The sequence below is a fragment of the Marmota flaviventris genome, chromosome 9 (genome assembly GCF_047511675.1).
Source record: "Marmota flaviventris isolate mMarFla1 chromosome 9, mMarFla1.hap1, whole genome shotgun sequence".
Lineage (NCBI taxonomy): Eukaryota > Metazoa > Chordata > Mammalia > Rodentia > Sciuridae > Marmota > Marmota flaviventris.
Window position 1 is genome coordinate 11,686,073 of NC_092506.1, and position 119,044 is coordinate 11,805,116.

The 119,044-nt window shown below is 51.7% G+C and overlaps 5 protein-coding genes across 20 annotated transcripts; 2 read left to right on the top strand and 3 right to left on the bottom strand.

Moving 5' to 3' along the window:
- Positions 1–293: 293 nt before the first annotated feature.
- Positions 294–36,919, bottom strand: Cd6 (CD6 molecule). Of its 9 annotated transcripts, none has more exons than XM_071616123.1 (14): positions 36,713–36,918; positions 11,248–11,316; positions 9,992–10,342; positions 9,244–9,555; positions 8,878–8,997; positions 8,645–8,737; positions 7,204–7,269; positions 5,351–5,491; positions 4,896–4,994; positions 3,774–3,896; positions 2,346–2,417; positions 1,866–2,120; positions 1,499–1,594; positions 294–1,159 (listed from the first exon to the last, which is right to left on the bottom strand). In XM_071616123.1, exons 1-14 carry the CDS (start codon positions 36,771–36,773, stop codon positions 1,095–1,097), a joined length of 1,923 nt encoding a protein of 640 aa, XP_071472224.1. In that variant the 5' UTR covers positions 36,774–36,918; the 3' UTR covers positions 294–1,094. The 9 variants fall into 9 exon arrangements, with proteins under 9 accessions (XP_071472224.1, XP_027799895.2, XP_027799894.2 ...); XM_027944094.3 differs by having other exon boundaries at positions 1,499–1,591; positions 8,435–8,737; XM_027944093.2 differs by having other exon boundaries at positions 8,435–8,737.
- Positions 36,920–51,963: 15,044 nt separating this feature from the next.
- Slc15a3 (solute carrier family 15 member 3) lies at positions 51,964–64,263 on the top strand. Of its 2 annotated transcripts, XM_027944010.2 has the most exons (8): positions 51,979–53,338; positions 56,326–56,615; positions 58,454–58,601; positions 59,946–60,056; positions 60,349–60,517; positions 62,343–62,501; positions 63,355–63,510; positions 63,962–64,263. In XM_027944010.2, exons 1-8 carry the CDS (start codon positions 52,781–52,783, stop codon positions 64,114–64,116), a joined length of 1,746 nt encoding a protein of 581 aa, XP_027799811.1. In that variant the 5' UTR covers positions 51,979–52,780; the 3' UTR covers positions 64,117–64,263. The 2 variants fall into 2 exon arrangements, with proteins under 2 accessions (XP_071472225.1, XP_027799811.1); XM_071616124.1 differs by lacking the exons at positions 62,343–62,501; positions 63,355–63,510; positions 63,962–64,263 and adding an exon at positions 60,929–61,669 and having other exon boundaries at positions 51,964–53,338.
- Positions 64,178–75,630, bottom strand: Tmem132a (transmembrane protein 132A). Of its 2 annotated transcripts, none has more exons than XM_027944009.2 (11): positions 75,410–75,630; positions 72,804–73,018; positions 72,364–72,582; positions 71,304–71,635; positions 69,814–69,963; positions 68,567–68,762; positions 68,325–68,468; positions 67,365–67,567; positions 66,483–66,759; positions 65,916–66,107; positions 64,178–65,491 (listed from the first exon to the last, which is right to left on the bottom strand). In XM_027944009.2, the coding sequence occupies exons 1-11, from the start codon at positions 75,495–75,497 to the stop codon at positions 64,451–64,453; spliced, it is 3,057 nt and encodes a 1,018-aa protein (XP_027799810.2). In that variant the 5' UTR covers positions 75,498–75,630; the 3' UTR covers positions 64,178–64,450. The 2 variants fall into 2 exon arrangements, with proteins under 2 accessions (XP_027799810.2, XP_027799809.2); XM_027944008.2 differs by having other exon boundaries at positions 68,567–68,765.
- A 993-nt stretch (positions 75,631–76,623) lies between these two features.
- On the bottom strand, positions 76,624–95,560 carry Tmem109 (transmembrane protein 109). Of its 6 annotated transcripts, XM_071616125.1 has the most exons (6): positions 95,431–95,560; positions 93,834–93,920; positions 91,415–91,559; positions 80,393–80,637; positions 79,189–79,291; positions 76,624–78,170 (listed from the first exon to the last, which is right to left on the bottom strand). In XM_071616125.1, the coding sequence occupies exons 3-6, from the start codon at positions 91,464–91,466 to the stop codon at positions 77,779–77,781; spliced, it is 792 nt and encodes a 263-aa protein (XP_071472226.1). In that variant the 5' UTR covers positions 91,467–91,559; positions 93,834–93,920; positions 95,431–95,560; the 3' UTR covers positions 76,624–77,778. The 6 variants fall into 6 exon arrangements, with proteins under 6 accessions (XP_071472226.1, XP_027800297.1, XP_071472227.1 ...); XM_027944496.2 differs by lacking the exon at positions 93,834–93,920 and having other exon boundaries at positions 91,415–91,555; XM_071616126.1 differs by lacking the exon at positions 93,834–93,920.
- A 3,708-nt stretch (positions 95,561–99,268) lies between these two features.
- Prpf19 (pre-mRNA processing factor 19) lies at positions 99,269–109,656 on the top strand. Its single transcript, XM_027944436.3, has 16 exons — positions 99,269–99,512; positions 101,627–101,776; positions 101,956–102,032; positions 102,694–102,835; positions 102,919–102,992; positions 103,108–103,170; positions 104,254–104,295; positions 104,420–104,494; positions 104,846–104,921; positions 105,080–105,189; positions 106,356–106,511; positions 106,741–106,810; positions 107,048–107,133; positions 107,424–107,594; positions 107,735–107,840; positions 109,141–109,656. Exons 1-16 carry the CDS (start codon positions 99,494–99,496, stop codon positions 109,236–109,238), a joined length of 1,515 nt encoding a protein of 504 aa, XP_027800237.1. The 5' UTR covers positions 99,269–99,493; the 3' UTR covers positions 109,239–109,656.
- The last annotated feature ends 9,388 nt before the right edge of the window (positions 109,657–119,044 follow it).

A 119,044-nucleotide genomic window follows, 5' to 3' on the forward strand; every position in this document is an offset into this window, starting at 1 on the left:
CGGCAGGCAGAGGTGGGGGACCAGAGCTGGGACAGCTCCCTTGCCCTTGGGGGGACAGTCCTAAGACCCGGTACTCAGCCGGGCACTTGCCCACAACATCAGCCCGTTCAAGAACACTTTCTCGGTCCTTCCCTCTGTCTTCCTCCGCCTCTCGCTGGTGTCCCCTGGACACTCTCTAGATAAAGGCCCCAGCTCGCCTCTCCTGATCTGCGGTGACCCCACGCACGCACGCATGCTCCCACGCACATAGTTGGGCCTGGCCAAGGTCAAGGACTGGTCACTCCACGTCCTGGTTTCATTCAGCATTTCAGTTTAATCTCAGGATCATCAGCACAGGACGCCAAAGGCCTGGCTGAGCCTCTCGAGGCTGCCTGGACACGTGTGGCTCTCAGCGGGGCGCTGCATATTCTCTGGTTCACCCGGGGCTGGGTGCAGTCTCTGGGCCCTTCCTGAAAATCATCTCTGTTCCCCTCCCCCATGGGGACTGGGCCCCCAAGTTCTCATAAACCATAAGAAGCTCAGAATAAGGCTCAGCTGTCCAGGGATGGGCACAGCAGAAACGTCTGGGTCCGTGGTAGTCTCAGAGGCAGGACTGGCCCGGGGCCCTGGCTCTTAGGTGGGACGCATGGTCATCCTGCTTGCTGACGGCTGGCGGAGCAGTGCAGTGACCACCGCGAGTGAGGGCCTGGCTCAGCCATCCCAGTCAGGGCCTCTCTGGGTGGCATCAGGATGAGCCCTTTCTGCCACTCTTAGTACCTCTGAGCTACCTGAGGCTCAGGAAATCAATGCCCCGACACCCAAGGGGGGCAGGGGCTTTAGGATCACCCAGCACCACCCTCCAGCAGCTGCGGAGAGATGGCCCAAGCCCTGCTTGTTCACCCTGAGAGGGAGCCCACCCTCCGGGGCCGCCCCCATCAGGGGCTACTGTTTGGGGCCGTGTGGGCAGTCTGCTGGATGGACGGAGACTGCGGGGTTCCGGGGCGTTCCCTTCCACCTCCCCAGGGAAGGCCTTGACCCCTGGGATTGATGGAAGGCAGGGAGAGGGGAGCAGGAGGGCAGAGAGGGGCCCTCCCTGGAGCCGGGCTGGACCCAGTCTAGGCAGCTCCGATGTCATCATAGTCTTCCTGGTCGGTGGAGTCCCGTTGGGGGTTGTGGGTCCCTGTGGGGCCAGGAGGCTCAAGTCAGCAGGAGGCCCAGTCACTGCCCTGCGTGAGCAGGTCTGGACCGCGCCCTCACTGCAGCTCGGGGGCCAGGGTGTGGCCGAGGGGGTCCAGGCAGGCTCCCCCCAGGGGCCGACCTGCTGCTTCTGCCTGAATCCGGGCCTCAAATGGAGCTCACTCAACAAGCCTCTCACTCACTGCGGATCTGCCCTTTCTCACCCCTCCCTTTCCCCCTTGGGCTGATGGATCCGGTGAATCCAGAGCCCGCCCGGCCCAGCTCATTCACTCCCCAGTCACTCTCCGTCCCCTTTCCCAGGATCTCTCCCCCTGCCCAGCACCTGGTTCCACCGAGGGGAGCTGAGGTGGCGGCTGGAAGTTCTGGTACCACTCTCCGCCAGATGAGGTGCTGGAGCTGTCGTCAGCCGAGGGCCCTGCTGGGATCCACAGGACCAGTGACCCTCTGCCAGGACACAGCCAGCTCTTGAACTGCTGGAGCTGGGAGGCCCTCCGGAGTGCCAAGACCCCACTGTGACAAGTGAGGAAATGAAGGCCCAGAGTGGGAAGGACACTTGTCCAAGGTAACACAGCAAATCGCTGCTGATCTGGAACTGGAATCCTGAACTTGGCCTGGTTCAGGGTTCCCAACTCTATGCCTCCTCTAGCCAGGCTGGCTACAGGATGCAAGACAGGGGGACACACAGCTACCTGCAAAAGTTGCCTGGGACCCAGCAAGCTCCAAGTTGGGGGGCTGCTCCTGGAAGGGGCTCCTCTCTGAAGAAAACCCCTGGGGGTTCCACGGAGGTGGCTTGGTGCTGGGGCTGTTGCAGTAATCCTCCCCAGAAGATGTGCTGGACCCACTGTTGATCCTTGGGTGAAACTGGGGGACCAGAGACGGACGGTCTGCAGTGTGGTGTCCGGGGATGGCTGCTGGGACGTGGGAAACATGCAGCTCCTCAGCCCCTGCGTCGATAGAGAGAGAATGATGAGGAAAGAGGAAGCAACATACTAAGAGGGCCTTAAGTGAGACTCCAGAAAGAACTTACTACCTATAGGAATGGTTAAAGTCAGGGCCCCTCCATGGAGGGAGGTTGCTGCCCGTGTGTCTCAAGCTGAGCTGAGCTGCTGAGGCTGAGGCCAGGTTGGCGTCCCACCCACCACCTCACCAAGACTCCCACCCAGACTCACCTTCCTCTAAAGGGGGCATCTGGAACCTGCTCTGCTGGGCCTCCTCCTCCGTGACCCGGTGCCTCTGGGAATCTGCAAAAAGCAGAGGTGGCAGTGGGGAGGGGTAAGGCTCACCTCCCTGTCTCAGGGCCTGGGAGGAGGCTGGGGTTCTCTGGGGGGACAGCACAGGGAGAGAGGGGTCAGCCTTTCCTGCAGGGCTCCAGCCCCTGCCCTGGTCCAGGCAGACATCTGACCTCAGTCCAGGGCCGGAGCCAGCCCCGAGACAGGTGGCTTCTGGCCAGAGGCCCGAGTGCCCTGCGCCTCCCCCCACTTAGGGAAAAGTCGAGCCTGGGTTTCCCCCTGGGACCTGGTGGCTCCAGAAACGGATTGATGGGGCCCTGGGAGGAACCTGTCCCCAGCAGAAGCCTATGAGCTAGAATCCTGTCACAGACCCTGGGGCACTTTCAGGTTTCAGAGTGAGACGGACAGTCGGACGGAGATTTGGTCTTGAGCACCCAGGACCAGGAGCCAGTCCTGGAATCCAGCACCACTGACTTTAGTCCCAGTGTCACAGGATTTGGGACTCCGCGTGTGTCCTACGTGCCTGAGCTCAGAGTCCCGGGTCCTGAGGACTCGTTCCTGGGGCTCCCAGACGTGGCACCTCCCACCCCTTCCCTGGAGGCCAAGCCAGCAGGCGGGCGGGGCTGGCTGCCTGCTCCCCTGCCGCCTTCTCCCTCTGGCCTGGGTCCGGACACATGCTGGCCGGGTGGTGGCCAGTGCCTGCCTGTCTTGCAGCCCGCAGTCTCAGCCTGGGCACAGAGGGTGCGACTCCTCGAAGTCTACCTTGCTTTTCATGTAGGCTGCCATGTGAATGTGGCCAAGGGGACAGTGGGGACAGGAGTGACATCTTAGGGACTGCAGAGCAGCTGGAAAGCCGCCCACTTCTCAGGGCCCTGTCCTATGGGGGTCTCTGTGGTACACAGACAAACTCTCATTGCAACTCAACAGCAGAAGCGAGTCTGGCTGGGAATGTCTAACAAGCTTCCACGTGACTCTTCAAGACCTGTGGGGTCCTCTGGTCCACCCATCCCCAGCACCACCTTGGCCCTGCTGTGGGTGCTGAGAGGGTGAGGGGGTCAGGCAGGCCAGAGGGGCATCCCAGCGTCCCCCGCCTGCACCTCCCACTCTTCATACAGACGCAGCCCTCAGGGGAATGTCCAGGGCCTGGTTGTGGCGTTGAGACCCTTCGGGCCAGAGACAGGGGTGGGATTCAAGTCCCTCCAGGGTCACAGGCATTGAAAACCTGAGCGTAGGGTCACTGACAGTCACAGCGGGGGTGGGGAGGTGGTGGTGGTGGTAATGAGGGCGGTTCTGCCCCAGCCACGCCTGTCGAAGGTCCCAGATCAGCTGGGGCTTCTCCCTGAGGCGGCCAGGTGGCCCTGCACTCACTGTAGAAGGTGGTCAGGGCCACGGGAGGCTGGGAGCTGAAGTCATAGTGCTCATAGTCGGAGTCCGAGCTGGAGTTCGAGTCCTCGGGGGGCGGGACCCGGACTTGGATGGGCAGCTTGGGAACTGGGGAGAGAACAGAGCAGGGCCCGGGGTGGAGGACAGGCAATGCGGTGGGCAGGAGGACATGGGGGTGCCCAGAGCATGGGTGGCAGGAAGAGCACCAGGTGGTCCATTTTGTACAGGACCCTCCACCCTGATAGCCAAGGTCCTCCTCCATGTCAAATATGGAGAACTAAACGGCTTTTATTAATTTAGCTAATACCATGTGCCAGGCACTATTTTAACATATTTAACATGTACAAACATGAGCTCATTTAACCTTCATAGTAACTCAGCAAAATAGGGATATTACCATCCCCATTTTATAGCTGAAGAAACTGAGGCACAGAGAGGTTCTCCCCCTGCCCAGGGAAGCAGGCGACCTGGTTCTAAATTATAGGTGGTGCTATTCCGTGAGGCTCCCTGGGCTCAGCGTGTGCCATGCTCTATTATAGCCTCCTTTCAAATACATGGATACTGCGTGCAAATCATCTTCCTAATATTTGGCTGAGTTTTCTATTGCTTTCCATGGCATTGAACGCTTCCCAAATTAAGGTGATCGGATCTGCTCAGAACGCAAATGATTCAACTCAAACTCCTGTGCAAACCTTTCAAGAGGTAATTGACCCAATTAATCGAGACAACTGATCCGATCGTCTTTAGTCAGAAAATATGAAATAAAATCATGTCCCCAGAGAATCTAGATGGGGCTCTGCAGGGCAGCTGCTGGGGCAGGATAGTGCAGGAGGTGCCAGTATCACAAAGGGACGAGCTAATTAGTAAAGCAGAGGTTCCCTCTGAGAACCACGATCCCAAGTGTCCGTGGCCCACGTTTATCCAGAACTGGAAAGCCCGGAGTCCCAGGAGGACTGGACTGGCATGTCATCTGTCCTCCAAGCAGAGAGGGACTTGACTTGCCCAGGTCTCCTCCCAGCCAGGCCCTGCTTAGACCTGGGTGGTACTGACCTACCAGAAAGTCGACCCTTTCTGTCCCCCCGCCCCACCAGGTGGGTGACAGCCTACCTTCTTCTTTGGGGATGGTGATGGGGACCGCTTGATAGCTATTGCTCCCTGCTGGGATGGTGGTGGGAAGGTGCTGCTGGTTCGCTGGAACAGGGAGGGCTGAGGGAGGGCGGGCAGAGGTCTACACGTCATTTTATGCCCTCTCTCAGACTTCCAGGTTCAGGTCTCCATGAGACACCTCCTCCTCGTGCTCCCTGCACACACCAGTACAGAGGCACACACATACCTGTTCACAGGCGCGCACACACCCGCACACACACGCACACACACACACACACACACCCCCATCTGGTCTGCCGCTTCCTCTAGGCATGCTGGGAAAATCCTTCCCATCACCAGGAGGAGCTCCCCAGGGGCGGGTCTGGGTGCCACTCCTGCTGGGGTCCCTCGGAGGCTCCTGTGCCCCTGGGAGGGCCACACTTGAGGCCTGCTGTGCCCTGCTGCGAGCCACCTACCGTATTTTCCTTTAACTCTCAAGAGGACGACAGCCATGCAGATAAGGGAGACAAGGAGGAGAACTGCCAGGAGGATGCAGGGGATGAGGAGCGTCAGCTCCCGGGACCCCCAGTCCTCCACCTTCACTGTCGCAGACGACCCTAGAAATAAGGGCTCCATTCAGAGCGAGAAAGGAGCGGCCCAGGCGACTCTCCACCCTTCTGCCTGCCTCTCCGTTTTCCCCACAGCAGAGCCACCTCCCTTTCCACCTAACTTTCTCCTCCCTTTAAGTGCCTGGTATACAGTAGTTGCTCAATACATGCATATTAATGAGTAATTGACTAAATGAATTTATTGCCCAAAACTTTCCTCCGGTGACACTCTCTGCGAGACTTTGGTCCTTAGTCTTTGCTCAATAGACAATTAATTATTGAGCACCCACTGCGTACCAGGCATTGAATCCCGGGGATGGCAGTTAAGACACCAGTGTTAAAAGCCTCGGGAGGCTGTCTAGATCTCCTCAGGGCTCTCTAGAGGGAGATCAACAGGAGATCCAGTCCCACATAGTGAGACGTGTGCTGTGATGGAGGTAAGGACAGAGAACTTGGGGACATGAGGCCCTACAAGGACCACCTTATTCTTTGTGGGGGCAACCAAGGCTGACTTCCCAGAGAGGTGACTGAGCCGCCCCTGGCCGTGACCAAACCACCAGGAAAGCTGGATCTCCCTTCTGTGCCTGGGATTCACCTGCTCTCACTTCTCCTTCCCTGTCGGTCTGCTGTGTGGCAGTGGGGGCTTCAGGGAGATGAGCTGATGGATCAGGGTCAGGGCTGTCCTGGGGGCATGGACCTGGGAGGCTGCTCTCTCTGCTCTTTAGAGGAGGCGTGCCCCCCCCCGACCTCAGAAGTGCTGGGGGTCCGCAGGTGCCCCCTACAGCCTGTGCAGTTCCCAGCATCTCACTCCCTCCTGTGCCCCTCGCCCACCACCAGGGCCTCCAGCAGGACTCTGCCCCTCTGCTCTCTCCATGAGCCGAGTCTGGGGTGTCTGAGATGGCGAGGGGGACCCAGGCGGGAGGGGAAGGTACTCTGGGGTAGCCCAGGGCTGCCAGGGGCTGTCTGCCTGCACTAGATGATCATAAGAACGGCTGGCAGTGCTCCCCCCGTGCAGGCCCTGTGCTAGCGCTCGGTAAGAATCAATTCAGCGTTAGGGGAGGGGAACTGTGATTATCACCCTCTGTACTCAGGGATCTGAGGCAGAGAGGTTAAGAATTGCTCAATGTCACACAGCTAGCAAGAGGCACAGCTGGGATTTGAACCCCAGGAGTCTGCTCTGATACCCCCCAAGCTACACCCAACTGGCAGACAGACCAAGCCTGGGTCTGGCATTAGAACTGTGGGTGCCAGTCCCGGGCAACACCGCTGGCTGTCACTCAGCCTCTGAGCCTCGCTTCTTCCTTCCTCCGTGCAAGGGTTATGAGGCCGCTCCTATTGAGCTGCCAGGAGGAGTACAGGCCTGAAAATAAGGGTGACGGGGCACTGGGTGCAGTGCCTGGAACCTGACCCACTCCCTGGCTGGTACCTTCAGCAGCCTACCACCTGGCTGCTCCAGGAGTGCCCCCACTGGAGGGCATCAGGACTACAGGACCCCGGGGTCTCCAGCACAGCAGGAGGTCACAGCGGTCGGGGGAGGAGACTCCTGTGAACTGTGGTCTAGTTGGCAGGGAGGGGAGCACAGTGCCCAGAAAGGCAAGTGCATTGTGTGGGGGTGGGGGTGGGGGGGGACAAACCACCAGTCCACCACCAGGCTCATGCACGCACACGCACGCCGCACACATCATAGAGGCAACTGAGCTTCCAAGAGAAGCAGCACTCACCCATGGTGGCTGGCTGAACACTAGCAGGGACTTCAGGAGTAGAGATATTCTGCAATCTTCGAGAACCTGCCAGAAAGCACCACTCATTCATTCACTCAACACATTTACTGAGCACCTACTGTGTGCCAGGTCCTGTGTTAGAATCTGAACTAGATAGACAAGTGACCTGGAACAGGATGTGTTCCCATCGGGGACACATGGCTAAGGAAACTTGCCTCCCCCCCACCCCCAGCAATAGGAGGATCATGAATTACACCCTGGGAAGGTGCTTTGGTCAGAATAGGGGCTGACGGAAGAATCATCCCTTCTTTCTGTACCATCTGCTGCAGACCACAAATCCCTCTTCCATTCAGTCTTTAGTCAGTTGTGGGCTTCAGGGGATGGGACGCTTGTGTGTTAGCCTCATTACCATAATCTGCACTCCCATGGAGCAGCTCTGCCCACATAGGAGCGGAGATTACAAGGCCCCTTGACGGACATGATCTGATTTCCCAGCTACCACATGGAAGGCCTAGCAGCGCCCACGTATTCAGGAAACTGAAGCCACAGAGATTAAGGGACTGTTCAAAGCTTCCTGGCCGATACACGGCAGAGCCAGAATCACACCGTGATCAAGTGTCTGAGCTCCACAGGGTACCAACACCCTGTTTCTTCAGGTGTCAATCTCACTTTTCATACTTACACCTTTGAAATTGGAAGATGGCCTTATTACCTTTTGACAGCATGTCAACAGTTGATTTCATATAAATAAAAAAACAAATGTTTTACTTTATGGTACGTAAGATGATGATACTGTGACTCATGATCAATATCACCTCATAGATTGGGTATGAGGCTAGACCAAAATTAGCTCCTGAGCGCTGGGCAATGCCCAGATGCTCTTGCAGCTATTATTACTGGTGTCTCCTAAGGTGACTTTTCCCATGATCACCAGCTCTGGGATGGCAAATTGGCTTCATTTCCAGAGCCAACTTGATTCAGTGGAGACCACTGCTTAGCATGCAATAATGCCTTCATACACATTTGATTCATGATTCTGAGACTGAGCTGGGCACCTGCAGTAAAGAAAGTCCTGATTAACTACCAATGTCTGCTTGAGCATAGTAAGGGAATGGTCCCTGCTGATCCAGTCTAAGCTGTGGCCCTTGGGCTGCAAGCCCTTAGGGACAGAGATTCAGGTGGCACTCCTAGCCCATCTGGTGGTGGAATGGGGTGCGCAGGGGGAGGATACCTGAGCAGAGGACCCTGGCTGCCATTGACTGACTGCAGAGGTTGGAGTTGTTGAACCGCCAGGAGCAGTCAGAGAGGGTGGCCTCCTTTCCTTCACATGAGTAGTACATCCTGCCTGACAGGGAGTGGGGCAGTCCCTTGGGTTGCTCCACTGTGGTTCCACAGCCCAGGGCTCGGCACAGCACCTCAGCCTCTGAGGAGTACCACTCACTGTCACACACGGTGCTCCAGACCCCTCGGAAGTACACCTCCACCTGCCCTTCACAGGGGTCGATGCCCCCCGTCAGGCGCCAGGACTGGTGCTCTGTGGGGGGAGGGGCAGGGGGCAGAGTCAGGTCCAGATCCTCGAGGTTGAAACTCCAGGTCCCAGATGCAGAGAAGAACGCAGCCCACCAGCCTCCAGATCTGGGTCTTCTCCCTCCTGTGTCGACGGTCCCCTCTCACCTGCCCCGCATCTGGCTGACCCCTGATGCTGCACTTTAGATCCTGGCTGCCAAAAGTGTGTCCCCCATTCTCGAGCATGTGAATAAGCAGCACTGGCCGGACCAGAACCTGGAGTCTCACCTGGACGGCCCAATAGCTCTTCAGAGGACTCCCTGCCTGCAGTCCCCCTTCCTGCTCCAAACCAGATGACCGACTCTCACCCGGGGTGAGTCCCACCCTAATGTCACCTCCTCCTTGCATTGTTTGGGTCCCATCTCCCCTCCTGGACTGTGAGCAGGGCCCAGCTCTCCCGCACTAACCTGGGCACTAGGCCGAGGTGTTATGGGTAACTCCCTTCTGTGATGTGCCCACTGAGGACCCACTGACCTGAGCACACGGCGCCGGCGTCTTCCTTGTGGCCACAGTACTGGTCTCCTGGCAGCCCGGGGCAGTCCCACAGGTAGGCCTCAGTTCCTGAGCAGTTCACCTGGTCTCGGTGGATGCGCCCTTTGCCAGGGGTGAAGTGCAATCCTGGCAGGGCCTGGACTGCCCAGCCACATTTAAGTTGCTGGCACACCACTTGGGCATCCTTCAGGTCCCATGTGTCGTCGCACACTGTCCCCCATTTGCCGTGCTCCAGCATCTCCACGCGGCCGGCGCAGGGGCTACCTCCATCCACCAACCGCAAATCGCGGGTCTCTGAGGGTGGGAGGTTTTGGGCGGAGGGGGCGGGGTCAGGAAGGGAGGGGCCGGAGGGTGTGGGCGGGGCGTGGGCCTGGGGAGAGGGGCTGCAACCCGGAGGGCAGGACTGGGAATCCACTCTGGGCTGCCCACCCGTGGGCAGAGCTGCAGGCCAGGGGTCTGGGCCAGGGATCTGGGGCAGGGGAGCCGCAGCGCTAAGGGATCCTGTCTTTAGAAAGAAGGGGTGTGAGGTGGCCCAGTAAAGAGAGCAACACCCCTAGGGGGACCAAGTGGTGACTTCCAGGACTAGCAAGGGAGGGGTTTGCTCGGATTTGGCTCTCTGCGGTTCTCCCCATGGGGTTCCAGAGCAAGGCCTGGGTCCAGTGTTTGGAGCGATGGGTGGTGACTGAGAGCGCGAGGAGTGGGGCCCGAGGGTGTGAGTGGGCACACGCACCTGCACAGGTGAGCTGGGCCAGCCACCCGTCGCCGCTGCACGGGCGCTCCACCACCCGGCAGAACCGCCACTCAGCGCCGCTGCACAGGACTGCTGGCGCTAGGGCCTGCGTGACGTTCGGGGCCCGGCTGGTGTTCCCCGTGGGTGACCCAGGAGACACCTCCATAGTCGGAAGGACCCGCGGGGCAGCTGTCCCCGCCGCGCCGCAGCCCAGGGCGCGACACACAGCTTCAGAGGCGCTGCTGTCCCACAGCGCCCCGCACACGGGCTGCCAGGACTTCCCGAGCAGGACCTCCACTGTCCCGTTGCAGCGGCTGCTCCCGTTCACCAGGCGGACCCCCAGCGGCTCCCCTGGAAGTGTCAGATGCAAGACGGGACCTCTTTCAATTCAGCTGCAGTGACACTAACCCAGAGTGACCTTGGCCAACACCCCTCCCCCAGGGCTCTTGGCTTCAGCCTCCCAGTCTGCAAAATGGGGCCGGGCTAGGTCACTCCCAAGTCCCTTCCAAGCCTGACCTTCTCTCTGGTTTTCTTTAGAGTCTGGAGGATGGCTCTAGTGCGATTCTAGAGGTTAGGAGGGTTAGGCCTGAGGTGACAGAGAACCAGACACCCAGTCCTACAAACATTTCTCCTTTGCCACTGTCTCTAGGGACACCCTTTGTCAAAGAAGGGCAAACTTCAGGTTCAGGGGCCCTGGCCCAGTGAGGGCCTTGTGTCCCCTCCCAGGGGGCCCCTCGGCTACTCTGAAGGTACTGTCTTGAAGTTGGCCCCAGGACTGACACGGAGTTGGTCACACATGGAAGATAGACTGCTGCAGCGAAAGTTGGTCCTCCCACTCCAAAGCCCTTCCTTTGGGAACCACCTGCCCATTTTTGCCCAGGATTGTACCCCAGTGTGCTCCACACACAGTGTGCCCTTAATAAACACGTGCTAAGTAAATGCAAGGCTAATCTGGGGGCACCCCAGCACCCCAACCACGAGTGATTTTAGCTTATTTTCGAAACAAAAAAATCCCCTAAAGGTGCTAAAAGCATGCCTTGCCCGTGCCTGCCACTTATTGGTGACTGTCCTTAGATCTCACAGTGAGTCTAATGGTGGACGCCAGCCCTTGGGCCAGGAAGAAGTGGTGTTGTTGGAAGTCAGGGATCTTCACCTAAAAGTCTGCTTGCCTTTTTCATTACCCCAAGAATCCACCTGTTTGGTCTCAACAAGCTGATCACGGACTCCTTCCCAGACCCCCAAGATTGTTTGCTCACCTGCCTCCAAAGTCTTGCTTTGTGCACTGCTGGTATTGAGCTGGCCTGCAGGGCCTGGAGACGGCAGACCTGCAATGAATCAGCAGCAGCCGTTGTGGGTGTGTGAACTCAAGCAGGGCGCAGAGATACCCGATGGCGGGTAGGGGTGGGGGTGGCACTTTCTGGAGCCTGTCTATATGAGGTCTCTGGACAGAACGTGGTCCTTGGCACCAACTAAAAAATGTGGGGGGCAGGAGGCGGGGGGGCAGGGAGTAGAGCAGGGAGGAATGGTGTGGCCTTTGAGGCCAGACCCATCTGCTGGCTGTGTGACTGTGGATGGGTGGTTTCACCTATCTTGCCAGTCCTGGTTTGTTGACAGTGACACTTAGGAAAGTATCATGAGGCTACAGTGAGACAATCTGGAAAATACTGGCCTACGGCAGAACTGGGAAATGGGAGTGATTTAGGAAAAACATTCTTGTTTGGAGAATTTGAGAATTTCATACCAGACTTTAGGCACATGCTGGCCTGGGAACCACAGACCCCAGGGTGCTTTTAGATGCTGAGAAACTGACCTTGGCGAAGGATCTTTCCTATGTGAGGTCTTCACATACAGTCTCCATTTACTTTTGACAAAGAAGCAAGGGAGGTAATAGCAGTCCCATTTTACAGATTCAGAAAGGGAGGCCCAAATGATAGAGGCCAGATAGAGTCCTCTCCTACCTCCAGAGCCAGGATCCATTCTGCCCCAGGAGGCTGACCTCAGCATCTTCCTGGGCCTGTTGGCTCCTGTTGGGCTCAACCAATGGAGAGCCCCAACAGAGTAGGGAGGAAGGGAGGCGAGTGAAGTTGTGGCTTCTATTCCCCTTACTCTGGTCCCTTGAGCAGGCTGTCCCTTATCTGAAGGTCACGACTCCTCTCAAGGTGGTTACCTCTCCTCTGCCATCTCCTGGGTCTCCTAGCCATTCTGGTCTTACCTTCTTGGGCCCTGGGAAATAAGAGCTCAGCTGATCCTAGCAGCTGGCTACCACAGGACCTTTCGTAAGTGCTCCTTTTATAAAATAAGCTCCCTCCAAACTCCTGTATTTTGAGTGCGCTACCTGCTTCTTGCTGGGACCCTGACTGATACGTGCATGACCTGAGGCCACCAAAGTAGCAAGCAACAGAACCAGCATTTGAACTGTCCCCAAGGAGCTCATCCCACTCTGGCCCAGAATGTTCTAGTTTGCAAGCCTGAGGGGAGGGCTGTGGCAGGGGCCCACATGCTCACAGGTGAGCCCCTGTGCATTCCCTGTTTGTCACACACTTAAGTTTGGGCCATTATGATCTGGGCAGAATGACGTGTGTCCACTTCCAGGCCAATGCAGGGCAGAGGAGGTGAGCCTCCTTCATCTTGTGGGATATTAGATGCCCTGGGTTCCAGATGCACTAGGAGGTGGAGGGGGATGTTGACCCAGGCTAGGTTTCGTATGAGAAGGAATAAAGCTCTATTGTGCTATGAACATCTGGGGCTGTAGTGGTTACCACAGTCTTGGGCATCTGGGCCTGGCCAGAAGCAGAAGCAGAAGTTTTGGGCATGCTACTGCACATTCTCAGGGCCTCACCTAGAACATCCCGTGGACCCACGCCCCATGGGCATGAGCATGCACACGCGCGCGTGCACACACACCCAGCAGATACAGCCCTCCTGTGAGCGCTGTCGGGGCCACTCCATCACCCCGACAGGAAGTAATCAGGCTTTAATTGCCCTTCCTCGCTAGCTCCCTGGTTGGCTGCCCAGCCTGAACCCTGAAGGGGAAATGGCTCAGAATTCAGAGCACAACTCTGCAGCGAATGTAATATTCAGAGCAATAATTTAGATGCCCACAAGTTGGGATTTCAGAATTCTGGTTCCCACAGCAACAGTCCCAGTGCTCCCGAGTAGCTTTCACTTATTCGTATATGTGCAGGAGGAGGGGGACAGGAGATCGTGGCGCTGGCTACAGTGTGTGTATGTGTGTGCACACCCACATGTGTGAGCAGGAGGGACTGTGTGTTAGCAGAGGATATGGCTGTGTGTGACCTTGTGTGTACTGGAACTCTAACTCAGTTCTGCTTTTCTCTCTGGGTGTGGAGGGTCATTCTCTCATAAGTTAAGTCACATAAGGGTTCTTCCAGACCAGAAAATCCAGGTGGGCAGGGCCCCAGGCTGGGTCAGCCCTGTGCCCTAGCGTGTGCTGTTTGTCGACTGACTGACCGAAGGGAAGAGAGAGCACGCAGCTGCCAGTTTCAAGGACAGCTGTCTCCAAGGCAGTTTAGTGAAATGGTTTTTACTCAGGCATTTTGGTTTTTGTGTCACAGGTATTTTACGGTCCCTGTTCCCAAGGCATGAGCCTGGCTTGGGTGTTCTCCGGTGCTATTGAAACAGCCAGCAAAAGCAACCTTGAGCTGCCCTTCCTTCCTGGCCTCTGCACACAGGAGCACGGAGAGGTGGGTGCTTCTGGTCCCCGTTACCCGTCTTGCCTGGCCCTGTGTTTCACACCTCAAGTTAGTTCTATTTTTTTTTTATGCATTAAACTTATTTGAAAAGAAACCTGTGGATTTGCTTTACTGCCTGAAGATACCTGGACATAAAAATGTTCATTATTAGGTTTTTGAACGACAAAAAATTGGAAATGGAGTGAAGATCCGTCTGTGGGGGAACCTGCGGTCCATTTCCAGCGTGGTGCCTGGTCAGCTCTTATAAAGGAAGACACAGACCCAGATCCCTTGGAGGGATTTTCACGTTGGGTCCAGTGGGGAAAGCAAGACGCAGAGAGGAGAGTGATGAAGAGAAGCAGTTTTTTAAAGGCTGTGCTTTGAAGAATCGCGGGTGCTATGGCTTCGTGTATGTAGAATTAGTTACACAGGCTGACATGCAAAAATACTACTCAGACATAAAGATGTGTTTTAGAGTGCTTGCTTAAAATAGATGGCGTTAAAATAAACATAGCACAACTGAAGCCATGTTAGAAGTGGCATGGAACACCGTCATCCTCAAATAGACCAGTTCTTTGATAGAATCAGAAGGAACCAAGAAACGAGGGTAATCACTGAACTTTCTTTACCACACGACGCACTGTTACTTAATGCTAAGTTCATTCACTGCCTAAGAGTTTCTGGTGTGTCCCTAAGAATCATGCTGAGTTGTGCCCTGTGTTTTAGAAAGTGACAGACCAAGAAGAGGAAGGGGTGGGAGAGGAGAAAGGAGCTGGGGCCCCCCTCAGCCCAGGAAGGAGCAGCCCTTCAAGCCAGTCCCCAGCGGAAGCCCCTGAGCTGGACGGGACCCTGGGCGAGGGCAGTCTGAGGAAGACCCCAAGGGAAGGGGCAGCTCAAGGGCCTGGGCACAGCAGGAGTGAGAGCACCGAAGAGCCTCCTGGTCCAGAGACGGAGGAAATGGGGCTCTGAGGTCTCCTGTTTCCCCCGGGGCCCCTGGGATTTCCCGCAAGGGACTTGGGGAGAGAGGAGGTATATAGACACCGAAGAAAGCCGAGGCCCCTGGCCTTCCCGGTGCCAGTTCCTCAGGTGTCTTGGGGGCACACAGGAATACTGCCCGGGGAACACCAGCCACGGGGGGTCGGGGAAGGTGAGTGCCAGAAAGGAGGGTGGCGCCATTAGATGTCCTGGGAAACAAGTAGGTGCACAATAAATGGTAGCCGAGTGGATGCAGAGGGAGGAGGCCGGGAGAGTGGAGGTTATAGAAAGACGGAGGTGGGAGCTACAAAAAGAACGAGTGTGGGAAGTGTGGCATGTGTCACCTGCCAGAAGAGGAGATCCACAGAGAGCGTTTGTAAGTCCATGCGTCAACAGCCTTTAACGACAGGAGCTGCAGCAAAGCAAACCAGGCCCTTTGGGTCCAGTATTTCCATTTTTGAAATGTATCCCAAAGAAATGGCCCAAATACCCCTCCATGGAGATCACACTTTGGAATTGGATGGTTTGAGATGCCTTTTCCCGTCTAACTGGCATGACTCAGGCAAACCATTGAAACCCTCTGAGTCTCAGGTCATCCCTCTGTATGCTGCCAATAAGAGGTACCCAGGAGGCTGGGCATGGTGGCGCACACCAGTGATCCTAGCCACTTGGGAGGTTGAAGCAGGAGGATAGCAAGTTTGAGGCCAGCCTCAGCAACTTAGTGAGACCCTTGTCTCAAAATCAAAAATAAAAAGGGCTGGGAATGGAGCTCAGTGGACCCTGGGTTTAATCTCGAGTACCCGCCCCCACAGAGGTGTACCCAGGTTGCAGGCTTGTGGTGAGGGTGAGACGAGATGACATTTAATCACTGCACGAGGGAGCACAGAGCTCTGAAGCACTTTGCTTTGGAGACAAAAGCTTCCGGCCGTGTTGTTTCTCATAGTAAAACAACAAAATCCAAAACAAGCAACCAAACAGTAGCCCACACCTGGAGACAACAGAATTGTCTAAAAGTGACTGGGGGATTGGTTAGGAAACAGCACATTAAAAATATTTGCTGAAAACTATAAAGAGTTCCTTTATTTTAGTACCCGTGATTGAGCCCAGAAGTGCTTAACCACTGAGCCACATCCCAGTCCATGTTATTTATTTATTTTTTTAAATTTTGAGACAGGTTGTTTAGGACCTTGCCAAGTTTCTGAGGCTGGTCTTGAACTTGTTATCCTTCTGAGCTGCTGGGATTACAGGTGTGTGCCTCCGTGCCTGGGTATAAACAGTTCTTAATGACATAGGAGAAAAGTTAACATCTAAATACAGATGGAGTATCACTAATGAAAATTCTGGTGTCCAAATTGAGGTGTACTTCACTGGTAAAATCCACCCTGTGTTGTAAAGATTGAATGAGGGAAAAAAATGTAAAAATGGTTCACTAGTAATTGTTTTCTAGGTAGCATGTTGAAATGACAATATTTTTGATATATTGGGGTAAGTAAAATATCTATTACTTTAACATATTTAATTAACAGCCTCTGGCTGACCTGGAGACCACCATCATCTCAGGCAGACCAGTCTTTTGTGGCTTCAGCAAGGAGACAAAGGCTGTGAGCACCCTGGCTGAACTGCCTCCCAAGGCCCTGGCTCAGGCTCAGGGTATTCAAAGGAGCAGCTGGTTCAGGAAGCAGTCCCCAAACACCTGCCTGCCCTTGGCCCCGAGTTGCAGTGGGTGGCCAGCTACACCAACGTTCCCAGCTACAGGTGGACATTCGAGAGGCAACCAGAGGTGCCTAATATTCTAGTTCCCACCCACCCTGATGGGAACAGTTACCTACTGGGTATCCCAAGTCTAAGATGCAGATAAGAGAAGGACGTTGTGATGCTCCCCATGTTCTGATAGGGAAAAGGGAGACCCCAAGACACAGACCCGCTCAGCAATGACAGCTGGCATTTAGACAGTCATTTTACCCACCAAACCCTTTAAAGACGACTTTAGAGGAATGAACCAATGTAATTCTCCTAGTCAGTCTACCTGGTGGGGAAACTGAGGCACAGAGCGCTTGTTTTTGCTTTGTTGGACCCAGGCTGTCCGGTTCCAGGGTTGCGTTCTTAACCATTCACTTAACCTCTCACTTGGTTAGAGACTCACATTGTTTTCTGCTTGGGTGACCATGCCAAGGGAGGAAGGCAGGGAGTGGTGACAGCCCCAGGTGGTCTTCCAAACTCCTCCTGACTCTGTGGTGCTCAACCAGCCCTGAGCTTAGAAACCATCACCCACCTCTCCCCAGCACCAGTAACACAGCCCAGCAAGCACCAGGAGGTCCCTGACTCCAAAGATGAGCAGCCACTAGGAGACCTTCCTCCCCGCAGGGCAGGGGGCCCAGGGAGACATTTGTCCCACAGCCCCTCACAGCAGGGACAAGAGGTCTGGCCTCCAGCCACGAGCTGCGCCCATACCTTCCCACGCCTGGCTCCGTCACTAACATCCCTTTTTTCAATTCTGAGGCTGGAGAGACAGACCATTTGGAAGGATCTAGAACTAACAGAACCATTGCATTAGTAGGGGAGGAGGCTTGGGCGGGAGGGTGCTGGTGCTGTCAGGAGGGGTTTGGAGATTCGATTAGTGGTGAGCAATCACTCAGGCAACTACAAAGAAGAAAAACCATGCTGTTCTGTTAAAACTGGGGAGAAGTGTCAGGCTGGCTTACACCAGGAACATGATTGGATCGGAAGGGATGACCGTGTTCTGCCTTTGAACATCCAGTTGGGCTGACTGTGCTTTGTCTTAACAAACTGCAGCTATGCTGGGGGCTTCTTTGGATCTGTCACTCTTGCTCACACGTGTGACCTACTGCATTAACTGGACCAGCTTATACCCTCTGGGGTCTCCAAACCCAGAAAGGCTGGAGTTACTTCTCTCCCTTTAGGACCAAAGGGAAAGCCAGTCGTTACAGGTTGTGGTATTATTTTACAGGATCTTTGTCTGTTTTTATACTTTTTGGTTATAATTAGGAAAGGCTTGGGGACCCAAAGAAAACTATGCACCTGATTGACACAGAGAAGTAGAGGGCAAAGGCTCACTGAGTCCCAGGGCTGAAGGATTTCAGTCACTCAGGCCAAAGAAAGGCAGACTTTTAAAACTTTGCCACCATGTCACACAGCAGAGGACGGACGTGCACCTGCATGTCACCTTCCACGCATGCCTGGGTTTTAATTCGCCCCTCCTCTACCACCGAATCCAAGGAGAAGTAAAGGACAACTCTTATCTCTGCCGTGAAGAAGCGGACGGTAAGACCACTGCAATACGATAGGCTCTGGGGGATGTTAAATTTCTGGAACTCCCCCGCCTGCCCGAGAAAGTGAGAGCGTGTGCGCCACGTTTCCCTGGAAGGCTGAGAAATGAGTCTGTTGCTGGCCTGCGTTCAATTCCATTAACATTTGCTGAACTTGCTCCCTGGGCTGGGAGCTGGCACTGGTATTTGAGAGATAAGTGTAAGTGGAATGATCTAGAAAGGAGAAGAGGTGCCACCTTCCCCAGGCACCCATCCATTTGTGTCACAGCCTCCAAACTCAGTACACTCTTTTTGTCATAGAAGACGGACTTTGGAAACAGAAAAAAAAAACAGCAATCGGAACCAACTCTGTGGATCACTACCTGTGAGACCTTGGGAAAGTCTCTAAGCCCAGCTGGGTTTTGGCTCTGATCGGGCTCGGGGCACCATAGGCAGGCCACACAGGATTGCTTTGAGGGGTTTGTGGATGATGTATGGTAAGTGATTGGGACGTGGGATTTGGCAGTTGCTCTTGTTATGATCCCCTATAACACTTCCTTCCTCTAGTACACGAGTGGATAGGAGAGGGCAGTTGGCCATTCATTCCACATTCATTCCATCCCGGGCATCCAGATGACTCTGAGGGCCCTTAGCCTTCTTCTCCAAAGGACCAAGTCCAGTTTCCCCAGGGCTGCGCCTTCCCTCCTCCCTCTTCTGAGCCTTGTTAGAACCCCTCTCACTCACAACCTGCCTGCTGGCTTCCCTGGCTCTGCAAAGATGGCGACAGGTGTTCCTGGAGAGGAGAGGTGGGCTGCAGTTGCCATGGCAACGGGAGTTTCTCTAAAAGAAGAGGTTCTGGTCTCGGCCTCATGGCTTGTCTGGGCTGTGCTTTATTTTTATTTATTTTTTTTTGCAGCTACCAGGTGTTAAGATGAGACACCTCCATATGGAGGGTCATGAGTCCCTCAGTCAAAATCCCAAGGGATAACTGTGAGGATTTGGCTCCAAGAAAACTCACAGGGGCAGAAACACTGGACTTTCACGGAACCCATCTTCTTGGTCTGCCATAGAATTCAGACCACTGAGTGGGGGAGGGGGAGGTCCAGGTGCCTCCTGTAGAGTCCTATTCACAGAGAGGTCTTGCATGGAGCCCTTAGATCCGGTTGGAGAAAACTACCTACCAGGTCTTGGGCAGCAGAAGGTGCATGGGATCAGAATCAAATGTCTGGGTTCCAATCCCAGCTTCCTCCTTACTCTGGTGTGACCTTGGGGAAATCTCTTCATGTGCCCAGCTTACCTCCGTCACCTCATGGTTAGGAAAGCCTCATAGGACTGATGCAAACTCACAAGACAAATCCAGCTCCTGGGCCTCCGTAAGTGCCCAAGAAGATAGGTGCATGTGCTCACCCATGCACGGAGGGTGGAAGAGCAGATCACAAGCTCCATATACAGGATGAAAATGTCTTTAGAATATGATGCATTAAAAAGTGCTGACAATAGGGGCTGGGGCTCAGTGGTAGGGCACTTGCCTGGCATATGTGAGGCACTGGGTTCGATTCTCAGCACCTCATATAAATAAATAAATAAATAAATAAATAAATAAATAAATAAATAAAGGTCTATCAACAACTAAAAAATTTCTTTAAGTTTAAAAAAAAGTGCTGATAATAAATAAAGTTCAAGATCCTTAATCCCCAGACTCCTTTATGTGATACATGTATCCCAGAAAATAGGATAGTCTCAGGGATGTCCACTGTTTGTAACAGAAGAAAATTAGAAGTACGGTAACAATAGTCCACCGGTTGGAAATAAATATACTGTGTTGTATCATAGACTGGATTCTCCCGTTAAATGAATGAACTAGATCTCCCCTCGCCCCTACTTAGATGGATGTTGGAGACAATGATAAGTGTAAGTTGTAGAAGATTCTGCAGGAGAAAACCATCCACCCAAAATTGGAAGCATCATTGGAAAGTTTTTTCCTTTTTGTCTTTCTGTATTTTCTTAATTTTGTGACAATTTAGAATATATGATTTTTAGTGATCAAAATAACAAAAAATAATTTTTTAAAACACCCATATGTGGAAAACATTTGTAAATTGAGCCATGCCGATGTGCTGTGCCAGCGATCTTTGTGCCCTGCTGGGAAAACCATGGCAAAGCTCTTAACAGCACTCAGAGGTGAACATGATTGTTATCACCACTATAGACGGGAGAATCTAGGATTCAGGAGGTGAAGGAACTCTAGAGCTCATAAGAGGCAGAGTGGGGATTTGAACCCAGACAGAGGGTCTCCTGGGCTCCCCTAATCACACCCTCTCATCACCTCAGGGTGCACGGTAAGTGCTCAACAAATCCTAGCTGCCCCTATTACGGATGGAAACCTCTAGAACTCACCACACCTTCCCCAGCATTTCCAAGGCTTGTTCTTCTCTGAGGAAGGTGGAGGCGAGGGACAGCGTCCACCTAGGAGGTCTGAGTGTCAAGAGCCAACTAGAATTGTTTCTGTGGACAGAGTCACAGCTACTGTACTGGAGGAACCCAGAGGAGCGAGAGGTCTGCTCTGACCAGGCGGAGCTGACCAGAGTCCAGGATGTATCACAGGAAAGGTGACCTTTGGGCTAGGGCTTAAAGGTCAAGGAGCTGTCGCTGGGCAGGGGAGCAGGCCCACATTTACCAAGGACTTCCTCTGTGCTTGATACGTATTACAACCCATGAGGAAGTGCTATTTCAAAACCCATTTACCCACAAAGAAGCTCGGAGAAACTCAGCTGCCCACTCCAGGTCACACAGCTTGGAGTCCACAGAGCCCGGATTCAGACCCAAGTTTATTGACCAGATTCACCCTTCCCATGACAGTAGGTGGCCTGGACAAGAGAGAGGAGGGAGAAGGGCATGCTGAGCAGAGGACAGAGCAGGAACAAAGGCTGGAAGGAGCACGGGCCTGGTGCTTTGGGCTAGAGACTCAAGAGACTGAATTCGAGAATGAAATCCCCCAGAGCCCTCTGGGGAGGCGCGCTGGGCCCTGCAGGCTGGAGGAATGGAGGTGAAACCGCCGGCCTGCAGGGTTTCCCAGGGGGCCTGCCCCCACCCACTGGCTTTCGGAGGGGCCCTGCTTCAGTCGCCCAGAGTTGCCGGAGCAGCAGTTTCTGGGTGGATGAAACCCGGGTGTGAAAATTGTCCCCACTCCAGGAGGAGAGGCTGAGACCGTTCAAGGTGGCCTAAAACCTCTAAGAGAAGGCACCTCGAGGTGGGGCGCCCAGAGCCCCCGGAAGTCATCGGCATCCCTTCTTGGCAGGAAACATGGCCCTTCTAAGAGAGGCGGCACTTTAGCCTGGGCTGGAAACTGGGACCAGCCCCGGCTACCTGCTTGTCCCCTGTGCCCACGGGTCCCCTCTCCCACCCACCACCCACCTCCTCTCTTTCACTAAATCCAAGTTCACAGAGAAGCTGCGGATGTTCAGCCTGATGCTCTGTGACCACCACATGTCCTTAATTGCTGGGGACTGGCAGTGGCCAGTGGCCATGTGGATCCATGTGGCTCAGGGTCCAAGTGGACCCAGGGATTCAAGTTCAGGAAATGAACATGGGTTCTGGGAAGGGAGGTAGCCTCTGAACAGCCGCCGCCTACCCCGGATCACATACGAGCACACTCCTCAGTCCTCCGTAGGGGCCTGACAAGTCTCAGCTTTTCAGGTCAGAACACTGAGGCTCAGCAGCATGGGACGGTCTCCCCAAGGTCACAGCTGCTAAGAAGTGGACCCAGGATTTGACTTCAGAACTTTCTACATCCCAACCACACTCTCCCCTGTCCCATGCACCATCACCCCACGCTCCCCTCTGCAAGTCACTTCTAGGTGCCTTTGAGGAGCCCCCAGCCCTTCCAGTGCTCACTTCTCTGAACGCTTAGCCTGGCAGAAGCCATTCATTCATCCACCATTGATTCCTCACTCTCAATCAGCTCTGTGCCTGGCCCATGCCCCTGCGGAGGGCACAGATGTGCTTACAGTTGATGATGATCAGATATAAGTGCTATCCCAGGGCTGAGAACAAAGTGTTCTGGGAATAAAACAGAGGCAGGAGAGAATAATTTTAACTTCAAAGAACAAGGGACAGATTTGGAGGGGTTTTAGAGGGTGAGTAGGAGTTTTCAGGGATGAAAAAGCAATGGAGAGAAGTAGACATCCAGGCCTTGGCCCAACCTGAGCTGTCTAACATGCACCTTCCACAGTGAGGAAGGTAGGGTGGTAACAGGCCTCTCTCTGTGGTGCAAAGTCTGTAGCCCTTCGGCCTGGGGCCAGCGACACTTGGAGACATGTTTGGTCACTGCCCTAGTGGGATGAGTGCTTGGGAACCTTTGAAGAAGCTGGAGGCGGGCACCTCAGGCTCCAGCACCTAGCACCCACCGTTTTGGGGTGAAGGTCTGGCTCAGCCTCCCCCCCCCACTCACTCCAGCCTGCCCCTGTGATTGGCCACTTTGCTTCCAAACTTTGGAGTCCTGGGGAGCAGAGAAGCCAGTTTCATGGAGTTAGAAGTGTGTGGACTTTGGAAACCCAGGTGTGTGTTCAAATCCCCTGCTTCCTCTTAATGCCTGTACTGGTGTCGAAGAGGGAACAGGCACCCAGGGGCCTGGCCAGTGGCATTCTGGGAACCCTCTTGCACCACCCCTTACTGCAAGGGAAGCCCCGGATCCTCCCCACTTGAAGGCGTTTCCATAATTTTCGGTGGCAGGACCTGACCTGGACCCCTATGAGGACTTTCATGGCCTTGACTTACTCCCTGTGGTGTGAATAACTGCACATGTTGCTACAGAAGTGTGAAGGTATTTGATTGCAGTGGCTGACCTGTCCCCTGCTGAGGCATTACATAATGGATAATGACCATACACTATCATCTTTTTGAAATCCAGAGCACTCTAAACTCTACATTGCTCCTGGCCTGCGGGTTCCCAAAAGAGACTGTGACCCAAAAGGTTTCCTGCCTCTCCCCTGAAGGGGTATCCGGGATGAGCAGCTCTCAGTTACAGCGTGAGGCCAGAGCCCCGTGCAGTGGTACACACCTATAATCCCGATACTCAGGAGGCTGAGGTAGGAGGATTGCAAGTTGGAGACCAGCCTGGATAATGTATGGAGACCCTATCTCAAAAAGTAAAATAAAAATAAAAAGGACTGTGGGTGCAGTTCCGTGGTAGAGCAATCCCTAGTACCACACACACACACACACACACACACACACACACACACACACAGAGATGAGGCCAGAAAGGTCACCCTCACTTCCCCCTCCTCTGCCTCTCCTCGCCTGCACTAATGGAGAGCTTCCTCTGGAAAGGAAAAGGAAAAGGAAAAGGTGAGAGAGGGAAACCCGGCACCAGGAAGGAACAGGCACATGGCAGAGAGGAGCCACAGGACCACAAACACAGGAAAGTCTCTGGCCTTAGTGGTCCGAGGGAGGCCACTGGGGGACACTCTGCACCCTAGATGGGCAACGAGACTGGGTAAAAGGGCAGGCCATGGATCCACTGCTGGGGCACAGACTTGGTACAGTCACTCTGGAAAACATGTCCATCAACATGATCCAGAGATGCCACTCCTGAGTAGTGTAGGGTTGGGATTTTTCACTTCTGCCTGAACCTACAGTAACGAATGACCCACATACACACCCGCTACCGTAGACTGAATTGTGTCCCCCCACCCCCAAAAGATATGCTGGAATCTTATGTCCCAGTACTTCAAATGGGACCTTACTTGAAGGTCTTTAAAGAGGTGATCAAGTTAAAAGGGTGGACCCTATTCCAATAGGTGTCCTAAAATTAGGACACAAATACACTCGTAGCAGAAAGCCGTACTAAAATGAAGGCAGAGATTGCAATGGCGTTTCTGCAAACCAAAGGTGGGCCAGGGGCTGCCAGGAAACCTCTAGAAGCTATGGCGGGCTTGGAGCAGGTTCTCTCTCACAGCTGACACCTGGATCTTGGACTTCTAGCCTCCAGAACTGTGTGAACATAAATTTCTGTTGTTTGTGCCACTCAGTCTGTGATACTTGACTATGGCAGTGAAGTCACCTACTTTTACACCCAGGCCTGCCACAAAAAATAATGGCTTCCAGGGCTGGGGACATGGCTCAGTTGGTAGAGTGCTTGCCTCACATGCACAAGGCCCTGGGTTCGATTCCCAGCACCATAAAAAAAGAAAAAGGCCTCCAGGGGAGGGAGCTCAGAGGAGCTTCTAGAGAGTTCTAGAAGGGAGGGGAGAAGCTGGCAAGATGGAGGGAGATGCCATCCTTTACTTCCAATACCCATGGAGTCTGTCAGCACACAAAAGCTTTGCAGGGCTGAGTTTCGGGGTTATGACGAAGTGGCTGAAAATTGAGCCCCATAGTTGCAGGGGACCAAAAATTATCCATCGGGGTCTACAAGGAGCTCCATCTACAGCACAGAAGCTGGGGATCTGACCTCTGGGTTGTACCCATCTTAGCTCAGAGGTCCTGAAACTTGCCCAAGTTCTCAGTGGAGGCTGAAATCAACACAAATCCCAGAATCCAAGCTTCCACGGCCACCTCACCCATGTGGACGAAAACCAGCCCAAAGCCATGAGCACCGGAGATGACCGGGACACTCCCGGGACTTCAAAAATTCCCTCCTCCAAGAACGAATGACTGTGCTGTGCGAAGGTGCTGGGTGAGATTGCCTCTCTCTCTTCATGCCTTTTAATGTGGTCGCTGCAAGGTTTTTACAATAAGGATGACTAATGTTTACATCATGTCTAAACTTTCAGCCAGAATTGGGTGGGAGTGCAGAGAGCCGGGAGAATTGAGGCCAGCCTTGAGTAGGACCCCAGGTAAGTCCCCTGTTCAGGGCCTCAGTTTCTCCGTGGTCAGAGACTGGGTTGGACCCCTTGGGGTCTGGCTGCAGGAGTTGGGGTACCCTCCCGGCCCTCCACCTCAGATTGTACGTTGCTTTTCTCCTGCGCCAGGCAGCCCTCGAGGCCTCTGCCACCTGCTGCTTCTACCAATTAGTGAACCTTTCCCCATGCCAGCCTGGGTTCAGAAGGCAATTGAAGATGCAAGATGAAATAGTGTTGAATCACACAATAAGCAAATTATGCCTTTTCCAATTCCTTACTCCTGCAAAAAAAAAAAATCTCAGCGGGGGGCTGCTCAGCCCCTGACACCCCACACTTTGTAACAAAGGAAGAGCTCACTCGGGCTTGGACAGGCAGGCTGAGCACCGACGCCTTCTTTCTCCACGTTTTATGTGTGTATTTGGGTCTATCCTGTTCCCTGAAGTAGTATTGGTTCCAGACATATGGTAGCGAAGGAAGATTTCTAGATTTAAATAAACTTAGATTTGAAAAAGGTGTTGATGTAAAAAATACTCGTTGAGTAATTTTGTACACACGAAGGGAAGATCGCATCACAAACTCCTACGCTCAAAACTCTCTGATGATTTCTCCTTTCCCTTGAAATAATCCTAAACCCCAGTACCTATGCCCCCAACCCTGCCAACCCCGCCAACCTCATCTCCCCCATTCTCCCATTCCTCTGAAATCCCCTCTAGCAGGTCGACCCCCTTCCTTTCTGACATTATGCTACTCTAAAAATGTGTTTACTTGCTTGTTCACGTCCCTCCTTCAACTACAAGCTCCTTGAAGACTAGGGCTTTGTTCCATGACCTCTGTGACTGAAAATGGCACCCACACATGATAGCAGAGAGGTGACAAATGAGAACTGGCCATAGTGGCGGAGAGGAATGGAGCCAACCTCCAAAATCTGAGGCAGGGCAAGATGGTGGCCTGCAGGAGCCCTCCTACTTGACTCATTCCTACAAGCCTTCTGCTGGCTCCCACCCAGGATCCAGCCAAGGAAACCCAGTCAATAAAAATAAATATGGAGGGGATGATGGAGCCGAATGACATCACTGCCAGGTAACCATAGTTAGAAGAACCGACTCAGGTTAGGATCATTCATAATGTCACAACTGGGGGGAGGGCACCAAGATCTTTACCTATTCTCCAATAATTTACCAACAAGATACGTGTTGATTACAAAAGGGGCCAAGAGAAACTTTACAGTGGAGACCCTCAGCAGATGACACCTTAGCCGGGATATCAGTTAGGCCAAGCAAAAAAGGACAAGTGATACCACACACTTGCTGACGGTGCCCAGAGAAGGACACACATCACATCTGTAGTATTCCTTCCTAAAGAGGCATGATCTAAAACTAATTAGGAGGAATGATCAGACACACTCAGAAGGGGGGCATTTTACAGAGTACCTGGCCCGTATGCTTTAAGATCAACGTCATCCAAGAGAAAGAAAATCTGAGGAAGTGCTCAAGATCAAAAGAGAAGAATGAGAAGTGAGAATTAAATGCAGCACATTGAACAGAATTTTCTTTTGTCGTAAAGGTTATTATCTGCTGGGTGTGGTAGGGTGCGTGCAAGTGATCTCAGCTACCTGGGAGGCTGAGACGGGAGTTCTCAATTGAGACCAGAATGGATTAAATAGCAACTCGGTCTTGAAAAACAAAAAAAAAAAAAGCAGCAAAAGGACAAAATCAAAATGTATTGGAATATTTATTTCCCCAACCTACTCTCAAATGGTCCAGGAAAAAAGTAATAGGTAAGAGAAAAAAAATATAGACATGATAAAGCAAATGGCGTTCGCTAAGCAGTCAGAGCCTGCATCTGGAACTTGCTGTGTTAGTCTTGCAGCATCTCAGTAAGTCTGAGATCATGCTGAAATAAACCGTTTAAGAAGCCCTGGGAGAACATGCCGGAGCCCAGGGACTGAGGCAGCTGGGCGGGCTCGGCAGAGCTGCAGTACAGGCCACCCCTCGCTTCCCCCAGCAGGGACATCAGAGCCCAGGGTCACCCGTGCTCACGCTGAACCCAGTCTGCCCTGCCACCTTGCAGGGAAGTGGGGAGCTGAGCATGCGTGGGGTACCGCGTGGGAAGAGGCCCTGGTGGGACCTGCAGAATCGGCTTCTCACCGGGGCTCTGGACCTCAGGAGCCCCCCTTCCCACGTGCAGCTGGGTTCTGACAAATGAGAGGACCCGACTGCTGGCTCTCTGGGTTCCTTCCAGCTTGGACGCTGCTGTGTTCCTAGAAGCCCATCTGGGCAGGGCCACGCGTTTCTCTAGTGGTTTAATTCCTTGGGAGAGCATGATCCCTGGATGGGAGAAGGGATGCGAGGTGCCTGGCACAGGGGGGGTGGGCAGCTGGCAGTCGATGTGCCACCCTTCCCCCGCCTCTGCCTGCCCCCAGGATCCCCTTCTGGAACTGACGAACACGCAGCAAAAAAACATACTGACAGGCGCATAGAATCTATCCCCAACTCCATTCAGAAAGAGGCAGCTGGTGGGGGTGGGCCAGTGGCCAGTAGGCGACTCGGGTCCCAGGGCGGTAGCCGCCGATCGTACTGCTTAAGGTCTCTGGGCAGCAGTCTGCTCTTACATAAAATGGACAGAGCTCAGCTTTGCTTCTGAAGACAGTGACCGTACCTCCATGTCCAGCCTGAGGCAGAGCAGGAGGTGACCTCCGCAGTGAAAGTGGGGTGCTCGGGTGGGCTCCCCTGAGCCACCCCCAGATCTGAGGCTTCTCTTCACAGCCTGTGCCCCACTCCTAACCCCTGTGGTGATGTGGCCCAGGGGGGACTCCAGAGGGGATCTGGGCATCTACTGGTGCCACCTGGAGTCCCCCCCAGAGGTTAGGAGTGGCCGGAAGTGTAGAGGCTGGATCTTCTACTGTGTGCCCAAACACAGGGGAGACCCAGGGCACCCTCCCTTGCAGAGGAAAGCAAGAATCACTTTCCTGATTTGGGGACCTATCCAGGATCACCCAAGGGACAGAGGCCCAGCCACTCAGCCTCCTCCACCCAACACCCTGCCGGGCGCCTCATGGCCTCTCTCAGGCGTGGTTTTCAGGCAGAAGGCAGTGGGGCCGCAGGAGCCCATGAAATTGTGGGTGGAAGCCTGGGCCCCTCTCGGTTCTCCCTCTGCAGCCCCATCTCGTGAGCTCTTGCCCTGGCTGTTGTGGCCCAGGGGGTCTCCTAGCAGGCCAGCCTTCCCAGGAAGCCCCGTCTTTCTCCAAGTGCCCCACCGCCCACCTCTCATGGAGCTGCACCCACCCCTGGGCTCTGAAGACTGCCCTTGACACTGCTGCCCAGCTGGGGAAGCCGAGGCTCAGTGCAGCTACCCAGGCTGACCGCGACAGAGCTGGCTCTACACGGGTCCTTGACAGCCCACCCAAGGGTGGGTGGGGTGTGGAAAGTATCCAGAGACCAGGGCGAGGACTTTCCTGCAGAAATCTTGAGGTGGGTGGGGTCCCCTGCCCGATTTCTAGGGCTGAGAAAGAGCATTGGCTTTGGAGATGGAGGTCGAGTTAGAGACCTGGTACCTGCTACAGTCCAGGAAGAGTCCCTTCACCTCCCCAGGCCTCAATCACTCAATCAGTAAAATGGGGATAGTTGATCATAAATCCATGAGAAGGCCGTTTTATGTTGTGCCCTGAGGCCACTGTCCCTGCCACTGCCCGGGTAGGTGTGCATCTTGGGTGTGCACATCGCTCAGTCGGTCTCGGTGTGTGGTGTTCTCACGGCTGTCAGCCCATGACATCCTCACGACACACCAGCCGGGAGGAGCCTTGACTGCAACTCCCTGGAAATTGTGGCCTCCCGCACCCAACAGGACCCCTGAGATCAATGGGGCTGGCCGATGGTCAGTCCCCACAGCCAGCCCCTCATGGGCTATCCCACCTTCGGGTTTCTGCTTACATGGGTCTTTCTGCCTGAAATCCTTTTCCTTCCCTTAACTTTTAATTTTGAAATTATAGAAGGATTATAACAAGAAATTGCAAAACTAGCGCAGAGACATGCCGTGTATCCATTGCCCAGCTTCCTGGTTACGTGGCTAGAGCAGGTGGCCAAGACCAGGAAGTCGATACTGGCGCGTGACCAGCTCCCACACCAGTTCTCGCTCGCACTCCTTTTAAAATGCCTTTGTGCCCAGAATGTTCTCGGCACCCTTCTCTGCCCTTCTCTGTGTACTAACACCTCCTGTTCCTCAATGCCATACTCTATGAGACAGCAATGTCCCCCTTTCTGAAAAACAGCCTTGTCCCGTCCTCCCTGCCCTGACTCCCAGCTCCCTGAGACACCCTGAATCTGAAGGATTTAGAGTGAGGATTCAGGAGATGTACAGACATGGGCTTTTAAATTCAGCATCAGGTACCACCGGGGATGAGCTACATAACTCTCCAAGCCTCAGCTTCCCCACCCTCTAAATGGGGGCCATAGTTCCAGCTCGGCGGGGTACAGGGTCGACGAGTCAACCCAAGGTGGTGCCGTTCTTCCCTCCACAGACTCTGGCTTGGAGGAGTCCCGGTGTGGGGTGAGCCTTCCAAGGAGAGACTTGGAGAGTGGTGAGTCCCTGCAGTGAGGGAGGTAAGCTGCCATGCCTATGCTGACCCTGGTCACACGAGAAGGTATTCCATGGAAACCTTTCATATCTCAGCGCCAGCCCGGGGCCTGGCACACAGCAGGTGCTGAATAAATGCACAGAGACGAAGCCTCCCCTCAGGTAAGCTTTCCCTTGGCTCACGGCGCCTCTTTGACTTTGTCTTCCTTCTTGGCCCTGATCCACTTGGCAACTGGCAGGAAAGCGGGGCCACGGGGACCCAAGCCAGGCCACTCCCTTGTGACTGAGGAGCCCTGCACTGCCTGCGGGAGACTAAGCCCAAGTTCTGGCACTTACCAGCTACATATTTTGGACACATTTCTTAAGCCTCGCTAAACCTCAGTTTCCTCATCTATAAAATGGGTTTGCCACGTGGGTCAACGAGCTCATCGTGCAAATAGTGTTAACTACCAAACCCTGTGTTCCTCTGCACAGGGATTCTTTGACCTGGTCTTGCGACATTTATAAGCTAACATTTTTTTTTTTTTTTTTTTGAGCACTGCATTTTGCTTGGGTATTTTTCAGAAGCATTATCTAAATTGACTTTTACACCCTGGTGAGCTGGGAGTTTTATCTCTCACGTGCAGCACAGAATCAACCTCAGGGTCATGCAGACTAGAACGGGAAACCTAAGCCCGCCTGACCCCAGGGTCCCAGCTAGGGTTGTGATACTGGGCCCAACCTAGGGCTAAATTCTGCTGCTCACAGCCAGCCGCCCTGCTCCACGCCTCTGAGGTGCCCTGGATCATACTTAGAGGGAAAGGATTTTTAGGCAACATCCTTAGTGTTCAATTTGCCCACTTTTTTTCCAGGGAGGCACTGGGGTCAGAGAAAAGAAGACACGTGTCTCAGATGACCCTGCAAGTGAAGGTCAGAGATAGTTTCAAAACTCCATTCCTATCTCCCCCCCCTCCCAGGGCTCCTTCTCTTCCTCGGTTGCAGGGGCTCCGTTTCCCAGAGCTGAAGTGGGGAGCATGGTTTGCATACCACCCCCAACTTCACGGCTCACCAGGGAAATGCAGGAGCTTGCTAGGTGTCTGGGGCCTGCTTGGTCTGTGTCCCTTCCATCCAGAATGTCCTCAGGCCGCTGGGCAGGCGGCCTCCCCCTGAATCCTGTACGGGGGCATGGTGCCCAGCCCCTCTGGATCAGTGTTTTCAAAGCAAGAAGCGCATACTCCAAGGTACGAACAATGGTCAGGTGTCACCAACCAGACACATGTGCCATTAAGTTACGTGAGGAAGTAAATGTCCCTTTATCTTTATTTCAGCCATTATGATGCCTTTCCATACCCACACCACTCCATTCCAGCAAAAAAAAAAAAAATAGCAAAGCATCCGGCTAGGATTAAATGACATGGTTTTGGGTCCATTAAGTTTGTCTTCACCATTACCTTCATTATTGCTGCTTTACATTTGCTTTCCTTTCGAGTGAGCCATATACAGTTTCTTCTAAAATTAAATGTATTTACACTTTAAAACATCATTTAAGCCAGGCATGGAGGCCCATTCCTATAATCCCTGTGATCCAGGAGGCTGAGGCAGGAGGATCACAAGTTTGAGGGCAGCCTGGGCAACTTAGTGAGACCCTGCCTCAAAATTTAAAAAGCAACTAAATAAAATAGGCTGGGGACAGAGCTCAGTGGAAAAGCACTCCTGGATTCAATCCCCAGCACCACAAAAATAAATACAGCAGTTCATCAGTTGGTTAGTTCGTTAAACAAAAATAAAACAAAGCATCAATTAAAAGGAGTGTTAAGTGGATTGTGAGGTAAAGGAGGTTTAGAATGAGAGGCCCCGGGAAGAGCGCTCTGGGCCACTCCCCATGCTCTGACCCTGCACACCCCAGGCCAGGTAGACCACTGCAGAGGATGAGGGGAGAGTCAGAGGACACTGTGGCTGGCAAAGCAGACAGGAGCTGGGGACACCAGCCCCACAGGGTGCAGGCCTAGCACCCGGCGTGGGCGTCGAAGTCAGTGGTTTCACGTCTGTGGTCCAGGCCGGGGGAAGGTGGCCTCGTACCTGGGTGCTCTTCCTATTAGGCAGCTCTCGGAGGCCCTCCAGCCCCCATCCTGAAGACTCAGTAGGGGCCACCTGCCTGTTTCTACCTGTCCCAGGGAGAAGGCTGGTTCCTTAGCCTCAGACTCCAACAGCTAGAGCCCAGTACAATTCCTATTGGGAAATGGCTGAACACGGAGGCAGTGTATCTGGCTCATTCCAGATCCCTCTGTGATCATCTGGGTCAGTGTACCAGTCCCACCACCCTGGATGGCCCTTGCAGTAATGGCCATGCTAACTGTCCTCACCAGTCACCGACCTGCACCTAGACGGCCACACTAAGCTGGTCCCACATTATGGATACACCTGCGACACCTAGTCTTTTATTTATTTGTTTATTTTTGGTGCTGGGGATTGAAACCAGGGCCTTGCACATGCTAGTCAAGTGCTCTGCCGCTGAGCCACATCACCAGCCCAAAGACAGAGTCTTGCAAACAGGAAGAATGCGCAAAAAAAAAAGGCCAACAGAAAATGAATGTGAGCATTTGATTTAATCCAAATCAAATGGGGAGCCCCTTAGCATGAGGAGACAGATGAAGAGGATTGGGTTTGTGTCATTTGGATGCAGAGATTGGGGGTCGAGGGACCAGCCCGCTGGGAGGGCACGAGCTGTCCCGAAGGATGCAACATGTCCGTCAGCAGAAGCATGGGGGGACTGTCTCTTAATTTTGGCAAAACAACAAAAAAACTGACCTGAACTCAAGTCCACTGAGATGGAAAATTCCAACCTGCTTGGGATAACCCAAGTCACCTGATTTCACAATTGATTTCTCCTTAGTAGGGGGCTTTTAATCCCAGGAAGATTAGACTTTAGAAAGTGGAGACAAGAAAGTAAACAAAAATCCCTAGGAGCTGTACTTTTTTACTGAGTGGGTCAAGTTCTGTGTGTTGGGGCCTGAAGTCCTGTGTTTGGGAGGATTTAGAACCTGTAGAGGTTTTCACAGATGTGATGGAGTCACCGACTTCAATTCAAATTTCAAGTTTAACATTTAGGGGAACTCCGTCCTCAACGCCTGTGAGTGCCATTAGAATATTTACCAGATCTGCGTAGTCGGGACCCATCTCAGTTTTTTAAGAACTAAAAGCCTCCTCTGAAATTCTTGGGAAGGTCTTTTCGTTTTGCTTTTGCGGTGCTGAGGATGGGAGCCAGGGTCTCCCGCGTGCTCAGCCAGCTCCCCACCACTGAGCTACACCCCCGCCCTTGTTTTCTATTCTGTAAGAAAATGGGATCCATGGAGCTGGGTGTCCCCAGGTGGTAGAGAGCTTGTCTACCACTCCACTCAGACAGCAGTTTTGGGTTCCATCCCCAGAACCACAAAATTAAGAATTAAAAGGAAGAAAATGGGATTCATTAAATTCATAAATGCAATTTAGAATATCAAAGGCAGTGTTATTTAGTATAAATATAATGCAAGCGACCTGTGTATTTTAAAGCTTGCTAGTAACCACGTTTAAAGCAAAAAGGGAGGCAAACTTGATTATAGTAACCCTCCATATCTAAAATATTGTCATTTAGACATGTAGTTCACAATTTATTAATGAGATAAATTACTCCTTTTTTTTTTTGTACTGAGGATTGAACCCAGGCCCTCAAGCATGCTATGCAAGTACTTTACCGCTGAGCTATATCCTCAGCCCTTTTGAAAAAAATTTACTTTGATACAGAGTCTTATTACGCTACCAAGGCTGACCTCAAACTTGAACTCCTCCTGCCTCAGCCCCCCAAGTAACTATGATTACAGATTAAATCCTTTCTTAGAACTCACCTTCAGAATCTGCTATATATTCTACACTTTACATGTCTCAATTTGAACTACCACATTTTAAGTGTGTTTCTAGTGGCTACCATGTCGGACAGCACAGATCTAAGGGAATTCATTAGCTGCAGATGTCAAGGATATGTATTATTTAAGGACGCTTACTCTGTTCAGCTTTGTTGGTTCAAATATTAAAGACTTTATGAAAGTCATTGTTAAAAATCAATGGGCTTATTGATAAAATGATGTTTGTGTACTGAATTTGCAAGTTAAGGGGGAAAAACAGATTCTTAAATTTTTATTTTTTATCCATCTGTTTTTTTTGTTTTTGTGGTACAGGGATCAAACTCAGGGCTTCACACATGATAAGTAAGTGCTCTACCTATAAGCTACATCCCCAGCCCTATCTTAAATTTTTTAATAAGAGGCAAATATTTTTTTCTTGCTTTTCCTTTTGCGCGAGGCCGGTCATAGAACCCAGGGCCTTGTGCATGCTAGGCAAGTGCTCCACCACTGAACCATAGGCCCAGCCCCAAATATTGTTATTTTAAAGTAACCACAAACTGCCTTTTCAGCACACAAATGCAGCCCTTAAGGACCTTACCATCTACGGCACTGATGGGATTAGAGTCATGGGCCTGGTTCTGTGTGACCACCTCAGAGAGTTGGGTCTGCACGGGCCCTTATGAGTTCTACCCCAAACACTCCCATTCCACGGACAGGGAAACGGGCCCAGAGGAGACCAGCAGCTGGCTGCATGGTGAATTAGCGGCAGGACTGGGCCAAAGCTTCAGTCTCCTGACCCCACCCACCCTCCCCAGTGAAAGTTCCTTCTCTCTGCCCCCTTCATCCCCAGTTGACACATCAGGAAACAGAGGCACACAATCGGAGGGTTCCGGACTGAGGGCTGCAGGGAGCAACAGCAGCAAAATCAGAAGGCCTAGATCCCTAAAGTCCCCGTCACCCAAACAACATAAAGTCCCTGCCAGAGGCCACTCCAGAACCCAGGCCACCTGGGCAGAGCGAGAGCCGTGGGAGACCCGGGCTGGAGAGCTGGAGCAGGGCAGGAGGTCTGCCGGTGGTCAGAGGGCCAGACTCTACCAGCCTGAAGGCCCCGCAGGGCCAGGCAGCCCACTCAGGCTTTGGACCTCGTAGCTCCTGGGCTCCAGGTCCTGGGCGTCCCCCAGGCCTCGTTCTCGGTTTCTTTTCCTCCCTATTCTTCATCATTTCCCTTTTCTCTTTAGAGGCTCTAATTCCTTTCCCCAAACATGGTTGGCCCCAAACAGACCCCCCACATGCAGCTCTAGGACACAGAGGACCAGGACAGACAGCAGGAAGCTCAGACAAGCCACGGGCTGGCGGCTCAGCCTCCCTCCCGTCGGCCCTGGAGCTGGGATGCAAGCCTGCTTTGGGGTGCAGTTTTCTTCTGCCCAGAAAGCCCTTCCCACCAGGCTGTGTTTCTCAGCAGGAAAAATCAGACCATGTGTGGCCCTGGACAGTCTCAGGGAGAGGCTCTGAATGCCATTACATCACAGTGAGGGAACTGCAGCCTGCTCAGAGCCTCGGTCCCTCCGAAAAAACCTAGTAGAAAAAAGCGATTGGAGCCAAGGTCTTCATCACCTCCTTCACATCACCCCTTTAACAAGGAGGTGCCCTTGAGCTTCAGACTCAAGGTCCTTGGCATGCTTTCAACTTTCAGCTAGAATATTAACAGATTTTTCCCCCTGTTCCAGGGGGTTGAAGGCAGGGGTGCTTTACGACTGAGCTATGTCCCCAACCACTTTTCTATTTTCTTTTGAGAGAGGGTCTTGCTAAATTGCTGAGGCTGGCCTCAAACTTGCGATCCTCCTGCCTCAGTCTCCCAAGTCGCTGGGATTATAGGCGTGTGCCACAACCCCGCGGTTCCAAAATGTTTTTTTGCCGCCATTCATTTTAATGCTTCTCTTTACCTTTTATTTATGGCAAATGATATTGGTTTTCCATTTACAACCGTGATGTAAACTTTCCTTTCAAAACTAAACTTGTATTTGTAACAAAAAGTGAGTCAACTGAACGTCAACAGAGTTTCAAAAACACCAAGGAGAGCACGATTGCTGGGAATGTGGTGGGCCGGGCAGCTCTTAGGGCGAGAGAGACTGACGGGTAGGGAGCTGGGCTCGAAGGACCAGCTCTGACCCCCTAAGCTCTGCCCCGGCCCCTGAGGTCCCAGCTCCCCTTCAGGCAGTATTCAAGGCCTGTTCTCTTGGCCCACTGGATCAGCTGGCCCATGGGCTCTAGCACGAGGGCCCCTGGTTCTCATTCTGCTGGGAAGAGCTGATCTGAAGCCCTGGGTGGAGTCGGCCATAGACCTTTCTGACCCTGACCTAATCCTGAGTCTACTGCTAGGCCTCCTGGCGAGGGCAGAGGAGGTGGCTCTGATGGAGAGGTGGACGGAGGGCCTCTCACATCGTCTGCTCTCAGCTCAGGGCTGAAGAAAGCTGAGTGCCAGGAGCCGCCTGGGGAAATGCTGGTCAAGCCAGGGAGGCAAAGCCAAGGCCTGACCCTTGCAGGCTGAAAACGCACAGATTTGTGGCTCCCAGAGCCAAGTGGCTTTCCTTAAACCAGTGTGCCGTCAGGGGGCTTGGAGCACACACCTGCAGATGGAGACTGAGAGAAGAGACCACCCCTCAGCGCTCCCCACATGCTCCCAGCCCCCGAGCCAGCTCAATGCCCGTGTCTGACATGGCCTTCCTGAGTCTCCCTCACACCAAATTGAAAGCACCCGATTCCCCTTTTGCAGGGTGGACCTCTCCCCCGAGGCTGAGTGCTGTGTTCCAAATGGGAGTACCCAACAGGACAGGAGCTCCTGCGTCTCTGGCCCCTGTCCAGCTCTGGCTGGCTTGGACTGTCTCCCACACAGGTCCCTGGGCCCAAGAATTTAGTAAGCGCAGCTCTGTGGCCACCTGGTCCAGGGCCCAAGTGGGGAGGGTACCTTGGCACTCAGAGGCCGTCAGAATGGCGAGGCGTGGTTCTCCAGAGCATTCCTGCTTGTCTGTGCCCTCAACTACCCCAAGAGGTTGTTCCAAAGCCACCAGCGACTGATTGTTGGGAGTTCTGAGTTTGGGTTTTAGGATCTGGTGAGCCCCGAGCTTTAGCATCGGTGTCGAAAATAGGACTATCACGTTCCTTTCTCTCTGGAAGGTGAGGCTCCTTCCGTGAGCTGGTAAGAAATGGGGCAGGGGGAGTTCCCAGCCTACTGGTGGGAGGTGTGTCTCCCTCCTCAGACCCGGGGGCCCCGCGGTGCCTCAACACCTCACTCCCAAGAGGACTCTTTGGACAGCAGCACTGCCCAGCCACATTTCAGCCCCTTGAGGGGGTTCCTGGGCCCTCTCCAAGCCCCAGGGCTGTCACCCCAGCCAGGGCCTCCTGGTCATGTCTTTGCTAACAGGCTCCAGAAAGGTGGCCACGAGGAGACTACCAGAAAGGGGCCAAGAGGGTAGGACGCAGCCGGAGTGGCAAGAGGTGACAGAAGGGTGGCTACCTGAGAGGGCTGCCGTCAGCCATCCAGCGATTCCCAAGAAGAGCCACATGTCTTGAGCCATCTCTGACTGCTACGCGTGCCTGTCCACGGGAAGCACCATCCTGGGCCTGGAGGAGGACGCTGTGTGCCCGTCTCTCCTGGGCTGCCCTTTCTGTTCCTGTTGGTGTCTTTCTCTCTGCTGCTCTCTCCTACACACAAGCGACCAAACTCAGCCTGTGAGATCTCACGCCTCTACGCTCTGCTTGTGGTTTTGGTCTCCAGGAAGCCGGGCTGGTGTTGCAAGGGCTGGTGGGGGAGCCCTAGCCGCCTGTGCCATGATCCTACCAAACCCACACGAACCCGGAGAGTCCTAGAGGAACACACTTCCCCAAAGGTCTTCTCAGAAAGGAAAAAAGGAACAAAAGGGCCATGCCTCATTCCTGGTGACAGAGGGGACACTGGCATTTAGCACATGCCGAGTCAACCCAAGCTGGAAAAGTGACCCATTGTTGTCCCATTCCACAGAGCCCAGCTCTCATGGGATCAAATCCCAAGGGTGGCCTGGTTCTTGGGTGTCATGGTGGCTGGAAAGCAGGAGGGTGTGGTCATGAGCCCCAGCCAACCCCAGAAAAAATGTCGATGGCCAAAGATTTGAGAGATCGTCTCCCACCTCCTTCTGCAGAGAAGGGACCCCAGCCCACATGGGAGCTGCCTGCCAAGAGGGCACAGAAGGGCCTGACTCCCCCCAACACTCCCTGCCCCCCAGCCACTGATTGAGCGTGTCTCTGGGGGAGTCAGGCGTGGGAGCTGGGGCTGGAGGGAGAGCAGGATGTCAACAGGCCCCAGTGGGGGAGGTCTCTGGGCCAGAAGGAGCAGCAGGGGCACAGGGCTGGAAGAGGAAGGCCCAGGGCTGCCCAGGAAGTGCCAAGTGGTGGCCAACTGGACGTTTGCCAACAGACAGACACCACAGGAAGGAGGCAGGGACCAAGTGTGTTTAATTGACCACTGTACTCCAAAGGGAGCATACAGTAGGTGCTGAATAAATGTTGAATGAATGAAGGAATAGATCATTTGGTTGTTCAAGAACAACCTGGGGTCCAGAAAGGGGCTGGTTCCCATTTCTGGCCCTATCCTGTAGGGTCCCATGTCAGGTCACCCCTCCTGCCCCTGGCCCCCTTTCTTCATTTCTTCACCTGTGGAATGGTGACGATTCTGACTCCATTGGGTTGCAACCCAGGGCACATTTGAGTGGCAGGTTTTGGAGCCACAGGGAATCAGGCCCCTCCCACTTTAAGACCCTGCCCCTCCCACAGTGGGGGTAGATTCCCCTCTGGCCCCGGCTGAGGCTGCCCTCTAGTGGAGAGTCACTGGCAGCACAGGCTAGGGCACAGGCAGGTCCAGCTCCTGGGTTCAGTTCCACTCATCTCCAGAGACTTGGGTAGAGAGGAACCATCTCCCTGACCTCAAGGAGCACAGGGTTTACAAACACAAAGTGACCAAACCACCAGCCAGGTGGAGATGAACCCAGGGCGAGGTCTTCTGGACCTGAGAGAAGGCACATTTGAAATGGGCTGGGAAGGATGATTCGGCTTCCATTTCTGACCAAAACATCAGAAAAAAAAAAAAAAATCTTCTAAGCCATTTTCTAAAATGCATAGCCAAGATGGCAAGCAAAGAAGGGGAGTCACCAGAGGTCAAAGATGACAAGAAGGCACAGGTCCAAAGAAGCAGGAAAAGAGGCATCTGCTGATCCCAGGTGGCCAAGCACATTAGTGGTGTAAGGGCCTGGACGGAGCAAGTGGAGAACAAGATCTGAGCCCCCTGCCTAAAGCAAAGAGCACCAAAACCAGTACCCACAGTGGGTGAACTTGGAAAGAAAGCTCCTCCTGATGAGATGACAGTAGCCAGTCTAGCTCAACATTGACCAAGTGAAAGACAAGGGACCATCAACCCAGAATGCTCCTGACCACCCACTGACCCACAAATGGGTCTGGAGGAGGGATCTCAGTGCCTGTTGTGGGAGCTCCCCCAACCCAAACACGATGAATAACAAGAAATCTACACCAAGCACTTGGAGTAGCCAAACTGGGGCTCACAAGGGCGAATGTGGAGGCACTGTGAAGTACAACTGTAGTTAGCTCCTCAGAATGAACAACCAAGGCCAGAAGACAGTCACTAAATATCTCAAAGTACTAAGAGAAAATAGCTGTCAATCTGGAGTATCTTCCAAGAACGAGACTGAAAAGATTTTGCTATGGTGTGGATGCATCTGCCAAAGTTCATGTTCATATGTCAATGGTATTGGGGGGGGGTGGACTTTGGGACATAATTAGTGTTAGAGGAGGCCTGGAGGGTGGGTCCCCCATGATGGGATTGGTGGCTTTATAAGAAGAGGAAGAGAGATCCCAGGTTGCACACTCCTGTGCTCTTGCATCTCATCACATGGTGCCCTCTGCCATGTGGTCAGGCAGCAGATTCCAGCGTGGCGACACTGACTTCCCAGCCTCCACCACTGTAAGAAGTAGACTTCTTTTTACCCAGTGTGTGGCGTTTATCTTGTAACAACATAAAACCGACAAGACAGATTCCTTTTCAGATAAAAACTGAGAGCATTTACAACTCCACAGACCTTGGCCTCGGGGAACTCTGGAAGGTGTTCTTCAAGAACCAGAAAAATAATCCCAGAAAGAAAATCTAAGTTTCACGTAGGAGTGGTGGCAAAGAAATATATAATTAGAGAGATAGATTAAATAAGCATTAAGTGTACTAAACAATTATAATAATGTCTAATTTATAGAGTTAGTGGGGAAAACACAGATAAAACTAAAGAACCAGAAAACCAGAGCCAGTGAACCCGGAAGGCGTCATCAGAGATAGGAAGCCGTATTATTTGGTGGGAGGGAAAACGTTGACCTACCTTTTGACTTTTGTTTTAGTCAGTTTTTTCATCGCCGTGACCAAAAGACCTGACAAGAACAACTTAAAGGAGGGAAATTTTTATTTTGACTCATGGTTTCAGAGGCTTGGTCAGTCCATGGTTGACCAACTCCATGGTTCCGGGCCCAAGGTGAGACAGAGCATCATGGCGGAAGGGTGTGGCAGAGGAAAGCACTCAGGATATGGCCACAGGAAGCAGAGAGAGAGAGCTGCTCCCCCAAATTTCCACCCTCAGTGACCTACTTCTTCCAACCACTCCTTACCAGTAGTAGTCTACAATCACTACCCAGTTCATTCCCAACAGTGGATTAATCCAGTGGTGAAGTTCATGTTCTTATAACCCAATCATGTCACCTCTGAAAATTCTGACACATGAACTTTTGGGGGTCACCTCATTTCGAAACCATAACCACTTTGTTAAGTACAATGCGTTTGTTAAGCTGATAGAGCAATGAAGTGGAATGAGGGAGAGCGCCTGTTATAAACCAAAAGAGGACCGCAAAAGTAAAAATGAAATAGGAAGAACAGGACTAACGGAAGGATGGTGGTTTCCACAGGTGGAGGTGGGTGCAGGGTGCTGGGAAGGTGCTCCTGGCAGGGAGCACTGCGTACAAGAGGCAGGACAGCAGGGTGTGGATGCTGCTGGAGCTGAAATGACAGGGTGCACCCGAAGCCGCCCGTGTTTCATGGACATGAAGCTTTGAACAGGAGGCTGGAAGATGTACCCAGCTGGATACCCAAATCAATGAGCTCATTTTTATTTATAACTCTTGGAACCCAGATCTTTTGATCTCAGTTTGCAGGGGACTCCTGGTGGCTCTCCATCCTTGGGGAACCCAGGCAGTTTTCATTAGACTGTAACTCTCTCCTGGCCCTGGCCCAGCCAAGGGAATCAGAGAGAAACCTGAGTCTCTAACCGGAAAGAGACGTCCTTGAACTGCACGTACCTCCATGTGGCTCATTAATGCTACTAATACTTGGTGAGCGTCTCCTTCTCTTCCAAACACAGTGCCTGGAATTTCTCCCTCACTCCTCTAAATAGATTGTGTCCGTGGAGCATTCTGACGACTAGGGCTGGGCTCTGAATTTAGAAATGTACTCCCCACCAGGACCCTGAGCTCCTACCCAAGAGTTTTCTACCAGGGTCCAAGTATTCAGCACCTAAGTGTACACTCTTAGGCATTTTTTTTTTATGTCTTTATTTTATTTTTATGTGGTGCTGAGGATTGAACCCAGTGTCTCACGCATAGTAGGTGAGCGCTTTACCTCTGAGCCCCAGCCCCAGCCCCTCACTCAGGCATCTGATGCACCTTTATCATGTGTTCTAGATGCTGGGGAGGCCACGTGGACCAACACACAAGTATTTCTATTCTCATAGGACTATGTTTTACGGGGAGCATTTTGTAATCAGCAGTAGCCATAATAAGTAAATTGCATGGAGAAAAGAAATAGAGCTGGATAAATAGGGTTAGATGCTGGGGAGGGGTTGCTTTTAAATAAGGTGGTATCCTAGGCTGGCCTCCCCCTCAAATCAGTCCTGGGACAAGGGCTGGATCACAGATAGGTGATTTGGGAATGATCCTAGGGAACAGAAATGAGGTACAAGAGATAGAAAGTAGGTAAAGGATAAAAGTAAAAAAAAAAAAAAAAAAAAAAAAAGCAGGTCTCTTTGAGATCCATAGCCATGGGCAAACAGCTCTCCCTCTCGGACTCACGGAATCGTTCTCAGAACCGCCGGCCCCACCTGTGGACTCCATTTCTGCCCCTCACTGCACCCACACTGGTGTGGCCAGAGAAGAGAAGCTGCCCAGTATCCACAGGAAGGGCACCCTGTCTGCGCGGTCATCCTAGGCCCTTGCAGAGAACTCTCCTGGGCATGAACAGGAGACATAAAGAACAGCATGCTCTGTGACAAACCCACACCCGTGTCCTCGTGCCTCTACCCAGATGTCCCGGTCTCTGACCTCCTGTCCTGCTCCTTCTGGGCCCCTGCCCAGGAGTCCCTGTATCTCCAAGCCTCAAGCCACTCATCCTTCCAAACACAGCGATGACCAAAGCTGCTCTCACATCTGCCTACCACAAGGAGGTCCCCTCATCATTGTCTGACAGAGTCACCTCTGCATGAAGCTCCAACTGCTTCTGTTCATGACTGGTGTTGCTCATCTGTGAACCACCTCTGAGCCTTCCCTCCTCCACCAGGGAGCTCCCTTGAGGACATGGGTGTGGGTTAAAAGGAAAACCGGATTGCAGTGGAGCCAGGGGCCATCCGCCATCTGTGCCTCCTGGGCCAGTGTGTGCCTGAGCTGCAGATGCTGCTGCTCCTCCATCCAGACCTCATGACCTGGTGTGTGACAATACCCAGCTCACAACGGGTCCTCAGGTCTCCTAGTCATTGGTGACTCTTCATCAGGCACAGTTTGTCGGGGACACGTAGGACCTGGGAAGTGACTTTCAAGTGACCCATGGTTCTCTGCTGCAGTAGTCAAGGGTTTTGGTCCAGTACCCCAAAGGTTTGTGCTGCAGATTTCTTCCACTGGAAGATTCCAGAGACTCTGTAAGTGTCCTTATCCATCTAAGTGTCTCTGGCATGATTGGCCCTTGTGGGTCTGATGCGCGGCACAGCAGCTGGTACCACTTCCTGCAATTGTTGCAGAGCCTTCTCTTGCTCTGGGCCACCGATCAAGGCACATGACAAATGGCATATGCCCTAAAACCCAAAGAGGCCCACTGTCTTGGTTTTCTGTCACTATCATTGAATACCACAGACTAAGTAACTTATAAAGAATAGAGGTTTATGTAGCTCACACTTCTGGAGGTCAGGAAGTCCAAGAGCACAGTGCTGACATCTGGTAAGGGGCTGCTTGCTACTTCATAGCAAACGAGAGTGTCAGATGGTGAGAGAGAACGAGCATGTGGCTCGGTCCCTCCTCCTCTTGTGAAGCCGTTGATGCATACATCGTGGGGCCTTGCCTTCATGACCTCATCTAACCCTCATTATCTCCCAAATTCCATGAGCATGTAACTTTGGAGATCAGGTTTCCAGTACATTGACTTTTGAGGGACACATTCAAACCATGTCACCTACCACATGCTGTGACTTGTGATTAGAGGTAAGGGATTCGAGGTGCAGGAGCTTATTCTTCACCCTAAGGCAACGTCCCAGCATGCTCCAGGTCATGTGTCCCCTAAAATTCCCCCAATAAAGCAGTGTACATCATCGTGGGGTTTATCTTTCACTTTTTGGCATATAGGGGGTAGTAATCCCCAGACTTTTTAATCACAAGACCCTTTATATTCTCAAAGATCATCAAGGACTCCAAAGAACTGGCAATTAGTGTATCATTTATCCACTAATATGATAAATCTAATATGATAAATGTGATGTTTATCATATTAGAAATTAAAACTGAGAAATGCAAAATGTTTACTTAATTATTTTAAAAATATCTGGGGAGGTAGCTCAGTGGCAGAGTGCTTGCCTAGCATGCTCAAGGCCCTGGGTTCAATCTCCAGCACCACAAAAAAGAAAGAAAGAAGAAAGAAACAACCCCTGCCAAAATTTATTAGGACTAGTGGCATTCTTTTACATTTTTACAGCTCTCTTGAATGTCTGGCTTTATAGAAAGCATCTGGTTTCTCGTATCTGCTTCTTTATTCAATCTGTTGAAATATGTTGTTTTAGTTAAAGTGTTTGGGAAAAAATCTGTGCTCACCATATGCAGCGAGTAAAAAGAGGAATATCTTAATGGCTTTCAAAAGCTGATTGTAGATATTCTTCCCTGGCTACAACCAAACTCGACAAGTGATCCTTCCTAAAGGGTAGTTGCAATGGGAAATCTGACATCAGGTCAATGACCTTTATTTTTTCCACTACTGGGTTGGAACCAAGGACCTCACCCATGCTAGATAACTGCTCTACCACGGAGCCACATCCCCAGTGTTTTCTATTTTATTTTGAGACAGGGTCTGGCTATGTTGCCAGACTGGCCTCGAACTTGTGATCCTGTTGCCTCCACCTCCCCAGTCGCTGAGATGACAGGCATGCGCCACCGTGCCAGGCTTCCGTAGCCTTTTATATACCATTAAATTAAAATCTATTGGCCTATCTTGCACTTTGAATGGATTTTGTAAGAAGGTGCATTGATCATTTTGGAACACACTGGTTCACAGAGGCACGCAGATCTTCCAAATGTTGACATATTTCACTACAAAATATTAAGAAACCCATTCACTGATATCATGTCTGAAACCATCAAAAAAGACTTGAAGCATTGGGGAAGCTGTCAGTACCATGGTGGCAGAGTCTCCTAAAACTTGAATTCATTTAAAAGCTCCAATTTCATCAATGGCAACAAACGCTGTCAGTTGTTTTCCTTGAAGGGATGAGCTCACTTTATTCATTAAAAAAAAAAAAAAAAAAAAGTCTGCCAAATCCTTAAGTCTGAATAACCACAATTTCAAGTAAATATGGTGTTCCGTGAGAGCAGTGCAGCCAGTGCAGCTGGGAAATCAAAGAACAGCAAATAAAGTGCTTTTCCCAGAGGCAGCCGTCAAGCTGCGATATTCTGAAATGCTTTATGCCTGCTCTGCATCTTGTGGCACAGAATATTAAAAAGATGCGGACCCAAGAGTTGTGGATTTAATAATGGTAACATATTTCACTGCTTAATTGAGGACATTCTCAACTAAGAGCAGCAATCCCCCACCCCATTTTTATTCTGAGTGCACAGGGGTGAAGAATCCAACGGCTACGAGTACAGCTCTGATTCATACCAGCAGCTTTGCCCGCCATTGCTTTTGAGCCCGGCAAATTATATCAGTGAAAAGGGCCAATGATGTCTTAGTACCATTATGAAAATAATTTTGACCTCATGGACCCTTGAAAGGGACTCAGGTCTCTTCAGGACCCTCTTTGAGAACTGCTGGTTCCCAGGGAAGAGCCCCGGTGGTCAGAGATGAAAGTGGGCACCTGGAATCTACTAGTTCCTGTCCTGAGACACACAGGTCCTGTTTGAGGGGCAACCCAGGGTCAGTGCCCTCCCAGGTGTTGGCCTCTGACGCCCTCTCTCTCCCAACCACTCCCCACTGAATCTTTAAGTGGGTGCCTGCTGAATCTGACAATCCGTGTAGGACCCCAGCAGCCTGGGGTGCAGCAGAGGGATGGCCCCTGTGCTAGATTTGACCTTTCGGTAATAACCAAGTCCTCCGAACCCCAGTAGAGCAACTCTGGAAAATTAGGAAAGGGAAAAGCATCACCAGTGATTGCACACCTTGATAGCCATTGTCTCCCTGTGGCCTCGGGTGGCCCCAAATAACATTGGTGCACCCTGAAACATACTGGAAAAAAAAAATCCCAAGCTAAACCACATCATTCTGGCCCTTTTCGGTTGAGTCCAAGGGCCCCGAGAGAAGGACTATGTTCAGATCTGTCTACTGCGTCCATGTCCAGCTGCCCTGTCATTTCTGGGCGCCGGGGCCTATTGGCCAAAGTTTGTATTCACCCTTCCAGCTTCGTGTGATCTGCCCACGGGGCCACCCTCATCCCCGTCAAAGGCATTTCCCTAAGTCCCCCCATGGGAATCCCGTGTTGGATTAGGACTTTCGGTGGTGACACCACATCCCTGGATGGTGTGTTCTTCCCCTCTGGACTTGTTTGTACGTGACTGTAACAAATTGCCTCAAACTTAATGACCTAAAACAACCGAAGTTTATTCTGTCTCAGTGCTGGAGGCCAGAGCCTGAAATCCAGACCCAGTCTCTAGAGGAGAATGTCCCCCGTTTCTTCCACCTTCTTGTGGCCGCAGATTTTTGGCATCCCCCACCTGTGGCCCCCGTGACTCCTCTCCCGCCTGGGTCTGTCGAATCTCCCTCTGACTTTCTCTTACAAGGACCCTTGTGATGGCAGGGGTGTGCCACCCAGATGGCCCAGGACAAGCTCCTCCTTCCAGGATCCTTCACTGTAGTAGGATCTTTTCAGTATAAGGTAGCCTTCGCAGGCTCCAGGGCTAGGGTGTGGATGTCTATGTGGGGTGGGGTGGGATGGGCGTGGGGGCTTCACCAGACATATTTGTTTATACCAGCCTCCTCCTTTGTTTATACCCTCCAGGGAGATTTTGCCACTAGGGGACATTTGATAATGTGACTTTTTCAGTTGTCATAATTGAGGCTGTATGTGTATGTGTGTGGGGGGGTACAGTTTGGACTTGTGTGTTGTGTTGGGGGGATACTGGTGATTGAACCTTGAACTCAGGGGTATTTGACCACTGAGCTACATCCCCATCCCTTTCTATTTTTTATTTTAAGGCAGGGTCTTGCTAAGCTGCTGAGGCTGGTCTTGAATATGTGATCCTCCTGCCTCCGCCTCCTGAGTCGCTGGGATTATAAGCCTGCACCATCACACTCAGCTAGTTTGGATCTTAAGTGTGTCCCAAGGCCCTTGTGCTAAGGCTTGGTCCCCAGTCCAAGGTGCTCTTGAGAAGTAGTAGAAACTTTAAGAGGTGGGGCCGAGTCATCTGGTCATTGGGGATGTAAAGGGGAAATCGCCCCCTCTTTCTCTCTTTTCGCTTCCCTGCCATGAGGTAAGCTGTCTGTTCCACCATATGCTCCTCACTCTAATGTGCTGCCTTGCCACAAACCCAGTGCAACAGGGCTGATCAGTGGTGGACAGAAACGTCCAAACTTGTGAGCCAAAATAAACATTTTCTCTTTATAAATTGATTGGCTTGGGCATTTTGTTATAGTGACAGAGAGCTGACTAGCACAGGGTATAGCTAGCATCTTGTGAACAGAGAACAGTGTGTTGCAAATAAACACCCATAATAACCAAGGCAGCCCCACAGCAGACACTACCCAGACCAGTGCACCAGTAGTCTCAGGGTCAAGAAATCCTGATTTATAACAACAAGTTATTGTATTATATTGTGTCTAAAAAGTACCAACTGTCATCCTCTTCTCTATATGCAACTTTATTTTTTATTATTACCTTTATTACCTATGACCTTAAATACACCCTGTTCTGTTCTGTTCCAGGCTCTCTCTATTTGCTTGTTGTCTATTTCCTCCAATCACTAGAGTGTTAGCTCAATGAGGACAGATTTTTGCCTGTTTTGTTCAGTCACCTCAGCACCTTGGACAGTGCCTGGCACATAGTAGGAGATCTCTATATATTTTATTTGTTTATTTATTTACTTATGTGCACAAACTTCAGGAGTTCTGGTCCTATGCCAGACATAGTACTGGTTCTGTCTCTCATGCTAGGGATGGAACGCAACGTCTCACACGCAGTAGGAAAGCATGTTCCACTGAGCTGCACCCCCAGGTCTGGTTTATCTCATTCTGATAATCACAAGTCAAATCTCTAAGGTAAGAATTATGATTCTCTTTCCATTTTACAGGTAAAGAAACTGAAGAGGCTAAGTTACTCTTAAGATGTCAAAACTGGACCCTTTCTCAGGTGATCCAACTCTTAGAGCTTGTTCTCTGGAAGAGGATGTATCTCCTGTGAGCCAGGTCTGGTGCCAGGCAATGGAGCACAGAGACGAAGAAAATACAACCCCTGTCCTCAGAAAGTCTCTAATGCACCAGGTGCAGTGGTGCACACCTGTACTCCCAGCAGCTCTGCAGGCTGAGGCAGGAGGAGCACAATTCAAAGCCAGCCTCAGCCACTTAGCAAGGCCCTAAGCAACTCAGCGAGACCCTGTCTCAAAATTAACAATTTTATAAAGGAGGGGCTGGGATGAAGCTCAGTGGTTAAGTGCTGCTGAGTTCAATCACTGGTACCAAAAATAAATAAATAAGAGTGCCCTGGAAGAAACAGGGAAGTCAGCAGGCAGTTATGAGTCATGCAGGGGACCTGCATCCAACCCTGGAAATCAAAGGAGACTTCTCAGAAGAGACAGCATCTGAGTCAAGCTCTCAGGGGTCAGTATTGATGAGTAGTGGAAGAGCAGCATGTGCCAAGTTCCAGGTGCAAGAGAGCTGGAAGCTGAGCAGAGGGCAGAGTGGGGGTGGCAGGCAGGAGAGAGAGCACAGACGCAGCTTGGGAGTTGGAACAGAAGGGGTAAATCCTGGCAGACCCTCTAGATTGGACAAAGGAATATGGACCCATCCAGAAAACAGGAAGGGGCCCTGTGGTTTTCAAGCTTTCTGGCCTCAGTGCTGAACATGAACTGGAAGGTGCTCCTACAGTGAGGTCCAGGCTGCCTGAACTTGGTGGGCACTGCAGGGTGAGAGAGAAGAACAGGTGGGGGTTGGGGTGGGGGACACAGTTGCCAAGCAACATCAGGGGAACTTGGGGACAGGCCCCTTGGGGATACCTGAAATAGAGGACAGACATCACAGCCCATCAGTTTTGTAAAAGGCTGGTGAGAGTGAAAATTTACTAAAAGGATATAATAAGAAACAACTGTCATTGGTGTTATATTCTGGATGTTGTATGTCCCCCATATGTGGAAGGCTTGGTCCCTAGTCCGTGGGGCTACAGGAAGGTGATGAAACCTTTAAGAAGTGGGCCCTGGTGGCAGTTGAGTAATTGGGGACATGCCCTTGAAGGGGATATTGACACTCCTGCCCCTTCCTGGGTCTCTCCTTTCATCCTGGCTGCTGTGAAGTGGGCATCTTGCTCCCCCAGTGCTCCTGACCATGAGGTGTGACCTTGCCACAGGCCCCAAAGCAATGGGTCTAAGTGACCACGAACCGACACCTCTGAAACTGTTTAAGCCTTTCCCCCTTAAAAGTTGATTTATTAAGCCAGGCACACAGTGGTGCAGGCCTGTAATCCCAGCTCCTGGGAAGACTGAGAGAGGAGGATCACAAGTTCAAGGTCAGCCTCAGCAACTTAGCTACACCCTATCTCAACACAAAAAATAGAAAGGGCTGGGCTGTAGCTCAGCGATAGATCACTTGCCTAGTGTGCACAAGGCCCCAAGTTCAACCCGCACTACCACAGACGCACACAAAGTTCATTTTCTCAGGTACTTTGTCATCGTGATGGAAAGCTAATACAACTGATGAAATGTCGCCACCCACTTACTCTCAGTTCCTGGCTAGCCTCACTCCTGGGTGCCAAGGGGACAAGGAGGACAATTTGAGGAGTCCTCCTCTACTGCTATCTTCCACAGTGCAGGCCACAGTCAATGTCCCATCCTCAGCTGTGGCCCTGGGAACATGCTGCTCATTTACTCCGGCTTCTGTTCCTTTAAAAGCACCTGCCTGTCCTGGTGGTCATGGGAATGGAAGAGAGCAGCCTTACCTCCACCTGGTCCTGCCACAGTGCAACCAGATGGTGGCATTCCTGTGCAGCCACCTGCTTCCCACGAGAATGAGAGTGCTACTGGACAGTGAGCTGCAGGTAAAGTACAGTTCCCGGTTCACCCGCTGCACTGTGGGACATGTTGGCACTGACCATATGTGGCCTAAACAGGGTGTTGGACTGGGCCACACTGCTCCAGGGGGATGCCTACTCAGCAATCCAGGAAGTCCCTGGGACTGTCCGTCTCCTTCCCTCTGTCCTGCCAGTCCTTCCTCCATGGATATTAGACTGTATCCAGGTGGCTCAGGTATTTGCTTTCCACCTGTTCTCCAGCCCAGCATCCCTCCTATAGGAACAGGGAGTAGGTTGTCCAGGTCTAAAAGAAATTCTGATTGTTCTGCATGTGTGGCAGGCCTTGGCAGACAGCCCAGCCCACTGCAAGGGCCACATCACGGTCATCCTACAGAGTCCCAATGAGGCTATGCAATTCGATGCTTCCTGTGGCTATATGAGCTGCAGGCAGTGGAGCTCAGCAGTACTGGGGCATTTCTCAAAAGCTGCACCTAGAGACTGCAAGTTAGATCTGGGCTTCATCATTCCATTCTTTTCAACCACATAAAGTAATCGCGCTGGGTTCTAGAAGGTGGGGCTAGAGCCCCAGAGGTTATGTAAATCCCACTTTTGAACTTCCCTAAATCTGACAACTCTTTCCCTGACCTGGCAGAATGTCATCAGTAGGAAGTAGGAGACTGGAGAGGCCACTTCTACCTGTAGCCCCAGGCCATCCCTCCTCAGTGCAGCCTACGCGTTTCTCACACTCAAGGGCAGCTGTGAGAGAAGCGCAGGTGAAGCAGCCCAGGGCCAGCAGCCTCCAGCCGAGCCCCCTGCACCCCACCTCACCTTGCCAGCGCTCGGGGGCAGCTGCCTGTTGGCTGCCTGTAGCGGGCCTGGCTCTGCAGGCCCTCCGCAGCTTCAAGTGGCTGAACGCCTGAATTTTCATTCTGACATCTGAAGGAGATACTGAATTAATAACTTTGTAAATTCTTTATTTTTTTGAATTTTAAATTGTTATAGATGACAACAGGATGCATTACAATTCATATTACACATATAGAGCACAATTTTTCATATCTCTGGTTGTACACAAGTAGAGTCACATCCTTCATGTCTTCATACTCGTACTTAGGGTAATGATGACCATAGCATGCCACCGTCTTTCCTACCCCTGTGCCCCCTTCCATCCCCTCTCTCCCCTTTCCCCTTTGCTCTATCTAGAGTTCATTGAATCCTCCCATTCCCCCCCACCCACCCACACACAGCATATTATGGATCAGCATCCTTAAATAATGACAAATGCAACAATGAAAACTTGACAGTCTGGGGCTGAACCCTACCTGGACTGAACCACATGGGTCTGTGGGTCATGCCTGCGGCCATGAGCTCTCCAGCTCCTCTGTACTAGGAGTCCCTGCCCTAGCTGTTAATAATGTCACTCATGCCCCAAGTGACAATCAGTTACCCGCAGACATTACTTCCCCTATCTGTCAGAGGCTACTCGTGCCTCCCTGTCTGTGCATGGAGTCCAGGTGCAAAGGAAGAAACTGCTCCGAGCTTTTCTCTGCTGCTTTCTTGTCTGCAGACCACACTGTGGTTAGAAGCCTTTCGCTCCTCCACCACCCTCCGAAGATCACCGAGAGCAAGCCAGGACTCTCCCTTGTAAGGCTCAGCACTCCGAGATGGTCCTTGTCACCTCTGCCAGTCTAGGGACCTTGCCAAGACAGGTAGGAGCTGGGTCTGATATGACCTGCACTTTGTCCCCACACCCCGTGGCTGGGGATCCTGAGCTTCCTCCATGGAGAGGTGGAGACGGCTCACAGAGGCACCCTCTTCTCTCCCCTGCCTGGTCCAAAGCGCACTGTTCCTGACTGCAGTGACAAGCAGAATTTAGAAGACAGCCCTGCTTTCTTGCCACCACTCCTCAGTCTTATACCTCCAAGGGTTTGTATCACCCACCACGCTTGGCTTCTTATCAGATATAATATATACACATATATAGATCACCAAAAATGATATATATGATCATATATTATATGATACATAAGGATCACCAAAAAATATATTATATTATAGATACATACATATGTATCATATAAAATACATATAGATGCATATGTATTTTATATATATATATATATATATATATATATATATATATATATATATAGTGTATATATATATATATGATTTTTGGTGATATGTTCAGCTTTGGCAAGGTTCACGTTAACGTTTAGATTTCCTGATTTTATTCTTACAAATCTTGCCTTGGGACATTCTTCATTCCCATTCATTTATTCATCCAGTACTTGTTGAGCGTCTGCTATTTTGCCAAGCAGACTCTGGGAAGTCACTGGGAATGAGACAGCTAAAGGTCCTTGACCCAGTGGAGAGGACATTCTACTGGAGAAGAGACTACGCCAGTGACTGAACAAGTTATATGTGCTCTGAAGACATTATAACAGGACAAGGTGACAGAGAGGATGCTGAGAAGCCAGTTGCTCACTAAGATGATCAGGAGAGGTGCCTATTGAGAGCGATCATTTAATAAGGGTTGAAATTCAAATAAAGAGAAAAAGGCAGCCATGCAGAAATCTAGAGGAAGAGTCTTTCTGGCAGAGAGGAAGCAAAGGTGTAGTCTCAGAGGTAGGAAGGAACCCGGTTTGGGGAAGAATCCGATAGGTCAGTAGGCTGGATTCCCTGAACTTGAAGCAGAGATGAAGTCAGAGGAGGTGTCAGATCCTGCTGGGTTTGTAGGTCAGGATGGGGACAGGTTCTTGCTCTCAGAAATAGGGAGGCGGGCTTTAAAGTAGGGTACTCACTGTGATTGAGTCTGAGCTCAGTGCCCTTTTCAATCTCGACTCACTTGTGGGTACTGTATGGAGTCTTTGGCTTCTGGAAGGTGTCCCCACTTCCTTCCTCAGAAGAGCATTTGCACAATCTGAATTGCACGACCAGAGCTTCCCCTGTCACCCAGGACCCAGGGGCAGAGGTTTACCCTGCCTTCTGTTGCCAGGAACCTGGTCATGGCTCACTCCTTTCCCCATCTCCTCCTGGGGCTCAGTCTCTGCGTCTCTGAAGTGGGTGGGTGGACTAAACCCTGCGGGATGGCCTGTCCAGGTCCATCAGTCCAGCCTTGGATTCTGATTGGAAGGGGATGCAGCAGAAGTGAAATCCTGTTGAGAAACGAAAGTGAAAGACAGAAAGTAGCCCTCCAGACTCTGGGGAGGCTAGCGGAGGTGGGGTGAGGGTCATAGGCAGAGGAGATTTTTAGAAAGCTGGGTGGGCAGGGGCCTTGTGACCCAAGCTTTCATTTCTCCTAAATACCATGTGACAAACGCAGCTAGCTGCCGAGAGAAAGGGGAAGGAGGGAAGCCCAGAATTTCTTAAGAAGCAGAGAGGGGGACAGAGGCTGAGCTGGAGGGAGAGTCAGAAGGGATTGGGAGAGGAGGGGAGGCAGTCTGGGGACAAGGGCGTGGAGGAGCCCACAGGGGCGGCTGGGCCGGTGGGAGGGTAGTGAGGCCCAGGTGTCACAGGGGGAGGGGACCACAGTTAAGAAAGACCAGCCAACCGGGGAGACCAGCAGGAAAGAGGGGGAGGGGCAGCGAGGTGGAGAGGAAGGGTTGAAAGGAAGGGGAGACAGGGTCAGGGTGCAGGAAGGAGAGGACAGGGCCCGGGGAGACCTCTGGGGAGGAGAGCAGAGCGAGGAGGAGCTGGGAGTGGGAAGGGGAGAAGGGAGGAGGAGGTGGAGGAGTGAACGGAGGGGTAGAGAGGAAGACAGGACGGGGGAAGTGGGGTTAGAGGGCTAGAAAGGAGGGCGAGGCCCGGGGCCCAGGCGGGCGCCCAGGATGCCCGGGCCGCGCGCCGCGGAGCAGTCCCGCAATCCTGGGGAGCGCCGGCCGCTGCTGGCGCGCGGCGCGCGGGGTCCCCGACGGTGGCGGCGGGCGGCGGCGACAGCGGTGCTGCTGGTGGCGATGCTGGAGCGCGCCGCTTTCTTCGGCGTCGCCGCCAACCTCGTGCTGTACCTCAACAGCGGGAACTTCAACTGGGCGGGCGAGCAGGCGTCGCTCGCCGCCCTCGTCTTCCTGGGCGCCTCCTACCTGCTGGCGCCCGTGGGAGGCTGGCTGGCGGACGTGTACCTGGGCCGCCACCGCGTCGTCACCATCAGCCTGCTGCTCTACCTGGCCGCCTCGTGCCTGCTGCTCGCCACCTCCATCCCAGATGGCCGCAGCTCCTTCTGCGGAGAGATGCCCGAGTGGCCGCTGGGACCCTCCTGCCCCTCTTCTGACTGCCAGCACGCCCTGCCCAGCCCCTACTGCGCTCCCACCCTCTACGCCACACTGCTGCTGCTCGCCCTGGCTGCCAGCTCCGTGAGAAGCAGCCTCACCTCTTTCGGGGGCGACCAGGTGAGTGGCAGGAAGGCCCACCAACGGGAAGCCCAGGGGATTGAAGAAAAGCAACTCCGTGGGGGCTGAGATCGTAGCCAGGAGGCTAGTGTGACCTCAGACGCACCACTTCTCCTTTCTGGGCCAGCTTCCTTATTTGAAAGAAGAGGGGATGCTGGCCCTGGAAGATCTATGACAGCAATATGAGTGACCACAGTTTGCCTTCTTTGAGCCATGTCCCAGGCCCCAAGCTAAACACTTTCAATGTTTTAACTCAACCCTCGTAACTACCCAGGAGGTAGGTAGTATTATCATGCCCATTTTACAGATAAGGACTCTGAGACCTCAGGGTTTAATCAGCTTATGAAAGATGACATAAAGAGCAGTCAAGAAGCAGGACATGGGCAGCTGGACCTCAGGCCCCACTGTGAGCCCCATCTCTGTGTTCTAGGGATCTGGGCACTGGGGCAGGGACCAGCCAGGCTTTTCCTGTCAACAGTGCCAGAGACTGTCAGGCTGACTTGTTCAGATCCCGGCTCTGCCCCTCAGCAGCAGGGGACAGTTGGGCATGTATCTCAACCTCTGACCCTTTCTTCATTCTTCCTTGGACAGAGTGTGGTGTGTAAAAGAAATTCGATAACCATTTGCTAAATGAGTAAGTGCTTTAAAACATGGCCATATTTTGGCAGCTCTGCTCAGTAGGACCTGAGACAATAATTTGAACTAATGTGGGGTATTATTAAAACAACACGTACAGTGTGAACGAACAGGGGCAGCACGCAGAGCCACAGAGACAGACTGCGAACAGCCACGTGAAAACACCAGGTGTCAGCCATAGGGGGGACCTGGAAACGGATTTCAACAGCAGTGTGATCAGGCCACTGGGCTAATTGTGCTCCCCACCCACCTTGACTCTAGTTTTTCAAGTATTCTTTAATTGCATTTACAAAGGGGACATTTTAAAAATGAATCATTTTATCCAGCTGGTATCCACAATCCAGCGCCCAGCACCATGTCTGGTGTCCTTGTGAAGGAGTCACTTGTACAACCCATTTAGATTCCTTTGATGATGGGACACTTGGTGCCCTCTGGGTATCCCTGTCCCTCTCCCCCTTCTTCAGACTCAAAGCCCCAACACTTGTGAATAAGAACTTCCCATCTTCCCTAATTCTGCTTTTTTGTTGACATCCCACTACCCACCTACCCCCAGCTACCTTAACCCATTCCCTGGCCCCTTGACCTCCAAAGACCTCAGACATCCAGTGCCCATCGTCTCCTTTATCCTAGTGGCAGAATTGGTCCCCCAGGGGCCAGGCCACTGAATAGAGCCTCCCATGGCATCCACAGGGACAGTGGTTCCTGTGCATCCCCATACTTACTGAGCATGAACTTTGAGCAGAAGGAGGCTGGATTGGAAGGCTGGCATAGAACTAAGACCCGAACCCAAGACAGGGCAGAAACACTGGTGAGGAGAGGATGGACATCACTGGATTACAAATGGTTCTGCCTCAATGTAGAGATGGATGGGCTGACAGGAGTGGGTGCAATGGAGCACTGAGGAGGCAGCTTCAGGATTCAGGGGAACAGTCAGTCAGGAGACCTGGGGTGGGAAGGGCTGGCACCATCTGGCAGACAGCTATACCCAGGAGTTGCATTTAACACACTTGCTGATTTCAGAAAGGGCCATCCATCATTCTCTACAAAGTGTCTGCTCCTTCTGGAAGAACTCATTTATATCCTGAATGGGCTGCCTGGTCTTCCTCTTAGAGTTACCATTGTCATATTCATTTATTTCCAATTAATAAATGGAAGTGGCTGCTCATAATGGGACTTACTCAGTTTTCCACTTGAAAGTCCAGAGCAAAGATTCTAATGAGTTAGCATGTCCCTCCCTCCCCATCACTAGGAAGTCCCCTTGGAATCTCCAGGGAAATGCAATTTTAAGCACATTTGTATGGATTATGATTCTGCATTTAGACAGGGTGCAAAATATTTATCTTTTCCCCACTGGAAGTACAGAAAGTATAGCTTGACACAATCTTCTTAGCTAGTAGAAATATGTGTCCCCTGGGTAGAAGGACAGTACAGGATTCTGAGACTAGGGTGGTGGTGTTTGAATGGGTGGGTGGTTTAACAAAGTGGAGAATCATTTATCCTGAGAAATGACCCCAGTCTTCACTGTTTTTGAGAAATGCAGTTGCTAGGCCATGTCCCAGACCCGCTGAATCAGAATCTGGCACCAGGTTCTAGCAGGTAGGACAGGACAGCCAGTGTCACTGATCCAAGCCAGCAGACTGGAAGCAGGCCTGTGCCTAACTGTTGCAGATTGATCTAAATCTGCATAGATTTGGATTTCCTGCCCACCCACCCTTGCTTGTGGGCCTGAAAAAAATTATTTTTACCGGGTCAGAACCTGCTCTTGGGGCCATGTCCAAAGACCCCCTCCACCTTCCCTGATTATACCAATCTTGTTTGATTGGGTATAAAACAGAGGCTAGTTGGGCACAGGGATGGGCCCTTAGAAGCCCAGGTCTCTGCACCTCCAAAGTGATGAGGAAATTCTCATTTTTTTTGAACTATTCTTTTAGTATTATGCATACATCATATTTAATCGTGTGGAACACAACTGGGATCTTTATTGGCTTTTTTCTGATTATAAAAGTAACGCATAGCGTAGGTTTCTCAGTCAAAGGCAAAGGGATAAATCAACCAGAAGTGAATGAAGTGACATCTGTTGGGTGTACTACTTAGTGACAATAAAAAAAGCAATGTGTCATGGGCATGTAAAAACAGCTGTGCCAAAATGTTCTGATCAAACAAGTGGCTCCCCAAAGAAAGATTTGCTCACTGTTTCAACAAATATTTAATTGAGCATGTGTACAGTGATCAGAGATTAGGAAGTGCCCACCCACTGACCCAGGAAGTGCTCTTGGGGGAGAGAGAGGCACAGGGACAGACAGTGCCCCTGGACCTCCCTGACCCCACTCTTACCCCTGGCTGGCTGGCAGGTGATGGATCTTGGCCGCGATGCCACCCGCCGCTTCTTCAACTGGCTTTATTGGAGCATCAACCTGGGGGCCGTGTTCTCGCTGCTGGTGGGGTCCTTCATCCAGCAGAACATCAGCTTCCTGGTGGGCTACAGCATCCCCGTGGGCTGTGTGGGCCTGGCCTTCTTCATCTTCCTCTTTGCCTCCCCTGTCTTTATCTCCAAGCCCCCCACGGGCAGCCAAGTGTCCTCCATGCTTAAGCTTGCCCTCCAGAACTGCTGCCCCTGGCTGTGGCATCGACATGCTGCCAGGTAAGAAGGGACGTCTGGGAAAGGAGGTCCCCTTCTGGGGAGGCGTGGCCTAACTGACAGACATTCTGGTTCAGGTTCAGCAAATGGCCTTTTATGATGACCTGCCCTGCAGGGGGCCAGAGCTACCCACCATGACTGAGGCTGGCAGTGAAGGTCAAGGTGGTGGTGGTGACAGTGGTATGATCGGTGACCTTCTAACTGGGGAACCTGTGAGGATGGTCATGGTCTTGACAGTGATGTTGGTGATGCAGGTGGGGACAAGGGTGTTGGTCCCTGCGGCGAAGACAGCATTGGCAACGCTGCCCGGTTATTAAGTCTAACTGTCTTAAATCAGCCAACCTCGAGCCCGACCTCCCCATTGGCTGACATCCAAGGGAGGGAGGTTCTGCAGGGCTTTGCACATGCCCAGTGGCTTCCTTTTGCCCTCTCCTTCCTACCTTAATTGACTGCTTATGCTAAGCACATGGGTGTGCAGACCTCAGAGCCCGTTACAGCCCCTGTCAGTGAGAACGAGATGGAAAAGTCAAGAGCTTGTCCCCCGCAGCCTGTTGTACTGCCAGAGGTTCTGTGACTGTAGTCACCAGGTGCCAAGAGTCTGGTTGTTTGGTTATCTGTCGTTGCCTAACAAACCACCTCACAGCTCACTGGCCTAAACAACAACCTTTTCACCCCCTCTCATAATTCTGTGGGTGACCGAGCTCCACAGGGAAGTTTGACGTCACCAGGGTCACAGTCATTTGGGGACTTGAAAGGGCTCATCCAAGATGACTCATTTATGTGGCTGGCAGTTGATGATGACCGTGGGCTGGGAACTCAACTGGGACTGCCACTGGAGCTTCAGTTCCCCTTCATGTGGCCCCGTCTTGTGGCTTGAGCTCCTCAGAGCATGGGGTCCAGGTTGCAAGAGGGAGTATTCCAAGAACGAATGCTCCAGAGGGCAGGAAGTGGACGCTCTGGGGTCTTCCTAAGGCCCTGGAGGGTTTGGCTGTCCCAGAGCATCACTCTGCCTTGCTCTGTTGGTCAAAGTGTCACAGGCTGGCCTGGAATCAGTGGCAGGGGACAGAACCAGCTGTTGGAGGAGTGGCATTGCATTACTGGTGTGCGCTTCTACTTTTGGAGACAATCATACTGGTAGTGTCCCCTTGGGAATCTCAAAGGATGCTGTAAGACTTTGGGGCAAGAAGAAATCAGAAATTCTCAGGACAAAGGGGAAAGGGCAAAAGGTACAGGGTGTGGATCTATCCAGGCTTCTCATGCTCCCTCACTCCTGCCTCTCTACTCTCACCCTTGTCACGTAGGATGGGATATTAAGTCCCCCTTGAGCCCATTCTTGAGGATGGACCTGGGGGATGGTAACAGGGGAATTTGGGTGTCAAATCCATGACAGCCACTGAGTCTTGGGACTTCCCTGGTTCCCGTGACAAATCAATGCTGTGAGCCAGAAAGTCCCTTAAGAGTCTGCTTGCCACGCCTCTGGCCCCAAAGGGGCCACAGATGGAGAGTGACATGATTGGCCACCTTCGCTACTAAAGAGACAATAGTGGTAAAATTAACAGTGGTGGTGCCAACACTGAAAACAAGTGACAGTGACAGAAATGAAACCTGGGTGGAGAGATGGTTTCAGTGGCCGTGATGATGGTAAGGACACTGGTCTTGTGCTGGTGGTGAAGACGATATCCACAGGGGAGTGGAGGGGCGAAGGGGTGACTGCTGAGGTGACGGCTGTGGTGAGTGGTGATCTTAGGTTGTTAGGGAATAGTGGAGGAGGTGAAAGCAGTGGCCTTGGTAATGAGAATGATGATGGCTGCCATTTTATCTTCTGTCCTTGTGGCCCACAGAGATGCTCAAGGTGCCCACCTGCTGCCTGACCACAGATATCCCCAGCCTGGTCCTTCTCATGAAGAGGACATTGCCAACTTTCAGGTGCTGATGAAGATCTTACCTGTAATGGTGACCCTGGTGCCCTACTGGATGGTGTACTTCCAGGTGGGCACCCCTGCCTTTTGATCTGGGGCCCTGACTCCCCAGGTCCTCATTGGTCATCTTAGAAGCCCAGGGCCTGCAGGAAGGGCCAGAGCAAAATGAGTTGCTGCTATGCACCAGCTGCTGTGGACCGGATATGGTACCATCCCAGTGATTAAAGCCCCACCCCAGGTGATTGCAGGAGGCCCAGCTCCTTGACTCGGATGCCCCACCCTTCTGGGCTCCAGTGCCCGACATGTGCCCTGGGCGGCTCAGACCAGCAGCTCTTTAGCTCTGTGCATTCAGATCTCCAACTGGGCGTGGGTGGCAGGGAGGGTGCGTTGGTTGCCAAGGCCCCACTGCAGGTTGGGGGTAGGCTGGGGAGTCAAGCACACCCACTGTGGTTCCTTACCTAGTTGCACCCTAGAATCTCCTGTAGAGCTTTTTAAAAAGCACAGATTCCCAAGCCCCACCCCAGACTACAGAATTGTGTATGGGGGGAGTACCTTGTTTAATAAGCTTCTCTGATGATGTGGGGATCAGATTTGAAGGCTGCTGCGCTTCCAAGGGTGTGTGTGTGTGTGTGTGTGTGTGTGTGTGTGTGTGTGGACAGCAGCCTAGCCAGCCCCTGATCCCCAGACCATAGGGTCGTTGCCCTCATAGCCTCTTCATTGGAACCCATAAGACAGGGTCATGCAAGTCCAGCCTGCTACTTAGGGGAGGCACAGAGAGTGTCCATGATGAGACCAGGGACACGGGGAGGGTGTCCATGGCTATTTTCGGTCATACCAGTTGTCCTATTGGTTAGTAATCAGCTGCTACCCTGAGCACCCTGAGCCCTCCCCTGCACCCGCCCTTCTTGGGTGGATGGACCTCTTGGTTCGTAGCAGCTAGAGACAATGCCTGGTGTGGCAGGAGGCGGGGTGCTGGGCCGCTCCTGCAGCTATGTCCAGCGCCATTCTGGGGTTGGCAGTGCCTATGCAGTTCCTGTACACGTCAACCTGCAGGACTCTGCTTGCCTTCAGTGCCAGAGGAGAACCTGCTGTGGGGTCAGCCATGTCATTATCCTCCCCATTTCAACAAACATTTATCCAGCCCCACTCTGGGCTGCTCCCTGGAGACACAACTCTGAGCAGGACCAGTTGTTCCCTGGCTTGGGGATAAGGCTGCAAGTACTGGACTGGCCAGAGAACCTGGCTCTCAAGAAGGAAGGGACCGGGGTGACCTTCTCCCCAATGCTGGGGGAGCGGACAGCTGCTCAGCTGCCCTGTGCTGCTGCAGAGGAATGGCCTCCCTAGGAGCACCTGGGAGCCCATGGGGCTGGAGCCAGGAGCTCCACACCAGCCTCCCCTCGGCCTCTCTTGACAGATGCAGTCCACCTACGTCCTGCAAGGCCTCCACCTCCACATCCCCAACATATTCCCAGCCAACCCTGCCAACAGCTCCCCGGCTCTGAGCAGCAACGGCGGCGGCTACAGGGTGAGGCAAAGCGCGTGTTCAGTCCCCGGTTCAGGCAGCAGGAGAAGCACCTGGAGGGTGGGTGACCCTGTGCCACAGCCCAGGCATCCTGCTCCGGTCAGCTTCACTGCTCCATGCTGTGGCTCCCTGATCTAATCTGCCCCCTAGTTACACAGCTGAGGAGTTTGAGCTCTGGAGGGAGCAGGGGGCTGGTCCTGGGTTACTCAGAGACCTTTTGAAGCTGAGGTCTGAGAGTCCAGCCTGGAGTCCTTCAGTGCTGCCAGCCTGCCCTTCATGGCTGCCTCCTGCCCAGTTTCCAGAAGCCTGGCTCCTGCTGGCCAACGTGGTGGTGGTGCTGATCCTCGTCCCTCTGAAGGATCACTTGATTGACCCTTTCCTGCTGCGGCGGGGGCTGCTTCCCTCGGCTCTGCAGAAGATGGCTCTGGGGATGTTCTTTGGTTTCACCTCCGTCATTGTAGCAGGTATGTGGAGGGGCACGGGGCTGAGATCCAGCCTTTGTCTGTCTGAGGTGTGGGTGGAGGGGCTGCCCCACCATGCTAAAGCTGTGGCCCAGGCCACGTGCCCCCCAACACACCCACACACAGGTGTCAGCCGTGGCCTCCCAGGAGGTCAAGCTAAAAGAGACCCTGCTCATTGATCCGCCTCTCTCATTTTGACAGATGAGTAAACTCAGGCAGAGAGAAAAGCAACTATTTCTCCAGTGGGATATAGGCTCCTTGAAGGCAGGGATGATGATGATGATGATGATGATCCTCCTCCTCCTCCTCCTCCTCCTCCCCCCTCCTCCTTTTCTTCCTCCCCCTCTTCTCCTCCTGCTCCCCCTCCCTCTCCTCCTCCTCCTCCTTTTTTCCACTTCTCTGAATAATGCACAGGGTGTGGTGGTGCATACCTGCAACCCCCAGCAACTCAGGACGCTGAGGCAAAGGATCACAAGTTCAAGGAGACCAGCCTTGTCAACTTAGCAAGACTGTCTCAAAATCAAAATCAAAAGGGCTGTGGATATAGCTTATTGTGTACAGTGCCCCTGTGTTCAATCCCCAGTGCTGCAAAAAATAAAAGGGTGGGGTGGAGAGGGGGTTGGAGTAGATTTTTCAAAGATGCACTCACTGCCTCTTGGCGACAAATCAGGACTTTAAAAAAAAGAAATCCTCTTCCTTCTTCTATTTCAAAAGCATTTGAAGCCTCTGTGTGTGTGTGTGTGTGTGTGTGTGTGTGTAAAACGCTAGGCTGGGACAGCACTTGCCTACCAGACATGTGAGATCCTGGGTTTGATCCCCAACACCACAAAAATCAACCAACCAATCAGTAAAATGTAAAAATAAACCTAAAGGGGCTCAGGTAAGGAAGGCTTCATGCTGTTTCTCAACCCGAAGCCTTTCACCTAGGGGTTCTGTGATCCTGAAGTTACATCACATCTCCAAGCCGCACCTTCTAAGCAGGGATAGGAATGCATTGAGACCTGGAGGGGGGCCAGGCTCTGCCTTCATAGTCGGGTGTGGTGAGGATTAGAGGCGATGGAGTCTGCGTAGCACCTATAATGTGACTGGATCCCAAGTTGAAGCTGAAGAAATTGAAGCTCAATAAACAGTATTATGTTGAAATATGAAAATCAAGCTAGATTCATTTTTGGCTATGTGCTTTAATGCTTTCTCTCCTATTCCATCCTCCTAATGATCCTGGGAATTTTACTCCTGCTTCTTGCACAAGGGAACTGAGTCTCAGAGAGGTTAAGTGACTTGTCCAAGGTCATATAGCAAGTCAGTGGCAGGGCCAGGATTGGAACCCATGTCCCCTAACTCCTTGTTCAGTGTTTGTTCCACTAGAGCACAGCTGTCCTCCAGGCAAGGAAGGGAAAGAGATTACACAAACTTAAAAGCCAGGTTAGAAACACTCCCATAATACTTAACATTGCAATCCAGAAGTCATGTGACACTGTGAAAAGTAGGCCAGCTTTGAAACCAGATATACTGGAGCTCAGATCCAACCCTGATTACTTATCAGCTGTGTGATTCCGGGCTGGTTGCTCAACCCAAGTTTCACTTTCTTCATTTGCAAGAATGCCATCCCAGGCTCTTGAAAAGCAAGAGTAATTGCTGCCAAGTACAAATCTAGCTCTGAGCTTCCCGTCAGCCAAGGCAAAAAGAGGAGTCCAAACTCACATCTTCCTCATCCTCCAGGCCAGTCAACCAATCACTGGTTATGTAATAGCACCCATCACACACTGAAGCCTGCTGTGGGTGGGCTTGGGGTGGGCCTGGCTGGACTCTCCTTCTGCTCCCCCACCAGGAGTCCTTGAGATGGAGCGCTTACAGTACATCTCCCACAATGAGACGGTGTCCCAGCTGATTGGAAAGGACCTGTACTACGCAGCCCCACTGTCCATCTGGTGGCAGATCCCTCAGTACCTGCTCATTGGGATCAGTGAGATTTTTGCCAGCATCCCAGGTACCTGAGTCCCCTCTCCTGCCCTGCACCTGTGCTGGGCTCTGCCCTTTGATGCTTCCACGCCGGGGCCCTTGGGCATAGCCCCAGGACTTCCGAACTGAGGAAGGCAGTGGCTTGGAGCCAGCCACTGTGATAGGTCCTGGGAATTTGGAGGTGAAAAAGCACTTCCCACACCCACTTTCCACATGTCCCCCAGGGCCATGTCCCCCACCTTCTAGGTCTGCAGTTGTTATCCCCTCTGCCTTGGGCGGTCTCCCTTTTCCCTTTCAATTCTGAACCTCAATGTCAAAGCTCCTGAGCAGAAGGGTCCTCCCTGCCCACAGTACCCTGCCCTATTATGCGCGCATGTCTCTCTCACAAGCACTGGGCGGGGAGCTGGAGCCACAAGCCTGGGGTGGGCTCCTCTGCTAAGTGTGGGGTGGGACATAGAGATAAAGCCAACCCTGTGAGCTCACTCAGGCTGGGGTAGGGGACATTCATGAGAATCATAAAACCTGACTGTGCTGTAGTGTGGGGGAGGGGCGGGCAGCCTGCAGCAGGTGGGAGAAAGGACCTCACAGGCAGAGGGAATGACGAAGGTAGGGAGTCGAGGGTGCAGATGGCGCTATCTTGGGGTGCCATCCCTAAAATAGGAGGGGCAGGACAGGTGCCAGAGCTCTTGGGGCAGTGTGTGCAGCGTCCAGGGCAGGGGGTCAGCAAGGAGGTGATCAGCCAGATGGTGATGAGCAGAGCAGATGGGAGGGTGGCCCCGGGGCTCCAGCACCATCACAGCCGCAGAGGCTGGTGGGAGGGGGCAGGTGGCCCAGCAGGTGCACCTGAGCTCCTCCTCAGCCCCTCCCTCTCCTCCCCACAGGCCTGGAGTTTGCCTACTCGGAGGCCCCGCGCTCCATGCAGGGCGCCATCATGGGCATCTTCTTCTGCCTGTCCGGGGTGGGCTCCCTGTTGGGCTCCAGCCTAGTGGCACTACTGTCCTTGCCAGGGGGCTGGATGTATTGCCCTGAGGACTTTGGTGAGTATGGAGGTCTCCCCGGCAGGGGGTGGACGGAGGGGCGGGAAGGAAGCGGCGACTGCTGTGGGCTTTGAGGCAGAATGGACCAGGGGGCTGGCGTTGGGGGAAATGGGCTGTAGCCCAAACATGACCAGTCCCCCACAACGTGGCCTCACTGTGGGCCTCGGTTTCTCCAGCTGTTCAGAAGGAAGCACTGAACTCAGTGGCCCTGCGAGGCTCCTCTGGGCTTCTGGAACTCTCTCGTTCCGGCCAGTTACTTTTCTCAGAGGGAAATTAGAGACTCCCCAGGGGACACTGAAAGAGCCAGACCTGGAGGGCTCTCTACCAGGGTCCCTGGATCGCACCCACTGCCCGCTTTACCTTAGCTGCCAGCCGGGGGGCGGGGACATGGCAGGGAGCAGATGCAAGACAAGGAGCCCTTCCTGACAAATGCCAACCCCTCCTTCCTCAGGGAACATCAACAACTGCCAGATGGATCGCTACTTCTTCCTGCTGGCTGGCATTCAGGCTGTCACAGCCACCCTGTTCATCTGGATCGCTCGTCGCTACGAGAGAGCACGACAGGGCCTATCCGTCCAAAACTGTTCTAGCAGGGACAGGGGCTGAGCACGGCCCATCAAGCCCGCACTTCTCCCCAAGGACAGACGGCGGCACAGCAGTCCCCGCGTGGCGGTTTCCTTCTCAGTTTATTCTGTACCCAACATTAGAATGAAATGGTTCCCATAAATAAGGGGCATAAGCCCTTCCTCACAACCATGGTCCGTGACAAGGGGCAGGGAGAAGGGTGGGAGTTCTCGCAGGGGACCAGGCAGGGGACTTGGATCAACAAGCACCAGAGAAGGAGCAGGAGGGACAGGCAAGCGGCTTGGTTGGACCCCCACCCACCCCTGCTGCCTGAGCTGGTGGCTGACGACGCTGGGCCTGGCAGGACAGAGAAGGGTCAGGAGCTGCCCCGGATTCTCTCCATGTAGTTACGAAGCTCCTCGGGGTCCTTGAGCCCCATGTCCTCACACACCCAGCGGATGTCCTCCTCGCCTGCCACCAGGATGGACTGCACAGCCGGGGCCCCTACAGGCTCCTCAGGCAGCGGGGCAGGGGGCACTGGCGCAAACGTCACAAACTCTACTCGCTTCCGCCGTCCCCCAGCTTCCTTGCGGGTCAGGGTGCTTGAGGAACTGGTGGTGCCCCCCGGAGGGCCAGGGGTCAGGGTCGGGGCCTCCCCTCCGGCCCCACTTTCACAGGGGCAGCCCCCCTCCCCCTTGGGTGGGCCAGGGGACCGCAGGTCCAGCTGGCGGCTCAGTTCCTCCTGGTCAGTGCCCAGCCAGACCCAGTTGTGAGGCTGGGGGGAGGCGGGATCAGTGGCGCTGTCTGGGGGCTCTTTGCGCTGGTATCGCAGCACGAAGACCACGCCATTGACTAGGAAGATGAGGATGGCCAGACAGAAGATTCCCAGCAGGGCGTACATGCCCAGCTCTAGGTCGGTGACCCGCTGAGGGGCAGGGACCATCTCTTCCTCCTCCTCCTCCTCCTCCCTAGCCTTGGTGTCCTCCTTTCCAGCCTCTTCCTCCACCCGCTCAAACTTGCCCCTCACAACGACGCTGCCCCCGCCACTGCCTGCCGCCTGCCGTTCACCCCCCATGCTGGCCTCTGTGGCTGGCGGGCTTCGGGCAGGGCTGGATGGGAGGGCAGGGGCTGGTGTGGGCACAGGGGGCAGCCCCAGCCAGGCAGTGCCAGAGGCCAGGGGCACACGGTGGCGGCCGCGGCGGCAGGGCTCCGGTGGATGCAGAGCCACATGCAGGGGTAGCCCCTCTGCACTTGCCCCACTCACCACCACCCCGAGCTGGGCACTCTGCTCCTCGGCTGGCACAACTGCACCAGGCTCCTCAGTTGAGACGGACAGGCCCAGGTCATGGCGGTCATAGAGCTCAGCGGGGGCCAATGTGTGGTCAGAAAAGGACAGCCATAGGGAGAGGGCCACCTCCTGTAGGGCACACAGACACAGGCAGAGACACGCGAAGGCAGGCACGCATGCACACAGAGACCACTCCCACAGAGACAGGCCACACGGAGAGATCAGAGAGAACAGAGACACAGGCAGATAGACAAAACACAGGGAGAGAGGGGACGTGTGTCAATCACCTGTCTGCCACTCAGCCCCAGAGTCTCTGTCCTTGGGAGGGTCCTCAGAGCCATCTAATCAACCTCCCACTGCTACACTCCAGCCAGCCACAGCTTGATCGCTTCCAGCTGCAGAGAGCTCAGTACCTCATGGGGAAGTCAGTCCTTGTTCTGAAATCCCTAAGGTAAGGGGGTCGAGGTACCAGGGCTCTCTCCCTCCCATCCTCCTCGGCCATGAGTCCCTGCCTGTAGGTTTTCACCTCATCCCCCTGACTCCCAGCCATCACCTGCTTTGGGGCAGGAAGTGCTGACTGTGCCCAGCATGTGGCAGTGACCTCTCCAGGGTGGGCAGTGCCACGGCTCAGGGCCAGGGAGATGCCCATCACTGGCTGCACCTGCAGCTCCAGCACCGAGACCTTGTCCTCTGTCACAGCCAGTGCCTGCTCCCCCAGGATCGAGTCAGACAGCGGGGATCGCACCTGTGGGTGGGAAGGAGCTGGAGAAGGGGGGCTCCTACACAGCCCCCAGCCAAAGGGATCTGATTTCCGCTTCCAGAATCCTCAAATTGCTCTGCTCAGCACCCCAACTTCTAGGCCGTATAAGTATCCAGACCCCAATCCCACACCGAGGGGACAGTGGAGACCTGGCCCCCATGGTTCTTATACCTAAAGAACTTCCATGGCATGGTCACCCCATTCTCACTCCATCCCACTGCGCTCTTGCATCGACTGCCCACCAGCTCTCCCCAGGCACAGCCGGGCGCCTCCCACACTCTTCACACCTGCTGTGTGCCTCGTGTGAACACCCACACCTTTCTGAGGGGGTCCGCTCTGCAGCATCCCTTGCCTGCTCACCTCGATGGAGGTGACACCGGGCTCCCGGCCCACTAGGATGCGGCCGCCCTCCAGCGAGGCTACACGCGGGTCCTGCACGCGGGCGTGTGGCGCCACGAGGTGAGTCACGTCCAGCAGCCAGTCGGGGCCGAGCAGGTGAGTAAGGCGGCGGCCACCGTCCAGCGGATGGGCAACGAAAGGCACCAGGAAGCGCACGCCTGCGCGCTGGTACTGCAGGCGGCAGCCGCGAGCTCGCCGCTCGGCCTCCTCCGCCACTGCAGCCTCCGACTCCGGCGCCCTGGGGGCGGGGCGTCAGGGTGGACCCCGCCCCAGTGGTGGGCGAGGCCCCGCCCACCGAAGACCCGCCTCCCTGGCTCCCAGCTCCTGACACCTAACCCAGAGCAGGCCTCTGAGCATAAAGAGGGTGTGGATGATGCCCAATTCCCTGAGTTCGGTCCCCAGCAGAAAAAAAAAAAAAGAAAAAAAGGCTCCGATGGAGGCTAATATGCGTGTGGAACTCAGGGGCGTTCACTCTGCAAGACCTGGGAGCTAGGTTCCAGAGGGTTCTGGTGACACCTCCTCCACAGGCTATTCCATATTAGCCATCTTAGGCTTCCAGGATACAGCAATGAACCCCGGGGGCAGAGTGTGGAAGGAGTGGCGAATCAGTATGTCCGAGAGCAGATTAGGAAGTGATGGGCGCTACAGGGGTTAGCGAGGCAGCGAGGAGTGTGGAGGGTGGTCTGATTTCAAATAAAGTGGTCAGAGGTCCAGTCTAGGGCAGGATGGGCGGAAGGAGATGCTAGCAATGAGCAGTATTTCCGAACCCAGCTTAGGTCCCTGCACACTCAGTCTCATCAGGATTTCACCAAGGCCAGTCGGCTTCTGCAGGCCCACACTCACCCTTCGGTCGGGCCAGGGACTCGCCAGCCGCGGATCTGCTCTAGGGTGGTGTCAGTCAGCTCAATGCGCAGGGGCAGCAAGGGGGCCCACACTGTCAGCCGCAGGGAGGCCCGCAGGCGACGCCACCAGAAGTCCACACGAACGCCCCTGGCACCCCGGCTCTCTTTGCCAGCCACCAAGACAGCATCACAGGCCTCAGATACCTGGGGAAGGGCAGAGGCAGGAAGGTAGGCTAAGAAGAATAAATAACAAGTGTGGGCCAGACAGCGCATCCCTGACCCCAGACCATGAAAACGAAAGGCAATTCTGTATTTCACCCAAATGCATGTTCCTATGGGCTTGTTGGTTGAGCCACTGTGCTTAGTTTATGAAGATTTTGCTCTGCATCCAAGATCCATTCCTCTTGAGAGGAACTGAGCCATTCCTTGAGCTCTCTGGGGGCTCAACTGGAGAAATTGGCTATTTGGATACAACAGAGACCTGCTCCTGGCAGAGAGGGGTTTGAATTCACAGCTTTGGCCCTTGATTAGTGCTGGCCTCTGACCTTGATGCTGGAGCTACCAGGCAACCAGCTTCAGTTAGGTGGGCAGAGGTGGAAGGGTGAAGCAGTCCCACCCAAGAGAGGTTAAGAGATCTGCCTATGATCACACAGACAGTTGATAACAAAAAATGGGTCTAAAACGAAAACTTCCTGATCCCAAAGGATATGTTCTCAGCTCTATCAGTGCAGCCCGTTACTAGTGTCTTGATGGACATAAAAGTGACTAAGGTTGAGGTCACATAGCTCCCACTTCACTCTAGAGAAAGGTGATTGGGAGAAAAATCTTGAAGCTGTGGTTCCACGCATGAGGTTTCTGGAAGAGCTGTTCTCTTGGGGTCCCAGTGGGGAAAGAGGTAAGTAGTGTGCATGTTGGTGCCCACAAAAATGTATACTCAAACAGGTGGGCACCTGCCACTCACCTGCAGGACCTGTGTGTTGGCCGACTCACAGCCGATGTGCTCTGTCACCTCCACCAGGGCTCCTCCGCTGTCCACAGTGACTAGGCGCACAGGGACACGTTGGGGTGCTCCAGTCAGTGGTGCCGTATTCACCAGCTCCTCAGTCTGGGGGTGCAGAAGTTGCTCAGCCCCAGGCCCCTCAGTTTCCAGGGCTCCCAGGATTGGCTCCTAGCCTTGCTGGGTACAGACAGAGGCCACCTTACCTTGGCCAGTGGGACGAGGGCTCTTATGTCCCGCTCTGACACCAGGATTTCCCAAACCATTTTGTCCTTCTCAGCTTCAGGGGCCTGGCCTGGGTACTCCAGCTGCCATGTGACGGGGCGAGTGACCGCCACACCTCCACCAGTGCCGTTCTCCACCATAAAGTCCACCCACAGGAATTCGGACAGTTCAAGGGGGCTACTAGCCAGAAGAGAGGAACAGAGTGCTTGCTAGCTGCCAGGCACTTCCTGTACTCATGAGGCGGCACGATGAGTATCCCTCTTTGACAGATGAGGAAACTGAGGTGGAGAAGTTATGTAACTCACCTAAGATCACATAGCAAAAAGTGGTGGGGCTGGGATCAAAGCCAAGCATCCTTGCTCCAGAGCCCGAGTTCTTGTCCACTCTAGGCCTCTCAGGATCCATACAGCTGTTTAACCAGCTCCCAGAATGCCTGCTGCCTCCCCTGCCTTCCTGTCCCCTCCACTTGGACCTCAGCTTCCCATAGCCATTGGGGGTGGTATAAAGTACCCGATGAGTTCCACCAAGGAGGGACTGCACTTCCAAGTCCCAGGACCAGACAGTAAACACTAAATCCTTTGCATCATAACCCTCACGGCCCTTCTGAATCAAACACCCGTGTGCCAGGAGCTGTCCTGGGTGCTTGCTATGTTATGCCATCTTTTATTTTCACAAAACCTAAGCGATGATTATTACCCTTATTTTACAAGCAAAGAAACAGAGGCTAGGATCGGAGGATGTGAACTGGCTTATCCAAGGTTATTTTTCCAAAAGGTGTCAGAAGCAGGATTCCAACAGGGGCTACAAAGCCCATGGCCTTGACCCAGCTAGGGTCAGGGCATGGATAAGATGTTAAGAATTCCAGCTAGGCTTTTCTTGGGAATGTTAATGGCCCAGAGAAAGGGGCCCATGTGGTGAGGTTGGAGGGTGGATAGTGGCTGAGAAGGCTGACCCTGGATGGCAGGATAGGTTGGCACTACTGGAATAAGACTCGCAGAGAGCAGTTAGACCTGGCCTGTGGCTGGGTCTGCATGAATCCTGCCAAATGCATGAATGAACGACACTACACTGCTGCTTGTGCTGCTTCCTTATCACTTTGTTCTTGTGCCTGCTCACGCGAGGGTACGGAGGGGGCATGCAGCCCTCCTCCCTTGGGTTCCCAAGTCTGCCCACTAGCACTCTACGGCTAGCTCTCCCTCTCTGCCCCTGGGGGAGGGGAACTGCCCACCTGAAGTCTGGTCCTGTGGTCCCAGTGCGGTGACAGGTGATCAGCGTGGTGTGGTGCTTAGAGCCCTTGAAGCGGTCCAGCTTGGCAGTCCAGAGGGTGGGCTGGGCTGGGCGGGCAGCTGTCACATGTAGCCCCTTCTTCACCTTGATCCTGGTGAGAGGTTAGAGGTCTGGTTTGTCAATGTGAGGGCTGAACTGACAACTGGATACAGCGGGGAAGACAAGAAGCTAAGGACATCAGCCTCCTGCCTGGTCTCCTGGCTCCAGACTTCATCTTCTCTTGGCCATCCTTCCCAAAGGAGCTCCGCTGAACGTGGGAAACCAGAACATTCTCCCCACTCTGAGATCACTTATGACTGCCATTGCCTATGGGCTCAATCTCAGCCTGGCATTCGAGCCCCTCCGGGCTCTGGTCCAGCCTCCCTGGGGCTGTGACATTCCCCCTTCACTCTCTGCTTTAGTCACCCCCAAACTTCTTCACCCCCAGGTACACAGTGCATATGAACGACTGCAGGCCTTGGCTCAGGCCGTACTTCAGCCTGCACCACCCCTTCTGGCCTCATCTGCTCAGTCTTTAAAGCCTCCGGCAATTCAAATACCATTTCGTTTGGCTAAAGCTCTTCCAGTGGTGGATGAATTTCCCTTACTCCACCCACAACACTTCATCCTCCATCCTTGCATGAATGACACACCTGGTGCCTTCCCATCTAGTTCACACCCATCCAGCTCCCTTCCCTACCGCTGGGGCTCCTTTGGGCCAAATGGGGGCTGGGCCTTGTACCTCTTTGTACCTCCAGAGTGGAGACACAGGACTGGGCATAGTGTAATTGTTGGAGAAAGATCTGTTCAGTGAGTTGTGAGTGAGCACAGAAGGGTGTGAGTGAGCACAGAAGGGTGTGAGAGACAGGGGGGCAGATGCATGGGGAGTTGGCAAGTCACACTCCAAGTCCATGTCAGCTGCATTGGGGTGTGTGTGTGTGTGTGGGGGGCTTCACTGGGGGAATCTCCCTGCAGAAAAGGACATAAGAATGGAAACTTCTATAAGAAAGGGCAGGCTCTGTCCAAAGGCCAGGGCCCTGAGCAAGCCTGGCCGGCAGGGAGGCCCTACAGATGAACAGAACTGGGCAGATACCCCCAGGGCAGCATCAGAGCCACAGAGCAGCCCTAGGTGCTGTGCTTCCAGGTCCAAAGCCTTTCCTGTCTTCCCTCCATGAACCCTGGAGCTGCCCCAGAACACAGGCAACGCTGGCCTCACTGGACCAGGGGGTCTCAGGGAGGTGCCAGGGAATGGGGATGCTTCCTACTTCTAATTCCAAAATTAGGGTTGTGCCCATCACAGGAGCCTGTAGCTCTTTGCCTGAAGAGGATTTGAGGGTCCCATGTCTTGCAGAGGCCAAGGTTTCCATCAAAGGCTCCAAGAACGGTATGTAGCCACTCAGTGTTCCCGCAGAGGTTCCCACCCACCACCGTCCCCAGGGGCCCCCTGCTCACCGCAGAGTCAGGAGGCTGGCTGTGAAGTTGTGCCGAAGCAGGAGGGTGGCACTGAAGAGCTGGCCGGGCCGCACTGGCACATCAGGCACCCGCAGAGTCACTGCCTCATCCAGAGGCACCTCCTGGTACTGTGGAGGGTCCGCAGGGCGCAGCTCCACATCACCCACTGGGAGGGCCTGCTCCCCAGGGTCCTCCTCCCCGCCGGGGCCACAGCCCCCAGGGCCCTCAGCTGCAGGCTCCAGTGTGTAGGCCAGCTGTGCCCGGGTGGTGGAGCCCTGGGAGAACCAGTGAGAGGGGAACTCCAGCTCCACCACGCAGGCACCCAGCAATGGCTGCGAAGGCAAAGTAGCTATGGTTGGCCCAGGGCAGGGTGGAAGGAAGAATCCTATCACCCGCGGCAGGAAAAAAACAGAACTGGAGGATAACATGTAAGGCAGGGCCAGGGACGCATCCCAGGTGACAGCAAACTAGGAACCTGCTGGAGCTGGACACCAGGTCTACGTCTCAGAACACACCCACGTGCAGGTCAGGCTTCTCTGCTTTTGGGAACAGTCTCATTCCAAAGTGAGCCAATCCCAGTGCCCCAGGACCACCCTCACTAGAGACAACTCAGATCTCTTAGAATCTGAAAGCCTGAGAAGGACCTCTTTCCACTGGGTTCCTGCTCCAGGCTCCAAAATAGCAGAAATAAAAATCACAAAAACAATAATGCAAACACATGCTGAGGGTTTCAGTGTAGCGCCTTATGAAATCGCCACAAGTGACTCCTACATTGTCTCCTTTATTCCTTGCTCCAACTCCATAGGAAGCGGGAATTGTTGCCTCATTTTACAGATGCAGAAACTAAGTCTCAGAGAGATTAAGAGACTTGCTCAAAATCACACACATGACCTGAACTCCTTAAGGAGCCCCAAATAACCCCTTCACAGGACTGAGAGCTAGTAGAAAAGGAATGGAGTCAGGTGGCCCACGACCTGCCCAGATGTGCTCAGCCTTTTCCGTTCCACCCTGGGGGCCACCTGCAGGCTGGCACAGCAAGCAGCAGGGCCAGCCTACTCACCTGGAAGCGGCATGCCCGGTGGGCAGTGCCCGCAGGGTGAGTGGCATGCAGCCTGGCACAGGGCAGGCTGCTGGGCCCTGGTGGCCAATCTTGTCCCTTTAGGTGGAAGAGGACGCGCGCATGGGGCTCTGCTGGAGTCACAGCCATTTCCACTGATACAGCCCGTACGTCCCACGGGACTGGCCGATGGTGGGGCTCAGTGACCCGAGGAGGGACTACCTGGAGGAAGAATGGGAAGGTTCAACAGAGCAGGTGAGGTGGGCGAGATCTGGGATGCTGAGATGTCAGGCTTCTAATCCCAGCCTGGCAGGAGAGAACCGCTACGGGGCTCAGGTTCTTCATCTGGAGCACAGGTGAGGCTGGGGAGAGCCCCTGAGCCACGCAGCAGACCTCAGACTCTGAGCCCTGTGAGCCTGGAAGTTCCTGTGGCCCCTCCTTACCTGTTGAGTGGCAAAAGGCGGGTAGGAGGCCCGGAGAAGCGGCTGAGCCCTGGGCCAGGGCTGCAGGAGCAGAAAGGTCTCAGAACGGGAGCCCAGAGAGGAGTTGGCAGGTGGATAGTGGCCAACCCGCTGCACGCGAAAGTGCTCAGGGGCATCGAGGAGCTCCAGGGCTGCTGGCAGGTAGGTGGGGTCCAGAGAGTCCTGGTCACAGTCCACTAAGGAGGAATGAGGGGTAGAGATGGAGACCGCTCCAGAACTGGCAGGGGCTGAACTGAACTCTCCGGGGACACCATGGCGGTGAGTGGCGGAGGAAGGATTGGGCCAAATGCCCCATGGCCCCAGGATGTGGGGGAATCTTTCCATTTCTCAGATGAGGTAACTGGAGCTCCAAGACTCTCACACAGACAGCCAGTAACAAAACCGGGGTCAAGATTCCGACTGGATGGAGCTTCCCGGTCATTCCTTCCTCTACTTTCCACAGACCTGGACGTCCTCTCTCCATTTCCCCTTCTCAGTCTCCTCCTCCTTGTTCTTGCCTCTACCTACCTGCGTCTTCCGCCAGGGCATTTCTGGGGTATGACCCTCCCCACATGGGGCCCAGGTGGTGGACGATGGTGCCCAGGTGAGCTTGGTAAAAATAGAGACACTTTCTCTATTTTCTCTGTCCCTGGGTCCTTGGCTGGACTCAGCAATCCTGCCCTACATTGTTACCATGGCAACCCACACATCTTTCCAAGCTTGCGCCTTCTTCTCTGTCCCATCTGGGTCTGAGAGTGTAAGAGTAGGATTGGGGACAGGGAAGTGCCACAGAGGTCAGTGAAGCCACTTGTGTGCCCTAGGGGCAGGGTGGAAAGTTTGAACCCAGGGAGATGGAATATTCAATCATCAGAAGACAAAGGACCACTAAGCCCATATTTGTCTGTACTGCTAAAGATGATGAACATTTTTTGAACACTAACCATACACAGGTACTTTTTTTGAGCAATTTACATGAATGAGCTCTTTCAGTTTCCATAATAACTCTGTGAATCAGGTTCTATTACTCTGAAGCTGATTTTGTGGATTTAGAAAATGAGGCAGAGAGGCTAAGATCCCCACCTATGGTCTCACAGCTGGAAACTGAGCCCAGGCTAGGCTACGGTGGTGGCATCTCTGCCACCTCTGCACTCTCCACAGCAGCAGCCTGTCCTGAGGGCTTCACTACTCCTCTACTAGTGGCGCCTCCCTCCTTCAGAGCCAAAAAGCCCTCCTTGGATATCTGCCTTCCTGCCAGTCTCTGCTGCAGGCCTGATGGCCTCTTCTGAATTAGTTATCTTCCTGTCGTCACTTGTGGGCATTGACTTATCATTCTGGAATTCCCCCCTTCCTGGGAGCCTGCAGCCCTGACTTTAAGCCCTCACTCTGCCACCATGACTTGGGCCAATCATTTACAGCCTGGAGCCTCAGTTTCCTGACCTATAGAATGGGTAAGAACATTTAGTGACCCTGGGGACAGGAGAGTGCTTTGTCAATTGCAGAGTGCTGTTTGGAAGTGGGATTACTACTGGTGAATAATGGATGTGACAAAGCTTTCCTCCTCTCCCTGTGCGAGGGGTTATTAGGGCTCCCACTGGGTCCCTCAGGGAGGGAAGCAGGTGGTTGAGAGCAGCCCCAGAGCCAGCTCCCTCTGAGACCCATAGCTGGACTGGGGGTGGGGGACAGCTTCATTGGAACCTTCTTCCTGGCCCTTCCCTGCAAGAGATGCTCCTCCGGGCTCTCTGGAGTCCCCACCCCTGCCCCCTAAGAATAACAGGTGACTATTTATTGCTCCCTGGGGGTGGCTCTCGGACTCTGGCCCACCTCCCACTCCACTGCCTCCATAATTATAAGATGTTCTGCGGCCGGACTCCCACGGACTGGCGCTCTCGGTGGGGGAAGGCGGGTAGAGCACGCTCACTGTCCCCCACTCCCCTATGGTACCCTTTGCCTCGCAGTTACGGCTTCTCTGCCCAGCCCATGCCAAGAACAGTCCGACCCCCAGCCCAGGCACAGGAGAGCTGCTGTCCCTTCCCCCAATGGTGGGTACACCCAAGAAGGCTCAGGAAGGCAAGGATGGGGCCATCCCTGGCAACTCCAAGGTCAGAGAGCTCCTTGGGGCAGGGACGGGGCGCGACATATTTCGCAGGGTTAGGTCTCTGGCAAAGGGGCTGATTTCCATTCAGGGTCGGGGGTCGGGGAGGTTCATGGTGGAGGCAGGAGACTGGGAACCACAAGTGGAGCTCCTAGGATTGCAGACTGGTGAGTGCTGGAGACCCCGATGCTTCCCGGGAAGGGGCACCGGATTAGATGCCGGGGCTGGAGGGAACGCTCCCAGACGGCGCGGGGACCAGTGGGGTGAGGACCAGGCAGGTCGCGGGTCAGGAAGGAGTTGCCGGGTGGTGTAAGGTGAAGAAAGCCACAGGGGCGGGTTCCTGGGGCAGGACCTCTCCAGCCCAGGGCACGCTGCGCGGCGACCGCGCTCTGGGGCTCGTCCGAGGACCCGAGGGTCCCCTGCTCGCGGGCATCTCCCGCGTCCGGCCTCGGCTCGGCCGCCCCTCGCCCCGCTCCGCCCCTCCCCTCCCGCTGACCTCTCACGACGTCCAGGGCGAGGGCCACCAGGAGGCAGAGCCAGGGACCGTAGGGCCCCCGGGGGGCCGCTGCCGTGCGCCCAGCCATCGGGGCGCACCTCCTGCCCACCGAAGGCGGGGACAAGGCGGCCGGCTCAGGTGGCCGCGGTCCGGCCCGGCATCTCCTGCGCCCGCTCGGCGCCGGCCGCGCTGGCCGGCTGGGTCCCGGCTGCCGCCCGCCCGCCCGCGGCCGCAGTTCCCAGACAATGGAGCGCGAGCCGCGCGGAGGGAGGGAGCCCAGCGCAGCACATGGGCTGCCCCCGCCGCCCCGCCGGGTCCTAGTGCCCCGCGGATCCCGAACCCCAGAGCGCCCCCGCGTCCCAAGTCGTGAAGGCCACTTCCCAGGAGACCGATCGCCTCTGCCAGGAGGCACAAGGTGTGTTCTCTTAGGCCCCCTCGGGAGCTCCTGAGGGGCTTCCTCTACCTCCGCCCACCCCGTAGGCACCTCACCTGTAAAGGCACCAGCCGGTCTCAATCAGAACCGGAATTCAGAGACATATGGGAACAGAGCTGCAGGGGCAGAAAAGGAGAGGGGGCCAAATGACAACTACCTGGGCCCGCCCTGACAGAGCCCTGGGCCACCACCGAGGGAGGAATCCAGGCACAGGCTGCTTCAGATTCATGCCCTGCCTCACCCCGGGGAAAATCCCCAAGGGGGAGGTCTGCCTGAGGGGTCCTGCCCAGCCTTGCCTACCAGGTGGTCTTGGAATAAGTCCAGACCAGGAGGTCTGGCTGCTCATTAGCATCCCCTGGGCAGAATAAAAACAAGCAAAACCAGACCAAAAAACATAGCTGGGTCCTCCAAACAGATTCACCTAGGGACCCAGTGAGAACCTTGCTCTAGGAACTCCTCAGTCTGGTAAGGAAGAAGGGGGCCACCCAAGTGTCCTCCAGACTTCCCAGCACACCATGAGGAAGCTGTACTTCCCCCCAGCCCACAGGCCACCATTCCAGCCCTGCTGGCCAGCTCCTGGGGGCTTTGCAAGGGGGCAAGCTCTCCTCTTGCCTCACACCCCTGGAGGGAAAGGTACCTGGTACCAACCTGCTGTTTTTGTTTTGAAATTTTCCTCCCTTCCAAGAGCTTCTCACTGCCCCTAGAGGGAGAAGTCAAGAAAGCTGACAGGCACCACAGAAAGGGGTTTGGCAGCAGAAGGAGACATCAAAGCAATCCAGACTTTGAGTAAATACATTTTATTCAGAACAAGATAATAAAATAGCGTGCAGTTTATTTAAAACCAACCAAGCGCTGATAAAAATATATATCACTGCAGCCGTGATTCCACATCAAACCTCGATAGTGAGAACTGGGCGCGGACTCTTCACATCATGGGCCAGGCCTAGCAGAGGACACCTACTCCACCAGGGCCTCAAAGGAAGAAGTGACCCCTCACTACCAAGAGCGAGTGCACTGGTGGAGAGGGGTCAGCAGCGGGCCCACCCTGTCTCTGCAGAGCATGGGGAAGGGCAGACACTGACCAGCAACTGCTCCTGGTGGCAGGAGCGGAGGGACAACAGTACAGAACTTCCTGCCACTGTGCAAACAAGGAAGTGGGTCCTCCTGCCTCCTCAGGGCTTCTGAAATCTCTACAGAGCATCTGACAGGGCCCCACGGGTGGACACAAGTCTGTGAAGAAGCAGTCATCTCTTGCTTGGCTGAGGAGGAATCAAGATTCTGAGGGACTGCTCTCTTCTGGACACAAAGCAGTCACAGCACACTCCTACCTGGTATGGCAGCGGGTGAGCAGAGGGCCCTGCTGGCTAGGATTAAGGCACTTGTAACAGACTTAGGGTCCATCATTTCCCCAGCCACACAGGCCTCTGAGGACCCTGCTTCCCCTCCCTCTTCCCACTGCTGGGCAATGAGGACAGGAACGAGCCTCCAGGGACCGCGGTTTAGTGAGCACAGGGCTGGAGGAAGAGGAAAAGGAAGGGAGCTGGGTGCTTGGCCAAGGAGGAGCTGCGTAGGTCCAAAAGCCAGAGCTTTTTGGGGAAGCCAGGCAAAAGCAGAGGGGAGCGAGGTAAGTCACAGGGGACCAGCAGCAGCAGTGTAGGCGGAGAGCAGATGCCAAGCCAGAGGGAGGCCTCCAACCCTCCATCGGCCTGAGACAGACTGGGAGCAGAGAGAGGATTCAGAGCCAAGCCTGGATAGAGAGCCTCAGTGGACAGAGGACAGTGGGGACGGTCCTCCTCTCTCAGCTTGGCCAGGGCAGGGATAAAGATTCTGAAGGTTCAGACGGGGCAGGAAAGGGCAGGGGCTGCGAAGAGGGCCTGCAACCCAGAAGCAGCTCAGCTCTTTGGTATGGGAAAGGTGGCTCCATGGGACATCCTTGTCACTCTTCTTCCACACTCCGGGGCCCCTTGGCTGCTCGCCTCTGTCGCCAACGCAGCTCTTCCACCTGGCGCTCCAGCCCTCGGACCTTGGCTTCCAGTTGGGCCCCCGAAGCCCGGGTGCCAGTGAGCCGGCTCAGCAAGGCGTAGAGAGTCAGCAGGGCCAGGAGTAGCAGGGCCCGGGTGGAGGGGTCAGGCACCGATCTCACCAGGGCCACAAAGCCAGCCAGGAAGATCACAACCTTCAGGCCCCCCAGGATGCGCCCCAGCAAGGCCAGGAGCAAACCGAGGAGCAGAGACAGCAGCCAGTAGGTGACCAGGGCTCCTGCTCCCCACAGCAGGAAGGTCTGGACCTGGCTAGGGCTGAGCTTCAGGACCTGGGTAAGGCGGTCACCTGCAAGGAAGAGTCACAGAATCAGCAACCTGATGAAGTGGTAAGGGCAATAAGGGATAAGGACAGGAGGCCAGGCCTCTGAGGACCTCAGTTCCCCTCCCTCTTCCTCAAATGAATAATCTATTCATGAACGCCTTGGGGATAGGCCGTGAGTGACGGATTATTCATGCAAATAAATAATCTATTCTCTCTTTTCTGGGTTTTTGTTTTTTTTTTTTCAGTACTGGGAGTTGAACCCAGGGCCTCACACGTGTTAGGCAAGCACTCTATCACTAAGCTACATCCCTACCCCTTTTTATTTTGAGACAGGGTATCACTAAGTTGCCCAGACTGGCCTTGAACTTGCAATCCTCCTGACTCAGCATCCCCCAATTGCTGGGATCACAGGTATATGCTTTCATACCTGGCTCAGGAGTAATCCATTCTCACAGGCTCAAAGAGACATGGGTTTGAATCTCAGCTATTTCTTACTGGCTGTGGGACCCTAAGTAGACCACTTCCCTTTTTAAGCCTCAATTTCATTTACTCTGTTTTTAAAATTTTATATTTATTTATTTATTCTCTATCTATTTATCCATCCATCCATTTTTCAGTACTGGAAAATGAATCCAGAAGCCCTCTACCACTGAGCTACACCCTGGCCCCATTTTTATTTTATTTTGAGACAGAGTCTCACTAAGTTGTTCAGGCTGGCCTTGAACTTGTGATCCTCCTGCCTCAGCCTCCCGAGTTGTTGGGATTATAGGCAACTGACACCACACCAAGGTCTCAGTTTTGTTTGTTTGGGACAATTCTGCCTGCCTCACTGGGCTGTTAACTGTAAGTGGGAAGCAACATTTGAGCAGCTGCCTGATCCAGGTACACCTGGCATGTGGTGGTAGTGGTAGTCACTGGTCTGCTCTTATGCTGGGAAGTGTCAAGCAGCTGGGGAAATGTCTAGACCCTGAGGAGACAAACTCTCACCAGCAGGAAGGTCCCTGAGAAGCTCTAGCAGACTAACCAGTTCTCCGCCACTCACCGTCCATCCCCAAGGCATTCAGCAGCTGCGCAGTGATCCCAGACAGGGCAAAGAAGGCCACGGAGATGGCTGATGAGAAGGCCCACACCGTCTGTGTCAGAGTCTGTGGGAAGAGCACGAGGAGAGATGAGTCACAATGAATGGGGCTCCTCTCCTCCAAGCCTGCTCACCAGGGCCCAGGCAAGGCCTGCAGGAGGGTTTCTGCCCTGTTTCTCAGCCAGTGGCAATGGGCCTGCAGAGGGGCCTTTCCACACCCACCTCCCAGTGTATGGGAATGGACAATGGACCATTCTTCCTTCCTGACCTGGAAACCAGGACCTCTGGAACCTAATTCAACTGATTTGCTGGATGCTTTGGAGGTAGGAGGAGGAGGAGACATGTGTGTGAATGGTTGGGGGAGCACTGAATCCCTCTAGTAGTTACTTTATAAAACTGGAGTTCTCCGAGCCTCCTAGGAGTCATGAAGGTATATGGAAAAACACTTGTAGGCTGGGCGTGGGGGTGCACACCTGTAACCCCAGCAACTTGGAAGACTGAGGCAGGAGGATCCTAAGTTCAAAGCCAGCCTCAGCAACTTAATGAGGTCCTAAGCAATCCAGTGAGATCCTGTCTCTAAATAAAACATAAAAAGGGCTGGGGATGTGGCTCAGTGGTTAAGTACCCCTGGGTTCAATCCTTGGTACCAAAAAATAAAGATTTAAAAAAAAAAAAATGTGTAAAAGGCAAGGATGTTTTAATGAAAGAGCCTCTTAGCTATACTGTATTACAGATTTTATAAATAACTGTCTCAGTCCCTCAGTGTGACCTATCAGAAGCGTGCGGTGCCATTTGTGGGACACCAATGGGTAGAAAAAAACAGGCCTGGCTTCTGCCACCCTGCACTTCTGCGAGTGAGGAATGGACTCAGATCTGGATATTTTGCCAGTCCGAGACTCTAGGTCACATTTAGACCAAAGTCAGACTCTAGTTAACCACATTTTCCAGCTTTTCTGGAAAAGAAAGGGCAGGAACCAGGAAAAGGTAGGGATGGGGCTAAAAGGCCCTGGTGTAGAAATCAATGAGGAAGCAAAAGGTCTGGTGCTTTGTGTGGAATTTGGGGCTCTGCCCCAGGGATCATGACACAGAGAGGATCTGGCACCAAGAGGATGTGGCCATGAAGAATGTCTTTTCTCTTCAGAGCCACAACAGGGACTACCCTCCTTACCTCTGAAACCACATGCATCGTCTCTGGCCCCACCCAGGAATCCAGTGTCCCCCGCAGAGATCGGCCTATCTGGGTCAAGAGGTCAGCTGAGGGCTCCTTCTTCTGCTGACCTGGTGGTGCAAAGTCTCGGTGGGACTGGGAGGATGCCGAGTAGAAAAGGAGTAGGACCACTAGGACCAGCGACATGGCTTTAAACAGATATCTGCCCCAGAGGGGACTGCTGCCTGAACCTGCCATTGTCGGGCCTGCCAGGAGAGAGCACAGGGTGAGATGAGGGTCAGACCTGGTAGACGCACCCACTGTCCCAGCTCTGATCTGCCCCAACATCCTCCCCACCCCTGCAAGCACCCCAACTAAAGCCAGAAGGAGTTGTTCGTTGAGAAGGGAAGAACAGGGATTTGCAACTTAAGCTGGGCACAACTGAAGAGTCACGGGTTCTCCTGTGCATCCTTTACCACCTGTATACCAACAAGTCGGCAAGCTTTCAATGCCCGACCGAAGGCTCTCTTTAAGGCTTATTCCAGTTCTAAAAATCCAGAGGCCTGTCTCTGGGTCTTAGGTGCTATAGGCATAAAAGAATTGTAAGACTTCAAGGCTTTGTCCCCCAAAGCTCATATCTACAAAAGCTGATACAAAAAACAACTTTAAAACAGCAAATAGTAGGATTTGCCACCTTATGATGACGTACAGAAAAGTGCTCAAGTATGGACTCAAACAAGAGTAAGTCCACATGGGCCACTGGCTCTGCAGGTCCTTCATGAAGGTGGCCATCATCCTCATGGCCCCTCTTAGTACAGAGAAGGTGAGACTAAGACTTGAGAACAAAGCTAAGCCCTTGTCGAAGATCACTGGGCTAAGAAGCAGAAAGGCCAGAATTTGAACTCAGGTTTCTGCTTCCAAACTCCACATTCACTGGGAGCTACGGTGATTCCAACCAAGGCTGCTCGATGGAATCACCTGGGAATGTCACAAAGTACTGATGTCCCAAGCCCAGAGGTTCTGATGTCATTGTCTGGATATGTCATTGTCTGCATCTACACAGCTGAGAGCCACGCTGAGGATATGGGAAAACAAAACGGTTCCTACCATATTCTCACTCAAAATCAATGTAGAAGAATTTTATGATTACCCATGTGGGTGATTTTTACCCAAACACCAAGCAAGCAACCAATCCTGCAGTGGACACCAAGTGGATGTCCTCTAAATCAAGTCATTTCTGGCTGTCCATCTGGAGACAGTAGCACCACATCCCACAGGCCGAGGGCTCAGTCCCAAGACGGCCTCCTCACTCTGGAACACTGGCCACTCCTTCGTGTGTTGTCCTTTGCCCATTCTAAAGAGAAGCTACACCTACAGGATTTAGATGTTGCCTGCTAAATAATCTTTCTTTAGATTTTCAGAACCCAGAACATCTGGTGATCCTCAGATTACATCAGATTATGTAACTCCCCTCCTTACTCTTTAATTCTGTGCATCAACTAACACAAAGAATGTAAACTGCTATGGTGCTGAACTTGTGGAAAACTAATGAGACTGGCTACAGGAACTAGCCCCGGAGGTCGGGGTCCATGAGGACGTTTTAGCACAGGTGGGGGCACATCAGGGAGACACCACTCAGCACACAGCCTTTCCGCCTATTGCCCCACACCTCCTCCCCTTTCAATGAAAGCCCTCTCGCATACCCGAGTTCCCCAAGATGGAATTGAGGACCACAGCCCCTGCATGTTCTCAGGGCTGGCCCTTCAACAAACCTGATTTCCTCCCCACCAGCTCTTGTTTCCCAAGTAGTGGCTTTCTCGAGTGGTGTGCAGCCAGACCTGGTCCAGTAACAACTCCAGATACCAATCTCAAGCCCCAGGTTGCTTTACCTGTGCTTCAGGTAAATCAGGTTTCCCAAAACCCCCTCCTCAGGTTTAAACAATTTGCTGGAGTAACTCCCCAGCATTCAGGTGATGCTTAGATTTGCTGGTTTACCATAGGAATATTACAAAGGATACTGATGAACAGCAGATGAAAAGATGGACAGGGCCGGGTGTGGGAGAAGGAGCACGGCTCTTCCATGTCCTCTCCAAGGGTGCACCACCCTCCAGCAGCCTCCATGTGTGACTAGCAGGAAGCTCTCCAAACCCTGTCCTTTATGGGCTTCCATAGAATTGTCATTACGTAGACATGATCGGCCATGCCAATGATGTCATTGACCAATGACCATCAACTCAGTCCTTAGCATTCTTCCCCGCAAAGGTTGGGGGCTGTAAGTTCCAATTCTCAGAGTACATGGCTGATTCCCACAGCAATTAGACCCCTATCCTCTGGCTATCTAGGGAATTTGCCCCAAATTGTCTCATTAGCAGAAACTCAGATGTGTTCAAAAGGGTTTGTTATATAACAAAAAACTGTCTTTCACTTTCATCTTCTGCAGATGTTGCAGGAAGCAAGGCCAAAAGGCCAACTATTTTAACAAAAGATACTGTTATTGCTCGTGTTACTTAGGAAATTATAATTGCTACAGGAACTCTGAGCTGGGAAATGTAGATGAGAACCAAAATTATATATATATATATATATATATATATATATATATATATATATATATATATATATATAGTGTGTGTATGTGTGTATGTGGGGAGGATAGATATAGGTATAAAATATCACAACTGCTGACACAGAATGATCTCAACTCCTTGCACCCCAAACAGGCAGAGGCTTAAAGAGCAACCTTTAAGGGGAGATATTATTATTATTAAGAAGCTCGAATTTAGCTGGTCTTGCCATGCGCCACTTCATCTTATTTAATCTCACAACTGCCTATCAGTAGGTATTATTATTATCCCCCAGTGAAGATAAGTGGTCAAGCCAGGATGTGAATCCCAGTGCCTCTGACTCTGGACCCCTCACATGACCACTCTGATTTACTATCTCCAACTTGAATCTCAGAAGTGATTTAGAAAGACATGAGCTAAAATAAACTTCGCATCCGCCAGTTATCTCAGTGAAATTTCAATTAAGGACTCTGTGCTTTGTGCTCTGTCTGTAGGATTATTGCTATGCATAGACAAATGAGGACTCAACAAGTGCTGACTTATTGAAACAGGTGAGGATCAGCCAAGGAAAATGTTTATAGGTCCAACCTCTATTTGCCACCGTGTTTGAGAAATGTCAAACAGCACAGTCAACCCCCTGGTTCTCCTCCAAGGTCACAAACGAACCTGTAGCTCCAGGGAGTTTCCGTGATTCAGACCTGATGATCAGAGGCTTAGACAAGCCGGGAGGGCAGCAGCAGCCAGGTTTGGAAGTATTTGCAGTTACCAAGGGAGTTGGCCAAAAATCTGGAGCCATCAGATGGAGAGGGAAGAGAAAGGTGTCCTTCCCACTCTTGCTTAGTGGGAAGGAGAAGGCTCCAAAAAAGCCTTCTAAAAATATTACATTCTGGGTAGCTTCTGGCTCAGAAACAGCTGCCCCAACTCCCTCCCGAGGCCTGTAGGGTCAAGCAGGGCTGCAAAACATGCAGTTCATAACAAAAGGCCTTGGGCTGGGAAAGCCTTCTTCTACTCTTTTTTTGGCACAAATCAAGAACCAGATGGTTCCTGCCAGCCAGTGGTCGGGATGAGGAAGGCACGGGCCAGTTCCTGAGCTATCTGGGTCATAACCAGGTTGGGGACTAAAAGAGCAACGTTGCTATCTTGGGTTGGATCCTATATCCAAGGACCTCCACCAAGAGGAGTCAGATGTCATCTCCTTCTCCCTAGAAGGTCAGGGTGATATCAGCACTTCCTCTCATAGCAGCCTGCTGCGGTTGTGTGCTGGCCTCAACTTCCAAGTGGCCGTCTGCCCCAGTCTGGGGGACCTTGAAATAAACTCTCCAAAATGAGGCCAGCATTGCCCTGCTGGGCGACCTTTTGAAGTATACCAGGAGCCAAATCTAGGAGCAGGATTCTGGAGTATACCATTTGGAGACAATGGGTGCAGATGACTGGATGCTCCATTTCTTAAAACTGTTTTCTCTAACAGGATTCCTTCTCAATTCTTCCAGATTAAACCTACCCACTACCATTATGCTTCCTCAATGTGGCCCAATCAAATACTTTTAATAAAGAAAGAAGGTTTGGTAATCAAGAACTGGAGCAGTCCAGACTGTTCTGACAGGTGGAAGCTTACTTCAGACAAACAAAGGCACTCGGCAATAGATAATATTTCTCTCTCTCTCTCTCTCTCTCAATCTCTCTCTCTCTCTCTCACACACACACACACACACACACACAAATTTTGTGCAATACTTTTAATTTATAAAGTGCTGTGACTTTACTACCTTATTTATCTTTTACAACAATCTTCTAAGTCATTTTACTCAGAGTAAGTATGGCTTATCTGAGATGTCAAGTGACTATCCAAGATCACACAACAGAACAGGGACTTTATTCCAGAAATCAGAACGTCAGCCTTTCCCTTTCACTTGTCCCATGCCTCCACACTTCTGGGTAAGACACCATCCCTGCCCACAAGGAACTTGAGGTTCTGCCAAATATCAACAAACTCAAAGTGAGACGACATACAGAATTCCTCGAGGAGATCACACCCCAGGAGATGACCCACCTGTGGATCATCTTACGCCAGGAGTTATTGTGAGAAGACAGTTCAAGACAGGCACCTGCAATATGGCTCAGGCAGGGCCAGGAGAACCCAGCTGGGCTGAGGAAACTGCTTTACTATCATGGCAGTGAGAGAGCACTACATCTTTAGCTGTGGCTTGCTACAGGGGTAGGGTGGGGCTGTTCACACAACCTCTGCCAACGGGCTCCTTCCTCTTCGTCTATTCCTTTCATGCTGTTAGTCACTGCAGGGCAGGAAGATGTACTGTACTGCCCTCTGACGGCAGCTACTGGCCCATCACTGCTCATAGCTGCCCCTCTGGTGCAGCTGTTCTCACCTCTCATTGCCCATCAGAACTGCCTGGGAAGCCAGTTAAGTGAGGATGTCTGCCCCACCCAAAGCTACTCACCCAGACTCTCCCAAAGAAGAGCCCAGCCTTTTGCTTTTAAAGCTCCCCAGGGATTCCTGATGCACAACCAGATAGTTGCCACAAATGATCAGCAGCTGAGGGGGGAAAAAAAACCTACTCCAGGCAAAGCCCCCAAAGTGTAACAGTGTACAAAGGACCTGAGATTTCTATCCCAGGCTCAATTCTGCCACAAACAAGAAGCCACTACCTTTATGCCTGTTACTTAACCTATCAGGTTTCAGTCTCCTCAAATGTAAAGCAGGGTAAAACCAGGTTAAGAGTTGTTGCAAGGAGTTAAGACGTTTCTGCAAGTACTTTGTCAAAGCTATACAATGTTGCAGGGCACCAACTGCCAATATAACACCCACTATGTTGTAGCATCGCGCAGTATGTAGCCACCAGCCTCCAAGCACCTCCCAGTCAGGCTTGACATCTAACTTTTCTTGGAATCCCCAGTGCTTAGCACAGAACGATGACTAAGAAAGGCTTGTTAAGTGAATATCAGGGGCCAGCCAAGAAGTGGGGAGGGTAAGACATGAAGAGGTAGGGAGAGGGAGGCTATTTCAACAGTTGATCCAAATATAGTGGTCATCGGAAAAACACAGCTGAGTTGAAAGAAAGATGCTAAAAGCGGCGAAGACAGCACGGAGGAGGAGAAGGAAGTCAGTGCCCAGGCAGATTGGGGGCAGCCCCCCCCCCCCCCGCTAAATCCCTGACAGCTGCCACCCAGCAACTGTTTGGAGGCAGGGCAACGACAAAGGGGCAGCTTCCCGGCCGCGCCGCGCGCTCCCCAGGGCCCAGCCTCAGGGAGACAGGGTGTCGGTAGCATGTGCTATTTCGAACATCGCGTCCCCTTGCCAAGTGCTTCACGGTGGCGTGGGGGCAAGGGTTGTGACGTGGCCCAGGAGCTCGGGGCACCCTTAGGGGCCCGAACCAAGGCCGCGGGAGGCCGGGCCATGGAGTGAGGGTCGGGGTGTCGAGCTCAGCACTGGCTGCACTGCCCAGTCCGGTAGCCGCACTGCCGCCACCGGACGTCAGAGCAGTGCTCGAACTCTCTGCTCCTGGGAAATGCACGCCTCCGAGGTTACCTAGTAACGACGCCCCCGGTTGCATAGCAACGAGGATCCGGGTCCCCAGTAAGCTTCGTCCGCCGCAGGACGTCCGACCCCTCCTCACTCGGACTGGCAGGCCTCGCGGTTCCGCCCGGATCCCGCCTGCATGGCCGCCGCTTCCCGGTCCTGCGTGCTACCCCTCAGCCCTGATCTCTCGGCTCGCACTCACCGGGCTCCGGCCACCGCTATCCTTCACGTGCGACTTTGCTAAAACGCGCCACCAAAACCGCGCCTCAACTCCCGGGTGGTGGTTTATCGTCTGCGCATGCGCAGGGCGGGAGGCGTCCGGAGACGAGGCCCGCCGCGCTCGCTGCCGGAGCGGGCGCCTTGAGCGCATGCGCCCTACCTGCAGCGTTCTTATCCCACCTCCCCCCGCACCCGCCCGCCAAGCATTCCCACCTAGAGAAGAATGGGATCGGATGTTGGATGTGGGAACGGAAGTCTCAGGCAGGAAAGGGGAAATAAGTGACTCTACGTGGGCTGCGGAGTAGGTTTTGGAAGTGGAGTGCAAGCTGATCCTCCTCGGCAGCTGCTCGGCCTTAACTTGGGCTACAAATGCCCCCTCCTGGGCCTTTGTGGGAAATGTAGTCCGAACGCGGGAGCCTGGTCTTTTGAGAAACTTTCCGCGCTAAAAAGACACAAAGGGAAGGTGTTAGAGGACAGGTTAGAGGCACAAACGCTGGGGAGTCGCATCCGCTCTACCAAGAGAGCAGATCTACACCGCAGATGTGCAGATGGCTCCCAAATGTTTGCTTAGAATTTTAGAGAAGAGAATCCAAGCCCCACACCCCATTTCTACCACAGAGGCAGCATTTGAGGGGGATGACCCAGAGATGGAGACAGGTGACCCCTTGCTTGCTTTGAGATACTGGTCAGGTCGCTTCCTTTCTCTGGGCCTCCGTTGGTTGACTTTAAAGAACTTTAAGGTCTTAAAAAAACACCAAAGTAGGTATACAGTTTCAGTGAAGTTAACACAATGAGCATTTCCCAGATTGTCAGAATGTTTCCTAGAACCATCACCAGCTGCCCTAGAATAGCTCCTTTTTGATGTTAAAACCCGTTTCTCTAACTTTTCCTTCCTCCGAGCCCTTGAATCACCTCCCAATTCTGTTTTCTCCCCAGACTACACACTCAGTGGCTCCTAACCTGGCACCAGTCATTTCTTTCCTTCAGATGTTTCGCAAACTCATCCATCTTCGTCTGAGCCCTGATTACTTCCTGCCTCTCAGCTAAGAATCTTCCCCAAACGCTCTGCTAGAATTCTGAACCTCACCCTTCAACTTCCTAACAGTCTAGACTTCATAGTTGCTTGCGAGATGGGTTTTGATTCCAATTTCTGGTTGCATCCGAGTGGTAGAAAATATATCCAGCATTTCAAGGTTCTCTCCACCCTTGATCTTGAGGTTTTATACACCTTTTGGGCTGCTAAGTCTTTTTATTTATTTATTTTTGATACTTTGGGTGCTTTACCACTGAGCCTTTAACAGATAGAGAGAAGTTCATCTAATCCTCAGTTTCTGTATTTTATTTTATTTTTCAATGTCTGTATTTTAGTTGGCAACGTTTTTTGAAATACTTTTTTAATTGTAGATGGACCCAATACCTTTTTTATTTGTTTTTAAGTGTTGCTGAGGATCGAACCCAGTGCTTCACACATGCTAGGCAAGTGCTCTACTACTGAGCTACAACCCCAGCCCAAGTTGGCAACTTTTGAGAATCTCACTATCCTGTCTAATCCTTTGTCACTCATCCATATAGGTGCCCACTGAATCTTCCTGGGCAATAGAGCCTCTTCTGGGTTTTTGGCCAGTGTGTCCCCATATTTCTGAAGCAGCAACCACAGCCTTGGCCTGGAGGAGGAAAGCATAGAGCTCCTTTCTCAGGGACCCGCTAATACCTACGCACATGTATTTCTCCTCTCAAAGCTCCTTGTGGACTCCACAGTCAGCTACCCGTGTTGGGACTCAGAAAAATGCCATCTCAGGCTGGGGATGTAGCTTAGTTATAGAATGATTGCCTAGCATGAAAGAGATCCTAGATTCAATTCCTGGTACTACGAGAGAGAGAGAGAGAGAGAGAGAGAGAAGGGGGGCAGGAAATAGAAAGTCCAAAGATCCATTTTCAGAATATAGAATTTGTAAGCAAAAATAACCAAAAGGGCCAGGCACGGTGGTGCACACCTGTAACCGCAGCGGCTCAGGAGGCTGAGATAGGAGGATCATGAATTCAAAGCCAGCCTCAGCAAAAAACGGGGCACTAAACAACTCAGTGAGACCCTGTCTCTAAATAAAATACAAAAAAATAGGGCTGGGGATGTGGCTCAGTGGTCAAGTGCTCCTGAGTTCAATCCCTGGTACTAAAAAAATAAATAAATAAAAATAACCAAGAAAGGAGCAGACCTCAAAAGATCATCAAGCTGTCTTTATTAAGCAGTGGAGAATGGCACATTTTCAGGGGAGAAAATGGCAACTGGTTGCAAGAGGGGTCTGTTTTCTATAGGTTTGAATAAGAGATAATCATAGCAGATTGTTTACTGTGACTTAATCATTAGAGACTTGGGCAGTCAGGGAACTAGTTGTATAGGTTCAAAGTCTAAATCAGGAAAAGAGTTGCAAAAGTTTGAAACCCATTGTTACTGGGATGGAAGTCCAGAGCCAAGAGCCCATTGTTTGCCTTCTTTCTCCCTAGGGTTTGTTATTCCATATCCTTCAGAATGTAGCTATAATCGGGGTGTAAGATCCAATCATAGCCATTTAAAGTACAGCCCTTTCCTTTGCCCTCCCCAGTTTTAAAATTAACCAATTGCATAGGTTGTAACCCCAAGCTCCTCCTGTCAGAGCAAGGGGTAGTGCTGAGTTAGGGATCAAAACAGGTGAACGGCCCACCTCAGTATGTTTGCTTGCCAGACTTTGGTAGCACACCCTTCTAAAGAGGTAAAGTTTGCCTTGCCAAGTAACTTTTGAGCCCATGCCTGATTTCTTGCAGCACTCTGATATTTCTAACAAAAGGAAAGAAAAACACCCCCAAGTATGGACTTTGGCAAGCTGGGTGCTCTAAATTAAAGATGATTAGAAGACCTCAAGGCAGCCTCAGAGCCCAGGTCTCACTGACCTTCTCCAGGCCCTCCTGTCTCTCGCCCCTTCTCCCTGCCGCCACCACCAAAAGCAGGAAGGGGCTTTCTCCGAAGTTCCCTTTTCTGTCTAAAGATAGACCCTCCAAAAGGAACTAAGTTGTCATGAGTCCCCCGCTGGGCATCACATCAACCATGGAAGATCAACTCATAGGGAAGGAGGCAGACTTTGTTTTAGACTATTACTTGTTCTTCTGAGGACTGCCCTGAGACAGCCAAAACAACACTCTACCATGTGATTCCTCGCCAACCCTCTCACCTCTCATGACCACCTTCCCCCTCAGTCCTAAGCCCCTATCCCTTTAGCTCAGGATGCTATAAAAGCTTCAGCCATCTGGCCCTTTTGGAATCAGAGTCTTGTATTTTGTGGGACTCCAGTGCATATGTATCTAATTAAAAAGGCTTTTCTTCTACAATTTTGTCGACTATCAGTTTATTTTGTAATTCAATTATCAGACTTCGGAGGAATAGAGAAAGTTTTTTTTTCCCTCTCTTTTCTATACCCAAATCCTTTCTATTCGAAGACTGACTGGCCTTTGAAACTGAAAGGCCTTGAAATGGGCTCCCTTTACCCTATTCACTGTCACAGCCATAAGTTTCCCAGACTAGGGACACCTCTGGTTTTGCTCAAGTACAGGGTCTGCCTGGCACACAGTGCCAATAATTAATTACTGAGTATCTTAATCTATTTTATCTTCCTTCTTCCTTCCACCCATCTTTCCTTCCTTCCTTTCCTTCCATGTCCTGGACAATTGATTGAACCTAGGGCTTTGCAAATGCTACTCAAGTACTCTTCCACTAAGTTAAATTCCCAGCCCTTTTTGTTTTATTCTGAGATAGAGTATCACTAAATTGCCCAGCCTGGCCTTGAACTTGCAATCCTCCCCCCTCAGCCTCCACAGAGGCTGTGATAACAGGTATGGGCTATCATGCCCAATTTCTTCCTTTGTCTTCTATTGCTGAATACAGGGTAATTTATAGAGAAGAAGTTTACTTAGCTCACAGTTCTGGAGATTGGGAAGTCCAAGAACATGGCTTTGGTGTCTGGCAAGGGCAACCTCATAACATAGCAGAAGGCATCATATGACAAGAGAGAACAAATATGCCAGAGAAAGGGAGCTTTTATAACAAAATCATTCCCTCCATAACCCATTAACCCACTAACCCACTGATCCTGAGGACAGTGTTCTCATGACCCTATCACCTCCCAGTGGTCCCACCCCTCACCACTGTTGCACTGAGGACCAAGTTTGCAACACACTGAGGAAATTTCTAGAAATGTAGAAATGTGTTTATCATCCCCTAGCTCAAATGCTATTCTGTTGCCAGGTCATTCAAGTGTAACCACCTCAGGTTCAAGGTCCCGTCTGAACAGATTCATTTTATTTTCCACCACACATCAAATACTTGAGGTGTCTGGCCTGTCACTCAACCCACAAGAGTTAGAAGTTCCTGCTCTGTGCCAGGTTCTGTGTGATACTACTGGACTCTGAGAGCAAGAGTAACAGAACAACTGTGGTTTCTGAATCATGAAATTCACAATCTAGCAGAGAACTCAGATACCAAACAGTTACTTGTAAGTAAATAATTAAACAACAACAGCTATTTATAGTGGCTTGGAGAAGAATGACAGGGTGCTGTGGAGATTAAACCTCAGTCAAGAAGAGTCTGAGACTAAAACCTCAGCTCATTCAAGAAAGGGACTGCAGGAGAAGTGACACCTAAGGTGGAACTGAAGTTAACATTAGAGGGGTTGGCCGGGGAGGGTGATGAAGGTGTACCTGCGAGAGCAGGCGTGCTCGAGGAATTGAAAAGCCAGAGTGAGCCGGGCATGGTGGCAAATGCTTGTAATCTCAGCAGCTTGGAATCCTGAGGCAGGAGGCTTGCAAGTTCAAGGCCAGCTTGGGCAACTTAGTGGGACCCTGTCTTGAAATAAAAAGGAAAAATAAATATGGCTGGGAATGTAGCTCAGGAGTGAGCACCCCTGGGTTCAGTCCCAATACTGGGGCTGAAGAGAAGGTGAGGTGAGGCTGAAGGGCTGGCATGAGCCTGGTAGTACAAGACCTTGGGCAAATTTCCTCTGTCAGAAGCACTTCCCCTTATTTGTGGTCTCAAGACTCTTTCCCCTCATTTAGATATCATCAAAATGTCACCTCCTCAGAGACAGACCCCCTGAATATGATGCCTACAGTAGCCATCCCTCTAACCCTCAGTACCTCCTACCTACCCTACTCTGATTTCTCTTATATTCATAGCACTTACCACCTTCTGGAATTTTTTTTGGAGGGGTGGTACTGGGAATTGAACCCAGGGGTACTTAACCACCACATTCCCAGCCCTTTTTATTTTTTATTTTGAGATAGGGTCTGGCTAAGTTGCCTAAGGCCTTGCTAAGTTGCTGAGGCTGGCCCAGAACTTGTGATCCTCCTGCCTCAGACTCCTGAGTTGCTGGGGTTGCAGGTGTGCACCGCCACACCCGGCTCATACATCTTTTGTATCTCTAGTTATCAGAACAGAGACTGGTATACAGGAAGCACCCAATCAATATTGAATGAATGCATGACAAGCCTGGGGAAGAGTGTGAATAGATTTTTCATTGAAAGCAGATCCCTGACTCTTCTATGGATAGTGGACCAGAGCCAGGCCAGGCTGGAAATAGGATCCATTAGGATGCTATTTTATTGGTGCAGGGGAGAGATGCGCTTTTGTGCATATTAACTCTTCATAGTAGTTCTACAAATCAAACGACAAAACCACAGCAATTCAGTTTAAAGGTGTTAGTTGACTTTTGCTCTTCTAGAATCAGGTGACACTTCATTCCATAAAACAGAATAAGTGCTCTGTTGGGCTGAGCACAGGAGGCAAGTTTTATAGACAGAAAAGGACTGAAGAAAGCAAAAGCAAACCAAAATGTGGATGGATCATCTGCTTTTCTTTCAGGCTGGGACAGAGAGACAGAACAATAATGATAACTGATTGGTTAACATCAGATTGCTTCAGGTCACTTTTTGTAAGGATTAAAGCAGATTGAACTCCATTATCCTGTAGGATGAAACTGTTCTGTTTAGGAAACTTAGCTATTTTCTCTTTGAATTTCTTGGAAGATCAGATAATAATTTAGCTTTGGTTTGGTGACACGGAATCTCAGCATGAGTGACTCCATTTTGAATTTTATTCTGGTGTGCTGGGACATAGGAGTTAATCCAAAGCAATGGCCTCCTGTGATTTTATTTAACATACCCTTGTGTCAATTCCCCTATTTTGCAGGTGAGAAAAGCAAGGCATAGAGAAGTTCATACAGCTAATTATCTGTGTGGAGCGGGGGTTTTGGCACACTTCCTGACTTCAGAGTCCCTGGTCTTGGCCCCTGTGCCACACTGCCCTTCATACCTGGAACATCTGTTCTTCTCTTCCAGTCTTTGCTTATGCTATTCCTCCTCCTGGAATTCTCTTTATTATCCTCCTTTTTTATCTGAATATAACCCATCTGTTGAATTTTGGCCCATTCACATATCTTCAGTGAAGAACACTTCACTGACCACACCTCTCCATCCTGCTATTTTGTTTGGATATCTTATAGGCCACAACAATGCTCTCCATGTGATTCCTGAGAATGAATAAAAAACATGAATGAATGAAAAAAAAAATATGTGTGTGTGTGTGTGTGTGTGTGTGTGTGTGAGAGAGAGAGAGAGAGAGAGAGAGAGAGAGAGAGAGAGAGAGAGAGTTGTTAGGTGCAGGACAGGCTGAGTAAGCTGTCTGCAGGGCATGCCAAACAAAGTTAGCTGCAGGATGACCTGGCCTCTCAAACCCTCTGTCTGGTTCTTTATCTCCTGTTTGTTTCAAGCCCAAACGCCCAAGCCCCCGCTCAAGACTGAACACTCAACCCGCTGCTCAAAGCCGAGCACTTAACCCCCTTGTGTGCCAATAAGGCAGCTTGCAAACCCAGAGACCCCATTAGATTTGGGCTATAAAAACTCCCTCCTGCCAGGCCCCCTTCTCTCTTGCCCTCTCTGTCTCTCTTGCGCTCTCTCTCTCTCTCTCCTTCTCTTTCTCTCTTTTCTCCTCTGTTGCACTGCTGCAATAAAGATCTCTTGGTCGCTCCAAATGTTGTGGTCACTTTCCTTTCATTGGTGCCGAAAACCCGGGAGAGGGTTAAACCCCACTTTGGGTCCCTCTTCCTTCAGAAGTGCCACTCACCGACGGCCTGAACCCATTTTCTCGACCGACCGCCAGAACTCCATCCACCACCGGCCTTCGATTGGTGAGTTTCCCCTTCCTGGAGTCCTAAACCCAATGGTGGTGTCAGGAGGATTGACCGTTGATTGTCCGGCAAACCTCTTTGCCCACCTGCGGGGAGGAAAGCACCCACCACAGCCTTCAAGGCCACGGTGGTCCTCAGGGACTCCTTCCTCGGGCAGAATAGACTCTTGGGTTCAAAATTATTCCCTTCCCTTCCCAGCTGGTAGTTTCCCAGCATAGGCTTTGTAGGTCTTCCTCGAAGGACTCTGTAACCTCCAGGGACACATAACAGACACTGAACATCACCCCACCAGAGCTTCACGGTCTTGGTGGCTCTCATTAAGTCCTAGTCCTCACACCTTCAAGACTCGGCCACCAGAGAGACGCTTACCCTCCCCTTCCTCTCTCTTCCCCTGCCTCTCTCTTTCCCCTCTTTCCTGCCCTGGGAGTCTCCGGCCTCTCCAGGAGGGGTCCCGAAAAGCCTTGGCCAAGGTCTCCCATGGCTCCGGGACGAGAGCTTCGACTGTCAGGATTCGGTGACGACCAATCTCTGCAGTTCGAACCTGCCACTTAGGCACTCCTGATTTTTGGCTCTAGCGGGGACGCCCCTTTTGCCAATAAATCAGTTTCCTCCTTCTCCCTTATACTATCTTTGCGTCTCCTTCCCTCTCCTCTATACTACGTTTGCGTCCTCTTCCCTCCTCCTTATACTACGTTTGCGACATGGGTAATGTGTCCTCTCTGCCTGTCGACTCTCCCCTACAATGCCTCTTGGATAACCTCAAAACCCTCTCCTTGACACCAGCATCAAACCCCAAAAATTGTTCAATTATAGCACCCAGGCCTGGCCCACTTATCCTTTAGGCAACCAAACAGATGGCCCTCTTTTGGGTCCCTGGATCCCTCCATTCTAAGGGATCTCTACAATTACTGTGAGCATTTGAAAAAATGGGTAGAGATCGCTTATGTCCAGGCTTTCTTCTTGCTCCGTTCCAATCCTGCTCTCTGCACCTCTTGCAAACCTCTACAAATTCTTCTAGCTTGCAAACCAACTCCCCCAATCACCTATCCCCAACTTTCTTCTCCTCCGGACTCATCCACTACTTTTGACCCTGCTCATGAACCTCCACCCTATCGCCCGGCTCCAACAGATCTTCACCCTCAGCCTCTGCCCCAGACTCCGTCCTCACTCCCACCTCAGCAACCTGATTTCTCCCTTCCAATTATTAGATCAAAAACCTACACCACCACCCTTCCTCAGACTGTTGCCCCTTTGCATGAGGTAGCAGATACTGAAGGTATCCCTCCACCCACTCACTCCTCTCTTCTCCTGTCAGTGCCCACACCCGGTCCCATATTCATTCCCGTCTTCCCCTCTGCTCTACCTGTTCTGCTGCTCAAGTTTTCCTTGCTAGGGAAAATCCGAAACCCCTTTCCCATTATTCTTTCACATCTCCTTCCTCATTCTCAGATCCACCAGAGCTGCTCTCAGCCCTGCCTTCCCGTCTCCCCCCTCCCTACCCAGGCCCACAGAAAAGTCTTAACTTTTTCTGACCTTCTCCAGAATCTTCACCATGGCTGATTTTAGGACTTTCAGCAAAAGAATCTCTACAAAAGAGTTCAGTGTAGATAAACTTCCTCTTTTCATGTTGCCCTGTTTTACGTGGCCACTGTCTGGCAAAAATCAGCACTCCAGGTGCTGGACACCCCCTTACTAGTTTTTCACAAAAATATGTAAACAAGGCCTCTGGCCTTGAGCTGGGCTTCACAGTGATGACTGCATTTCTAAGATAAGGGTGCTACCAACTGGGCTCCATAGTAACAGCTGGCAGGGGAAGGAAAGATAGGGAAGAAAAAGCTCTCCCCTTCCCAGGTATCCTTGAAGGGTTAACTTGCCCAGAACAGGGAAAAAAAAAAATCCTGCTTTTTGTGAACTTCTGCAGATTGTGAACTTCTGAGCCCCTCCCCTTACATGCTGGGTGCAAAATTCTGAAACTACCTAAACTTGGGGTTCAGGGAATTAATTGATTACAGCAGAAGCTGTGCCCTCTGAATCTGGCTGCAACCAAATTAAACTGTTTTCCTATGGCCTTGGCTCCTCCCCCTCGCAAGACCCCTATTAGTCCTTTTTATGTTTCTCCTAATAGGACCATGTCTATTAAATTGCCTACAGAAGTTCCTGCAAGATCATATACACAAATTCACCAACCAGTCAGTCAATCAACTACTTCTTTAAGACTACCAGCCCCTGATGCCCAAGACGGAGACCTAGGACTCATGACCAACTACTCTAACTCCAGAGACTGCCCCCACCTAAAACCCTCCCTAACCCCTTTTCCAGATTTTACAACCCCTCTTTCACTTCCTAGGAATGAGAACTACTCTCCAGCAGGTCCACTCTGCTTGTTCTGTCTGCTCTACAGTATCCCCACAAGGAAGCATCAAACCTAAACTTCCCACACATCAGATGAGGAGCCACCAGCCCCAGGCGAAGACTGGTAGATCAACTTCACTTATGTGCCTAGGCACAAAAGGCTTCACTACCTACTTACTTTGGTTGATACTTTTTCAGGTTGTTGGATAGAAGCCTTCCCTACATCCAGGGAAATTGCTGAAACCATTGCCTCCATCCTCATTGAGGGGATCATTCCCAGGTTTGAACTTCCTGCCTCCATCCAGTCAGACAACAGTCCAGCCTTCACTTCTCAGGTTTTTCAACTAGTCTCCAAAGGCCTCAACATCACTTGGAGACTCCACATCCCCCACCAACCCCAATCCTTGGGTAAGGTTGAGAGGCCTAACGGCATTCTCAAGGATCATCTCACTAAACTTGCTATTGAACTCAGGCTCTTCTGGTCAAATCTCCTGCCGTTGGCCCTCACTTAAATTCAGGAAGCCCCAAGGGCCCCCTCAGGGCTTAGCCCCTTTGAGCAACTCTATGGGTGCCCTTTCTTAACCACCCAAAACTTTCCAATCACTCCTCCTCCACTTGTGTCCTAACTGCCTAATCTCACACTTCTATGCAAACTCCTAAGGGAACATGCAGACCAGTGCCTTCCTGCGCCATTCATTGCCTCAATCCCAGCACAACCAGGAACTGAATTGGACCCTCTTCAACTGAGTGACTCAGTCTTAATTCAGGAACTGCATTCTCAATCATTGGAACCTCGATGGAGGGACAACATACAGTCATACTTATTACCCCAATGGTGACCAAGCTTCTAGACACTCTCCCTGGTACCATGTCTCCCACCTTAAAAAGGCACACGTTCCAAATATCCAGTCCTGGACTTCCACCACACCCACCAAACTCAAAATTTCTCGCCAATCCTCTTCTTCTTTTACTAATCATTATTCTCTCTCAAGTTTTTATCTCAAATCACAGATGCTGCTTTTACATTCAAGAAACATGGCACCAGGATGACACCACCCACTCTCAGTTTATGAGTCAAGGTGATTGTCTTTCCACTGGCTGCAATCGGGCTGTCATCCTTACCATTACTGAATTCAAGCCACCTCTGATACTTCCTAGAGCCCCTACGACAGGATCAATGGCTGATACCAAAGGTCTCCTCTGCTCAGAAATGGTTTGATGCCTTTAACAACCTATGGCTTCAAGGAACCTTTATGGACTTTGCCCCTTCCGAGGGGTATAGGGGTATAACTGTCTATAGCCACTGGATGTTATTTTTGGCTGCCCTGATGTCCTCAGACCTGTCCTCTGAACATTCCTCCATTTTCCCTTCTAGGTTCCACGCCACCCACCATTAAGCAGGAAGTAGCTAGAGGACTTTACCCCGTCCCCCATGTCACTTAGAAAAACAAAAAGGAAGGAATGTTAGGTGCAGGACAGGCTGAATAAGCTGTCTGCAGGGCATGCCAAACAAAGTTAGCTGCAGGATGACCTGGCCACTCAAACCCTCTCTCTGGTTCTTTATCACCTGTTTGCTTCAAGCCCAAAGGCCCAAGCCCCCGCTCAAGTCTGAGCACTTTGCCCCCCTGCTCAAGGCTGAACACTCAACCCACTGCTCAAGGCCGAGCACTTAACCCCCTTGTGTGCCAACAAGGCAGCTTGCAAACCCAGAGACCCCATTAGATTTGGGCTATAAAAACTCCCTCCTGCCAGGCCCCCCTCTCTCTTGCTCTGTCTCTCTTGCGCTCTCTCTCTCTCTCTCTCTCTCTCTCTCTCTCTCTCTCCTTCTCTTTCTCTCTTTTCTCCTTTGTTGCACTGCTGCAATAAAGATCTCTTAGTTGCTCCAAGTGTTGTGGTCACTTTCCTTTCATGTGTGTGTGTGTGTGTGTGTGTATTTCATATCCTCCCAGGGTTACATCCCCTGCAATCCTCCTGTCTCAGACCAAGTTCCTGGGATTACAGCTGTGCACCACCACACCCAGTTAACATCTTATAGATACCCATGAAGAATCATACACTATCTGAGCAGGAAGAAATCTAGAAGACAAAGAGGCAGCAAATTAGGCAGCTTTTCATTACCTTAACAAACTACCCAAGGCAAGCTACTTAACAAACTACCCAAGGCAAGCTACTATACATGTGTGTGTATGTGTGTGTGTGTATATATATATTATTTTGGCTCATTGTTTTGGAGGTGCAAGGTCCAAACAGCATGGCACAGGCTCTGGTAAGGCTTCCCTCCTTCGGTACCACTTCATGGGTGGGAGCCAGCAAATATGTCTGCACCTTTGATCTCTCCTCCTTACAAAGAAAACAGATTTAATTATGGGGCTCCACCCTAATGATTTAATCTATTTTAACCAACTTTCCAAAGGCCTCACTTTCTTTCTTTCTTCTTTTTTTATAAAGAGAGAGAGAGAGAGAGAGAGAGAGAGAGAGAGAGAGAGAGAATTTTTTAATATTTATTTTTTTAGTTTTTCGGGGGACACAACATCTTTGTTTGTATGTGGTGCTGAGGGTCAAACCCGGCCGCACGCATGCCAGGCGAGCACGCTACCGCTTGAGCCACATCCCCAGCCCAGGCCTCACCTTCTTGACATCGGACTTTGGGGCTTAAAATCTTACATGAGTTTGTGCGTGTACGCATGTATGAGAAATCATATTTCAAACATCGCGGGCAGTAAAGCCAATGACTTGCCCGAGCTCGCGGAGCAAACTGGTAGTAGAGGCAAGGCCAGAACTATTTCCCGGCTGGTGTTTGAAAGACTAGGAGTTAGAAAGACTAAGAGCTCTGGCCCAGGGCAGCACGGCTCTTAAAACAAGCACTATCGAATCGCTTTGGCTTTACGTTCCCACTGCATTATGGGAAATGTAGTTTCCACTCTCCTTCCCGCCTCCTTCGTGCCCTGGGAGTGCTTTCCGAAAGGAGCCGAGTCAGTTCGGAAATAACCGGGCGTTCCGAGGCGGGCTTTTTCCTGTCCGGTTGCATTCTGGGAAAGGTCAGTTTCCGTTAGGTGCAGAGGGCTGAGGCGCGCCACCGGCCACATTCCCACGTGAAGCGCTACGCGAGCCTCGCTTCGTGGGGTAGCTCCCTGCTTGCGGCAGAGCGTCCCGGAAGCAGCGGGGAACCGGAAGTGGCCCGCGGAAGCTGAGGAACTAGTCCCAGAACCCAGTGTGAGGCGACTGGGAGCGCTGCGGCGGCGTCATGTCCCTGATCTGCTCTAGTGAGTATTGGCGGTGGCGGGGTCGTGTGTCGCCGAAGGCCGGAGAGCTGGTGAGAACAGGCCGCTGCGGCGCAGCTGTCGCGGCCGAGGCGGGAATGGGAGCCTGGAGGCCGAGCGGCCGCCCGTCAGCGGGGTGGTCCTCCACTCACTGCGGACTGCATTTGCGCAATGCTGCGCAGTTCACGGAGCTCCTCGGGTTTGTAGTCGCAGGGACTATTTGAGGCCAACGCCTCGTTTTACAGAGTCTGGACAGAAGGAGCTGTCGCAGGGGAAACAGATCTCGGTGTAGGAAACCCGAGGACTTGTCCAGAATCCGGCTACGGTTGGCTTTGTGATCTGGATCAAGGCCCTGGACCTCAGTTTCCCCATCTGCAAAATTGAAGGCATTGCACTGGGTGTTGTCTGAGGTCACGCTCGGGTAGTCGGGCTTCTGCAGTTTGCAAAGATCGCCGCAGCGAGCTAGAGACAGAGACAGGGCTCAGAGCCAGGTGTCTGGCTCCCAGCCTCACGCAGTATGACTAATAAAAACAGCGCACGTTTCTAAAACGCGTATTGGTTTACAACACACTTCCAAGTCTGTGGTCTCATTTTATCTTCACAAGAATTCCCAAAGGGAGAAATAACGATCCAGGTTTTTACAAAGGAGGACAGGAAGAGGGGATTTTATCTAAGGATGCATAGCTAGTAAGTGGCGGAGCTGAGTGTTGGAGTAGGTTCTTTGACCGTGAATCCAAGCCTTTTTTCACGCTGTTTGCTGTTTTTCTCTCTGGTGTTTTATTGTGGCATGCGGCTGTTTTCCCTTGCTAGCTTCCCATCCCTTTCTCTATTCTCAGAATATCTCCATTAATCCAAAGAGGGGAAGGGAAATGATAAACGGAAAAGGGAATCTCATGTGTTGAAGAATTTACAGTTTGCAAAGTATTTTCACATGCATTGTTTTATTTCAGTCTTGAGGAATCTCATTTTTATATTCCCCAGCACCATCTTTTGTAAATAAGGGAACATTACCCTGGAGGGTTCATAGATTGACTCTATGAGATAATTGGACAGTAGGCAGATTAACAGGATTAAAAAAAAACATTTTTAATTACATACTTATTTACATATGCACCGGAGTCCCACAAAATATGAGACTCCAAGAAGTGAAGCTTATATAGCACCCTGACCTACAAGAAAAGAAGAGGAGCTTGGGGCTTTGGGATGGTGACACAAGTTATAGGATGGGAAGGAGAACTATATGAATAAAGATTATCTTGCTATGTAGGTAAAAATACTCAAGTAATAAATGCTCTCTAAAGAATAGGTGATTGAGCATGGAGAAGGCCTTCGTTCACCTCTACTCATGTGATCCAGTCTTCCCTGCTTAAGGGAAGTTCAGAGAAAGACCCTGCCAGCATTTGCTAGGGAATGGAAAAGGCTGGAGACTGGAGAGCCAGAGAAGGGCAGCAAAATGTTAGTTCTGAGCCTGCGTCTGAGGCCTTCCAATCTTCTTGAATCTAAAATACCAGCGTACCAAAGCTCCGTTCTTTGGGGTCTTGTTTTCTGAGCCCCAGCATTTGTGCACTCATTCACTCATCTGCTTAGATGTTTACTCAGTGTCTTCTGGGCATCTGCATTGTGCTGGAAGCCAGAGACCAGCTGTAATCACTATCCTTAAGGGGGGTCACAATCTATAATATGGAAAGGGCTGAAAATCATGATTGGCATATAGTAAACACCATGAAAATGCTTGCTCTTATTGTAGTTCTTATTGCATTACTTTGTGATTTCCTTGATAATCTGTCAGGGTTCTAAACTGAGGTGGGTGGCAGAGATCTGAGTGACTTCGTGTGTATCTTCATGTCATGTGCCTATCCATATGTGTTGAAAAATGAGATGGGCAGAGCTTGTTGACTACTCCCTAGGTACTTGGCTCTTAGTAGTTGTACAATAATTATTTGTTGACTCTGTCAGGGAACTAACTGAACGGTTAGCAAATTGCTTCCCATTGGCTGAGGGTGTGGATGCAGGGGTCTTATTGGGGCTAACAGCATGTGAGGAATCATAGCACATGATGAATCCCATAGGCCCAACATTCCTTTCACTCCAAGCTCACTGCCTGCCTCTCTCTACAGTCTCCAATGAAGTGCCAGAACACCCATGTGTGTCCCCTGTCTCTAATCATGTGTACGAGCGGCGGCTCATTGAGAAGTACATTGCAGAAAATGGTACAGATCCAATCAACAACCAGCCTCTCTCAGAGGAGCAGCTCATCGACATCAAAGGTGCCTGCTGACTCATCTTAGTGCAGGGCCATTTTAGCTTAGCTGGAGAGAGTAGGGTGGGGGAGCCAGCCTGGCGGAGGAAAAGATGGTAATTGTTCATGGCTAAAGGGAGAAGAGGTAAAGGAAGGGAAGAGTCCCCCACTTATGGTTCTTCATACCTGCTTTGCCTCTCTTGACAGTTGCTCACCCAATCCGTCCCAAGCCACCCTCAGCCACCAGCATCCCGGCCATTCTGAAAGCCTTACAAGATGAGTGGGTGAGTTTCTGGTTGAGAATCAATGCCTTCCCAACTTAGAAAGTATACATCACTAGACTGGGACTTGGGGATTGGAAGAATTGAAGTATCTCTCCCAGGGCTTTAGGCATGCTAGACGGGTGCTCTGTCATTTTTTTACACCCAGCCTTTCTTTCTTGAGGAGCAAGATGGTAGCACAGTAATGGGCCTAGATTTTGTGAGGAGTAGAATAAAATTATTAAAGTATAAGCCTTATAACATCAGGGGCTTGTTTCTTTCGACACTAAGAGCACTAAGAACAGCACCTGGTATGTAGGTGCTGTGAAATATGAATGAGTGGCCGAGTGAATGAGTGCAGCTTTGGGGGACTGTCTAGCTTATTGTCTCACACAAGGATGGTGATTAAAGTGGCAGCAGCAGTATTAATCCCTTTTAGAGAGGTGACAACATTACATCTATGATTTGCTGGGAGAAGGTGGGGATGGGAAAGAGCTGGCTCCTTCTTCTATCCAGTGTTTGGTGTGGAGCAGGAGCTTGTGTTTGTCTGCATGTTTAGGGTCACCGGATGTTGCTTAGGTCTCTTGTTTTGGTCTGTGTGGGATAGGAGGAGGTTCTCTTCTTGGGTGACTGCTGCATGCTCCTGTTCCCTCCCACCCCTCACAGTGGCATTTCCCTCTCCCAGGATGCGGTCATGCTGCACAGCTTCACTCTGCGCCAGCAGCTGCAAACAACCCGCCAGGAGTTGTCCCATGCTCTGTACCAGCATGATGCTGCCTGCCGTGTCATTGCCCGTCTCACCAAGGAAGTCACTGCTGCCCGAGAAGGTGCAGCCTCTCCCTTGCCACCCCCCACTCTAGGCTGGTCCTGCTTTGTTCTATTCCGTTTCTAACTTTATCTTTTCTCCCAGCTCTGGCTACCCTGAAACCACAGGCTGGTCTCATTGTGCCCCAGACTGTGCCAAGCTCACAGCCAAGTGTTGTGGTGAGTGTCCCCTTTTCCTCAGCAGCTGCCCGTTTGTTGTGGCAGCCCACTTAGCCTCCTTCTGCAGGTGTCTGGTGCTCTGTGCCTCTCTCACCTTCACCTTTCCTCTCTACAGGGTTCAGGTGAGCCCATGGATTTGGGCGAGCTGGTGGGTATGACCCCCGAGATTATCCAGAAGGTAAGTTGTGCTTTCTCTTGGTGGGAATGTTGATGAGCCCTTACTTTCATCATCTGCCTTGGGTGCAGTGTGAATGAAACCCCACACATGTGTGAGTGGTGTGTGGTAGTGCAGAGCAGGGACTCTGAGCCCAGATCGCCTGGGCTTGTTTTTGGTTTTTTTGCTGGAAATTGAACCCAGGGACACTTGACCATTGAGCTACATCCTTGGTCCTTTATAATTTTTATTTTGAGATGGGATTTCTCTAAGTTACTGAGGCTAGCCTTGAACATGTGATCTTCTTGCCTCAGCTTCCCAGGTTGCTGGACTTATACAGGTGTGCACCACCACGCCTGACTTCTCTGGGCTTATATTTTGATGCTGCCACTTACAAGCTTTATAACCTTAGCTGACTTAGCCACTCTTTCTGTGTTTCATTTCCCTGGCTTCTCACCTGAGAATAATAGTACCTACTTCGGGACTTATGGTAGAAAAGATTTAATTTCTGTTAAGTGTAAATTTTAGTTCTTGTTGTTATTGCAATTCTTTGTAGATATTAAATCACTTTGTGCCATGTTTCCTCCCACCCCCCGTGAGGGAAACAGAACAAGGTTATCTTTATTTATACTTGAAGATCCTGAGATTCAGATTTAAAGACACAGCTCATAAGATGCACAGCTGGGTTCCTGATTCCAGTCTAGTGCTCTGTTGCACCCACAGTCCTTGTTTGTGGGGCTTGATAGTGTTTTTCCTAGTAGGTCAGCTTGTCAACATGCATCTTGAGTTCTCATCTTCATGGCACAGACCTGATCTGGGAGCTGTGCAGACCTGGTAACATGTCATTGTTCTGCCATTTATCACTTCTGTGACTTTGGCTACTGACATCACTTCTCTGAGACCCAGTTTCCTCATCTGTAAAATAAGGTCATTGACACCCACCTCATAAGGTTGGAGTGAAAGTGAAAGAGATCAGCATGCTAGCCTTTCCCATAGAACTGGCAGGTGGCACTTTCTTGGTGAAGCTTGTGATTGAAATCCAGCATGTCCTTGTCCTGGCAAGGTCACTTATCTCACATTGAGCCTCTTCCCCTTTGTGTTCCCTAGCTGCAAGACAAGGCCACTGTGCTAACTACGGAGCGTAAGAAGGTGAGTCTTTTTCTGGAGCCAGGAGAGAGAGTTGGCCTGACGTGAGGCCCTTGACTCCTTAGGGAAGGGGGTACCTGAATCTTGCTCTTATAGCTGCTTTTCTTGGGCTTTTTCATTTTCTCAGAGAGGAAAAACCGTACCTGAGGAGCTGGTGAAACCAGAAGAGCTCAGCAAATACCGGCAGGTGGCTTCCCATGTGGTGAGTGGCTGAGGCCTTTCTAACTTGGAGATGGCCCCCCATTTGCTGTTTCTCGGGTGGGCCCACATGGGGACCAGTGAGTAGAAAGCTGTTCAGACCTCTGGCCCTGTATCTTGCTTGGCTGCCGAGTTGCTAGGGCTGCTTCTCCTGCCCAGATCTGGGTTTCCTAGTCATACAGTTGAAGAGGTCGGCATCTAGGCAGAAGGCCAAGCTGAACAGATAAGGAATAGGAGTCACTCTTGATCCGCTGGCTGGGGAGGATGACTGGAGATGGGGATAGGCGAGCTGTGTGGCTTTGTGGCTTGCCTCCATTTGGCTATGACTGGATTTGATGTGGCTTTTTTTGTAAAGGGATTGCATAGTGCCAGCATTCCTGGGATTCTTGCCCTGGACCTCTGCCCCTCTGACACCAACAAGATCCTTACTGGTGAGTCTGGTCCTGGCCCAGCAGGCTGGAACTGGGAGCAGTAGCAGGAGAAGATACATGATCCTGGTCCTGTTCATGACTCTGGGGACAGAAATACCTTCTTAGATCAAGGGATCTGAATAAACCTTACTCAGTTTTGGTCGTTGGGTCTTTTTCAGGTGGGGCGGATAAGAACGTTGTTGTTTTCGATAAGAGTTCAGAGCAAATCCTGGCCACCCTCAAAGGCCATACCAAGAAGGTCACCAGTGTGGTGTTTCACCCTTCCCAGGTAAGGGGTTCTCGTGGCCATTCTTGGTCCCTCTTTCTTGAGCCATTTTCAGTGGTTTGGGGCCCCCTCACCCACACTATCTCCTTGGTGAAGTGGGGCTGAGGAGGGGCTCTGAATTAGAACGGGCATTGAGGGCCTGTGGAGTAGGAGATTGTTCTCTGCGTAGGACTAGCTGAAGCAGTGGTCTTCAAGCCATGGGCAGCAAGAAAATGCAGTTTTACAAAGCACGTTCACTGAAATATTTTATACTAGGAAAAGAAAAATTCTTTTATGACATACTCATAATACAAACTATGGAAAATAAAGCTCAAGACAGTCTTGACTCGGAGGTATCAGAGGAAGACAGATCAGTGTCCATGTTGCTTCATGTTGACTGTTAAAATTGGTGTGAGTTCAAACAGTTGAGAACCTTTGGATTAGAGGATAAAGGTCGCTCATGAGAGTGGATGAGTGGCAAATTGTTTATAAAACTAAACAATTCAAATTGAAAACACGTTTTCCTGCTTACTTGGTGTGTATCTTTTTTTTAAGTATGTTGTTAAAAGATGGCACTTTTTTTTTAATGGTTGTAGATGGACAGAATGCCTTTATTTTATTTGTTTATTTTTATGTGGTGCTGAGGATCAAACCCAGTGCCTCACGCATTCTAGGCAAGCGCTCGGCATTTGTTTTTATCTTATGGCTTCTAAAGTCCTAAACTAAACCAAATTAATCTGTTAAGAGAGATCGTGTAAATCCTCCCCTTCTGCTGGAGAATTAACTTGGCCCTGCAATCCAAAAGTGAGGGCTACGCAGGAACATGGCCTTGCAATCCTTTCCAGATCCAGTAGCCATTGGTCACTCAGGGCAAAAGGGCAAATCAAACAAATTCCGTTCCTCAGTGGCTCTAGCCACACTGATCCGGAAAGTGGAGTGGGGATCACTCTCTGTTGCAGTTAACCTTCTTACCACTAGGTGGTGAGGCCTCCCAAAGGGCTGATGTTTGGCCTTTTACATAGTGTTAACCGTTGGCCCCCTGGAGCATCATTGTTGGGTAGATGATTTTAGGCAGGGCAGGGCCAAGAGGAGAAGCAGCTGTTGGTAGCTGTGCCAGTCTTGTCCACGGGCAAGATTATTATGAGATCTCTCTCTCTCTCTGACATTCTGCCTCTTGGCTTTCGTTTCAGGACCTGGTATTTTCTGCTTCCCCGGATGCCACCATCAGGATTTGGTCTGTCCCAAACACCTCTTGTGTGCAGGTTGTCCGGGCCCATGAAAGCGCTGTGACAGGCCTCAGCCTCCACGCCACTGGTGACTATCTCCTGAGCTCCTCTGATGACCAGGTGCGGTCTCAGCCAGCACCCTGAAGAGGCGTGCTGGTCCCTGAGCTTGAATGTCCTGGGCGGAGAGGGCATCTTGCTAACTGCGGCCAGTTACCCAGAGACCCAAGAATACTTCCTCAGCTGGGAGGAGCTAGCTTTGCCAGTACTTGCTGCACCAGGGTCTCTCCTCCTGAAGGACCACCAAACCCTGGGGAACCCATCTCTCATTGGCTTCTCTGTCTCTTTTCAGTACTGGGCCTTCTCTGACATCCAGACAGGGCGTGTGCTCACCAAGGTGACAGATGAGACCTCTGGCTGCTGTAAGTTGCCTCAGAGGCAGCAGGCTTTCTTATTTGCTGTTTAACATTTATTCTTAGGGTTTATTTAGTCACTCGCTCATTTGTTCTTTTAAAGACAACACTTCCCACTAACACCTGCCTAGTGCCAGGCTTTACTATGCTGGGCACTTTAGAAATGTGGAGAACAGGTGCCTGACTTGCTGCTCTTGGTCTCTCCCCATGTGCTCTGACCATGTGTCCATCTCCCCTTCTTCATAGCTCTCACCTGTGCGCAGTTCCACCCTGATGGGCTCATTTTTGGAACAGGAACCATGGATTCTCAGATCAAGATCTGGGACTTGAAGGTAGGACATGGCAGGCCTCCATCTGGGGTATGGGTTTGGGGAGCTGAATGGGTGCATATGGCATCGGCCCTGGGAATGTCCTTGGGGTGGGAAAATAACTGGCTTTGGGCTAAGGTGTGATGCCTATGGTATGGAAGCCCTGGGCTGGACCCTCTGCACCTGCTATACCCCTGCTGGCTGTCCTTCCCTAAAGGACAGAGGAAGATGTTTGAGAGGTAAGAGTTCAGTGGCCTCATTTTCTTCCTCTTGTGTCCAGTGGGTGACATATTTTAATATACCCCCAACTGTAGGAACGCACCAATGTGGCCAACTTCCCTGGCCACTCGGGCCCCATCACCAGCATCGCCTTCTCTGAGAATGGGTACTATCTGGCTACAGCAGCCGATGACTCCTCTGTCAAGTTGTGGGACCTGCGCAAACTAAAGAACTTCAAGACATTGCAGCTTGACAACAACTTTGAGGTGCACCCCCTCCGCAGTGCTCTTGGTTGCTTCTCATCCTCATTTATCGATTAATTATCAAACTAAGCTGCTTCTGTTTGTCCCTGGTTGCTCTATAGTTTATGTTCCCTTTGCATAATCATTTTTTCTGGTTCTGGCAGGTGAAGTCTCTGATCTTTGACCAGAGTGGCACCTACCTGGCCCTCGGGGGCACAGATGTCCAGATCTACATCTGTAAACAATGGACAGAAATTCTTCACTTTACAGGTACAGGCTGGCCCTAGGGTTCTGAGACCTTTGGGTGCCCAGGCCCAGAGGGAAGTTGGAAGCCTCCCTGGGGTGGGAACTTCTGGGTTTGTCATGAATGTGCCCAGGCAGCTTTTGAATCACTCCCTGAGGTAGGAGAGCATTGTTATCAGGGAAAGGACTTGACTGTAAGCATTAAAACTCACTTTCCCACTCCCCAGCTGCATGACTTTGGGCAAGTTACTTCCTAGAGCCATGGAAAAATTGGAATGATAATCATACACTCAAGTGGGATCGTTGAGGTTTACATGAGAATATACATAGACACATGTTAGAACAGCAACTGAGACATGGTGAGGATTTGCTACTGTTGTTCACTGTTGTGTCTTAGTCCTTGTAGGATTTGAACAGTAAGAGAGATCTGGTCTTTGCAATAATGGAATGAGCAGTCAGTTAGGAAGGTAGGTTAGAGTGATTTCACAAGTCCTCATTAGTGGCAAGTACACAGCCAGTGCACACTGGAGTTCCGACCTCCTGGCCTGAGACTTTCCTTCAGAACTTAACTTAGTCATTTTTAAGAATGGGGATATTGGCATTGCTTTACAGAGTGTGCCAGCTGGTGACATGGAGGTGGCATGCATGGTAACAGGGTGCCTAGTGCTTACTTAAGTGCCGATTGAATGGTAGCTGCCACTATCTTTTTGGTGAAATTCTTGTCCTCATTAGCAGCTAGTGGTCAAGAATTCAAGATACTGGCCCACACCTCACCTTCTCCTGAGCTGCTCAGTGTCTGTGCAAAGGGCTTGAGGCCTGGGCCCCATGTTTTCATTTGGAGCTCTTAGGAAGAAAGCAGGCTGGAAGCATAGGGCGGGTGTTTTAGTGGAGAGTGGGTAGACGCCAGGCATGATCCTAAATCTAGGGACAAGTCACTCATTACCATGAAGGTGAATTCCTGCTGGGTTTTAGGGTGGATGGCCATGAGTTACCCGAGTTAGAATCAGACACACACCGGCAAACTGAACACAGTGAGTTGCCCAGAAAGCTTAGGTGAGAAGGCGGCTGGCCTTCCTTTATTCATTCATCCCAACAAAAAACAGGTCCTCAGTGCCTGCTTCGTGCTAGGTACTGAGGATGGAGTAAGTGGTGAGTAGATGAGAGCTGCCTGCCCCCGATTGTCGTCAGCTGCCAAAAGCAGACCAGTAGTACCAGCCGGGTGATAAGGACCTGATGAAGTTATGTTGGGAGAATGTCACTAGGGGCTGGTGTTGAGGCCTGAAGGAGGAAAAGCCTTTTCATAGCTGCCTTGTGTCTCTCTCCTCAGAACACAGTGGCCTGACCACAGGGGTGGCCTTTGGGCACCACGCCAAGTTCATCGCTTCGACTGGCATGGATAGGAGCCTCAAGTTCTACAGCCTGTAGGCCCCACGCCTTCTCTGAGAAGCTGGGCCTCATATCAGTAGTGGGGTAGAATTTGGGGTGGGAGGGTGGGGGGGAGTGGGGCATCTGTGGGTGGGACATTCACATCATTTCACTCTGGTCTGGGTGGTGGCCTGAGAGCCATGGCAGCATGGACCACCCTCATCCATGTGCCTCTAAGCCCCACAGGAATGGACATAGGAGGAAGAGCTGTCACCCTGTAAAGGCTCAGGGTTGCAGCCCGGGGCCTCTCCCCTTGAGGTGGTGGCTGCTCTCCCCACTGTCTCAGTTCCTGTGAGACAGGGAGAGGCTGAGCCAAGGGCACTGTGAAGGGGATGGGCTTGAGGGAGCGCACAGGTTTTTGTAAGCAGTGATCTAGTTTCATTAAAAAAAGAAAACAATAAACATAGCCACCTCCTTGTGTCTGTCTGAAACAGAAGCACCCTCAGCTGGGAAGGTCGAGGGGCGGGGGGAGTACACGGCCCTGGCTACCAAGAAGCCCGTCGTTCTTTCTTCTCTGCACTCTTCACTGCATAGCAGAAATAAAAAACTCTACAGCCATATTTCAGGCCTTGGCCTTGAGTCTCCTGTCTGCACGTGCCTGGGCTTGGCTTCCGCAGTCTAGAAGGGAGGGGTACCCAGGGAAGGCTAGCCTTAGGCTGCTGGTGAGGGGCTGAGCATCTCAGGAAGGATTTGTTTAGTTGCAGGTGATAGAAAACCTGTCCCCATTGGCTTGAGTGGGAAGAGATTTTACTGACTGGCAGTTGGAAAGTTGTAGAGCTGCTTCTGGAAGAGACAGCAGTGAGCAGTAAGGATGAGAAGAGAAGCATGAATGGAGGGGATAAATGTAGGGTCCAGTGGCTGCTTCAGATCCAGAGGTCACAAGAGGCCACAGGGGAGGAAGCCGGAAGGAGAGTTGTAGGTGAGGGAAGGAAGGGTCTGAGGCTGGAAAGGCTCAGAGGAACAGGAAGGAGGCCACTGTTGGAGTGTGGTGACTGAAGGGAGTGGCCACCTGGTCCCTGGAGAGGGCCATCCTGATGGAGTGTTGGAGCTGGAAACTTGCTTAGAGTGATGGAGAGAATGTGAGGGAGCCAGTGATGATGGACAAAAAGGATTGTGCTGGAGGGGGAGCCAAGTAATGGGGTGTTCCCTGGAGGTTGTCCAAATTGTTTCACTAGATCCCGAGCAAGTTCCACTTGTCCTGCATCCATGTCTGCCTGGAGGGGCCAGAACGCTTAGTATATACTGAAAGCTCTGGAGAATCTTGGAGTAAAGAAACTATTTTAATTTTTTAACCAAATTTCTTTAAGTATTTGGCCAGCTAAGCCTTTTGACTGTTTGGTCGGACTGCCTTCTCCATTCATGACCCTAACATTCAGGCTCTGAGAGCCCAGAGGTATTGGAGCAGGTTGGAGACAGGGAAGGGGCCAGGGCTTGGCCTGGGGACACCTGGAGCTAAGCTGGACCCCAAAACTAGCACAGCACTAAAGCCATTGGATGATTTCTGGTGTTAGGTAATGTGCATTCTTAGGGTCTGCTTTAGTTTCCAGGAAAAGTAAGGAGGCTCTGGAGGACAGAGGTTCTTGATAATCCCTAGGTTGGGGGCACTGTGTTCATCCTAAGATTCTGAAGCCTGTGGTATGTCCATGAATAGAGAGAGGAAGCCTAGAATACATCTCTAAGGGACTGTAATGCCATCCCCCATCACAGCTGTCCTAGAAGAGTGGGGGTGTGTTGCCATTCTCCTGGCCTCTTGAGAACTTGATGTTTGTGACACAAGATACTGATATATCTATCACCCGCCCTACAGCCATCTGTCCATTCAAACAAGCTGCTCTCTGGACACTGCATGCACATACAGTTTGTTTTGTAGTCCTGGGGGTGGAACCTAGGGCCTTGTGCATGCTAAGCAAGCGCTCTACCACTGAGCTAGGCCCCTGCCCCACATTGAATTTTTTTTGTACTTGTGCTAATTAGTTATTTTGACACATACATAACTGGAGTCTAACTTCTCATTGTGGTTGTACCTGATGTAGAGTCACACAGGCTGTGTCATCATATATGCCCCTGGGTAATGTCCAATTCATTCTCCATATTTAACCCTTAAACAACTGGCTGAGCTGTTCAGCCACCCTCAGTGGTTTCTTATTCCCAGCACGCCACAGACGGCTTTGTGCTTCGTCCTTCTCAGTACAGGGTAGAAGGCAGCAGACTGGAACCAGACTCCCTGGTTTAAATACAGCTCTGGCACTTAGTAGGCTGTAGATTAACCTTGGGCAGGCAGACTACTTGTTTGGGTTTCTTCATAAGGTGGGGCCATCATACGGATTGACTGAATGTAAGTGCTCGGAACATGCGGCACATAATAAATACTATGTTTTTATATTACTGCTGCTGCTACTGTATAGTTTCTTCTCCCTGGAGTCTTCCCTCCCAAAGATGGGCTGTCCTCCAGGAAGCCTCTAGTGCCTGTTCCCACCCTGCCAGGTGAGTGACCTCTCTCTCAGGTCTGGTTCAGTCTCCAGCATAACTAAACATGTTACCATGAAGGTGTTTATGCAAGTCTCTAAACTCGATTTGATCTTAAGGATGGGACCCTGTATTCGTTGCTGTCTTTCAGCTTCATGTCCCACAGCTGTTAACTGGCAGATTGAGACAGTCACCCCTGGGGGCTCAGTCTAAAGCCCAGCCTGTCTCTCTCCCTCCCTCTTTGATACATAAAAGCAGGGGGTTGGCAGACTAGTAACAGTTTCAACTAAATGGAATGGAGAGCTGTCACCCACTGCCACACATCTCACTTGGCTCAGCTGCCTTGGAGGTGGCTCTCTGTTGTGGGTTGGTGGGTCCTAAAAGGCTCGCCTTCTCTGGGCCCATATTGTCCAGTGAGCCATAACAAGCTCTCTGTTTTGTATCCAAGAGCATTCAGAATTCTAGGCTTTAAAGGAAGCATTTGGTGGCATAGTCAGTACTTCCTGTGTCCTAGGGGCACGTAAGTAGTCTTTGTATGCTCAAACCCCATGTCTCTCTGCTGTTGAAAGCAAGGGGCATCTGCATTGCTGTGCTTGAACTTGGAGCACTAACCAAGGAGGTCACCTGGGGGCGGTGTAGTTTCATCAGTCTCTGATTACCTGGAACCAGGACTCAGCTCCTCTGTCCCCCAGGACAACCCTGCCAGCAGGTGGTGTCAGCTCTGTTCTGTAGATGAGAGAACACACTCAGAAGTGCCCTGGCCTAGGCAATCTTGTAAGTAGTGGAGCTGGGATTTTAAGCCATCTGGCTTCTGGGACACAGTTTTTAATCCCTCCACAACCTTCTGGGAGAGCTGTGCTATGGTTAAGTGCGGGCTCTGGAATTGGAAGCCCAGGTTTGAACCCAGCTCTGCAGTGCTCAGTGATGTGTGTCTTTATGTCTCAGTTTCCATATCTGAAAAATGAGTTCAGCTGCCCACTTGGTAGGCTGTTGAAGATTAAGTGAACTAGCACTCAGAGGCACTTGACAGATATTTATGCATCTCTCTACGCTGACCCGTGATGACCCTCGGTGGTTGACGTCTGTAGTATAAAGGTTTGGCCTGACTGCCTTCTCCATTCATAACCCTAATATTCAGGCTCTGAGGACACAAAGTGGCTGGAGCATAATCCAGACTAGGAAGCTGGTGTATACAGAACACAACCATGACACTCGAGTTCTCACAGGGGTGCCAACATAGGACAGGGGTACAACTGGTTTGAAAACCACGTAAATCTGGAGGGGAGCTGACAGCAGCATTTTGGAAAATCAGAAGTTCACTAGGTGGACACAGGACAAAGGAACAGAATGGGGGTGACTGGTGGAAGCCAAGGAGCTGACAGCCCATGGCCTGTGGTGCAGAGAGGAGGCTTGAGATAGCAGGCTCACCGAGTCCAAGGTCCTACCTGCTGACTTTCAAAATTTGGAACAAATCCTTAACCCACATGTTGAGAAACTTACTGTGAAGCATTCACAATATCTAAAACATACCTGTGCAGTTTAAAGAATAGTGAAGAACCTTGTATCCTCCAGCCAGATGAAAAATTAGCATCAGGGTCCTGAGGGCGTTTCCTCAATGCATCTGTCCCTCCGTCCCCTACATAGAGGAGAAAACCAGAATTCTGAAATTGGTGTTACTAATTGCTTCATTTGGGTTATTTTGTTGAGTTTTGAACTTTTTATAAATAGAATTATTCAACCTGCTTTCTTTTACTTCACTTTCTCAGTGTTTCTTTGTTTTCCCCATGGTGCTGGGGACCAGACACCTCACACCTGCTGGGCAAGTGCTCTACCACTGAGCCACACCCCAGCCCTCAGTGTTATTCTTGGTACTGTGATTACACACGTGCTCATTCACTGTTGCACAAACAAAGGCAGTGGCCTCACAGGACACCAGGCTGCTGGGACGTGCACACTGGTGATAGGAGCAGGTCCTGCGTGGCCCATTCATTCCAGGCCAGTGCCCTGGGAGGAGGGCCAGTGTGCTGTGGTGCTTTTAGGCTGCATGACCAGGAATCACAGCTCCTCCCCCTAGTGTGACCAGGGATCTAGGGTCCAAGTTTTGCTGCTGCAGTAATTTGGTGTGCCCGCCACAGCTGGATTACAGTGCATTGTGGTCATGGTTGGAGAAGCAGCAACCCTTCCTCTGATGGGGTCTAAGCCTGGTGGGCTGGGGTCTAAGCCTTACAAGAGGTCAGTCCCTGAGGCAGTTGGCGATGGCCAGATTCTTTGGAACCCTTGTAAGAGGCCAACTCTTTCTGGAGGGCAGACTACAAGGGATAAATCTTGGCAAGATAAGGTAAGGTTAACCCTTACCTCATTCATTATTATAAAAATAAAATCATAGGAATACACTACAATGCATTTATATGTTGTTGATCATAGACATGAGTATTTCTAGTTTAATTTTGTCTTTTTCGCTAAATGACAGTCTATTTTTCAGCATAGGTCTGGGTTACATTCTGACTAATGCTGATCGGTGTTTAGTGCTCCTGTCCTCCGATCCTCCCTGACACTTAGCATTTCCTGACTTTTTACTTTTTTGCCAGTCTGGGAGCTGTAGATTAATTAATTTTTTGGGGGGTGGGGTGGGGTACTGGGGATATAATTCAGGAGCACTCAACCTCTGAGCCACATCCCCAGCCCCATTTTGTATTTTGTTTAGAGACAGGGTCTCATGAGTTGCTTAGTGTTTTGCTGTTGCTGAGGCTGGCTTTGAACTCTTGATCCTCCTGCCTCAGCCTCCCAGGCTGCTGGGATTACAGCTGTGGGCCATCGCATCCGGCTTGAAGTTTAATTTTAACATCCATGATTCCGGTGAGTTTGAGCTTTTTTTTTTTTTTTTTTCAGTGCTGGGGATGATCCAGGGCCCCTCTCCCCGCTGAGCTAAGCCCCCAGCCCAAGGTCGAACATCTTTTCATCTACTTCTGGGCCAATTGAATTTATATTCTGTGATAGGCCTATTGGGACCCTTTGCCTATTTCTCTGTTTTTTTTCCTTACTGATTTGTAGCATTTAAAAACAATACCTGTTTTGGATGGCAGCCCATTGTCAATAACGTGTTGCAACTGTCTTCTGGCTCATTTAGCACTCTGCGATTTCTAAGGTGTTCATTTGATTCTAATTTCATCTGAAAGAATGTTTTGAGTCTGGCTGAAATGACATCCTTTCAGGTGGGGTTTGCGTTGGCTTCTGCCTGAAGCTGGGGATTACTTTAATGATCACCCTGGAATTGCTTTAAGTTAGCTGTTGAGGTCTTTTTTCCAGAGTGAACCTCTGAGGGTTCTCCTACCTCCTTTCCCCTTCAGTGTGTGAATTGGACTGTACAAGCAGGGAAGGGGAACTGTACTTCTAATTTGCCTGGTGTTTTTAAATTCATCAGCACCAAGATCAAGACAGGCGATTCCTCGCTGCCCCCTATTCGCTCTTGCACTGAGCCCTCTGGAGTCCCAGCTTCCCCAGGAGCCTGCATCTGGACTCCCCAGCCTTTGGCAGGCTCCAGGCCTAATTTGCAGGCTCCTTCACTCAAGGAGCCAGAAGGTTAAGGTCTCTAGGATTCTGTAGAAATTCCCAAAATAGAAACTGGTTTTACTTCCCAGGGTTCTTGCTTTTATTTTTGTCCTGTCTGCATGCCTTTTTTTTTTTTTTCTTTCTGTTTTCTCATGTTAGTTCACAATGGTTTAAACGCGTTTTAAAATGTTTACAATCTGGCATTTTAGGGTTTGCGTCAGAACATCGGTCTAGCCCTGCTGCTGGAACAGAAGTGGGGCCTGGCCATGGAGCTGTGCTGCCAGGAGTTAATTCTGGGGGGTACTAGGGATTGAACTCAGGGGCACTTGACCACTGAGCCACACCCCCAGCCCTATTTTGTATTTTATTTAGAGACAGGGTCTCACTGAGTTGCTTTAGTGCCTCCCTGTTGCTGAGGCTGGCTTTGAACTCATGACCCTCCTGCCTCAGCCTCCTGAGCCACTAGGACTACAGCCTGCGCCACCCGCACCAGTCTTCAAGGAGTTCATTTTTATTGAAGTTGAGCAACAGATTGTGAAGCATTCTCTATTTAAGACAAAGCACCTTTGGTGACATCAGTTTGATCCTAATGCAGAGTTGTGTACATATGTGGGAGTCAGAGGTGGGGGAGGAGAAATAGGGGTCTACTCTAGTCTCACTTAGCTGTGGCCCAAAAGTCAGGAAGAAGAAAAGAAAATGAGCTTCCATGAGCAGCTCTGCTCCCTGCCACAAGTCAGCAAAAGCAGTTTGCTGTCCTCCGCATCAGGTCTGACAGCTTGTCCCAAGGCCCAGATGCATGCTCCCTCCAGAGATGGTAACAGGGAGGTGAACAAAGTTTTAAGTTGGAGATTCAGATTTTATTTTTCTTCCCAGTACTAGGGATCGAACCCAGGGGTGCTCTACCTCTGAGCTACCTCCCCAGCACTTGTCATTTTCTATTGCAACAGGGTCTGGCTGTTGTGTTGTTTTTTGCCCAGGCTGGTCTCTAATTTGCCATCCTCTTGCCCTAACTTCCCAGGTTGCTGGGCTTACAGGTGCGCCACCACACCCCGCCCGGATTTTGATATCTAGGAAAGTCAGCTTAGATTGCCTCCCTTCAGCAACAGCACAGGGAACCTAGTGCCACACAGATTTCCTGTCTTTCTGTAAATCCTGGTACAGAGGTGTTGACAAAACCTATTCATAATTTAAATATCAATTACAAAGTTACCTGCCAAAAAATTATGTATCTCCACACACTTGAAAGTAGAAAACAACTGCACTGTCACAGGAGAATCACAACAAAGATAATGAATACTTTTATGATTCTTTAAGTTAGGGGAAGGTCTTTGCTATATTCAAAGATACAGATACGAGGGAAAGAAATTCACTGTTAGATAATCCTCTCAGTAAGATGAAAGGAAGAATCCCACAAAGAAAAGCCTGTGGGGCTGGGGAGGAAGCTCAGTGGTAGAGCACACGCCTGGTGTATACAAGGCCCTGGTTCAGTCCCTAGAACTGGGAAAAACAAGAGCAATGGCCAATCAGTCGAAACTTAGTAAGAATAAGACGTTACCTCCTTGATTTGTGAATGCTCTTTACAGGCTAGGAAGGAAAGACAGAACATGATAAAAGAGCAATTTGTAAGATACAGTGGCTTAACTTCTTTATCAGAGCTCCATTTTAAGATAGCAATGCTATTTGCTTTCTGCTGCTCAGATAGGCAAAGATTTAGAGTGATATTGGTCTGTGGGGGAGCAGCCACCCACACAACCCCAGAGCCCTGCAGTCTTAAGGGTGTGCATTTTTTAATGGGGTTTTTTTTTTAGATGTTGGACTTTTATTTTTATTCATTTATTTATATGTGGTGCTGAGAATTGAACCCAGTGCCTCACACATGCTAGGCAAGTGCTCTGCTACTGAGCCACAACCCTAGACCCAACAGTTCCATCAATGAATTTCTTCTGAGGAAAAAAGTATACGAAGATTGTGAGTTTATATCATTGCATTACCACTTGTTACCCAATCGTAGGTTTGGTTTCTTTCAAAAGGAGATCAGATATGTCAAAGTTAAACCATCATTTAGGGAAAACATCTATTAAAAATGATAGGAAGCCAGGTGCTGTGGCATATGCTTGTAATCCCAGTGGCTTGGGGAGGTGGGTGGCTGAGGCAGGAGGGTCTCATGTTCAAAGCCAGCCTTAGCAACTTAGCAAGGTCCTAAGCAATTCAGTGAAACCCTGTCTCTATTTTTAGTGTGGTGCTGAGGATCGAACCCAGTACCACTGAGCTACAATCCCAGCCCAAGAGACCCTGTCTGTAAATAAAATATAAAAAAAGGCTGGGGATGTGGTTCAGTGGTTAAGTGCCTATGGATTCAATCCCCAGTAGCCCCCCCCCACACACTAAAAAACTATGATTGGAAATGATGCAAGATATTTACTCTTGTTTTAAAAAGGTTAAGTCAGTTTGACTCCAGTTGGCACTATAGAACAATGCTTTGTTAAAACAGAACCTCAGTGCCATTCCTCAATCCAGCTTCCTGTGCTGATTGAAATTCTGTAGAGGCCTGTTGGATGACGGGGAGGAAGAAGGAGCAGATGCTGATGGCACCAGAACCCTGGCAGCCAGGCTCCTCCAGGCAAACGAGCCCAAACCCTCACTACTTCCACACTGACCCTGTAGAGTATGTCCTAGGCCCTCCTGTACAAGAGGGAAGCTGGCAGGGCAGGACTGGCTGGCGCTATTCCCCAGCTGGGAAGACAAGTCCAGAGAATGAAGTTACCTAATTTCCGAGGCAGGTGCCTGGCTTTCTGGTCCTCAGTGTGTCCCTGTTCTGCTGACACTGCCAGAAAAGCCCGAAGGCTGCAGTTTCCCAGCGCCTCCTCTTCTTGGCAAGCAAACCTGTTCTCCTATAAGGGGTGTGTGTGGGGGGGGGACTAGGTGAGCCTTAGCTTGGGGTCAGGAAGTAGTTCTAGTTAGTAGCTAATAGCACTCAGTACATGTTGGCTGTTACACACTGTTCTGAGCATTCTTTTTAACTCATTTCATCCAATATTCCTGCGGGGATAGGTATTGTCTCCATTTTACAGAAGATGGACTCAGAAGTTCCGTAATGCACTTCATATCACAGAGCTGGTAGGAAGCAAAGCTGTTACTCAGGTGGCCTGGCTTGGAATCCATATGCCCGACCATGACCCTGAAGATGAAAAAGATCAGGTAGGCCAGAGCCAGCCTGAGGTGGAAGGCCTGCGTAGAACCAAGGCCACTGCCCGACTTGAGCACTGGAGTTCCCTTTGTGCCAACTCTAAGCACACGTGCTACCAGAGGCCCCCCAAAGCCTCTTCAGCCTTTGCCACCAGATTCTTCTCCCTATGCCCTAGCCTGAACCCACACCCTCCCCAGCCACTCCCCCTTTCCAGGTTCAGTCTACCCGTCAGTCTCAGGGGGTCTTTGCTGCAAAGTAGGATAAAGGCCCAAGTTATGCACAGGGAAGGGGGTTGGCAGCGTAGTCAGCATGGAGCTGACCTGTCTGGTGGCTGTGTCCAGGTGGCAGGGCCCAAAGGGAGTTGGGAGGCCACAGGAGTGGGACAGAGGTTAGTGGTCAGCAGCGTAGCCCAGCGTCCCTTAGTGCCAGGCTGGTAGACAGAGGGAGCTCCGGCATCCCCTTACCCTGGGGGACAGCTACACAGGTGCTCTGAGGATGCCCCAGTCAGAACTCCTGGGGGCAGCGGACAAGTCTCGTGGCCGTCAGTTTCCTCCAGGTTTCCCAGTCCCAGATCCGCTGTTTGGACTCCACCTTTCGATCTTCC

Bases quoted from the DNA above. Each gene is read 5' to 3' on its own strand.
- Cd6 (XM_027944093.2), bottom strand. From the start codon at position 36,773: ATGGCTCAAGACATGTGGCTCTTCTTGGGAATCGCTGGATGGCTGACG. The intron at 10,343-11,247 runs GTGAGCAAACAA...TGACACTTCCAG, and splicing joins AAGCAAGACTTTGGAGGCAG to GGGAGCCGCTGGGGGTCCGC. The intron at 7,270-8,434 runs GTATCCTCCCCC...GCTTTCTGGCAG, and splicing joins AGCCAGGGTCCTCTGCTCAG to GTTCTCGAAGATTGCAGAAT.
- Slc15a3 (XM_027944010.2), top strand. From the start codon at position 52,781: ATGCCCGGGCCGCGCGCCGCGGAGCAGTCCCGCAATCCTGGGGAGCGC. The intron at 53,339-56,325 runs GTGAGTGGCAGG...GCTGGCTGGCAG, and splicing joins CCTCTTTCGGGGGCGACCAG to GTGATGGATCTTGGCCGCGA. The intron at 60,518-62,342 runs GTATGTGGAGGG...CTCCCCCACCAG, and splicing joins CACCTCCGTCATTGTAGCAG to GAGTCCTTGAGATGGAGCGC.
- Tmem132a (XM_027944008.2), bottom strand. From the start codon at position 75,497: ATGGCTGGGCGCACGGCAGCGGCCCCCCGGGGGCCCTACGGTCCCTGG. The intron at 68,766-69,813 runs GTGGGCAGTTCC...TCTTCTGGCTAG, and splicing joins ACCACAGGACCAGACTTCAG to TAGCCCCCTTGAACTGTCCG. The intron at 66,108-66,482 runs GTGAGCAGGCAA...TCCCACCCACAG, and splicing joins CCGGTGTCACCTCCATCGAG to GTGCGATCCCCGCTGTCTGA.
- Tmem109 (XM_027944499.2), bottom strand. From the start codon at position 87,697: ATGGATGAGTTTGCGAAACATCTGAAGGAAAGAAATGACTGGTGCCAG. The intron at 80,638-86,902 runs GTGGGAATGCTT...CTCTCCTGGCAG, and splicing joins CCGATCCCATTCTTCTCTAG to GCCCGACAATGGCAGGTTCA. The intron at 79,292-80,392 runs GTAAGGAGGGTA...CTCTTCCCACAG, and splicing joins CGATGCATGTGGTTTCAGAG to ACTCTGACACAGACGGTGTG.
- Prpf19 (XM_027944436.3), top strand. The intron at 102,033-102,693 runs GTGAGTTTCTGG...TCCCTCTCCCAG, and splicing joins AAGCCTTACAAGATGAGTGG to GATGCGGTCATGCTGCACAG. The intron at 104,922-105,079 runs GTGAGTCTGGTC...GGTCTTTTTCAG, and splicing joins CACCAACAAGATCCTTACTG to GTGGGGCGGATAAGAACGTT.